We start from the raw sequence: 107,802 nt of genomic DNA, 5'->3' as shown, positions 1-107,802 counted from the left end.
TTGTAACGAATTGTCTGTCCCCTGGCACTTCGTTATAAGCGTGTTTTACTGTACAGTGATTTGGTTGTAAAAGTCAGGATATTATAATAGGGAAACAGAATTTGAAACTATATAATCCATGGAATATCATAAATATTACACTGTCTTTGCTTGATAAACCTTGTCTACATTTCATTCATATTTTGGTTTATTTAGAGGTATAAGAAATTGGCAATCTATAGTCAGGGAATTCATACATCTCTGCAAGATTTAAATAAAGAAAAAGAGGATAGAAGTAAAAATCCATACCCTAGGTTCTTTGGATTTATATTTACAGGAATTCCAGTTGATGAACGGCACAAAGAAAGACATGTACATTTTGTTGGAGCATCAGAGAAAGTAGAAATACTGAAATTGGTGGAAATAGCTGTTGCCGATATAAAACAATGTCAAAGGTTATAATTATTTCTAATCTTTATTATGTTTAATGAAAACGCTAAGAAAAATTTACTGTGTTTGTCAATACTTCTCTTTCATTTCAGACATGGTGTAATTTCTTTTGATGCCCTCAACCAAGAAGAATGTATGATAAAGTGTCCTCTGGATGTTATTGTTGCAGATTATAACATGCTTTCACACTGCTGCAACCATCTTTGTGCATTTGCAGACAAATATTGTCCAAGATGCCTTGTGAGTAAAGATTTTTCTAAGTCACATATTGACTTAAATATGTGAATCATTTCATTTCATGTGGGTTATGTTACAATATGAATTGTATTTATATTTGTTCAAATCATGACCCCAGGGGTAGGGTAGTGGCACAATAGGTGATCAAAGTTTTACATAGGAACACAAAGGAAAAAATCTTTAAAAATCATCTTCTCAAGAACAGCAAAGCCATGATTGGACATATCCTCAAGTAGTATAGATTCAAGTTTGTTCAAACCATGACCCCTGGGGGTAGGGCGTGGCCACAATGGAGGATCAAAGTTTTACATATAAATATATAGGAAAATTTCTTCTTCTGAAGAACTGCAAACCATGATTAGTCATTTTGATATGGAAGCATCCTCAGGTAGTGTAGATTCAAGTTCAAATGATGACCCCTGGGATAGGGAGGAGCCACAATGGAGGATCAAATTTTTACAAAGGAATATATGGGAAAATTTTTTTTGAAAATCTTTTCAAGTACAATAAAGCCATTTGTTATATTGACATGGAAGCATCATCAGGTAGTTTAAAATTCAAGCCCCCCCCTCCCCCCCCCAGGTAATCTTTTCAATACTGAACTGATTTGTGCTTTTGCCTAGCCAATGTGCTCAGGTGAGCGATGTGGCCCATGGGCCTCTTGTTTTTTTTTTTATTGTTTGGAGAATTGATTCAAAATTTGCTGTGTATCTTTATAATGGAAAACCAAAGATCAAGTTTGAGTTTTGTAATGATTGATCAACAGATAGTAAGGAGAACTCCAATTGTTCAAATAACTTTTTTATTATTTTCTTGAACCTTTTTCAACATAAAAGAATGTTCCTTTAAGAAACTGGTGGTGCCAGTTGCAGACATAAGCAATGCTCTGTGGATGCTTATTTCATTCACATGTTCTACTTTATCATGCAGAGACATACCAGTGGGATTATTACATCTTGTTCCCCTTGGTTTGACCAAACATCTTGTGACATACATTGTGGAACAAGTGGATCAAGAGAAACTTAAGAAAATGGGTTGCCATTTAGAAACACTTCAACCTTCCAAAGGACCTGAGTTTTTTCAACATATTGGAAGTCAACAAGGAAGAGACTTCAAAAGTTATGTAAGTCCATGCAAGAAAATGTCAGTTGCTGAAGTATATGTTCAAAATTTTTGGTGAGTCTAAATGACTTGTAAATGCTAATAGTGGTTTTTGTTATGTCACTAAAAATTTTGCATATAAATTCTTTATGCATCTTAATTTTTTAGCTGCAAGTGGCTCCCTTTAATTTACTCTTTGCCAAGGTGGATCAAATTTTTATCAAGCTTACCTGCTGTTTGGCCTTTGTAAGTAAAAGTGAATCTTACATCTATAGATTATCAAATGTTAACATTTTTAAAATGACCATTATTTGTACTTTGTTACAAACATCTTTGTTTATTAAAACTTCTGATTAAAAATCAACGATACAAAAGCAACTTTACATGAAGAAAACAGATGAGCAAAGTATCAAGAACATGAAGGAAAATATTGCAGCGTACCATCGAATGACCACATAATTTTTACCATTCTTTGCTAGGAAAGCCAAGACTCATCTCCTACTTCATGCTGTAATTATTCTTCAATGATATATGTTTTACTTTAAATGGTATTTTTCTAAACCATCTGATAATATTTTTATACATGACAAAGTTTAGATTGAGGATGATATGGCATCAACACTCTATTAAACATCTTATTATTGTAATCAAAATTAGAACTGAAGACTCACTAGCTTGCAAACAGGATGTATCTAGTTATGTATTTTTTTTTTAAACAGATTGATGATATCCATAGGCATGGGCCATTACCTTCTTATGATGAAGAGGCATTTGAAAAAAATCATGGCAGAATTAGGGATCAGATTTTTCTACAAAATCAAAAAGTCCGTAGTCGGGATACTGCTGCGAAATATGCACAGCACATTCTTTGTTCTCATGTCATCACTGGTAGTTACTTTAAAGAAAATTACACTTGGTAGAAACTTATTCTGATTTGAAGAGTGTTTGTAATTTCTCACTTACATTGTACATATACAGAAACATCAAACATATAAAGTTTATATTTATCAGTGTCTAAACTCTTTACAGGACACAAGCTGCAGAATGTATTTTAAAAGCTGCTTCGGAGCCATCTGTAAAGTCTTTCCTGGGATTAAAAGAAGACAGCAAAAAAACAGTAGGAGAGCTTTCAAAATTTGAGAGACACTCCAATGGTCATATTAGGAAATACTCCGTTATGAATGATGACCCAATGATTTCTTGTCAAATAGGATTAGACAACACTGCAACATATCATAAAAGCCAGAGTGTAACAACACAGTCATTGGATCTCATCAACAGTGGTGACTGGGTGAGATACAAGAACAGCAATGGCGTAAGTTGTATTTCCAACCTTAAGTTTAAATATTTCAGTTGCAAATATCTTTCCACATACCTGTATGAACCTGCTTCAGAGCTACATTGTTCATTTCTGTGTTAACATTTTAAATGGTCAAGAGGTCTGATACATTATGCCTGAAAGAACTTTTTGATTCATGTTTTGAAAAAAAAATTCAGTGTTAAATTTATTACATGAATGGTATGTACTGCATATGGAGAAGGCAAAATGATAAAGTATAGTGTTCAACCACTGCTGGCAATGCAAAGTTGTGAAGGATATTTTGTATCTTCATTCATTGAACATATGTATGTTTAAAGGACTCTAAAATATACTACTGATTATTTGCTAACGGAGTCATACATAATGAAAATATGATTTAGTGTTTGATTAAAAGTTGTTTTTTTTAATTTTTTTGACCAGTTGAGATTAGCACATTTCTGATTCTGTCTTTCCAGGACACCTGTCATGGTATCTTCACTGTGGGATTTGAATTTAGTACCAAGCAGACGTTGGTCCGTGTACAGAAAGCCCAGGAATTAGATCACACTGATCCTTTCCTGGATTGTCCATTGCATGAACTTACTTTGAACTATGACTATGTTCCATCTGTACTATTGGAATGTCCATGCTCATTTTTTCATGACTGTTACAGAGGAAATTGTAGAATGACCTATATAATCACTTCAGCTCGAGTTGAGCAACAAAATTTGTCAAAGCGTAAATTATCTATTAAACATAATGAAGAACACAGGATATTCTTATTTAACAAATTTCACTTGTAAATGTTCTACATAGGTAGATCAACTGTAGACTTTTCATTTAGGTTTGAAGATAATGATAAAGAAAAATTGTTGACAATTATACATGTCTTGGAGTCATTTTTTGTAAAAATGGATCATTTAACCTTTAGGAAAAGGCCACAAAGTCATGTATAGTGTTATTATCAAATATACAAACATTATGTGTCGATTGTAAATTAGATGCATTTAACAAAATTGTCAAATCCATTTTACTTTATGATTATGAAGTATGGGGTTTTAGTAAGGCCATGAACACCAAATTTTATGGTACATGGAGAACTTGGATGACATTCTTTAATTATTAAAGCAAAAACTGGATTATGGTAATTTCCATTTAATACACTGATTATAGGAAAGAAAGAAATTTCAAGCTAATGGCCAAGTAGTGCATAAAGCCAACATTTATTATTTAATGTATGTTCAACATACGTTAGGATTTTCGTATGTTGAACATATGTTGAACATAGGAAAACACCAACATATGTTAAACGTATGTTTCGGATCAACATTATGTTTAACATATGTTTAAAACATATGTTTAACATATGTGTTAAACATATGTTAAACATACGTTTGGATTACCATATGTTCGACATGTGTTTAACATATGTTCAACATATGAAAATCCTAACGTATGTTGAACATACGTTGCAATTTTACCTGTGTACTGCGACACGGGACCTCAGTTTATACGGTCTCATCCGAAAGACCGTCTCCACGTCCCACAGTGGAATTCGAACCCGCGACGTAAGAAGCAACTCCTAAATCCGCACCTCTAGAGCGAACGCTCTAACCACTGCGCCACGCGGGCGACTATATTTGATTGAAAGTTAGGAACAAAGATTTTCTATAATTCCTCCTGAAAATGTAATTAGCCTATTGGTAAAATGGATTAATTTGACGATTATGTCTTGAACAAATGTAATAACAGTGTACGTAAAACTTTATTTTTAATTTAAGGTAAAAAGCCCGCTTTCTATTTGGATTTGCCATGGAACTGCTCTGTGCGTCAATGTCCCGATGAATTGTTAGGAAAGGTGTACACAGACATCGGTGACAATTTTGTTTATAATCATACTTCAAGGAATTTTTCCTCAACAAGCCCAGGCCTTATCAATGCTAATAGTGAATGGGATCGATTTGTACCCGTTTCATTCACGCAACCCTATTCAATGCGTCTACATTCCCAGTCTTACAATGGATATCTTGGATTAAGCGAAATTGCCAAAACACGAATGTTTTTTAAAAATTATTTTATCTCTATTATTGTTAAAATATATTTCTTATACCTTTTAGTCCCTTTCAATACATTCAATTGTTTAAAATGTTGTCTAATCTGGAATGTTGTCAATTTCATTCGAACTAGAGTTTTCCAAAGATTTTTAAAGATTTTTTCCTATGTGCTTACATGAAACAATTTGAATCTGTATTAAGGTCTCGGCATTCCCTCATGGGCAGTGATTTAAACAATTAAGAATATTAAGAATAAATATTAATGCCAAGACCTTTTCACGAAAGATTTCTTTTTTTCTACCCAAGAGGTTCTTAAGTAAACGTGTTTTAGTGTCCCTACCCTATTTTTATTTTTTTTTCTTACCTATTTCCCGTTTGAATGTGACATGCTCCCTTATTTGAAAAAAATTAGAATTCCCTTTACCCAGGGATGCTTGTATTTACTTTGGTTAGAATTCGTCCAGTGGTTCCTGAGAAGATGTCAGAAATGATGACTAAGTGTATAGACTGATAAACAGACAGACATATAAATGTTGAATAATACGAGCATCTGATAGGAAAACAAAATCAATCCTACATTGTAATTACTCATTTTTTTTTATTTTGATAATAGTCTTCTTTTATTTATGAATACTTGTCATTACTGCACCCTAATTTCAGGGTACTTTTGTGTAGTTAAACTGACCCATCATTTGACATACTGTAGATTCCTGAATATACGCGAGGAATAAATTATCGCGTAATTACGCGAGAAGCACCGCTCGCAAAATAAAATTACTCGCTTTTATTGTTATGGTGCTTTAATGTATGTAAAATCTCTAGATAAATCAACCATTTGCGAATTATTATTCTCGCGATTTGACGCCCTTGGGTCATTTCGCGATAATAAGTACTCGCGTAAAATAGGGAATCTACAGTATTAAATAGAAGAAACCGTAATCTGAACTGTATATCATAATTTAAAATAAATCCAAGTACTCTAAACATTGTATTAGACCAAGATTAAGTAGTTAAAAACTTTATTTGCATGTATTTTCTCTATAAGAGTAAGCAAATGTTATTTTTCTTTATCATTACTTCATTGTTTTTTTTTTAAGATTTTTCCTGGATAAAAAAGGCATGCTCCCTTAATTAATAATGAATTAGTTAATTTCAAAATATCCCTCTTTATGCTATATAATTTTCTCAAAGTCCAAAAAACATTTTTCATCAGTGTATAGAGGGTCTTTAAAAAAAACAATAAATTAAATTCTAGGTGCATATCCTTTCTTTGGCTGCGCCATCCGTCCTGTGGATTTGAATGGAACAGCGGTAAACTGTAAATTTTTCACTGGCATGAGTCTTCTACCAGGCCTCTATTCTCCTAATACGGGGACGTTTATTGCGCCTCACTCTGGACTGTATGCATTTGTGTTAATCATCCATTTCCCGTGGAACACGGGAACGATTTCCATTCTTGTGAACTCATCCGCAAAAGTCCACATAGCATTAAGGAGTATTTACACGAGAAGTTATTGGTATGCATATAAGATTTACCCTGTTCTACATCTCAACGCTAGGGACCAAGTGTCTGTACAACTATCAGCTGCAGGCATTTGTAGAGCAACTATAGAATTTGGAGGTTGGCTTGTTATTTAAATTGCCAAAACTTAAGAAAGTGTGTTTTATCATTGTTTCTTGTTTTTGATATTTTTAGTTATTTTTTTTACATTGTAACATTAAAGTAAATCTATATTTACTTTTAGGGATTTAAATGTTTTCATGATTTCCAATGGATATTGATATTAACACAAAATGACAGTTCTAAGAGCATAATTGTAGGGAATGGATAAAAACAATGGCTTGATAGGAAACTTTCTAACAGTTATGTGTTACAATGTATGGCGAAACCTGTCTAAACTGCTTTTAAAAGTTACCCTTTTAAAAGGTATTTTAGAGTATACTTTTAAAAGGTATTTTATTATTGAAAATTATATCAAATAGAAACAAAATACTATGAACACGTTCAATTGAAAATTTTGATACACTCTACAAAAGTATTTTAAATAATTTCGCAGACATTATCGAAATTCTGAATGAAATAATTCTGCAATATTCTTGCGATGAAAGTTTCTTTAGAAAGAATTAAGGCCTATCTTTTACACTTGTTATTGTGACCTCAAAGTTCAGTACTCCTGCTTTACATTGACTGCACTCAATATTGGTTGTCCTTGATGTCAAATTAGTAACCTTTTTTGTCGTTCTTTTCTATTTTTAAGGCGTTTCAAGATACCGAGGACGTTTCTAAGAAAAAAAAGTTTCTCGTTGGTGAATTTATAGTTAAATAGTCAAACTGACATACGGGTGAAAACAAATCACAAATCAGATCTGACTGTTGAGGGGAGGTAACGAATGTAAATATTCTTGTTAATTTTAGTGACCAAGAAAGCATTTACCGGTATATGTGGTTTTAGCGATCACATATTCATAAGTTTGAACAACTGTAAATCTGAAAAAAGCAATATTTTCCCGAATTTTGGTTGAAATGGAACATTTAAGTCCGAGAAATGGAACAACCATATATTCAATTTGCGTTTTAATAATGAGGTAAATATAAGGTACGTACAGCAATGCAACAATGTTAACAAACTTTCAGATAAAAGGTAACTCCGATTCATTTGAATTTGAAAAAAGAAGTTTCTATTAGATTACACTTTCTTAAAATTGTAAAAAAAAAAATTATAAGTTCTCGTACATATGGACTATTTATAAAATTGTCAGACTGATGGAATTCATCTCCGCTAGAATAATGGAGTTTGGTCAAGGTGCAATCCTTGACAGCTGACATTGTTCATGCACCAATTGCAAGAACTGGGAAGTAAATTTATTCTTAGAATTCAAAAAAAAATCTTGTTAAGAATATATTGGAATTCTTTCTAAAAAGATATTCAAATACAACTTTGCCGGAATTAATTATATTTAAATGCAAGTATCCTCAAGAAGTGCCGATTCATATTCTTTCAAATTATGGCCACAGACAAGGGGGTCACAATTGAATAGTTTTTTTATGGATAGAGGCGAAAATCATTCTCCCAAGAACAACAGAGGCATCATTTGACAGTGACATTTGAAAAGTCCAAGCACAGTATGCATATGTTTTAAATAGATGAACAACATAAAACTCATATTTTCAACTTATAGTAATAAAACATGCAGCTTATTTCAAAGAAATTACTACAAAGCATTTAGGTCAATTTAATTTTTTTTCCTTATTGCAACAAACACATTTCATGATACATGTGATACATGACAAACGATATTTTTGATATGAACATTTTTGACAGCTGTATACACGTAACTACCCTAACAAAAAATATAATAGTAAGCTATAGTTAACTATAGTTTACAATACTTAACTATAGTGATAACTTTGACACTTTGATTTCCAAAGTGATCAATTGAAAACTTTGATTTACTATAGTGATCACTATGACACTATAGTGATCACTATGAAAACTTTGAAATACTATAGTGATCACCATGAAAACTTTGATTTACTAATGTGAAAACTTTGATTACCTATAGTGATAACTTTGATTTACTATAGTGATAACTTTGATTTACTATAGTGATAACTTTGATTTACTATAGTGATAACTTTGATTTACTATAGTGATAACTTTCAAAACTTTGAATTACTATAGTGTTCACTATGACACTATTATGATCACTTTGAAAACTTTGATTTACTATAGTGATAAATTTGAAATTTTGATTTACTATAGTTAACTATAGTAAACTATAGTTAACTAAAGTTCACTATAGTTCACAATAGTATTTCTTGTAAGGGGAAATATCTTGTGGCTTTAAGTTGTGGTAAGAGAGACAAACTTTCTCTTCTGAATAGGATGGATTGAAGCTGTTGAAATATTAATTATACTTAATGAAAAAAATGTATATCAATTAGCAATCAAATAAATCTATATCCTTAAAAGGCTTGACTAAATAACAATACATCAAATGTCCGAAAGTGAATTGAAAATATAGATAAGGGACTCCTCTTTATTATGCGAAATGTTACTGCATTCCTTTTTATTACGGTTATAACTATTTTCAACGTATAACAGACCAATAAATCTATCGTGGTATTTAAAAAAATGTTTCAATATTTCCCTTTTTTTAGCTAAACAACTAAATAATAATGAAAAATGAAAGAATGTCAGTACTTAGTGATTTGGATTTATCCAGGTTTAAAATTCACCTTTTCCTTCAAATGAGTTATTATTTGTGTCCCATGACCGAGGACATGCATTAATACATTTACATGTCCAAGAGAACGTTTTTGTTTGGGGTACCTTAATCAAAAAGCACGTGTTTTCTTACAAAAAATTATCCAGATGAGTAAATTTGGAATTTTTTACATGCATTTTCAGAAATTTACGAATGCAATTACAACAATCAATTTTTTTTCTTTAATTTAAAATACGACACCATTTATATTACAAAGTATACGAATTAAACCTGACAAAAGCATAAAAAGAATATGTCATCACACAAACTGTAAACGGAAATTGCAGGTCATTGCCTCAAGGACAGGATTTCCTGAGGCATTCTTTAATCTTTCAAAACACTTTGTTTTCATTCAATATCACTGTTTAGTTCTGTTTTACAACGTTTCACTGCATTTTTTAGATTTATGTCTCTTTCTCAGGAACAGAGTCAGCCTTCTCCGTCACTCAATCATGGTTCCCTGTAAATAGAGAAAAGCATAAAAGCCAAGTTAACGAGTATTCACATGTCAGATACTCCAGACTACATGTACGTACCTCTCATCAAACAAACCACAATACAATAGAAAAAAGAGGTCAATGGGCCACAATACTCATGTTAGAAGCTTTTGCTATGCTAAAATTTAAAAGATTTTTTAAAAACATTACCCCAGGGGCAAAATGGGGGTCAAACAAAAACTTAATCATGAAATGTGGAGATAACAAACAATATTCAAGCTCATAATTTCATTCAAACAATACAAACAAGGAGCTGAGCAAACACGGGCCTCTAAAACATCAGGTCACTGTGATCTACATGATGTTATTGACTTACCAAAAATTTGGAGTTTTTCTAAAAGTCCTTTGGAGTTTTTGATAATCCACATCTGATTTTCACTACTAGTAGAGTATATTGAATACAATAAACAGAAATTTCAAAATTAAGTGAAAATATATATTATTATGCAATCTTCAACTGTATGCTATGTATTTCAAATATGCAAACGTTTAATCGAAATAAACATACCTACATAAAAGACGTAACAAGTTTTTTTCTCATCACAGAGTAAAGTGCAGGGAACTAATTTTGATACATAAATCAGCATTAGCATAATCAAAATAATCATCAGCATCCAGCTAGCATTAGCATCAGCATTTAAAACTAAGGATAATGTCAGTGTCAGCATTGTCAGCAAAGAAAAAATAACAGTTCTAGCGTTGCTATTAATTCAGAATCAGGAATTTGCTGATTTTTTCTAGCAATAAAATAGAATTAGACGAAGAAGGTTGATTTATTAATTCCAAATATATAGATTATAATTATACGAGTATATCTTAATAGAAATTGTGTATATAAAACCTGTGAATTTCAACTATTTTCTTTCGCTAGCATGATGCTACGTCAGCTTGCATTGACCTAGTTTTGAAACATCAGGATAGATAAAAATAACTGGCATTACTAGCATTAAGTCAGCAAGCAAAATAAACATTAAAATCAAGCAATCCAAGGACTTTAACAAATAAGCATTGATATTGTAGCAGATTAGTTCCCAGCAGTGTACCTGTACAAATTAGACATTGTGATACGAGAGACATGTAAATAAGCATTGATATTGTAGCAGATTAGTTCCCAGCAGTGTACCTGTACAAATCAGACATTGTGATACGAGAGACATGTAAATAAGCATTGATATTGTAGCAGATTAGTTCCCAGCAGTGTACCTGTACAAATCAGACATTGTGATACGAGAGACATGTAAATAAGCATTGATATTGTAGCAGATTAGTTCCCAGCAGTGCACATGTACAAATCAGGCATTGTGATACGAGAGACATGTAAAATGTATTCTTATTGACGACAATTTCTGTTCAGTATTCCCTTCACTACTTATCTGTACTCATATACATTAGCACTTCCCAAAGACTATAGTGAAATCAATATACCAATATTTGAAGACATTTAAGAAATGAATTTAATTTTTGAAGATTCATGAGGACATGAACTATGACGCTTCATGATAAATATGCCGGCGTGAAGCGTTGTAGTTCATGTACCTCATGAATTTTCAAAAATTAAATTCATTTCTAATATTTACATTATTTTTCTGATGATTTGCCGCGAATAACGCCATTCAACTGTCATTTTTAAAGCAAAAAGTTTGCACTATAGTTTTGACATCAAGTAAGGTATTATGACGTAACAATGGAGATATTCATGCCCATTCATAGTAGTTCATGAGAAAATGAACTGTATTCTATTCTATAAAGAATCATAGGGGGAATTTATTGGAAATGTAAATATTTGGGGATATTGCATTTCATTTGAAGACATTTTGAGATATTGCATTTCATTTGGAGGTATTGGAGTTATGGAATTTCATGCAATGCAGCTCCATGTAAAAAGATAACGTTGCGATCTTGTTTAAAACACAATGTATGACACGATGATGAAAACTAACCCACACACTGGGATTCTGACGTTGAACCATCTGACAGAGTGTAAATATTTACAGGACCGGGACATGCTTTGCAGCTGGTCTGTCCTGTACTATTCTGATAGAAGTTTCTTGGACATTTCTTACACACATCCATTGTAGTGTCATGATATGTTCCTTCTTTACATGCCTCTGAAAAAGTTAAAATAAGTATGCATAAAACGTGTGATTGCATATAAAATCCTCTGTATTCAGGTTTTTTTCTACACAGTAAGTTGATTTGCAAGATATTTCATGTATGTAAGGATGCAGTTTATTCGTGTAGGGATAATGCATAGAGTCATAAAATAGATGCATCTAACATGATTTACATTTACCACAATATTCTTTTCTAAAAATGATAATCAAGCTTACGATGCATGTCAATATTCATATTTTTCAAAGTCGATGGACATAAATATGATGTTTCATTTAATTATCCTGTATGTTACAAAGTCCGTAGAAAAATATTATGCTTGTAAAGAACACAGATATTTAAAACAAGATTAGCTTCAACTTTGATATCGGAAATTCTGTTGCAATATTGTAGTTAATTATTTCATTGACATAAAAAAGAAACTTCATCAACTTTTATTTTTGAATTTATGTTTGCGATGGAAGAATAATTCTAAGCTTTGATCGAAGCAAAATTACATTATTGTCATCCTGTACAATATTGATTTGTAATATAATACTATACATTCCATTGTACAGAAATTTTTCTTCTGAAACAATTTAATACTTTATTTTAGACTAATTGATAATAAAGATTTAAGGTATGTCACTCGTGAAATAAGCTATATCAAGGATTTTTTGAGAAGTATATTTTAGATAAGTACTCATATAGCATGACTCAAAATTGCAAAGAAAATGGTTGGCAGTGTGCATCTTACTGAGCTACGGTACAAATAATTTGACCTTTTTGCACTTAAATTGTAACTCTTAGGTTAATCACTTTATTATCTATCATATTTTATCAGATGTAATTAGGCAATAAATATAATCTTATTTTGCGTAAATAGTCTGAATAATATTTATCATTGAACAAATCATGCAAATTAATGCGCATAAATTATTGTGTGACCTTTTTGCACTAAAAAGTATCATATTTGGGGTATAAAAAAATCTAAATAGGCAATAAAATATTTTCTTGTATCAAACTTTTTATGACTTAAGTGCTGATCGGTTGGAAGTATCATGTTGTTTAAAATAATGAAAGAAAAAGTTGGGGTCAGTGATGAAAATTTTGAGATATTGGTCAAAATGTGCGATTTTCAGGCAAAAAACGGTGTAAATTTTATCTTGACTTCTTTGATATATCTTCATTTCTTGGCAGAGTCTGTTGAATGAATGTGTAAAATTTGTTCTAAAAATATAGATTGAGACCTATATTTAATATTCCTAGCATATCATAACATAAAATATTCTCTTTAAGTAAAAATATGTGGGGCTAAAGTTCCAAGATATTAAATTTAACAAATATGTAGATTTGAAGAATTTTCTTCTAAATATTCTTCCACCACAAGAAATACTTTCTCATAAATCTTGCTTCTTTATGTATTTGTGAGCAGTTTTTTAATTGAATGTTGAATAATATGCATTGTTTAATTTAAACATGTTATAAAAATTGAATTGTAATAAATAGTTTTGAAGTTAAAGGTTCTGACTGAACTTTTCTAAAAAGCTGAAGAGTGACATACCTTAAGTTACATACAGATTTATGATAAAAGGAAATTTTAACAGCAAAATACAATTCTAAAAAATGCAGCTCATATTATTTTGAACAAAACACTGAAAATAATTCTTTTATTTTCAATCAAGACCAAAAATTATTCCCACAAATCATTATAAATGATGAGCCGAGCCAAATATGACATGAAATAATCTGTACGTACCACACATCTCATTGTTGTCATTAGGAATAGTCCCATTTGCACATGTTAATTTTTTCCCCACATATGTAGAATAAAGTAAATGTAATGGCATCACCTGTCAGTAAAAGAGAAACAAAATAGGTTTTTTTTTTCATTGAAGCAATTACACAATTCGAAATGAGCAACAAACACCATACTTAATAAGAATTTTCAAAATTTTAGTTAGCTTCTAACTTCTAACTTTGGTGTCTACACTATAAAGAAAAATTCGACCATAGCGAAGTTCTAAGGACCTGATAGCAGAATTTACTTCACTAAATCCATAATTCATTATATCTGTATAAGGAATAAATTACTACCAACCATGGGTAACTATACATTTCTGTTTAATGAAATTTTAATTCAAAATATTCTTAAGAAAAATGTATATTTACAGTTTTAAATTTTTTTGAATATTAGAAAATTCTTCATAGAAGTAAATTTTGCTATTTTTAACCTTTACGGGATAAAAGAAAACAATTCGCCACATTCATAAATATTTTATATCAGAGTTCGTTAACTTCGTAACATTTTAAAAGTTACATGTAAGAATGTTACCGAGGGCAGACCTGGAGTTATGGTTATGCGTAATTGTAATGTATTGTAATCATAACATTTTTCAAAGAAATTGAATCTTGTGTAGTGAATCCATCTTTTTTTTTACGTCAAGTAATTTGTAATATAATGCTTTACTCTCTTAAAAATGTCATAAATGGCAATAACTTTTCATAAACTTTTGAATTATATTTAATACTTTAATCTACTATAATTCTACTGAAATTGACAGAAATTTAAGTCACTGTCAGATGATTTTTATCAGTATTACATTCTCGAAATTAAAATCTCATCATACCTATATTTCTTTTTAAATTCTTTATTCAGTGTGATTTATAGACATCATAAATGCCTGTTTGAATTAAAAACTTTTTAAATTAATTGAAAATAGAAGGGAGCCAGGAAAAAATGTTCAAAACCATCAATGAGTTTCGAAGACAGACCCCCCAAAAAATTATATCAGTTCAGTTTATTGAGCTTTAACAAATTACCAATTTGCCATAAGTATTCATTTTACAATTCACAAAATTAATCCAGCTGAAATAAACTTGGTGGTTAAAATCGGTGTGATTTAGTAGAAGGTACAGAGAAAACTCGAAGCCTATGCCAACGTTAACATGATGTGTTCCCGTTTGCACACACTTGCTAATTAGATACAGTATATTAGGTGTGAACCATATTTTGATAACAATTAAAGTCTGCATTCTATCCTTGAAAAAATACAGGTACTTCCATGTAACCCAGGACAAAATGGCAGGGATTTACTTAGAATAACTTGTACTTTGCTGTTTATTGTAAAAAAAAAAAAGAAAAAAAAAGAAAGAAAGAAAAAATAGTGATTATTTATGTTTAAACCTAAAGTGATTATTTATGTTTTAACTTACCTATTTTTCATTTCATTTTATATTAAATAATGAATAATAATTTAAAGTTTTAATATTTTTCGTGTGGAGGATTGATTGATTAATTGTATGTTGTTTTACGTCCCGTTCAAGAATTTTTCACTCATACAGAGACGTCACCATATACTGGTGAAGGGCTTCAAGTTTAGACCTTTACTCGACACTGAGGGCTATTGAGCAGTAAGGGTTCTTTATCGTGCCAACGACTATCGGTTTTAAAGGTCCCATCCGAATGACCCGCAACTTTCACTTCAAAGTAAATTTTTAAATTTTTAGATGCTTCCTTTTGTGATTCTGACAAATAAATATCAATATAGTATTACTCATCTTATATTTTGAGCAAAAACTCTTTTTCGGAAATTGGAATATTTTCTTTGAAGTGCAAAAAACTGACGCTTTCCCATATAATCCTACAGTTAATTTACCTGTACATTGTATTTTGAGACGGTCCTTAAAAACACCCAGACAATAGATTTTCAATTAACTTGACATATATCCTAAAGTCAATGTAAATTACATATGATATAAAATTAAAAAGTTTTTCTATCGTAGTTTTCACACTATAAAACTCCAGTTGGCTCCCTTCAGAAAAAAAAATTGTAAATTTGCAATTTAAGGAGGCTCATTACACCATTCTTTGATGACGTACTACACAGAAAAATAAACCTCCATTGTTTCGCCCGTGTTCTCCTGGGGACGAATTGTACAGGTTCGCTTTGCTGATGATCTAAATCTTTAAAACCTCTTAAAAATAGACTACATGTGATGTTGTTAACAATGAGAACAAGGTAATGGATTCATTATAAATCACAAACGAAGAAGGGTTATTTTTAAGTAGAGACAAAAGAGAATGACAGTAAAATCTTTGCTACCCAAGTAGTGTATTATATCATAGCCAAAGAAGCAAGTTCTACCATTGACAATATGATCTACAAACCTCGTTGTAATAAATCATAATTGACTTGCGCTTTTAGAGTACTGTACTCTTGTTGGTTTGTTTGCTTGTCTTTATTTCCTCGAAATATGTATATTTAGAAATTTTAGCTTATTCTGAATCTGATATGTTCAACCGTTTCTGAGTGTTTTGAGTCAGGGGAATTTAGGAAAGATAACTCTTGCAAGTGGACTTTTTATTCCAATTATTTTTTTAAATTAGAATTTTCATTTCCTTAAAACATTTTTCATTCAATTTGTCACTTGTTATTCAATAATATATATTCCTTGTCTATGTACAACTCATTTTCCACATTATTCATGCAAAGATTAAGAAGATAATCACATTAATTCTATTTAAGGAGAAAATTATTTTTTCTAATAAAAATAATATTGAATATTATGAAGTGTTATAATATCACTTACATATCTTAAGATGATATCCATCACTTTACACTGAAATTTCTGCAATACTATCAATCAGAAACTTGAAATAAAACACTTAACCAAAATAAAAAAAAAAACATTAAAAATATTTTTAAAATATTTATCGTATCATAACCTCCATTTGGATATTTGAAATCTTCATATTAAGTGGTGCTGTAATGAAACCTAAAATAAACTGTGGGTGTAATGAGCCTCCTTAATTAATTATTTTTCTAAATGAAAGTATGGTAATGGTATTGTAATGGGAAAATTCTAAAGAAATTGTAATCTAATACAGCTACAATTGAAAGTTATTAATGTTTTGTACTGTGTACATGATGCTTTGAATAGCAGATTGTTTACGAACAAATGACATTATATGGACTTAATGTACCTGTGATGAATATTCTGTTTTCTGTGTGTGTATATCCTCTTGTAGAACGGTTTCAGTTCGTACTTTTTTTGCAGGCTCACTACTGTCTGTAACTATTGGACTAAAAGAACAGCATTATTTAACTATTTCAGTCAGTTTTACTGTTAATGTCAGTTATAATCAAAATCAAAACCTTACAGAATAAAACCCTCATTAAAGCATTCCTTACAAGTTCTAATATTAAAGTATTCTTTTTGTTTATAATACCCATATTTTCATAAAATGAACGCTGCCAGATTACAGTAGTTTATAAAATTTGTTCATACCTTACAACTGGGATCTCTACTTTAATATCGACATCAAAGCCATCCGCAGATCTTTTTTTACGGCTTGTTGTCTTGCATGCTTTTAAATCTACCTTTACAGACTGAAAACACTCACGGACGTTTACTTTGTTGCACATACTGGGATATTGCTTTGCTAATTCAATAAGCCGACTTATTACTTTTATCCTAACTTGTGCCAGGAACGCATTTTTGGCCTCTTCATCCGAACAATTCACACTCATTCTGTACTTAAGATTAAATGAATATCTCTGCTCCTTTGGTGGTACATATGTATCCGCTACATTTTCTGGAAAAAAAATCTGTATACATGTACTTGTGCTACAGAAAAGCAGTTTTAGAGTTTATTAAATAAAACCAGGGCTTAATATCTGTTGCAAACAGATACGTTAAAAGACCCTGTCGCAATTGAAAATTGACTATTCTCCATCTCCAATAAAGTAAAAATTCCCAAATTACAAGTAGATTGAAAATATCAGTGCATTTAACAAAGAAATCATTAATTCTGAGTTTATAATAGTTGGTGAACATGTAAATAAAGGAAAAGTCTATAATACTATTAACCGTCTTCATTCTACAGAAAAACATTGAAAAAAATATTAATTTTTCCAGATTTTACAGCTTTATTCAATTCAAAATTCATTGCATTGATATGAAATTATTATAGATCCCAGACTTGGGGTATTTTGCAGTTTTGTAGTGCAGATTCTTATCTTGAAGATGTTGCTAATACTTTTAACATTGTACAAAATACAAAGCAGAATGAACACATACTTTGATGTATAACGGGAAATGCATTATCCTCCGTTAGTATCTGTTGCTACGTGCGCATTAAAACAGACTTCGAAATTATTTCTTGATTTCTGATACGTTTGTACGAAAGCCTAGAAGGCTCATTCGAGATTCGAGTTTCGAAATACGAGATTCGAAATTCGAGTTTCGAGATTCAAGATCCAAACTAACCAATCAAAAGGCGGTTTAAAATTCAATTACTCCCCTTTGCTAAGTTTTGACCTTCAGGAAATCATTGAATATATTCAAACTGAAGAGGTTATTTAATTATATTACAATGCAAGAAAGAGTGTTATATATATCCGAACGAAATTAGAAAAAAGATTGGGTTTTTGGTCTGCAAAGTATGCTTTAATTTATATAATAATTTCTTAGATATTATAATAGATTTATATCAAGAATATCTATAGCGTATTATCTAGTTTGTTTACAGGTTTGAGATCATAATAATAAATATTGTTACTTAATCGGATTCAAAGAGCAAGGGGGGGGGGGGGGGGGGCTTATTGTAGTCGATGAGAATTAATAATGTGCAATTAAACAAGTGACTAGCGATTAATGATAAAAGTAATGCAGGTTTCAAAGTGGATATAGTTTGTGACAAGGCATTAGAAAGTGACCAGTGACCAATACGGGTTTCAAAGTGGATTCATTTTGTAGCAATGTATTAGAAAGGGACCAGTGTCTTAGTTTTTGAGACCAAGAGACCGCCCCTTAAGTACGCATGGCTGAAATATACATGCTTAATAAAGATAATAATTTCTCTTTGTTCAGGCCCGTAGGAAATAATAAAAATGTAATGTAAAGATCCCCCCCCCCCGAAAAAACAGGGCTTATCACGGTTGTGACGTTATTTTTGGAAGGACACAAGCATAAAGATGTTATGTTTTCTATAGTATTTTATATCGGTAAAAAATATATGGGGAATGGGGGGGGGGGGGGACACGTGCCCAGGGTCCTATGGCTATGTTGTTTATTTTATTACAACGGTAGACAAATGTTCGGTTAATCTTGCGATGGGCAAAATAATTATATATTCGATAATTATTTATAAGGAAACCGCTCGGGTCTCGCAAGATACATAACCAATCAATACACAAGTTCCAATACATGATATAATGGCCATAAAGAAAAAAAGATATAAAAGTCTTTAATAATGATAAAAAAAATTATTTTTTTAACAAAACAATGGACCATCTATACACCTTTAGGACTCCCAAAGGAGTTCGTATTAAAATTATTTAGTTCATTTGTGCCTTTTTAGTGTACACAGGAAATCTTGAAAGACATCGTAGTAGAGATAAAGAAAAATCGGGTTCGCTTTCTTAATGGTGTATATTCTGTATAGGCAATAAGGCTGTAGCCTACACATCATTTTCTTCCTGTAAAAAAAAATATTTATGCATACATGTATTTGGTTGAAAAATGGGTGAAAGTTGAACATAAATCTTATTTATTTACCAGTTACTGGAATATTTTTTCATCAAATGCAATAAAAGTATTTTTAGCAATCCACACTTTTATGCCTATCCAATTTTTACAGTATACAAAACTTTTAATTTTTATAGCTGGTTAAATCTAGAATTGAAATGTTATATTGAAGTCGATATCAGACTATTAAAAATGACAGCAACAGGAGTCTACGATTAGGACAGGGAATAGAAATTAGGAAATATGTTTTGAATAGTAGGAAGTCAAACATAAAACATTTTAAAAATTATATTTAGTTTATTCAGTAAAGAAGTTTCCATAATTTCCGAGCACTGTGTATGGATTTTAAAATTTCTCAATTTTATTAAGAGTGATCATGAAGATTTTAATTTCTGTATCATTAAAATATGTTTTTATTATTTATAATTATATTCACTGGAGAAAATGACAATGAGGAATGTATCCAAGATCGCAGAAAGTGGTCCTCCGACCGAACCCCCCCCCCCCCTATTGAGAGGGGCGACTCCCTCCTTGCCTATCCACAATTCGGCAATGATGCGCTTTTAGTAAAATCTCTAGCGGAAGGGAATATACACCACTGTTTCCCTATAGGAGAAATGCATAAAAATTAAGTTTTAAATTACTTATCTTGGTCTAAGGCTTTGAAAACTTGAATTTATTAAGAATTATATATGCAACACAAACTGGATTTTATTAAAATTTCCTATCAAATAGTAGATTAGTCTAACTGCACAAATGCAACTTTAAATGTAATTAAATGTATCCTTAATTAAATTATTGTGCAGTGTAAAGACCATCGTAAGTATTTCTCCCTCATCAATGTCCTTAGTAAATAATTTATCGACCTACTAATTTCGCAATTCAACGATACATATAATATTTTACATACATATCTATTGTTTTGTTTAATGAGGAAAATAAGATTTTATATATATTTTTCAAAATGTTACCCCAAAATTCATTTTTATTTCGTTCTGATACATATAACATTTTTTCTTACATTATTATTAAAGCAAATGACCCATTTGTTATAAATATATTCAGTGATTTCTTAATAGTAAAAACTTAATAAAGGGGAGTAATCAAATATTGAATCCGCCTTTTGATTGTTTAGTTTGGATCTTGAATCTCGAAACTCGAATTTCGAATCTCGTATTTCGAAACTCGAATCTCGAATGAGCCTTCTGGGCTTTCGTACGTTTGCAATGTATTCATTTCTAGATCCCCCTCCTCCTCTCCCTCTCTCTCTCTCTCTCAAAAATCAAGTTTTGCAAATTGTATGTTTTAAGAATTATAAAACCATAATTTTTAAAAAGTTATATATATGACTACCTTGCCGCTTGAAACACGATGATGACTTGGTTCCATTTGTGATATACCCTGTAGGACACATGATGCAGTGTTCCGAGATACTCCTATTGGTATAAAAGTCTTTTGGACACTCCTTACATGTACGAGAATTCCGATTAAACTCGGTGCCATCCTCACAAGATGCTGTTTTAAGATAAGAACAAATATCTGATGCTTGTTTTTTTTTATAAACGAAGTTATAGTTCAATATATGTAACATGAAGAACTGTCAATAGTATAACCTTTACCGTTTAGATTTAAATAGTCTTAGTAAAATGTGCGTTCATGCTGGTGAGATTTATTTCGAACCACCAGTACTTACATGAATTATTATATATAAAGCTTCATTCAAATCACACAGAAATGGTACGTAATTGTACAAAAGAAATAAATGAATAAATATACAGCTTTCACAGGGAACTTCCTTCATCCAGCCAAGCTGGCGTTTATTTTAATATCGGGTTATTATTTTTGTTCTGAAGATTATCATACTTTGAATTCTTTAGTGGATCAACATTTTGGAAAGTACACATGAATCCATTCTTTCGTCTCTCAGCATATGATATACATGTATACAGGTGACAAACACTACATAGATATGAATGGGTATGGCTGATACCCTTATCAGAATAAAACACTACATTACGGACTGTGATATAAACATGTATACTTCACTTATTTACCAGTACAGTAACTCTTAGATGCTGCGCCTTTAATTTCTGTAGTTGTACATGTATTCCTCTCCAAATCAATATATCCTGCCCCAATCGTGAAATAAATTCCATATCCAACAACAAAACATTGAATATCATTGAACATCTTGTACATATTTCATTTATTTACCTATACAGTAACTCTCAGAACGTGCTCCTGTGGTTTCTGTTGTGTTCTTTTCCGGAGGACATTTCTTACAGGAATTTTGCTCAATCTCGTCCTGGAACTCTCCAACAGGACAGCTTCCACATACAGTATCTGATATCACATATGTCCCTGGCAAACACACGGCTGCAAAACATTTTAATTACACTGAAACCGATTAACTCCATATTTTACCAGAGGGTGCTATAGACATTATAAAACAAAAGACAAGTGAGTCACCTAATTATAAATCAAATCTAATCCATGACTTTTTTTTTCGGTTGCTAATTATCCCGGTTAAATGAGAAAAATTATTTTTGTAACTTTTAAGCTGAATCCTTCCCGGACCAGAAAAAAATCTCATTTGTTTGTTGAAAAAAACCCATTTTTCTTGCACAAATAATATTTTTTCTCTCTCTCATTCTCTCTCTCTCTCTCTCTCTCTCTCTCTTATTTTTGCCAGCCTGAAGAATTAAAGAATCATGTATATTTCTATGTGTATCACTAATAACTTTGATATATCTGCTTCAAAATCTGACACCTTTGATCTTAAGAAAATTATAACTTTATATATTTGATATTTTCATTCCTTACGATTCTAAATATCACTGGACATGATTTTCAAACAGTAATAAAAACAAATAAGAAGCCAAAGGGCATTATTTTCATTTTTTTTTATAGACACATCATCGATATCTGATCTTTCCCCCCAAAAAAGGGATATTTTCTCTCCATATTTATTTGTTGATATCTTCCCCTTCCAATAAAGTTATCAATTCAGTATAATTATGTTCTTGCACTTGTATAACTTGACTCCTGATTATATAATTTTATCTATTTTCTAAATTCGATGGCAAAAAGAAAATTAAAATCAAAATTAAATTTAGAAGGGGATCCCTTTTCTTGCTTACAAATGTTACACATCAGTCCTTTCCACAGATAAGAACAGTTCTTGCAGCTTCCTTTAAAACGATCACAGGTTTCACCATCAAAACAGTTTCCACTACATATTTCCAGACAGTCTTTTCCGTATTCCCCGCTGTCACATGCTGTAAGAATGCATAATATTTATTCATTTATTCATTCCTTTGCTTAGTAACTTCCTTTTTATGAGAAACTAAACAAACAGCGATGTTTATCCTCAAGCAAATATAAACAGGTTTTTTTCCTACAAAGGTAATAACAAGATTGTTCCAACACAAACAGACGAAAAATAAGTTGATGTGAGTGACCTAGAAAAAATATAATAGCGGCGATGTGTACTTTGTGGATTATTAGGTAAGGGATTATATTTTTTAATAAGAAAAATATGTAACGTTAAGTGCCTGTGTGTTCCAAGGAACGCATGTTTCACCAGTTATGACATTATTAGAACTTAGTGTACTCAACTATTTGCATATTTTACATGCACTTGTCCACCGATAGTAAAATTGCAATAAAATAGTATCATCATAAGAGTGACAACCAAATGGAGATTTCATTTAGCAATCCTCAAAGCTGGAAAAAATTAAAACTGTTAGAAATAATTATTTTTGATTTATTCATTCGTGTTTATTTCAACAATTCCTCAGATTGGCAACTTGAGATTTCATACTAACTTCGGTTTTAATGCAATATATTACGAGGTAAATTTTTGACAAACAAAATGCTGAAACAAGAATATCAGCAGTCTCGCTTAAAGTCATTATTTCGTAAGTTCTATGGTTGATATAATGACCTTGTCAGCAAATACAATCTTTCATTAAGTCAAATGCTGACTGACTTTTTTCATACTAACGGACGGATTTTCCGTAATTTCCCGATCATGACAAGGAGCACACGGTGGGTGTGATCGGTCGGCAGGGGATGCTCACTCCTCCATGGCACCTGATCCCACCTCTGATGTCTTAGAGGACCGTGTTTGCTCTGCTCCTATTTTGTAATGTTTAATGGACTTTTGAGCTCGAATACTGTTCGTTATCTCCACATATTTCATTTACATCCACTGAATTTTATCTCCTTTATTTCTCAAGAAAACCGTTAGCGTTTATCAGTCAGTAAATACCACTAAGCAAATCACTTCTACAGATTTCATGAGCAGTGGCTGTTCCATCAATGAAACGTACAATGACGTACATATCAATATTACACTATTTTATCAACTAAATCCTACTTTAATTGATTATTTGTACATATATAAATATAATCAATAAAATGTTTTTTGTTTGTTTGTTTGTTTGTTAGTACGGGAATTAGCATTGCAGCTAATGCAGAAAAAATACATAACCCCCTTACGCGTGTTATGCATTTATACTGCAACAGCTGCAACATAAATTCCCATATTTCCAGCCCAAGAATGCATTCCATTGTTTAATTGTCAGCAAATAACAATACTTAAAGTACTCTCTCGACTCAATTTTATAGTACTCATGAGCAAAGACAATCGGGTATGGTTCCCCCTTTCCATTTTCCAACTTCTAAATCAGGGATTTATATATTTTTTTCCATTCGTGCATTCTGAGTAATATGCGTTACATATTACCGATAATGTAACCCTTTCAAGATGTTTTTAAATATCCCATTTTCGACTCATAGTATACATTAAAAGAAAAAAAAAGACTTGCAGATCGTTCCTCGTCGTCTGCCTCATCTCGTGCTAGACTTCACGTGACTGTACATGAAAGTCTAAAACATGGAATATGCATACATCGTAAAAAAATTGTTACACATCTTCCTTTTCTTTCATTCTTCCATGTTATTTCTAATTACCACCCGTTTCTAAACATTTCAGTTCAAACACTAACATCTAGGGTAAATTTTGTTGGTCTGCTGCACAGGAAAGTTTTTTTCCAAACAAAAATTTTCTTATGAAATGTTTCTAACAGAAAAAAATTAACGTGGTCCATGAAGTATTTCTGACTATTCATTCTATTCAATTTTTGAATGTTTTAGGATTTACTTATACTTACAAATATTACACAAAGGTCCTTTCCATCCGGCAGAACAATTACTACAGTTTCCATAGAAACGATCACAGGTTTCATCATTCCAACAGTTTCCACTACACCTCTCTAAGCAGTCTTTACCATATTCTCCGCTTTCACAAGCTGAAGTATATGAGAGGTATTATTTGTTATTTCAAACAGATATTCTTTTAATCTTTCTTTCCAAAGCTTTCCTCTTTCATTATTCTGAAAAAGAAAAATCATCCACAAGTTAAACTGTAAACCTTTCAAACCATCTTTAACATGGTTTATTTTTTTAAATTAAGAAATAAAGCAAGAAAACGACATTTGTCAACTTTTGAAAACTTTATTATTCAAATTTTCTTAGGGCAGGTCTACTCTTGTAAATGTTTGGTACGGTAACTTCACCATGCATCGGACACCCTCGTACTTCAAGAAGTCCTAGCGACATCGCTACCGACCGAATATAATCAAAATGGAACTTAACATGTAGTATGTGATTAAAATATATTAAACTTGTGACACAAAAACATGGTATTTATTGAGGAAATGTCATTAAAAACGATTTTTTTTTAAGTGAATTCACCATGGATCGGACAATATTCACTATGCATCGAAGAAAGGGTATTTTGAACCGAAATAAAATGTCATACCTTTATCTCGGTGGTTTTAAATTAGTGATATGAAAATATTTTAATATTTTATCTAAAAATCAACTTTTTAGTTTAATTTGATTGACTATATCAATCTACAAATGTGGAGAGATTTTAGTTGCATCCCTTTGCTTTAGAAAGGTTTTATAATGCTAGTAATATGGTAATATGGTCCAGAGTTATCATCTTCTAGTTTTTAGAAGTAAATTGAGTCCACTTTTAGTCGTCATATACCGATAAATTGTATTTTCACTTACTATTTAGAGTTTTTATTTTCTATTTCCGCAAAAAAAAAAAAAAAAAAAAAAAAAAAAAAAAGACAGCCGACAGGTTCTATACGAGATCGAAGATTTAGTGGTTACAGATGCATCGAAAAGTGTCCGATGCATGGTTAATTTTTGTCCAATACACGGTGAATGAACATACAAGTAAAAAACAACTCTAAGAAAATTTATACAGACTTTCTGAAAAAATTCTGTAAAATTATCTATCATTGACACATTTCACCTTATACCAACTTGTTCCCTCGAGTCTAATAAAAGGAACACAACTCTAGAAAAAATTCTGGTTACTCCTCTTTAATGATGTCAAATATAACGTAACTTCAAGGCCATTCTCGTGGTATTTTTATCACAGCATGATAATAACTTTCAGCATCATTAAAATGTTTAAATCTTCAGCTTAAAGATGGAAACAAGTTAAAACACAGAGACATTTAGGAATGATGCAAGTTTATTTTTTATAGTTGTCCGAAGCAAGGAATGAGTCCAATGCATGGTTAACTAACCCTATATTTGGAAACGTTTTATCGCAATTATGTTGGCAAAGATTTTAACAGAAAGAGTGGTAACAATTCTCTTTTGCCTTACGAATTAATTAGTTCTTCAAAAGAGAAAGGCTTTCTTCTTACTTACAGACATTACACATAGGACCTTTCCATCCAGCAGAACAGTAACTACAGTTTCCATAGAAACGATCACATGTTTCACCATTCAAACAGTTTGCACTACACTTCTCTAAGCAGTCCTCTCCATGTTCTCCGTCATCACAGGCTGAAAGAATAAAATCATATATTACTGTAAGATGGCCACCCTGGAATAGGGGCTTTACAATATACAATTATGTACTTATGCAGCATTTCGAAAGGTCACTCTGTAATTCTTCATTTATGTCTCTCAGTAAGGACAAGTTTTGTTTTGGTCGGTGGAATCAACCGTGCATTCAAGGGTAAAAAAATGATTTGGAAATAACATAAAATATTGATTCTGATTGCATTAGAAACGAACTCCAGTGGTGCTTAGTGTATTTAAAGTCAAGAATTTTACTTGTGGATCAATTCCTTTAAAACCTTTCTCCAAGGTTCGTGCAAGCACGTTTTGATTTTAGAGGAAGGTCTGTCTTCGTTTCAGTGTCTTTCATCGTTTCTTTTGTTCGTTCATTGCTGCGTGCATTATTTCATTCTACTCGTCCAAAAAATGTTCGCAACTGTTCTTGAAGAGAAAGTAACTGGTCTTGCGGATGACACCTTAAAAACGCACGGCCTGTTTCGCGGCAGGCGTTTGCACGATAAAAGTGCTCCATGGCCCCAAGTGTTGAGTAAAATGGTTAATTTGAAATCTTTCACTGGTATATGGTGCCGTCTCATATAAATGATATAATCTTGCAACGGACGATAAACATCAATCAATAAATATAATGAAAAATATCATTTACTATTCCAATGAAATGCGTTCTAGTATTTATTTTAAACTGGTCCCATGCCAGAGACAATAACATACATACAGTATATCTATATCTAGTCATCTACAGCTTTTCTGATTACAGTTACTATAGTACATTGTAAATTGCAATTCAACTTGAAGTTCCAAGCACATCAGTAGCATCAGCTTTCTTATATTCAGTTTACTTTGCAAAGTATTCTTAACTTAAAAAAAAATATTGCACTGTTACTACATTGACAGGTAAATCAAATTTACATACATGTAATTTAAGTGCAATTTAGTTTTGTTTGTTTGTTTGTATGTTGTTTAACGTCCCTCTCGAGAATTTTTCACTCATATGGAGACGCCACCACTTGCCGGTGGAGAGCTGCAAATTTTGTCCTATACTCGGCACTTACGGCCATTGAGTAGTGAGGGATCTTTTTCGTGCCATCACCTACTGCGACACGGGATCTCGGTTTATACGGTCTCATCCGAAGGACCGGTCTCCACGTCCCACAGTGCCATCGTAAAAATAGCATTTATGAACCTAAATGTGTTTTTGACAATCATTGTAAAGGGAGAGTTATCTCCTACTTAAGAAATAATTAGGAAGAGTTATCCAATCTTGCTCACTGCTAGGGGGCATCTCAAACAGAAACTAGAAATATGTCCATAGGACATGAATGCCCCGCGGGAGGTATATTAGCAATGCAACATTTTAACACAAATTGAGAAAAGTGAGGTCAAGGTCAAAGGAAAGGTCAAGGTGAAAAAATATTGATGCAGTTGAATAACTTACATTAGTATGTATCAGCATATGAAGTTTGACACAAATTTAAGAAAAGTGAGGTCAAGGTCATGAAAGGTCAAGGTCAAAATTGTTTATGCAGTTGAAAAGGTGACATCAGTAAGTATTAGCATATGAAGTTTGATAAAAATATTATGAATGGTTTTTAAAACTGAGCTAAACACTTATTTAAGAAAAGTGAGTTCAAGGTCAAAGGAAAGGTCAAAGTCAAAAAATATTGATGCAGTTGAATAGCTCTCATCAGTATGTATCAGCATATAAAGTTTGACATTAATTTAAGAAAAGTGAGGTCAAGGTCAAAGGAAAGATCAAGGTCAAAAAATGTTAATGCAGTTGAATAGCTCTCATCAGAATGTATCAGCATATGAAGTTTGATTACACTTACTTGAATGGTATCTTTAAAACTGAGCTAAACACTAATTTAAAAAAAGTGAGGTCAATGTCAAAAGAAAGGTCAAGGTAAAAAATGCTGATGCAGTTGAATAGCATACATCAGTATGTATCAACATATGAAGTTTGATTACACTATCTTGAATGGTATCCTTAAAACTGAGCTAAACACTAATTTAAGAAAAGTGAGGTCAAGGTCAAAGGAAAGGTCAAGGTCAAAAAATGTTGATGCAGTTGCATAGCTCTTATCAATATCTATAAGCATATGAAGTTTGATATACATTTTGGATAGTTTCTTTGGAACTGAACTTTAAACAAAGCTAAACGCAAAGTGTGACGGAAGGACAGAAGGATGGAAGACGGATTTGACAAACACAAACACTATATGCCCCGGCCATATTCATGGCGGGGCATAACAAACGAGAGAGAGTCACGCTGATATTGTAGCTGGAAGTTTTTTCACAGTTGTTCAGCTGATGTGTGTTTTTTCAGCTACCAGCGTGTTGAATCGTAAGTTTTGAGGAGTTTGCAATCAAAGTTGGTGCATGGACAATTAGGAGATCTGTAGAGACAAGAACATTTGTATTTTCTTAACTGTGATAGAAAGCGCGCATTCAGCGTGGGGTGTTACGCAATATGTAAGAATACGTTCCTTGCTTTTTGACTATGTTACCGAGGTAAAAGTGTACTCAGTAGAAATACCTATTTTTCAGTTGTTTGAACTCAATTTTTTTTCTCAATTTGAGAATTTATAAATAATATTCCACTTGGCTTGGAACTGTGGTAAATTTAGCCGTGCATGCTGATTGGCCGATTTTTACAATGGAATGCAGATGTAAACAAAACTGTCGAGAATGGTACGTGTGCTGATTATTGGGAGTTCACATGTTTTACATTTACAGTCATCGAAAGCAGAATTTAAGAACTTTGGCTTGTTGATTTTTACGGTATATCGGGGGCTCGGATTACAAATTTTCAACATGTTAAAAAAACTCGAAGATGCGATTCATGCATCCAAGCCTGATGTTGTGATTATGCAAAATATGTGGAAATGATTTAGACTCGTGTGAAATGTGTGGAAGTGAAACTGGGCGGAGGATCTGGCTAGAGAAATAAATTGTGCCTCTTGCTGTGACGATGCAGAAATTATCTTAACAGGTGATTTTAATATAGACTTATTCAAAGACCCCCCACAAAGTTGGACATATGCTTTAGAAGAGTTTGGTTTTTGACAATTAATTACAGCACAAACCAGAGTAACTGATACCTCAAGTACCCTAATAGATCACTTTTACACCAATAAACCAGATAACATGTGTGAAGTGAATGTACCTTATATAGCCATCTCTGATCACTGCCCAATATGTGCCTGTAGAAAAACTAAATGCATGCAGCAAAAAGGAAAACACATAGAAATTCAGTATAGAGAATTCAAAAAGTTTGATGAAAATAAATTCCTCCAAGACTTAAAAGATGTAGACTTTAACAATCTCCTCCAGATGCATGACCCTAATGAAATACTAACTGAATTCTACGAATTATTTAATAGCGTACTTAACCAGCATGCACAAGTTAAAACCAAACGAGTAAAGAGTGAAATCCGTCCTAAATGGATGACACAAGAAATAAACGATGCTAGACACTTACGTGACTCTTACCACAAAGAAGGAGATATGGAAAACTATAGACTTTATCGGAACAAAGTTAGTCTTCTTATAGATAAATCAAAATCTTCATACTATAAAACAGCGATTGAACAGAGTTCAAATCCCAAAGAAATGTGGAATTATCTTAATCAATTAAAATGTAATTCAAAGAAAGAACTCCATCTCATGTGTTTTCTAACGGGGGAATTATTGATAATTTACAGGATATTGCAAATACTTTTAATAACCACTTTTCAGATGTCTCAAACAAGCTTCTTTTGAAAATGCCAAAACATGAGTATGATCCAAATATACTACGTAATTTTGTAAGGTCTAAGCTTGATGATGAAACCTTTTTTAGTATTCATCTAATTGAGGAAAGTGAAGTTTTTCACATGATAAATTCTCTTAATATCAATAAATCAGCTGGCGTTGACTTTATTGGACCGCGTCTTTTGAAAGTCGCATCTAAATATATATGTAAACCTATAACTCATCTTATTAACGCTTGCATAGTAAGTGGTTTTTTCCCGACAAATTGAAAACAAGCCAAAGTAACACCTATTTTTAAGAAAGGTGACAAAGCTGACCCGAGTAATTATCCTCCAATTTCTATTCTACCGACTATATCTAAATTGATAGAAAAAACATGTACCTAAGCTAATACAAAATTTCACTAATGAATTTAATCTACTAACACAATCCCAGTCGGGGTTTAGAGAACTCCATTCGTGTCAAACTTCACTTACAAAACTAACAGAAAGTTGGCTTAATGCAATGGATCGTGGTGATCTAATCGGTATTACATTTATAGATTTTAGTAAAGCATTTGATTTGGTGAATCATAATATTCTTCTAGAGAAATTAATCCATTACAAATTTGACCATACAGCTATAAAGTGGTTAAGTCATATCTTTACGACAGGACCCAGTGTGTTAAATTTGGGACATGTGTCTCCAATATTTTATCCGTCACAGCAGGAGTACCACAGGGCTCAATTTTGGGTCCACTTTTATTTTTATTGCACATAAATGACCTTCCGTTACATGTAAACAATTCAAATATTTATATGTTTGCTGATGATGTAACTCTGTATTCTAATAATCATAATGCAAGATGTTTAGAAAATACACTAAATTCAGATCTTTGCGAGATTGAGAAATGGTGTGCTCAAAACCAAATGGTATTTAATGTAGACAAAACAAAATGTATGCTAATGGGGACACAGCAAAGAAAATCAAAACTAGATAATCCAAATTTTCAACTTTATGCCTCAGACAAAACAATTGAAATGGTTGAAACTGAGAAACTTCTTGGTGTACATATTGAGGATAATTTACAGTATGCAAATCATATTGATTCAGTTTGTAAAACCATAAACTATAAGTTATTTACTCTACGTAAGATAAAAAAATATCTTCCCCTACATACCAGAAAACTATATTACAATGCTTATATTCTACCATCTATTAACTATTGTTTGACTATTTGGGGTAATACCCCCAAGCAGGACATAGGTAGACTATTTAAATTACAAAAAAGGGCAGCCAGGATTATTCTTGACGCAAGTCCTGATTCTTCTTCTAAACCACTGTTTGAGAAACTTGGATGGTTAACAGTTTATGAGCTAGTTGATCTATACAAATACATATTATTATACAAAATTTTCAGCGGAATGACTCCCGAATATCTTTGTAATTTATTTGAATTTCACTCCTCAGCTTCTTATAACCTGCGATCGGAAAGTAATTATGACCTTAAATTACCTAAGTTCCGTACAAACGTATTCAAGACCTCTTTTCAGTACTCAGGTGTGCACTTACGGAATAATCTTCCCCAGCACATAAGACTCTCTCAATCTCTACGAGCATTTAAGTGTAATGTAGAAAATTACATTATCAGCAGTCGTACAATTATTTGAGCACAGTAAGATTTTGATATCCTATCTACAATGTGATTGTTAGTTGTATGTACATATTACCAGACATGGACACTCTATTCATAATTTTGTGATTGTAATTCCTTAAGACTATATCTGTTTTATGTTGAATTGTATATTTACATGTGTACTTGTTTATCTTTGTAATTGACATACAGAAGGCCCTGAGGAAGAATAGTGCATGCACTAACCAGGTTACCTTCTTTATATAAAGTTTTATTATTATTATTACATGCATGTAAATTTGTCAATGGATACAGACTAGTCAATAAGATAATTACTTTAGACCAAGAGGTTTTGTTTGTATGTTGTTTAACGTCTCTCTCCAGAAGTTTTCACTCATATGGAGACGCCACCACTTGCCGGTGGAGAGCTGCAAATTTTGTTCAATACTCGGCACTTACGGCCATTGAGCAGTGAGGGATCTTTTTCGTGCCAGCACCTAATGCGACACGGGACCTCGGTTTATACGTTCTCATCCGAAGGACCGGTCTCCACGTCCCACAGTGGGATTCGAACCCACGACGTAAGGATCAACTCCTTACTCCGCGACTCTAGAGCAGACGCTCTAACCATTGCGCCACGCGGGCGACTCGTTTTAAAGTTAAGAATAAAAGTTTGTAGATCTCTTTAACGGTTGGGGGCTCTGAGATATTATGTATTAACGCCCCACCAGAAAACGTTTTGTACATATAAAGAGGTTTTTGTGGAAATCCGATAGGGCCATGTAGTTCACTATCGCACCATCGGGCATCGACTAAAGGGCCGATGGCGCGATAACGCGATGGCGCGATGAAGATGAAGCGCTGGAGTGATGACGACGACGCGATGGTCCGATAGCACTGACGATGATGCGATAGCCCAACAATGCGACGGCAATGGTGCGATAGTACGATGGAGTGATAGTGAACATCGACATCGCTTCATCATTTTCGTATCATCGCTTTTTTGTCATCACACCGTCATGTCATCGCTATCGTACCATCGACTCATCGCTTCATCGTGCTATCGAATCATCGACATCGATTGTCGCGCCATCGTATCATCATTATCGCGCTTTCGCTCCAACACTTCTTCGTCATCGTACAATCACTTCCTCGTAGTCGCATTATTGCATCATTTCACTATTGGCCCAAACCTCGATGGTGCTATAGAGAACTACAAGGCCCTATCCGGATTCCATAGGATTTTATCACAAACATTATATTGGCACACTTTCAAACAATTAAAATAATTCTGGTCCATATAGACTTCTTTCTATTCCTATGTCTTAAAGGTTATTGTTAGAATAGATGTTTTATCTATACATGTACTTACACACATTACACATGGGACCTTTCCATCCCGCAGAACAGTGACTACAATTTCCATAGAAACGATCACAGGTTTCATTATTCAAACAGTTTCCACTACACCTCTCTGAGCAGTCTTTTCCATATTCATTGTTTTCGCAAGCTGAAAAAGACACTGCAATTATCTGTACATGTTTCATTCATACTGACATACATGTACATGTACATGATTAAGCTTATAAAGGATATTCATTTGCGTATTCGAGTGGTTCTTTTCCAATGAATAATAAGATCCGCCTACCTGCAAAAGAGGTAAAAGTATTCCTTTAAAAGGAATGATCGGTATTGGATATCAATAGTCAGCATCATGAAATGTCTTGAAATAAGTTTGTTTTTCTTTTGTAGTTGGTTAGACTATTGTAAAAATCATCGTTTATCAAATTTATTTTAAATGACTTAAAATTAATATTTGCTTTCTCAGAATGTAATTTCTTTTTTTTTCTTTTTTTTTTTTATTTAAAATTATTCCCCATTATAAAATGTGAAAATAAAGTAGAGATTTGATTCCTCCACCCTCAAAGCTAAAATTAATTAATATTGTTCGAAACAATAATTTTTGATTTATTCATTCATGTTTATTTCAACTATTCCTCAGATTCGAGAGATTTCATACTGGGTTTATTTCTACTGCAATATTGTCAGCCCACAGCTATACTTAAATTACTCTCCCGACTCCCTATCCCGATTTATTATAGGATTAATCGTTCTTTTTGAAAAATTTATCCATGTGAAAACTCTTGACATTTTACTCACAAACTAGATAAAAGTGCGAAGTACTTTTATGTTAAGTTTGTAAGTAAAATGTCAAGAGTTTACACATCGATAAATTTTTCAAAAAGAACGTTTAATTCTTATAATTCCAATTACGAAGTTTAAAATTATTTCTCTTTGGAGCCTGCATACAATCCTTTGTTTTAGGAATGACTCTAATTCTTGGCCAAATTATTCGAGTATAACCTGGTTTGGGTCAGTTTACGCTTTATAATCCGCGAAGCGGATTATAAAACACCGTAAACTGACCCAAACCAGGTTATACTCGAATAATCTGGACAAGAATTAGGGTCATTCCTTATAATTTAGTTTTAAAATCATTAAAAAACTATGGGTGTAAAATTTCGTTGCTTTTTATTAGTTCAAATTTGCCGCTCAATAATACAACCGTAGTAACGGAAGTGATGGGAAGCGAGGGGAGGTAAAAACTGATACACAGGCCTAGCAGCATTGTTGTTTGTTTAAATGTGGTAAGATCAAATTATTGTTTGAAGTTAAAGGTACATTTATTAAATCTGGAATTTTCCATCAATTCCGAGGACAGGAAATGAGAGGTATGTATGGATACAGATGATTCAGCTGGTTCTCAGGGAGGTGTGTCCCCATACCAAACCAGGTTATACAGAAATAATTTGTGTTTCTTTTTGAATATTAACCAACCAGAGGCTAGAATACAAACAAAATTAAATTATTTCTGAATACAGCGTGGGAATATTTTATGTCGCTATGTGGAAATGAATCGATAAAGTTTAACTTAAATTGTAAAAAAAAATCAATAAAACAAACTTATAAAAACTCTTCGACGAATATCGTAAATACAAGTAGACTTTAGAAGAATTCGTCCTTGACCATGTTGACATTAACGACAGACGCTCTAAAATAAAAGTGGCATACCGACGACACCCTTGATTTGCTCTGGTTTGTTTAAAGACGGGACAGAATATAGGATGTAGAAATATGAATTTGATGCTGATAAGGCAAGATTCTGAGGTACGTTTCTCTTTCCTATCAGCTACCGCGAACTGAGCTGATTTGCTTAGCATTTAGGAACGACGATAATATCCTAAAACGTTAGAGATTTTTACTCGTGATCTGACAGTGACATAAACATAACATTCCCGTCTGTCAGTCCTGTATGTCGTCAGTATTGCTTTTATTCAATTTAAAGTTTTTGTAATCGTTTAGCTAAAACGAACTAAAAGTAACGATTTGTTTCAGTTTTTTTTTTTTACCAAAAAAGCTACATGTAGGACAAGAAAGTACTTCTGGTCTGGTTGAGAGATTTATCGATGTGTAAACTTTTTCTTGAATTTGCTCTCGTCCAATCAAAACACAGGAAATCAATCAATAAAATTAAATTGAAATTATTTAAGAAATAAATTTAATTTTTAAAGATTCATGAGGACATAAACTACGACGCTTCATGCCGGCATATTTCATGAAGCGCGTTAGCGCTTCATGATAAATATGCCGGCATGAAGCGTTGTAGTTCATCTACCTCATGAACTTTCAAAAATCAAATTCATTTCTTACGAGGGGTTATCAAAAAGTTCGTGGACTGACGCGATAAAATTAATAATATGTAGTCTTTGCTTACAGAATTTATGCGGAACGTAAAACAACAAAAGTTTAAGAAATGTTGAAAATTTCAGCTTGATACGTTGATAATTTGCCAAATTATTCTGAAATTAAAAAGACTTTATGTGATCACCCGGCGCTGTCGCCGTTTAGTGTCATGACGTCCGCTTAACGTCATTGTTTCTTAATGTCCGCTCTCTCTACCTCATACACACTTATCTTGATGAGATTACCTGGAGTTAAGTAAGGACTTAAACCCGTCTTATTTATATGAATTTAAAATGTCATGAGCAGCTGTTTTCAATGCATATAATATTGTAAATTGATCTTTATATGGGGAAAGATCCTCACTTGATTATGCCAGAATACTTAGATTGTTGGAGTTCAATTTCTAACACACATGATCAACGTCACTTTTCGACGTGACTGACTTTTGACACCCTGACTCCAGTTTAACATTCCTTAGGTCAATACCAGTTTTTCCAGGAGCGAAACTCTATAGAGTGTTTGAAAAAGAATCCCCTCCCCCCTTTTGACGTTATTTTCAAGCCCATAATTGTTTGGACACTCCATATAAAATTTACGATAAAATTTCATAGAAATTACAAAATGGGGTAAAAACTGTAAATTATACTGAACAAATGTGTTGTATCACATGCCTGAATTAACGAGATTTTTTGATGACAAATACTCATATCTAAAGAGTTTTTCTCAGTTACACTCAGGTAGAAAAAAACGTCATATTTGAGGTTGCGCCGCCTGGACATACCTTTGCTTACAAAAACACTAACAATTTATTAAAAAATAAAAATTATGATTTATGGTTTATTCTATAGATAGAAAAGATGATGCGAACTTAATGTGTAAAAATTCATTGATGTACTAAAAGCGGTTTTAATTTTATGACGCTAGTCCACGAACTTTTTGATAACCCCTCGTATATTTACATTATTTTCTGATGAGTTGCCACAAATTACGCCATAATCAAGTACGGCATTATGACGTAACAATGGAGATATTCATGCTCATCGTTGGTAGTTCATGAGAAAATGAATAATCTTCTAATTTGCAATGAATCTTAAGGAAAAATATTTGGAAAGGTAAATATTGTCATATGAATCACCGATATTCTTTTAAATTTCCATTTTTTGGTTAATGTGTATCAAACAATTTTATAGTAGTCATGAGCAAATTCTCTTTGGGTTGGGAAATCCACCCTTTTTTCCATTCCGCAGGTATGATAAGGCAGTACCCAGATCATATTTCGGTGAATTTAGACTTTTTCTCGTAAAATGTAACATTGAAAAAACGGTAAAGCCATAGATAAAACATTTAAGGAATGTTTTTAAGTTTTGTGTGAGTTATTGGTGTGTAGATCACACAGACTTGTCACATAGACATATTTCATGAAGCACCAATAATTCACACTAAAATTAAAAACATTCCTTATATTTACATTTTATATGTTTAAATGCACCAAAAATATACTCAATGTTTGAATTTCTCGCTGCCCTATATCGTCAAACACAGCAAATGTAAATATTTAAGGAATGTTTTTAAGTTTTGTGTGAGTTATTGGTGTGTAAATCACACAGACCTGTCACGTAGGCATAGCGCACTTCATGAAAAATATGCCTACGTGCAAGTCTGTGTGATTTACACCAATAATTCACACTAAACTTAAAAACATTCCTTATATTTACATTTTACAAGTTTAAAAGCACCAATGATATAGTAAATATTTGACTTTCTTGCTGCCCTTTATCGTTACATTTTTATTGACGTCTCTGTAGCCTCATTGTGACGTCACTTTAGCGCGGGTTTCTCCGTGTATATTTCTACGCGTGAGTATACACAAAAATGGTTTTCAAATCAATTTCACAGTTGGCTTAGTAGAAAAACACAGCAAATTGGAAAAGCTATAGATAAAGCATTTACTATTATTATCCTTTGTATAGACACCATTGAGTCTTAGGCTAAAAGAAGCACTCCACTATCACGTCCATTAATAGAAAAATTACCTTAATGAAAAAGTGAAAGGTTCAACACCATCCCGGAAATAGTTCATTCTTTTTGTGAAAATAATTATGTAAAAACATCATTCGGTCATGAAAAGCGCTGCTAGAATCCTACTCTCCCGACACAGAAAAATTTTTTCCAAAGTTTCGCAAGAAACCTTAATTTTTTTTTTTTTTACAATTTGTACATACGATCAAGGAATTGTCATCTGTTAATGTTAACCACATGATTCTAGCAACACTTTCCAAGATCTTTAGAATACAAGCTTTCGAAAAAAAAAAAAATTATGTTTCAAAGTATGCGGCTGTAGTGTTGCACTTTTGGCATCTTTGTTGTTATAACGACAGAGGAAAGGCTGATCTGCGTCTGTTCATTATACGAAAATATGATAAGAGAAAATCAGCGTACCTGATTCTCAATCTTTAATTCCTTGTGAATCACATATAACATTCACGGTAAATGCTTTAAAATTCCCATTTCATATATTTGTTTACATGAATTCTCGTCACGCTTAATTTTCACTCGGCAAATATTTGATCACTACTTATGACGTCATGGGTTTGGTATTTAACCCCCGTGATGAATACTTAGCTATTTATACCATCCAAAAACGACAAAATTTAGTTCATACAGGGTGTCCCAAAATATATACCATTTGAAACACCTGCCACAAACACATCCCTTGGCCAATTTCTTTGATATATGTCTCGAAAAATATTTGATTAAGTACAATTTTATAGCAACAAAATATTCCAAAAATATCTCACACTTATGAAATTGCAACGTAACAAATTTACATCAAACTTTTGCAAAAAACTGCAATTTCAATCAAAATGGATTTTGAAAAGAGCTAGCTACCCTCATTTTGAAACTGTAATTATCAATCCTAATCTAAGGTTACTGCTGCTAAACCCAAACCAGAGTCCTAAACATATATAAAAGGTTTACCTCTGATGAAAATCCAGAAGTTACTAACGAGTCAGGCACTGTTGTCTCAAGTTAAGGAATTTTGTGCAATGACTTGACATTATCATTACACACATAGGACATCATTTAGAGGGCATCATTTAAAAACCATAGCATTTTTAAAGATGAACTCATTTTGTTGCTTTCTTTTTAATGACTGTCATATTAGGTGAATAAAATTGGACAGTATATGCAGTGTTTCTGATGCATATGTTGTAATTCAATATTGATTACATTAGGTTTTACAGAATCTTGAAATGGTATATATTCTGGGACACCCTGTATAATGTGTTTGAATGATTCCATTCTTTTCTTGGACCTGAAATTGAACTTTATTATAGATAATAAGAAAGTTCACGTCATACAGCTTAATATGACGTCATATTGTATAGGCAAGTAGGATATCCCTGGGTGTAGCCTTTACATACCCGCGTCCCCTCCCCCTTGTAAATCAGGGATCGACACACTTCCTTCTTATTCATATACTCTGAGTATTACGCGTTACATATTACCGATAATATATTATCCCCTTTGTCTCTATAAGCTGTTTTAAATATCCTGTTTTCGACTGATAGCAAATATTAAAGGGTGAAGGTGATGAACAGTGATCAATCTAATAAAAAACTTAAACCAATTCAAACATGTAAACAGGGCATAAACACGGATCCAATGGAAACTCCGGAGGTGGGATCAGGTGCCTAATAGGAGTAAGCATCCCATGTTAACCGGTCACACCCGCCGTGAGCCCTATGTATTGATCAAGTACACGGAACATTCCGTCGTCAAATTTACTACAAAACTGTAAGAATTAATATATGAAAGAATTCTTTGATTAAAGTGAAAAAAAAAACATCCACAGGTTAAACTGTTAACGATTAATTTTTGCAATGCTGTTGTCATTCACAGTTTTGGAAAAAAGAGAGAAAGTTTGCAATTTTCCTTCGTCGGCTTCACCACCTCCCCTATACTTCACATAATTGTAAGTTAAAAGTGGACAAAACATGGAATATGCATACACCCCAAAATGTTGTTATACATTATCCTTTCCTTCATTCTTCCATTTCATTTCTGAATACCACCGACTTGTAAGTATTTCAATTAAATCACAAACATCTACAGAAAATTTTGTTGCTCTGCTGCAAAGAAAAGGTTTTTCAAACAAATTTTTGTCAGGAAAGTTTCTAACAGAAAAAAATGAACGTAGTCCATGTAAACGTAGGATTTTTGACTATTCATTCTCTTTAATTTTTAAATGGTTTAGGATTTACTTGTACTTACAAATATTACACAAAGGTCCTTTCGATCCGGCAGAACATTTACTACAGTTACCATAGAAGCGGTTACAGGTTTCACCATTTAAACAGTTTCCACTGCACCTCTCTAAGCAGTCTTTACCATATTCTCCGATATCACAAGCTGAAGTATATGAGAGATATTTAATATTTCAGACACATACCTCTTTTATTGTTTATCCTATTTCCTCTTTGACTGTAGTGGAAAAAGAAAAAAAAAATCCACAGGTTATACTGCTACCGTTAAATTTTTGCAATGTTATCCTCATTCACAATTTTGGAAAATTATTTACCACATTTTACAAGCATATTTACCAAGGTTTATTTATTTATATACATTGAAAAAACCTTATTATTCATATATTCTTAGGGCAGGTATGTTCTTATAAATGTTTCGAATTTTTGGAAAAGTTTTATCGCAAGATTATGTTGGCAAGGTTTAAAAAAAGGAGAGACACCACAGTACTCTTTTTATCTTACCACAGTTATGAGTTAATCTAAAAAATACATTGTTTTTACTTACAGACATTACACATAGGACCTTTCCATCCAGTAGAACAGTAGCTACAGTTTCCATAGAAACGATCACAGGTTTCACCATTCAAACAGTTTCCACTACACCTCTCTAAGCAGTCTTTTCCAAACTCTCCGATATCACAGGCTGAAAGAATACAATCATATAAGTATTGTAAGCTCCCCATGGATGTCCATCCTGGAATGGGGGCTTTGCAATATACTTATACAGTATTTCTTAGGTCAATCCTTCATTCTTAATTCATGTTTCTCAGTTAAGGCAAGACTTTTATCAATTAAAATATCGGTTTATAAATTGGTCTTCCAACAGAAGTTGACAGTGTTGTAAAACTAACATCTATGTTGGATATATAGATATTTAGTATATTTGTTTTGGTCGTTTACGTCAACCGTTACATTTTAAGGATAAAAAGATTGATTTGGAAATAACATAAAAATATGGTTTCAGGTTGCATTAGAGACAAACTTTATTAGTTCGCGATGTATTTGAGGTCAAGAATTTTACTTGTGAATCACTTGTTTTTGAAACCTTTCTCTCCAAGGCTCTTGCAAGCTCACGTTTTCATATTAATTGGTAGATCTGTCTCCGTCTTAGTCTCGAGAAGGATCTACTTCACTCGTTTATTGCTGCGTGCATTGTTTTATTCCCTCCTCCAAAAATAGTAGCAACTGTTCCCTTGCTAAGCGCTAGGCACTTTCAGGTGAAAATTAAGGGTTTTCTGACTTTTTTCATACTAATTGTTAGGCCATTATTTACATTGTGATTTGTCGACGGATTTTTCCGTTATTTTCCGATGATGACAAGGAGCATACAGCGGTTGTGACCGGTCGACAGGGGATGCTCACTTCTTCGTGGCACCTGATCCCACCTCTGATGTCTTAGAGGTCGGAGTTTGCTCTGCTCCTATCTTGTAATATTTAATGGACTTTTGAGCTCGAATACTGTTCGTTATCTCCACATATTTCATTTAAATCAACTGAATTTTATCTCCTTATTTTTCAAGAAAACCGTTGCCGTTTATCCGTCAGTAAACACTCTAAGCATATCACTTCTACAGATTTCCTGAGCTGTGGCTGTTCCATCAATGAAACGTACAATGCGTACATATCAATATTACACTATTTTATCAACTAAATCCTACTTTAATTGATTATTTGTACTTATATAAATATAACCAATACAATGTTTCTTTTTGTTTGTTAGTTAGTACGGGAATTAACATTGCAGCTAATGCAGAAGAAATACATAACCCCCTTACGCGTGTTATGCATTTATACTGCAACAGCTGCAACAAATATTCCCGTACTTCCAACCCAAGAATGCATTCTATTATTTAATTGTCAGCCCACATCAATACTTAAAGTACTCTCTCGACTCAATTTTATAGTACTCATGAGCAAAGACAACCGGATATGATCCCCCTTTCCATTCCCCCCCCCCTTTAAATCACGGATTTATATACTTTTTTTCCATTCGTGCATTTTGAGTAACATGCGTTACATATTACCGATAATGTAAATATCCCATTTTCGAGTGATAGTATACATTAAAAGAAAGAAACTTGCAGATCTTTCCTCGTCGTCTGCCTCACCTCATGCTAGACTTCACGTGACTGTACATGAAAGTCTAAAACATGACAAAACATGGAATATGCATACATCGTGAAAAAAATGTTACACATTTTTCTTTTCCTTCATTCCTCCATGTTATTTCTAATTACCACCCATTTGTAAATACTACAGTTCAATCACTCATATCTAGGTTAAATTTTGTTGGTCTGTTGCACAAGAAAATTTTTTCAAAACAAAAATTTTGTTATGAAATGTTTCTAACAGAAAAAAAATTAACGTGGTCCATGTAGTATTTCTAACTATTCATCCAATTCATATTTTGAATGTTTTAGGATTTACTTATACTTACAAATATTACACAAAGGCCCTTTCCATCCGGGAGAACATTTACTACAGTTTCCATAGAAACGATTACAGGCTTCACCATTCAAACAGTTTCCAGTACACCTCTCTAAGCAGTCTTCACCATATTCTCCGCTCTCACAAGCTGAAGTATATGAGAGATATTTTTGTTATTTCAAACAGATATTCTTTTAATCTTTCTTCTCCAACACTTTCCTCTTTCATTATTGTGAGAAGAGTAAAACATCCTCAAGTTAAACTGTAAACCTTTCAAACCATCTTTAACATGGTTTATTTTTTTAAATTAAGAAATAAAGGAAGAAAACGACTTTTGTCAACTTTTGAAATCTTTATTATTCAAATTTTCTTAGTGCAGGCCTACTCTTGTAAATGTTTGGTAGGGTGAATTCACCATGCATCGGACACCCTCGTACTTCAAGAAGTCCTAGCGACATCGCTACCGACCGAATACTATCAAAATGGACCTTAACATGTAGTATGTGATTAAAATATATTAAACTTGTGACACAGTAACAAGCTATTTATTGAGGAAATGTCATTAAAAACGATTTTTTTAAACGAATTCATCATGGATCGGACAATACTCACTATGCATCGGAGAAAGGGTATTTTGAACCGAAAAAAATGTCATACTTTTATCTCAGTGGTTTTAAATAAGTGACATGAAAATATTTTTTATCTTTTTTTTTAAAAATCAACTTTTTAGTTTAAATTGATCGATGAAATCAATCCACAAATGTGGAAAGATTTTAGTTGCATCCCTTTGCCTTAGAAAGGTTTTATAATGCTAATAATATGGCAACTCGCGCCTTTTATCTCCCGAGTTATCATCTTCTAGTTCGTAGAAATAAATTGAGTCCACTTTAGTCGTCATGTACCAATAAATTGTATTTTCACTTACTATTTAGAGTTTTTATTTTCTATTTCCGCAAAAAAACAGCCGTCAGTTGGGTTCTATACGTGACCAAAGATTTAGTGAATACAGATGCATCGAAAAGTGTCTGATGCATGGTTGATTTTTGTCCAATGAATGAACATACTATTAAAAAACAACTCTAAGACAATTTATACAGACTTTCTGAAAAAATTCTGTAAAATTATCTATCATTGAACATTTCCCGTAATACCGACTTTTTCCCTCGAATCTAATAAAAAGAAGACAACTCTAGCTAATTTCTGTTTACTACTCTTTTATGATGTCAAATATGACGTAACTTCAAGGCCATTCTCGTGGTATTTTTATCACAGCATGATAATAACATTCAGCATCATTAAAAAGTTTAAATCTTCAACTTAAAGGTGGAAACAAGTTAAAACACAGAAACATTTAGGAATGATGCAAGTTTATTGTTTAAAGTTGTCCGAAGCAAGGTATGCGTCCAATGCATGGTTAACTAATCCTATATTTGGAAACGTTTTATCGCAAAGATTATGTTGGCAAAATATTTAACAGAAAGAGTCGTTAACAATTCTCTTTTTGCCTTACGAATCAATTAGTTCTTCAAAAGAGAAAGGCTTTCTTCTTACTTACAGACATTACACATAGGACCTTTCCATCCAGCAGAACAGTAACTACAGTTTCCATAGAAACGATCACATGTTTCACCATTCAAACAGTTTGCACTACACTTCTCTAAGCAGTCCTCTCCATGTTCTCCGTCATCACAGGCTGAAAGAATAAAATCATATATTACTGTAAGATGGCCACCCTGGAATAGGGGCTATGCAATATACAATTATGTACTTATGCAGCATTTCTCTAGGTCACTCTGTAATTCTTCATTTATGTCTCTTAGTAAGGACAAGTTTTGTTTTGGTCGGTGGAATCAACCGTGCATTCAAGGGTAAAAAAATGATTTGGAAATAACATAAAATATTGATTCTGATTGCATTAGAAACGAACTCCAGTGGTGCTTAGTGTATTTAAAGTCAAGAATTTTACTTGTGGATCAATTCCTTTAAAACCTTTCTCCAAGGTTCGTGCAAGCACGTTTTGATTTTAGAGGAAGGTCTGTCTTCGTTTCAGTGTCTTTCATCGTTTCTTTTGTTCGTTCATAGCTGCGTGCATTATTTCATTCATTCGTCCAAGAAAATGTTCGCAACTGTACGTTCATTTGCCAAGCGTTGGGTACTTTGAAGTGAAAGGAACTGGTCTTGCGAAAGAGATATTAAGAGTCATTCTCTGTAAGCATCAAAACGGGCTGGAAATAGACTCTCACCAATTTTGTTTAAACTTGGTGACATAATTACACTATAAGCCCATTTAAAAAAATAATATTGCAAATGATCAATTTGCACTGTTTCCATGGCAACGGGTCACCTATTTTTGCACATATGTGGGAAATAACAACAAATGTTATTTCACCCCATTAATATTTATTTGATGAATTTCAATGACCATTATTAATTTTTATCTTTAAAACTATCTGTGAATCGTATTTTCTTAACAAGAAAACTGCAAAAGAAAATTTTGGAACTGCCAAGAAATGCAAAGTAATGTCAAATAATGCTATTCAAAAGGTGGGGAAAACATAACAGTGTACCCAAAAAACGCAGGCACTGGTGGAATATTTTGATGATCCCAATTTTACCCTAAACAATTATTAAGAACATATCAAAAAATTGGAGTGGTAATATTTGATTTAAGAAAATAAATCAATTGTAAAATTTGTAAAAATCTCTGAAATTACATACTTTTTCACCAAGAGTTGTGTCCCTTTTCGGAAATCTTCAGCCAAATTTCAAGAAAATGAAAGTGAAAGTAGAGAGCAGAACATGATTCAGAGGCGTTAATTCTGTCTGTTTTGGATATTTTCAGTCATTTTAAACCAACTTTGTATAGTATTTCTTATATTACTGGAAGTTAAATGTTTGGTCAGGCCTTACTGTGTCTGAGAAATATATGTGTTTGGTCGTGAAAAGCCTGAAAATGGATTTCACCCAGTGAAATTCCAAGTGTGACACCTACCGATGCACTGCAAGAACAATAGAAGCATTGGAAACAAAATGTTTACAAGAAAGCAACATCAGTTACATGGATTCCAGAGCTACAATTAAGTTGCGTTTGGTGATAAGGCCATGATGTTGATTTGAAAGCTACCTGGCAGTAATAAGATCACTAGGCAAGTATCAAAGTACAAAAACCTGTAAAAATTATTTACCTTTGTCAATATTAACTCTTAACTCATGCATGTTTGTTAATTATAAGTAAATTAATTAATAAAAGTGTATGAATATCTATAAGAAGAAACATCAAAGTATCCAAGAAACATCAATGACATTTGAATTCAATTATTAAAAAAAAAATTAATAATCGTCAAGTTTCAAACTGCATATAATAATAAATATCTGTTGTTGAAAAGTATGTTAACCATACAGCATATATGATAAAATCTACATTGGTTTCAAAGTTATATCAAATGTCAGTGTATGTTTGCATAAGGGGGGGGGGGGGGGGGGAGGGTGTTAACAAGTTACTGTCTTTGCATTCATTCAATCATTGATTGTTTTTACATTTTGATCCAGGTAGAATGTAAAGTTAAACACATGTAAAACCATCACATTGCTAAACAAAACACAACATTGCAGGTTTTGTACATTTCAGTGTGTTCAGGGCTTATTTTTGTTTGGTTAATTGTTGTTGTTGTTGTTGTTTTGTTTTTTTTTGTTTTTTTTTTTTTTTGGGGGGGGGGGGGTTAGTGTCATGTGCTATTTCATTTAAGAACTAATAATGTAAAATTGGAAAAACTTTGAAATTTGAAATTTGTTTTATAATCTCTAATTACATTATATAATTGCAAATGGAGTTTAATTAATGAGATATCCTTATAAAATTTGATATAAAGAATCAAAATATATTTTTTTGTATCTCGGTAATGCAAAGGCTGAAATGTTTATTTTAACATCAAATAATCTGGTGCATAGAGTGTAGTGAAGATTTGCTTTTGTTTAAAATATAGAGAAGAAAGGGGGATGATTGAAGCTATATTTTTATACAATTAAATTGATGCATGCAGATTTTTGTCAATGTATGCTGCGACTGTTGCCCATGACTTTGTTTTGGGAGAACAGAAGGGATCTCACTGCATATTATTTTTATATGATGTTGAGGCCGTGGGGCTGGGGGACTTAATCATATCTCATTTAATCATATTTGCATTTAATAGCCCTTGTTTTTTTTTTCTTCTTCTTCTTCTTTTTTTTTTAAAAGTGTTTATGTATGTAAATGCTAATTGATCTATATGGTTTTTTTTTTTAATTTTAGGAAACAGTGCACAAAATTGCTGGAATACTATTTGGAACTGAGAAATTTATGCTTAATATGGTGATTTTATAGAGAAATAATCAAAACCGAGAAAAAATTTGCAATGACATTATGTGATATTGCACAAGTGAAATCATCTTAAAATGCTGAATCAGCACAGATGAATAGAGAGATGTTTTTTATATTGAAGATTCACAAAATAAGTTTTTTCATGAAATTATGCAACCATTTTTGACAATAAGCATAATAGGGATGCTACTAATGCCTTAAATTAGAAGTGAAGGATGTTTTAGTAGTATTATTTAGTAAATACATGTTGGTATTAAGTGTTCAACTAAACAAAATCTTTACTCAGTGAAATTTCATGATTTGTCAACTACAGCAAAATATGAATTTATAAGTTTGTTAGATTTATCAAGTATGTTAATACAGGTTTTTTGTTGTTGATCTTATTGAGTATGACAATTAAGTTAAAAAATGTTTGGGTAGACAGAGTACCCTCTAGTTCATGAGAGTAATTTGTCATTAAAGTCAGCATTTCATATTGTTCAGTTTCTTGTTTCTTGGCATGCTAGCAAGAATATGTAGTTTTCTTTAACATAAATTTAATAATTTTAACTAAGGCCAAAAAAATAATAATTACTCTTGTTTTCTGCTACCTGTCTGACCCTTTTTTTGCGCCCGACCCTAAAGTTTTAGTTTTGGAAGAAAAAAATGGGGAATTTCCGGAATTTCATCGTTCTATCAAAGTAATCGGTTTCCATGTTAACACAAAACAAGCATTTCATAAAATTATATCTTTCAAAATGGACTTTCATAAAATACCACTTGAGTTGTGCATCAAAAGACATGAAATTTAATTTTGAAATACAATATTGACCTGTGTTTAATTTGATCTTATATTAGTTCATATCCCCCCTCCCCCCTAAAAAAAACCATTGGAAAAAATAAAATAATTTTCCTATCTACCTACCCTATTTTTTTCAAGCTGGTAGCAGGAAACAAGACTATCATTTTTTTGTTGTTGCCTAAAATCAAAATACATGTTCAATATGTCTCTAACAAGACTACTAGTTTATTATTATAATAAAAAAAGAAGAAAATTAGCTCTTTGGCTCAACATTTTGCTTCTTATAAATAAAATGATTTTTGATTTTTTAGTTTTATTGAAGTCTGACTAAACCTACAGGGAGGGTAGTCTCTGGCCAGTAGAAAAATAGATCAGGTTAGGTCAAATCATGAGTAATGATTTCAGAGTCGAACATTAGCATGGTTGAAGATCAGTCTTCAAGTTGCATAGTGCAAAACCACTCCTGTTGCAGTAGTTTTGATATACATGTATTTGTATTTTATTAATTTAAGTGTTTGTCTGTGTATGTGAGGGTAAGTGCATGATTAGAAGTTGATCAAGCACTGAGTCTCTAGTTTTGTATTTTGATAATATCAATATAATAGGGACTGTTCCTGAACTATGATAAATTAAATGTGGTTGCCAAAGCAACTGTTTTTTTTAAATGAATTTCTATTTAAATGCAAGTGAAATGAAAAGGTTCATTAGCATGGTTTGTTTTATTGAAGAGGAAACGTAACATTCAATGATGTGTACATTGATAATATCAATAATAATAGGGATTGTTCCTGAACTATTTGGTTGCCATAGCAACTGGTTTTTTTTTTTTAAATTATGAATTTCTTAAAGTGAAATGATAAAGTTGATTAATTTGATTCATTTATTGATTCAGAAGAAGAAATATAATGCAATGTGGCAATGGTTATTTTATATTGTTAATATTAATGATTATTTGAATAGTTCCTGAACTATTTGGTTGCCATAGCAACGTGGTTTTTTTTTATTTTATATTTCTATTTTGTTTAAATGTTAAATGAATTGAAAAGGTAAATTAGTGAGATATTTCTTTCATTAATGATTTAATTAAAGTAGATATGTTCAAAAAATCAGTCAAATGTGGAATCTACAAATTAATCCAAATTCTCCATAGCAACCATTGTTTTCATTTTATTTTATTTTAAGAAATATTACCACTCTAGAAATTTTATATTTTGTTGAGTATGGAGTGAACTTTTACATGATGGTGGTCATTTGCTATGGAGTGCCTGCATTTTTTTGCTATTATTTGTAGAAATTGCCCAAAATTTGCATTTTTTAAAATTTGTTAAATTTGTAAAAATTGACACTTTTCATTGAAAGATCATTCATTCATGACCAACTACTGAATTGATACACTAATTGAGGTAGTTACTTCTATAAATAATACATAAGAATAGGTATCTGTTAATCCTGTATGAAATGTGTAGAAAGTAAAAAAATTAAGATGAAGTTGGTATAATTTTAGTAGAATATTGCTCATTTATGAGCTAAAAATGGCGGTTTCGGTAACCATGGCAACCGGTAATCAAATTTGTCTGTTGACCCCAAATATGATCTATACATGGTGTTTCTACATTACATGCAAAATATCAGCCAAATATGTAATGTACCATTTCCAACTTGTTTCTAAATTCTTTGATGCTTACAGAGAATGACTCTTAAAAACGCAGGGCCTGTTTCGCGGCAGGCCTACCGCGTTTGCACGATAAAAGTGCTCAGTGGCCCCAAGTGTTGATTAAAAGGGTTAATTTGAAATATTTCACTTGTATATGGTGCCGTCTCATATGAATGATATAATCTTGCAACGGACGATAAACATCAATCAATCAATATAATGAAAAATATCATTTACTATTCCAATGAAATGCGTTCTAGTATTTATTTTAATCTGGTCCCATGCCAGAGACAATAACATACATACAGTATTTCTATATCTAGTCATCTACAGCTTATCTCATACAGTTACTATAGTACATGTACATTGTAAATTGCGAATCACCTTAAAGGTCCCAGCACATCAGTAGCATCAGCTTTCTCATATTCAGTTTACTTTGCATACGCTAGTATACGCTAAACCTAATCTTAACTTGTAAAAATATATTGCACTGTTACTACAAAGACAGGTAAATCAAATTTACATACATGTAATTTGAGTGCAATTTAGTAATATTTTCAGTTTAATTCGTAAACTTGATTACGTTTCAGAGTTGCAGATATATCTCCCATACAACTTTACAAGTTTGTATAGCCTACATGGATCATTTCTGGCTCGTAATTTTCTGTCCCCTTATCTAAAAAACTCTATCTTTTCGTATCATTAATTTACTTTGCAGTCGAGTCTTTCATTTTCCTATTGACTTAGACATGTTAGACACCATTGGTTTTCCTTCACATTGTCATAATGTTAACTCGATTTGGGGTCTAGAAAACGTTTTATAGACCTGTGAAACAGTGAAAATGGAAGACTTAAAAGTAAAAGCAAACAAGTCAGATACCAGAAATATTTCAATTAAATTCTTACTCGCTATGTGGGCGATGACATTTTGAAGAGTTGGTTGGCTACTTACAAGATTGCTCGCTTCTGAGATTGAGCAACCGGTACTGCATTCCGACTGTGTTTAGGAGCTAAATTTCAGTGATATATTTCAGTGGTACAGACCCTGAAACGTGCTACTACCCCACACGCACGCTGCACGAACGGTACACGCTCGCTACACGGTTTGCACGAAACGCTGCACGGTTTACACGAAACGCTACACGGTTTGCACGAAACGCTTCGCACGAAAGGCTGCACGGTTTACACGAAAGCCTGCACGAAACGCTTTGTACACGTTTCTCACACGCTTTGTACACGATTCTCGCACGCTTTGGCCTCGATCTGGATTTTCTATTCGGAATCTCTCGGACTTTATCTAAATTATCACGGATTAATCAAAAATTAGCTAAGAATTGCAATCATTCAGATTGAGTTATGAGTAAAACTCACTACAACAGTACTATATTCACAGATAAAATACTCAGTGTTCAGATGTAATTAATTAATAGTTGTCATTGAGTATGTGACCTGCCCGATGAAATGCCTATCATCGTCTATGTACAAATCTTTTTCACTAGACTCTAAATTACGCACTGAAAAAAAAAGAATTATATTTGTAATTCATAATCTTTTACAGCATTAATTGTATAAATGATTTTACAATTATATTTTGATATTAAAAAGTCATTTAATACTGACAAATAAACTCAGTTATTGGTGTGAAAAAAATGATTAAATTGCGTATGATTTCTGTAAACGGATTGATTTTCTTTTCCTTTCTTTTTTTTTAATTATTAATTGATTTATTCATTTTTTTTTTTTTTTTTTTTTTTTTTTTGATTTAGTAAATAAATAATTTCATTTGGTTAAATTAGGATGTGTCTATAATTTGCAAACTTTAAGGTAATATGTACACTGCATCACACAGGAACATTATGCAGGAAAGGGGGGGGGGGGGTAGATTACCGAGATCTTACTTCCGTACATGGCTTAATATAACGGGCACTTGTTTCAGTAAGTATACCATTTGGAAAAAATATAATAGAAACAAATGCCCGTTCTTTGGGGGAAAAAAAGGATATTCATATCTCCAGAGTGACCAGATACATGTAATTCAATAAATGCACTTTATTCAGAATATGGTAGATATATCGTTTCATTACAGAATTAAACTTTGATTTATCGTTTAAATTTAATATGGTATACAAGTCGGGGGGGGGGGGATAAGGTATTGTAATTCTTTAGTTCTCTTTTGAGGCATTTTGTTTATCAAATAAAAACAATATACCCACCACCTTGTAAAATCCTTGATCTCAAACCCCGTCTAGACAAAAAAAAAATGTAATCAATAGTCGCGGCTCTTAATTCCATATATTCATTCAATACATTCAATATACATGTATACATGACCAATGAAAGCTAAAAATCATGTTCAACAACTGCGTGATTAATAAAACAACTACTATATAATTATTTAGGATTTATTTCTATATATTTTTTTTATTCACGAATAGACTGACAAATTATTTCACTGTTTACAGATAATCGGATAAATTTAAGAAATAAAATCCACGGGTATTTATTTGTACCCATTAAATACATGTACTAATAAAACAATTTAATTTCACGAATTGAAAATTAATCGTTATTGTTGGTTGTCATCTTAGCCATGATTGACAAGAGCTAATACATTTAGCAGAACACGTTTTCAGTTCCCGGCACGCGGAGCCCGTGATCGCTGTTGTAAATGACCTTGATCACAGTCGTAAGAAGAGTGTTGGAAGTGTAAAGAAGATTCCAAAATATTTTTAAGGGTAAGGGGTGCATCGGGGCGCATCCCGAAAAAAGCAATAATTTTCATTAAAAAAGAAAATTATCTATAAAAACTTGTTAACAACGAAAACTTAAAAGTTTGTGTGTTTTCACTTGAGACCCCCCCCCCCCGGGAAATATTTAAACCTGTATTTGCCGATGTGTGTGAATTAAAATTCATTTACATGACAATTATAAATCAACCAATTTCATGCATAAAAAGACTATAAATGACTCATCGTTTCAAAATTATTTGTAAGAAAATTATATTCGTTTTTAAAGAAAAAAAAATAATTGTGCTCCCCGGCCTAGAATTCCCATACTTCACATTTATAGCAACGCACTAAATTTTGCATTTTATTTTTCACGCCTGTCTTATCTATCTATTATTTTGTATTAATCACCCATATGTTCTTGTACTCTCTATATACAATAATTGTAAAATGGTGAAGAGATTCAAATTAATGATTGAAAAGAATTCCTGATGAATTTTCTTTAAAAAAGTGTTCAGTATTGCTCCCTATAAAAATTATTGAATCAAATACCTTACAATTGATTTGCATATAATTAATTACTTTGAACACATTTTCTTTCCATCTTTATTTAAATAAAAAAGAAAGAAAATCAAACACATATGTAATACATTACCGAGTAATATTATTTTGTTGTTTCCGTATTTTTTTTTCTCTTTTAAAATACAACCGGTTTGATAAATCCGAATAATATTGGTAACAAACAACACAGAATGACATGTTGTTCCATCAATTGCCATATTTAAAATAAAGTGACTTCCGAATGAATCCTACACGTTTCTCACACGATTCTTACACGAAAGTCGCATGTTTCTCACATGCTTCTCGCAGGCTCGCTACACGGTTTGCACGAAACGCTTTGGAGCTTGCACGAAACGCTGCACGGTTTACACGAAACGCTACACGGTTTACACGAAACGCTACACGGTTTGCACGAAACGAAAAGCGCACGAAAGTCACGCGCTTTTTTGGGGTAGTAGCACGTTTCAGGGTCTGTACATGTAAAACGGTTTTGATCACATTAATGCAGCTGTATTAAATCCAATGATAAAATATTTAACATTGTAATTTTTATCAGTGTGGACAAGATACGAAATAAAACAAATAGATGATTAAACCTTTTATCCTAAATTAAACGGATAAAAAAAAAATTATCCGTTACTGAATATACAATTTATTAATATCGGATAGTACAAGTGAAGTGCAGAATGTATTGTAAAATATATACCTAGCAAATTGATATTTTACCCTTCTACTTCAGCCATTTAAATAATTTCCGATGAAATCTGAATTGAAAAAAAGTGTGTGACAGTTGCGTACACGCGTGCGAGAACTGTAAATAAACCCGTATGAGTAGGTTTTAGAGCCATCGTAAAAATAGCATTTATGAGCCTAAATCTGTTTTTGACAATCAATGTAAAGGGAGAGTTATCTCCTACTTAAGAAATAATTAGAAAGAGTTATCCAATCTTGCTCACCGCTAGGGGGCATCGCAAACTTAAACAAACGAGAGAGTCACGCTGTTATTGTAGCTGGAAGTTTTTTCACAGTTGTTCAGTTGATGTGTGTTTTTTAGCTACCAGCGTGTTGAATCGAAAGTTTTGAAGAGTTTGCAATCAAAGTTGGTGCATGGACAATTAGGAGATCTGTAGAGACAAGAACATTTGTATTTTCTTAACTGTGATAGAAAGCGCGCATTCAGCGTGGGGTGTTACGCAATATGTAAGAATACGTTCCTTGCTTTTTGACTATGTTACCGAGGTAAAAGTGTACTCAGTAGGAATACCTATTTTTCAGTTGTTTGAACTCAATTTTCTTTTCTCAATTTGAGAAGCTATAAATAATATTCCACTTGGCTTGGAACTGTGGTAAATTTAGCCGTGCATGCTGATTGGCCGGTTTTTACAATGGAATGCAGATGTTAACAAAACTGTCGAGAATGGTATGTGTGCTGATTATTGGGAGTTCACATGTTTTACATTTACAGAAATTTGTGTCATCGAAAGCAGAATTTAAGAACTTTGGCTTATATAGTTCGCTTGTTGATTTTATATATCGGGGGCTCGGATTACAAATTCTCAACATATGAAAAAACTCGAAGATGCGATTCATGCATCCAACCCTGATGTTGCATGTGTTGTGATTATGCAAATATGTGGAAATGATTTAGACTCGTGTGATTAATATGCATGTAAATTTGTCAATGGATACAGACTAGTCAATAAGATAATTACTTTAGACCTCGAGGTTTTGTTTGTATGTTGTTTAACATCCCTCTCGAGAATTTTTCACTCATATGGAGACGCCATCAATTGCCGGTGGAGAGCTGCAAATTGTGTCCTATACTCGGCACTTACGGTCATTGAGCAGTGATGGATCTTTTTCGTGCCAGAACCTACTGCGACACGGAACCTCGGTTTATATGGTCTCTTCCGAAGGACCGGTTTCCACGTCCCACGGTGGGATTCGAACCTGCGACGCAAAGATCAACTCCTTACTCCACGACTCTAGAACAGACGCTCTAACCACTGAGTCACGCGGGCGACAAAACCAAGAGGTAATAATATTCTAAAGTCTGGGCAATTGTTCTTGATGCTACTGTCATTATAGGATTACACGTGCAGGACTTATGTATGTAAATATTTCGCAGGTTAAGCACTTTGTATGATTAGATGGTTCACTTATTTACAAAGTTGAAAATATATTGTGATGGAAAAGATTGTAAATATGTATAAACATATATTTATTCTTTTTCAGTTTGAGAAATTAAAGGATAACCAAGGCGGTAGCCCAGGTTATTACAGCAAAACTATGTAAGTGGTTGATCTTCATCAAAATGGGTCAAAATGTTAGCTGTAAAGTACAAATACATGTAATGTTTGCAGTGCCTGAACTGTTGTAGCATTAGCTATGAAACTGAGGCGTTAGCCTGAAGAGTTGTACCTTTGATTTTCAAGATGTAACGTGGAATATGTTATACTCTGTGTTCATGTTGGCATAATGATTTTTACAATCAGATTTGTTTTCGACTCGGATGTGACAATATATGTTTTTAACTAGTTTTTTTGTTTTCGTATTACGTCATTTAATTAATAAATGCTCAATTTCAATTCTAATATGTTTGCGTGATTATGAAAATCAAACAGAGCCAAAATAAATGAGAGGATAGGGATTTGACAAAAAACAGTTTCCTGTAAACCGTGAAGCGTTTAAAGCAAACCTTGTAGCGTGAGTTCATCGTGTGTCTATGATATCAGCACGTTTTAGGGTCTGCTTTACTGTTTGCATTTCTCCTTCATTGCTCAAAGGACTAACAATAAATCTGACCAGACACTAGCTAGTTTCTGTTACATTTCATCTCAATTTGAAAGGTATCTTCTACAAGATGTCTTTTTGGGCTGGCCTGCAGTCTCAAGGCCTGCTCTAAATTGCAAAGAATTGCAAAAAGAGGTAATGTCAGCGAAGGTACCTTACAAAAATGATTATATTATGAAAAAAATCTCCTTATTTTTCCTTTTAATGCGTTAATCCAAAAGAAAATTACTTTGTTTATAAAGTACTTACAAATATTACACATAGGACCCTTCCAACCGGCAGAACAGAAGCTACAGTTTCAATAAAATCGGTCACAGGTTTCACCATTCAAACAGTTTCCACTACATATTCCCTTACAGTCTATTCCATATTCCCCGCTGTCACAAGCTAAATTTTAAAATAGATATTATTTATAGTTACTTAAACCGATATTTTTTTCAATTATATCGTCAATTTCCTAGTTGATTAAAACAAGAACAAGAAAAGGTCAATTAGAATCAGACACATGTATCACCTATCATCAAAAATATATTTGACTTAATGAATATAAAACACAAACTGTGTAACAAATGTGTTTATGCGATAAGTAAAATTCAATGTTCTAAAAAAGGGAGCTGTCGTTTTGTCGATAGTAAAATGATAAGCAACTTTGTATATTACATACGAAAAACATATATATTTTGAAAGATGTACTTCATGGAAGTAAATATATTGTGTATCTCTTAATTTATAAAAGGGAAGAACATTCTGATGTATAATCTTTTTAATGCACATTTAACTTTTAATTCTGAATAACTTCTCCCACCTCAATCCCAAACATCAAAACTTAAACTTATATGTATAGAGCAACCCGGTCCTCCGTGCTGCAATAAAAAAAAACGATTTTTTTATCGGAGAGTTCAGGAGAGGTGTATAACACGTATAACAAATTACAGGTCTATTCTGTTATTCTACTTCAATTGTTAAAATACGAATGGAACTTGAATGGAAAATCGAGATCTATACCAAAGTGCATGATAATTGTGAACAACGCGACTGAAAACTGAATACAAACCAGTATGTACGTGTAGCTATTTTGTGCCATCACGATACACAACTTCGTCTAAACCGTGAAGCGGTTTTTAGCAAATCTTGTAGTGAGCATGAAGCGCACTTGCAGGTATGACTGTGATATTAGCACTTAAAGGGTCTGCATCATTGTCTGTGTATCTCCCTCATGGGTCAAAGGTTAAACATTATAATAAATATAACTGAACACTAGCTAGTTTTTGTCACATTTCGTCTCAAGATGTCTTTTTGGGAAGGCGCTTCTCAAGGGCTGCGCTAGAAAAAGTTAAAAATTATTGGAAAGGATCGCAAAAAGGATTATATCACAAAGTTCTTTTAAAAAAATGACTGTACTCTATATAAACCTCTGCTTATTAATCCGTAAATGCGTCAAACTAAAAACTAAATAAAAAATATCTCGTTTATAAAGTACTTACAAGCATTACACATAGGACCCTTCCAACGAGCAGAACAGAAGCTACAGTTTCCATAAAATCGGTCACAGGTTTCACCATTTAAACAGTTTCCACTACATATTTCCAGACAGTCTTTTCCATATTCCCCGCTGTCACAAGCTAATGATGAGATTAATATTATTTATATTTACGTAAACTTTCTTTTATCGTTTCGCTGATTTCCTGTTTGATTAAAACAAGAACAAAAAAAAATGTCAACAAGTCAATATGAACTTTATGGTACTAGTATTTTAAGTATTTAAGAATTTTAAATGGTAACAATTTGTTCATTCAATATTAACTTGACTATTGTTGTTGCCGATACTATATACAGTACCGACCAGACAACCTAACAGAAAGCGAACCCAGAGCGCACCCTGGGTTCGCTCTCTGGGTTCGCTTCGGGTTCGCTTGGGGTCCGCTAGTGCTGACCCCGAGCGAACCCGGAGCGCACCCCTAGCGAACCCGCAGCGAACCCAGAGCGGACCCAGAGCGAACGCTGAAAGCGAACCCCAAATTCAGTAGCGGTCCCAGAAAGCGAACGCGCGTTCGGTATTGCGTAACAGAGCTGTCAATCAGGATTATCGATTAACTCATCAGCGCTTCGACCAATCAACATGCTGAACAGGTCTGTCAATCAGGATAAGTGATAAAATGTGTTGACCATCAGCGCATCGACCAGTCAACATGCCAGTTTATAATCTAAACATTGTACAAGCAAAGCGTGTGAATATACAGTGTAAAAATATTATTAATATGATTTTTAAACATGATTTTACATTTATATACTCTAATTCTCCAGGCAACATGCAATACTTACACACCTATTTTCATTATTTTTTATTTTTAAAATCTATTGATACATTATATATTTTTATTATCCAGGTAGCATATTACATGTATAGTTAAATATTTATTTTCTTTATATTTTTATAATCCATTAATATATAAATATACATTGCGTAAACTTATCAGACAATAAGTACTTTAATTTATAATAGAAAAAAAAAGATAATAATGGTTATAACATATGTTACTTTAAAAAAAAAATGGTCTTCGATAAATTATAGAATTTTGTTATCTCAAGATACAGTATAAGAACATGTACGTGCTTTAATTTAATTATTTTTTTATTAATTATTTCTATTTACATGTACGTTTTAATTTATCCAGATCAACTTCGAAATTATCGATCTTAATAATTGATCACAAAAAAAAATTTAAATGTACACTGTACAGGATAAGTGTGCATTATGTCAATACGTAAATTGGAGAAAGAAAATCTCATTTAGCTACTATGATATTTTTTTTAATTAATCTTTTACCAAAATTTGATAAATAGCTTGATTTAAATGCATGTATATAGGGAAAGATTATATTGTCAATTTTAATTATGCTACATGTAGACCTTACATTGTATGTTTTTGAATTTTTGTAACTACTTGCAAGTCAGTCAAAAAAAAAAAAAAACAAAAACAAAAACAAAAACAAAAAAAAACAAAAACAAAAAAACAAAAAAAAAACAAACGCAAAAATGCTTATCACTTTCCTTCGCGTCGATATATATAATTATACAGGTTTATATGTTCATGAACCTCTTACATGTACTACATGTAATTTTCGAAATACTTTATATGAACATAAAAATATACTAGACGGGTACGTTTTGTACTTGTGCATGAAAAGTACACGTAATTCCAACATTAGTAAATTGAACTTGCAAAGATACCTTAATACAGATATTTTTTCATTACATAGGTACCTGTATTTGAACTTTGTAATTGTCATAATTATTTAATTTCAACACTTTAATAATTGTAGTTTCAAAGTGAAGCCAAGGTCATCACGTATCGGTAATCATCCACCTGTTTCGAAAATATTGCGGGTATTAAGAGCAATTGCGGTGGGTTTTTTTAAATTGACACTTGCTAGCTGGATGTATACTGTCTCCATGGTCACGGTATACCTGAGTATATACTCCCCCCTACATTCGATGCCCCTTAAGTTACATGTACTTCGTCTGGGCACGTTATAAATGCGAAATTCAAGGGGCGGGGGGCTCATCGAAATAAAACAATAAAAAAAAAAACCCTAATAAAACCAAACCTCGGGCGTTATTATCTTAATTTCATCTACTTAATCATGCGAATTTACAGTTATTGAATTCTTGTTTTGTTTGTTTTCTTTCTTGTATTTATTTATTTTTAAGCATTTAGAATTTTGTTTGTTAACATGCCGCTCCAGTATGTACATGTATGTAGTTGGGCGGGGGGGGGGGGGGGGGGGGTCATGAACCAGTAAGGAACACAAACTATTCAAGTGATCATTTACATGTATTTGAAAACAACTTAAAAAAAAATAATATATTCTTATCAGTGGACCAGTTATTAGTTTTTGTTTGTTTGGTTTGGTTTTTTTTTTTTGATTGTTGTTGTTGTTGTTTTTTTTTTAAGTCTTCAGTTAAACTCGCCTTATAAAACATTGATTTATAGCATGGAAGTAAATTATAAATGATCTGTAAAACGAAACTCAAGTTACACTGTATGGGAATTTTTAGTGACTATCACGACCTACATATACATGTAATGGACGACAACCTAGCTTAAATATAAACTGCTAAATATAAAAACTTAGCATTTTACGTGTACAGTATGTCACAGCTATTTTATAGATAAGATCGTAATTCAGTTGTTTGTCTTTCAAACATTTAAATTACGATTTAGCAATTGCAATTACAATTGGAAGTTCCAACTTATTTAAAAACGCATGAATAATAAAAACAAATGAATTTGAAAGTTTTTTTTTTATTAAGATACTCTTATCAATTTCACTCCATCCGATACATCGAAAATAAATTTAACACCTTTTCTTTTTTTCTTTCGAGATATACTTAGCTTGTAAGTTAAGAAAAATAAAAATGATAATTCTACGTCGAATGTACGGTGGAATTCTTGAAAAATTATCAACGTTCTCCATATTGTCACTTACATGTACAGGTTTCGATCGCCATAAAAACAGTGATGATCGATTCCACTACTATATTTGGAATATACAAGGGGCGGGGCTTACTGGCGGCAAGATTAAAGCGGGGTCCGCTTCACGCATGAGTGCGTAAAGCGAACCCAGAAAGCCAACGCCGGGTTCGCTCTAGCGGACCCAGAGCTGACCCCGAGCGAACGCAGAGCGAACCCGAAGCGCACCCAGAGTGGTCCCAAATTTTCTGAAAGCGAACCCGCAGCGGACCCCGAGCGAACCCAGGAAGCGAACCCGGGGTGCGCTTTGGGTTCGCTCTGGTGTTAGGTTGTGTCCGGTCGGTACTGTACAGAGTAACAGAACATACCCTTACAAAGGATGACACACGATGATATCTGAACAGTTAAATTCCACTTGAACTATTTCATCAGAGACTACTTAATAATTTCAGATTTATAATTCGTTTTGAAGTTAAGAATAAAAGTTTGTAGATCTCCTTAACGGTTGAGGGCTCTCAGGCATTATGTTTTAACGCACCACCAGAAAAAAAATTTTGTACATATCAAGAGATTTTTTGTGGAAATCCGATAGGGCCATGTAGTTCACTATCGCACCATCGAGCATCGACTAAAGGGCCAATGGCGCGAAAATGCGATAGCTCGATGAAGATGAAGCGATGGCGTGATGACGATGACGCAATGGTCCGATAGCACTGACGATGATGCGATAGCCCAACAATGCGATGACGATGATGCGATAGTACGATGGAGCGATATTGAACATCGACATCGCTTCACCATTTTCGTATCATCGCTTTATTGTAATCACACCATCATGTCATCCCTATCGTACCATCGACTCATCGTTTCATCGTGCTATCGCATCATCGACATCGCATTGTCGCGCCATCGCATCATCATTATCACGCTTTTGCTTTAACACTTCATCGTCATCGTACAATCGCTTCCTCGTCATCGCATTATTGCATCAATTCACTATTGGCCCAAACCTCGATGGTGCTATAGAGAACTACAAGGCCCTATCCGGATTCTATAGGATTTTATCACAAACATTATGTTGGCAAACTTTCTAACAATTAAATTAGTTCTAGTCCATATAGACCTCTTTCTATTCCTATGTATTAAAGTTTACTGTTAGAATAGATGTTTTATCTATACATGTACTTACACATATTACACAAGGGACCTTTCCATCCGGCAGAACAGTGACTACAATTTCCATAGAAACGATCACAGGTTTCATCATTCAAACAGTTTTCACTACACCTCTCTGAGCAGTCTTTTCCATATTCCTTGTTTTCACAAGCTGAAAAAGACACTGACATTATTTGGACATGTTTCATTCATACTGACATACATGTACATGTACCTTCCATGATAAAGCTTATAAAGGATATTCATTTGCGTATTCGAGTGGTTCTTTTCCAATGAATAATAAGATCCGCCTACCTGCGAAGAAGGTAAAAGTATTCCTTTTAAAGGAATGATCGGCATTGGATATCAATAGCCAGCATCATGAAATGTCTTGAAATAAGTTTTTTTTTCTTTTTTAGTCGGTTAAACTACTGTAAAAATCACTGTTTTTTTCCAAATTTATTTTAAATGACTTAAAATTAATATTTGTTATTTCAGTATGTAATTTTCTTCTTTTTTTTTAAATTTAAAATTATTCCCCATTATAAAATGTGACAACAAAGTAGAGATTTGATTCCTCCACCCTCAAAGCTATGAATCACCGATATTCTTTTAAATTTCCTTTTTTTTTGGTTAATATGTATCCAACAATTTTATAGTACTCATGAGCAAACTCTCTTTGGGTTGGGAAATCCACCCTTTTTTCCATTCCGCAGGCATGATAAGGCAGTACCCAGATCATATTTCGGTGAATTTAGACTTTTTCTCGTAAAATGTAACATTGATAAAACGGCAAAGCCATTGATAAAACATTTACTATTGTTATCCTTTGTATAGACGTCATCGAGTCTTTGGCTAAAAGAAGCACACCACTATGACGTCATCACGTGACGCCCATTAATAGAAAAATTGCCTTAATGAAAAAGTGAAAGGTTCAACTGTCCCGGAAATAATTCATTTCTTTTTGTAAAAATAATTATGTATATACATCACTTGGACATGAAAAGCGCTGCTAGAATCCTACTCTCCCGACACAGAAAAAAATATTCCAAAGTTTCACAAGAAACCTTACAAAATTTTTACATTTTGTACATAGGATCAAGGAATTGTCATCTATTAATGATAACCACATGATTCTAGCAACACTTTCCAAGTACTATAGAATACAAGCTTTCGATACGTTCTTAATCTTTAATTCCATGTGAATCACATATAACATTCACGGTATATGCTTTTAAATTCCCATTTCATATATTTGTTTACATGAATTCTCGTCACGTTTAATTTTCACTCGGCAAATATTTGATCACTAGTTATGACGTCATGGGTTTGGTATTTAACCCCCATGATAAAAGCTTTGCTATTTATACAATCCAAAAACGACAAAATTTAGTTTACATAATGTTTTTGAATGATTCCATTCATTTCTTGGACCTGAAATTGAACTTTTAATATAGATAATAAGAAATCATGATGTCAAGTTCACGTCATACAGCTTATGCCCTGTTCACACGGAGAGTTTAATTCGAATTAAACGTAAGTTACTGCGAATTAAATTTGATCCGCGTTCACACGGAGAATTTAATGCGAATTAGTTTAATTCGAATTAGTTTACTGAGCATTAAATTACTTCGCATTAGCTCCGTGTGAACGCTAAGCGAAGCTAATTCGAATTACATTTTTATGCATGCATAAGGGCAGAATTAAGTCATAGGCCACATGTCGGTGGTCAAATATGGGTACTTGTGCTATTTTGTAGTGGAAAACAAAGGAAAATGATGTTAATCACTAAAATGTGTACAGAAACTATGACATGTTAAGAGCAATTCTCTGTAATGACTTTAACTTTTATATAGGAGCTGTGGCACGCCTAGTCTCAGAATTTCTCCAAACTCTCTATGATAAAAGTCTTTGATACCGTAAACTCAAATCAAGCAAAAATTGGTTGCTACGTGTCATGGTTACCATAGCAACATTTCCTAAAGTTTGAAAAATTGCATTTTTCAACATCTTCAGAGTCCCACAGTTAATGTTTGCAGCAAAGCAAACAAGTGGCAATGACTGTTTCTGAAAGTTGAAGGCCTGGTGTCTTAAATGCATGATAAACATGTTTGGTAAATCATCTATAACATACGTTACTATGGAAACAAAGTATTCAAAAATAATAATTTTGTTCTTTTAATTTTACAAAGTCATAAACTTAAGAATAAAAACAATTATAGGTTGAAATGCAAGCAAATAATAGAGAAGAGATCCATGTAACATATACCAAGGACAAAATATGATATTTCTTATAGGTTGGCAATGGTTGCCATGGTTTTAATACCACGAAGGGATTTTAAATTTACTCTCTTAGTGTTTTAATCTTATTCTATCTTTTTAAAAAGCATATTTCTACATAACTGATGATCAATTTTTAAAGGCCTTGGTGTGACCCTAATTTTCACATTTCAAAAAATTCAATTTCAATTCTTTAAATTGTGCGTTGCTATGGAAATAAGGTGAAAAAACATGCATAAAAATCTGAAAAATACTCTGTTTCCTTGGATACGTACCGTTGCATGTAGATTCCCAAAACTTTAATGATTGATATATGTGAACAACTAACCTGACTTTCAATTTTGACTATCACCCAATCTCTAACTGGATGCAAAAAGCTGGCACATAGGGTCTAATATTGACAAAAAATTAACAAAATCGAACATTTTCTCTTCTTGGTAACCATAGCAACAGTGTTGTATTTTTCAACAACCTTTATCAATATATGATATTCAACTTTAGTTCTACGAGATAATTACTATTCAAGGTGATTCAAATAATATTTTTCTTGATTAAAAGGTTAGTAAATTCCTAAAGCAGCAAAAAAATATCACTTTAAACAACTAGTACGTTGTTTCCATGGTTACACTGCAAAGTAACAATTAATCTCAATTTTTCTTATGTTGTCGGTGTTGCAAGGCCCTAAGGATGCATATGTGCCAGTCATGAATTTTATTGTTTTTCCTCACGATAGTAGCATTAACCCAATCATAGCAACAGATTTTGCATGGTGACACTGTGTTACCATGGCAACCATGAAAGTTAATTTTAGAATAATATTGCCAATACTTAATTACACGAGGTCAAATATTTTTCATTGTTTTTCTTACATTGTTGATTGAGTTTGATCATGTAACATCTATCATTTGTGACTATAGAGCGTTTTTCAGCTTTTTTCAGCATCTAAAATGTATTCCAAATGTACCCATGGTTACCACTTACTTAGAGATAAATTCTAAATAGTTTCTTAATAGCATAAGTGGCAACAAGGTGTCAAGTTTTTGGAAGAATGGTTTGTTTATTTTTCTTAGTCTTTATTAAGGCTTAATAAAGATTTAAAGTAGCTGAAAATCTCAATTTTTTCAAATTTTCTGGCTGTTACCATGGCAACCAAGACACATAGCAACGAAATTTTATTTGATATATGTTTCTGGTGTCAAGTTGTAATAATGGGTAAAGTTTCATGAAAATCGGTGACCATGCGTGGCAAAGAAGTTTAAGTGGTTACAGAGAATCGCTATTAAATGTATATCTGCTCTGCACAATATGACGTGATTTGTAAATGGCGTCATAATAGGCTCACTGAATAGCCTTGTTGTAGAAATAAAATTATAATTCGCATTAGTTCACTTCGCATTAGCTGTCGTGTGAACGCAATTTAATTCGCATTAGTTTAATTCGCATCATTTTACTTCGCATTAATTTACTGCGAATTAAACCCTCCGTGTGAGTAGGGCATTAATATGACGTCATATTGTATAGGTAAGTAGGATATTCCTGGGTGTAGCCTTTACATACCCGCGTCCCCTCCCCCTTGTAAATCAGGGATCGACACACTCCCTTCTTATTTATAAACACTGAGTAATATGCGTTACATATTACCGATAATACAACCCTTTTGTCTCTATAAGCTCTTTTAAATATCCTGTTTTCGACTGAAAGCACACATGAAAGGGTGTAGGTAATGAACAGTGATCAATCTCATAAAAAACTTAAACCAATTCAAACATGTGAACAGGACATAAACACGGATCCAATGGAAACTCCGGAGGTGGGATCAGGTGCCTAATAGGAGTAAGCATCCCATGTTAACCGGTCACACCTGCCGTGAGCCCTATGTATTGATCAAGTAGACGGAACATTCTGTAGTCAAATTTACTATAAAACAAAGTTTGCAATTTTTTATCGTCGACTTCACCACCTCCCCTAGACTTCACGTGATTGTAAGTTAAAAGTGGACAAAACATGGAATATGCATTGTTGCAACCACTATTGAAATAACGTTCATTATTGAAATAATTATTTCAATAGTGGTTGAGAGTGCATTTTAAATCCCAACACAGGTTGCAACTACTATTGAAATAACGTTCACTATTAAAATTGTTATTTCAATAGTGGTTGAAAGTGCATTTCAAAACCAATCACAGGTTGCAAACACTAACGCAATAACATTCGCTATTGAAACAATGATTTCAATAGAGGTTTTAAATGCATCTCAAAACCTAAACCAGGTTACAACCATATTAAATAATGTTCACTATTGAAATAAAGATTTCAATATTGATTGAAATGATTTCAATATTGATTGAAATAATGATCTCAATAGTGATTGAAATAATGATTTCAATAGTGATTGAAATAATGATTTCAATAGTGATTGAAATAATGATTTCAATAGTGATTGAAATAATTATTTCAAGAGTTGCTGACAATGATTTCAATATCAAAACCACATTGCAAGCCTCATTGAAATAACCCCACTATTGGAAAAAAATATAAGGATAAATTCTTCATTACGTTTTCCATTATAAATTAATATATTGAGTTTAAAATATGATATGTGATTTTATGTTTTAATTTCTGTTTAGAAATATTATTAATGCACGGACATCTGTGAGTTAACTGATCTAGTAATTTTAAGTAATTTTGTTATATAAGGTTCATCTTTGTTATTATCTGGGGAAAGTAAAAAAATATAAATACAGATAGTTGCAAAAATTAGAATATCTACATTAAAAAGAAGAAAGAAGACATCTATGTGATATCTAATATGTGTACAAACTTTCTGATGAAAATATGGTTACTTTTAATCAAAAGGATATAGAATAAAAGTAAATTCTCCCCTATATTCATGGTCTTGTCTTCACTACTAATATGGATTGTAAATCCAACGTTTCTACTCGTCATTACATTAATATCATATATTTGGGAAAACTAAGTATAAGTGTTATAACACTAGAGATTATTATTTCAATAGTGGTTATACGTATAAAACCGCTATTGAAAGAATATCCACTATAAAAATAATTATTTCAGTAGTGGTCGTCATTTCAATAGTGGGTGCATTGTTGCAACTAGTTATTGTAATAACGATCACTGTTGAACAAATTATTTCAATAGTGGATATTATTTCAATAGCGGTAGTATTAATGCAACCACTATTGAAATAATGATCACCAATGAAATAATTATTTCAATAACTGACATTATTTCAATAGCGGTTTAATACGTCTGACCACTATTGAAATAACACCCACTATTGTTATAATGTTTATACTAACTTCCCTTTACGTTTTGTTTTTTTAATGTCTTAACGAGTAGACGTTGGATTATTCATATTTGTAGTGTAGGCAAGCCCATGAATATAAGGTAGAATTTAGTTCTATTCTTTATTCTTTTTATTAAAAATACATGTAACCATATTTTCATCAGAAAGTTTGTACACATAGGTATCAGTCTTCTTTGTTCTTTTTAATGTAGATATTCTAATTTCTACAACTATCGGTATTTATGATCTTTTCCAAATTATTGGCGAAGATGAACCTTATATAACAAAATAACTTAAAACTTGCATATATTGATTGATTGCCTTTTGATTTTCACCGAGTCGGCCAGATTTAGCGGAAGCTTCCATATAACATTTGTATACTTTGTTTTAATTTAAGTACGTCAGTTAAATCAAAGATGTCCATGTTTTAATGGTAATTTCTAGTAAAGAAAGGAAAACATAAATTTGCACATCATATTTAAAACTCAGTAAATTAATTTACTATGTTGGAAAACGTAATGAGCAATTCATTCATATATATATATATATTTTTTTTTTTTTTTTTTTTTTTTTTTTTTTTTTGCAAAAGAGGGATTAATAAGGCTTGCAATGTGGTGTTGGTATTGAAATCATTATTTCAATCACTTTTGAAATCTTTATTTCAATAGTGAACATTATTTCAACAGTGGTTGCAACTTGGTTTAGGTTTTGAAATTCAATAGTGAATGTTATTTCATTAGTGCTCGCAACCTGTGTTTGGTTTTGAAATGCACTTTCAACCACTATTGAAACTAGAGGTACTGTGAGCACTGAGCTCACTAAATGATACCCCTGCCTCCCATATGTAAATAATGGCAAATTCCATGTTTTGCCCTGGGAGACCCGAAATAAGTGTCAGATCAAAAAATAAAATAGGAGGTGCACAATGGCACTATGTAACAAAGATTCTGTGAAAGTCTCATTAAATTTCATTCAGTGGTATAAGAGGAGTTCGGATAAGAGATTGGTACCACAAAACGTAACAGACGGATGGACGTACAGACAGACAGACGGACACCCCGATCACTATATACCCTCCCACTTTTCAAGCGGGGGGTATAATAATTATTTCAATAGTAAACGTTATATCAATAGTGGTTACAACCTGTGTTTGGTTTTGAAATGCACTCTCAACCACTATTGAAATAATTATTTCAATAGTGGTCGTTATTTCAATAGTGGTTACAACAATGCATACATCTTAAAAGGTTGTTATACATTATCCTTTCCTTCATTCTTCCATTTCATTTCTGAATACCTCCAACTTGTAAGTATTTCAATTAAATCACTCACATTTAGAGAAAATTTTGTTGGTCTGCTGCAAAGAAAAGGTTTTTCAAACAAATTTTTGTCAGGAAAGTTTCTAACAGAAAAAAAATGAACGTGGTCCATGTATACATAGGATTTTTGACTATTCATTCTATTCGATTTTTGAATGTTTTAGGATTTACTTATACTTACAAATATTACACATAGGGCCTTTCCATCCGGCAGAACATTTGCTACAGTTTCCATAGAAACGATTACAGGTTTCACCATTTAAACAGTTTCCACTGCACCTCTCTAAGCAGCCTTTTCCATACTCTCCACTCTCACAGGCTGAAGTATATGAGAGATATTTATTTGTTATTTGAGACACATACCTCTTTTATTGTTTATCCTGTTTCCACTTTGATTGTAGTGAAAAAAGAAAAAAAATCCACAGGTTAAACTGTTACTGTTGAATTATTGCAATGTTATCGTTATTCATAATTTTGGAAAATTATTTACCAAACTTTACAAGCATATTTACCAAGGTTTATTTATTCATATACATTTAATTAACAAATAAAAAAGAGGAAGGAAGAAAACGACTTTTGTCAATTTTTTTGGAAAACTTTATTATTCATATATTCTTAGGGCAGGTATGTTTTTGTAAATGTTTGGAATTTTTGGAAAAGTTTCATCTCAAGATTATGTTGGCAAAGTTTATAAAAGAAAGAGACACCACAGTACTCTTCTTACCTTACCGCATTGAAGAGTTAATCTAAAACATACTTTGTTTTTACTTACAGACATTACACATGGGACCTTTCCATCCAGTAGAACAGTAGCTACAGTTTCCATAGAAACGATCACAGGTTTCACCATTTAAACAGTTTCCACTACACCTCTCTAAGCAGTCTTTTCCATATTCTCCGATATCACAGGCTGAAAGAATACAATCATATAAGTATTGTAAGCTCCCCATGGATGGCCATACTGGAATGGGGGCTTTGTAATATACTTATGCAGTATTTCTTAGGTCAATCCTTAATTTTTAATTCATGTTTCTCAGTTAAGGAAAGACTTTTATCAATTAAAATATCGGTTTATAAATTGGTCTTGCAACAAGAGATGACAGTGTGGTAAAACAAACATCTATGTTGGATATATAGATATTTAGTATATTTGTTTTGGTCGTTTACGTCAACCGTTACTTTTAATGGTAAAAGAGGTTGATTTGGAAATAACATAAAAATATGGCTTCCGGTTGCATTAGAGACAAACTTTATTAGTTCTCAATGCATTTGAGGTCAAGAATTTTACTTGTGGATCACTAGTTTTTGAAACCTTTCTCTCTAAGGTTCTTGCAAGCTCATGTTTTGATATTAGATGATGGTAGATCTGTCTCCGTCTTAGACTCGAGAAGGATCTATTTCATTCGTTTATTGCTGCGTGCATTGTTTTATTCCCTCGTCCAAAAATGGCAGCAACTGTTCCCTTGCTAAGCGTTAGGCACTTTGAAGTGAAAGTTACGGTTTTTCTGAATTTTTTATACTAATTGTTAGGCCACTATTTACACAGTCATTTGTCGACGGATTTTTCCGTTATTTTCCGATCATGACAAGGAGCATACGGCGGGTGTGACCGGTCGGCAGGGAATGCTCACTCCTTCATGGCAACTGATCTCACCTCTGATGTCTTAGAGGTAAGAGTTTGCTCTGCTCCTATTTTGTATTGTTTAATGGACTTTTGAGCTCGAATACTGTTCGTTATCTCCACATATTTCATTTACGTCCACTGAATTTTATCTCCTTTATTTCTCAAGAAAATTGCCGTTTATCAGTTAGTAATCACCGCAAAGCATATCACTTCTACAGATTTCCTGAGCAGTGGCTGTTCCATCAATGAAACGTACAATGGCGTACATATCAATATTACACTATTTCATCCACTAAATCCTACTTTAATTGATTATTTGTACATATATAAATATAACCAATACAATGGGGTTTTTTTGTCTGTTTGTTAGTACGGGAATTAACATTGCAGCTAATGCAGAAAAAATACATAACCCGCTTACGCGTGTTATGCATTTATACTGCAACAACTGCAACATAAATTCCCGTACTTCCAACCCAAGAATGCATTCTAATATTTAATTGTCAGCCCACAACAATACTTAAAGTACTCTTTCGACTCAATTTTATAGTACTCATGAGCAAAGACAATCGGGTATGGTTCCCACTTTCCATTTTCCCCCTTTTAAATCAGGGATTTATATACTTTTTCCATTCGTGCATTCTGAGTAATATGCGTTACATGTTACCAATAATGTAACCCTTTTAACTCTGTAAGATGTTTTTAAATATCCCATTTTCGACTGATAGTATACATTAAAAGAAAAAGACTTGCAGATCTTTCCTCGTCGTCTGCCTCACCTCGTGCTAGACTTCACGTGACTACACATGAAAGTCTAAAACATTACAAAACATGGAATATGCATACATCGTAAAACAAGATGTGTTTGTGAAACACTGATGCCCCCGTATGGCAGCTTATGGCGAAGGTTAAATTTTCTCAAATGCAAGTCAAAATCCAGGCCAAAAGATAAAAAATGTTGGTACCAAAAGAAAGGTCTTGTCTCGAGGAATATACCTGTGAAATTTGAGAGACCTATCTGCAACTGTTCAAAAGTTATGGCGAAGGTTAAAGTTTTTTAAAAGTACGTAAAACGTCAAGGTCAAAGTTGTTGGTATCCAAAGGAAGGTCTTGTCACAAGGATTAAATATGTGAAGTATGAAAGCCCTAGCACCAACCATTCAAATGTTATGACCAAGGTTAAAGTTTCGAAAGTAGGTCAAACTCCTATGTCAAGGTCAAAGGGTCAAAGTGGTTGGTATGCATAGGAAGATCTTGTCACAAGGATTACATATATGAAGTATCAAAGCTCTAGCATTAACCATTCAAAAGTTATGGCCAAGGTTAAAGTTTTTCAAAAGTAATTCAAACTCCTGTGTCAAGGACAAAAGGTCAAAGTGGTTAGTATCCAAAAAAGGTCTTCTCACAAGAATTAGATATGTGAAGTATGAAAGCCGTAGCTCCAACCATTCAAAAGTTATGGCGAAGGTTAAAGTTTTTCAAAAGTAGGTCAAACTCATAGGTCAAGGTCAAAGGGTCAAAGTGGTTGGTATCCAAAGGAAGGTGATGTCACAAGGATTACATATGTGAAGTATGAAACCCTTAGCATTAACCATTCAAAAGTTATGACGAAGGTTAAAGTTTTTCGAAAGTAGGTCAAACTCCTATGTCAAGGTCAAAGGGTCAAAGTGGTTGGTATGCATAGGAAGATCTTGTCACAAGGATTACATATGTGAAGTACGAAACCCTTAGCATCAACCATTCAAAAGTTATGGCCAAGGTTAAAGTTTTTCAAAAGTAGTTCAAACTCCTGTGTCAAGGACAAAAGGTCAAAGTGGCAAGTATCCAAAAAAGGTCTTCTCACAAGAATTAGATATGTGAAGTATGAAAGCCGTAGCTCCAACCATTCAAATGTTATGGCGAAGGTTAAAGTTTTTCAAAAGTAGATCAAACTCATAGGTCAAGGTCAAAGGGTCAAAGAGGTTGATATCCAGAGGAAGGTCTTGTCACAATGAATACACATGTGAAGTTTGAAACCCCAAGCACCGACTGTTCAAAAGGTATGGCCAACGTTAAAGTTTTTCAAAAGTAGGTCAAACTCCTAGGTCAAGGTCAAAAGGTCAAAGTGGTTGTTTTTCAAAAAAAGGTCTTATCACACGGATTACATATGTGAAGTATGAAAGCCCTAGCTCCAACCATTCAAAAGTTATGGCCAAGGTTAAAGTTTAACAAAAGTAGGTCAACCTCCAAGGTCAAGGTCAAAAGGTCAAAATTGTTGGTATCCAAAGGAAGGCCTTGTCACAAAAAATACACATGTGAAGTTCGAAACCCCAAGCACCAACTGTTCAGAAGTTATGGCCAAGGTTAAAGTATCATAAAATTTTGCAAAAGTGGGTCAAACTCCAAGGTCAAGGTCAAAAGGACAAATATGATGGTACTCAAAGAAAGGTTTTGTCAAAAGGATTACACATGTGAAATCTGAAAGTCATAGCTCCAACCAAACAAAAGTTATGGGCAAGGTTAAATTTGACGACAGGCAAACAGACAAACAAACAAACAGAGAGACAGACAGGACAAAAACAATATACCCCGGGATTTTCCGATCCAGGGGCATAAACATTTTTCTTTTCCTTCATTCTTCCATGTTATTTCTAACAACCACCCATTTATAAATATTTCAGTTCAATCACTCACATCTAGGGTAAATTTTGTTGGTCTGCTGCACAGGAAAGTTTTTTCAAAACAAAAATTTTGTTATGAAATGTTTCTAACAGAAAAAAAAATTAACGTGGTCCATGTAGTATTTCTGACTATTCATCCAATTCATTTTTTGAATGTTTTAGGATTTACTTATACTTACAAATATTACACAAAGGCCCTTTCCATCCAGCAGAACATTTACTACAGTTTCCATAGAAACGATTACAGCTTTCACCATTCAAACAGTTTCCACTACACCTCTCTAAGCAGTCTTTACCATATTCTCCGCTCGCACAAGCTGAAGTATATGAGATATATTATTCGTTATTTCAAACAGATATTCTTTTAATCTTTTTTCTCCAACACTTTCCTCTTTCATTATTGTGAAAAAAGTAAAACATCCACAAGTTAAACTGTAAACCTTTCAAACCCTCTTTCACATGGTTTATTATTTTTTTTTATTAAGAAATAAGGGAAGAAAACGACTTCTGTCAACTTTTGAAAACTTTATTATTCAAATTTTCTTAGGGCAGGCCTACTCTTGTAAATGTTTGGTAGGGTGAATTCACCATGCATCGGACACCCTCGTACTTCAAGAAGTCCTAGCGACATCGCTACCGACCGAATACTATCAAAATGGACCTTAACATGTAGTATGTGATTAAAATATATTAAACTTGTGACACAATAGCATGCTATTTATTGAGGAAATGTCATTAAAAACGATTTTTTTAAACGAATTCACCATGGATCGGACAATATTCACTATGCATCGGAGAAAGGGTATTTTGAACCGAAAAAAATGTTTATACTTTTATCTCGGTGGTTTTAGATTAGTGACATGAAAATATTTTTATCTTTTATTTAAAAATCAACTTTTAAGTTTAATTTGATTGACTATATCAATCCACAAATGTGGAGAGATTTTAGTTGCATCCCTTTGCCTTAGAAAGGTTTTAAATTGCTAGTAATATGGCAACTCGCGCCTTTTTTCTCCCGAGTTATCATCTTCTAGTTTGTAGAAATAAATTGAGTCCACTTTTAGTCGTCATATACCAATAAATTGTATTTTAACTTACTATTTAGAGTTTTTATTTCCTATTTCCGCAAAAAACAGCCGTCAGTTGGGTTCTATACGAGATCGAAGATTTAGTGAATACAGATGCATCGAAAAGTGTCTGATGTATGGTTGATTTTTGTCCAATACACGGTGAATGAACATACTAGTAAAAAACAACTCTAAGAAAATTTATACAGACTTTCTGAAAAATTTCTGTAAAATTATCTATCATTGACACATTTCACCTAACACCGACTTGTTCCTTCGAGTCTAATAAAAGGAAGACAACTCTAGAAAAATTTCTGGTTACTCCTCTTTCATGATGTCAAATATGACATAACTTCAAGGCCATTCTCGTGGTATTTTTATCACAGCATGATAATAACATTCAGCATCATTAAAAAGTTTAAATCCTCAGCTTAAAGGTGGAAACAAGTTAAAACACAGAGACATTTAGGAATGATGCAAGTTTATTGTTTAAAGTTGTCCGAAGCAAGGTAAGCGTCCGATGCATGGTTAACTCATCCTATATTTGGAAACGTTTTATCGCAAATATTATGTTGGCAAAGTTTTTAAACAGAAAGAGTCGGAACAATTCTCATTTTGCCTTAATTAGTTCTTTAAAAAAGAAAGGCTTTGTTCTTACATGTACTTACAGACATTACACATAGGGCCTTTCCATCCAGCAGAACAGTAACTACAGTTTCCATAGAAACGATCACATGTTTCACCATTCAAACAGTTTGCACTACACTTCTCTAAGCAGTCCTCTCCATGTTCTCCGTCATCACATGCTGAAAGAATAAAATCATATAGTACTGTAGGATGGCCACCCTGGAATAGGGGCTATGCAATATACAATTATGTACTTAAGCAGCATTTCTCTAGGTCACTCCGTAATTCTTCATTCATGTCTCTCAGTAAGGACAAGTTTTGTTTTGGTCGGTGGAATCAACCGTGCATTCAAGGGTAAAAAAATGATTTGGAAATAACATAAAATATTGATTCTGATTGCATTAGAAATGAACTCCATTGGTGCTTAGTGTATTTAAAGTCAAGAATTTTACTTGTGGATCAATTGCTTTAAAACTTCTCTCCAAGGTTCGTGGAAGCACGTTTTGATTTTAGGGGAAGATCTGTCTTCGTCTCAGTGTCCTTCATCGTTTCTTTTGTTCGTTCATTGCTGCGTGCATTATTTCATTCACTCCTCCAAAAAAATGTTCGCAACTGTACGTTCTTTTGCCAAGCGTTTGGGTACTTTGAAGTGAAAGTAACTGGTCTTGTGGAAGAGACCTTAAAAACGCAGGGCCTGTTTCGCGGCAGGCGTTTGCACGATAAAAGTGCTCAATGGCCCCAAGTGTTGAGTAAAAGGGTTAATTTGAAATATTTCACTGGCATATGGTGCCTTCTCAAATGAATGATATAATCTTGCAACGGACGATAAACATCAATCAATCTATATAATGAAAAAATATCATTCACTATTCCAGTGAAATGCGTTCTAGTATTTCTTTTAATCTTGTCCCATGCCAGAGACAATAACATACATACAGTATATCTATATCTAGTCATCTACAGCTTTTCTGATACAGTTACTATAGTACATTGTGAATTGCAAATCAACTTAAAGTTCCCAGCACGTCAGTAGCATCAGCTTTCTTATATTCAGTTTACTTTGCAAAGTATACGCTAAACCTTATCTAAACTTGTAAAAAAAAAATATTGCACTGTTACTACAAAGACAGGTAAATCAAATTTACATACATGTAATTTAAGTGCAATTTAATAATATTTTTAGTTCAATTCGAAAACTTGATTACGTTTCAGAGTTGCAGATATATCCCCCTACATCTTTACAAGTTTGTATAGCCTACATGGATCATTTCTGGCGCATAATTTTCTGTCCCCTAATCTAAAAACTTGATCTTTCCGTATCATTTATTTACTTTGCAGTCGAGTCTTTCATTTTCCTATTGACTTAGTCATGTTAGACACCATTGGATTTCCTTCACATTGTCATAATGTTAACTCCATTCGGGGTCTAGAAAACGTTATGCACACCTGTGAAACAGTGAAAACGGAAGCACTTAAAAGTAGATGCAAACAAGTCAGATACCGGAAATAATCCAATTAAATTCATACTCGCTATGTGGGCGATAACATTTTGAAGAGTTGGTTGGCCACTTACAAAATTGCTCGCTTTTGAGATTGAGCAACCGGTACTGCATTCCGACTGTGTTTAGTAGCTAAAATTCAGGTATATATTTCAGTGATACATGTAAAACGGTTTTGATCACATTAATGCAGCTGTATTAAATGCAATGATAAAATATTTAACACTGTAATTTTTTTCAGTGTGGATAAGATACGATATAAAAGAAATAGATGATTAAACCTTTGACCTAAAATAAACGGATAAAAAATTATCCGTTACTGAATATACAATTTCTTAATATCGGATAGTTCTAGTGAAGTTTAGAATGTATTGTAAAATATAGACCTAGCAAATTGATATTCTACCGTTCTACTTAAGCCATTTAAATAATTTCCGATGGTATCTGAATTGAAAATTGAGATCTATATAAAAGTGTGTGACAGTTGTGTACACGCGTGCGAGAACTATAAATAAACCCGTATGAGTAGGTTTTTGAGCCATCGTAAAAACCGTTTCTTGTACACCGTATAGCGTTTTAAGCAAACCTTGTAGCGTGAGTGCAGCGTGTGTCTATGATATTAGCACGTTTAAGGGTCTGCTTCACTGTTCGTATTTCTCCTTCATTGCTCAAAGGACTAACAATAAATCTGACCGGACACTAGCTAGTTTCTGTTACATTTCAGCTCATTTTGAAAGGTGTCTTCTACAAGATGTCTTTTTGGGCTAGCCTGCAGTCTCAAGGCTGCTCTAAATTGCAAAGAATTGCAAAAAGGGGTAATGTCAGCGAAGGTACCTTACAAAAATAATTATATTATGAAAAAAATCTATGCTTATTTTTCCTTTTAATGCATTAAACTAAAAGAAAATTACTTTGTTTATAAAGTACTTACAAATATTACACATAGGACCCTTCCAACCGGCAGAACAGTAGCTACAGTTTCCATGAAATCGGTCACAGTTTTCACCATTCAAACAGTTTCCACTACATATTCCATGACAGTCTTTTCCATATTTCCCGCTGTCACAAGCTAAATGATCAAATAGATATTATTTATAGTTACTTAAACCGATATTTTTTTTTTCAATTATATCGTCAATTTCCTAGTTGATTAAAACAAGAACAGGAAAAGGTCAATTAGAATCAGACACATGTATCACCTATCATCATAAATATATTTGACTTAATGAATATAAAACACAAACTGTGTAACAAAAGTTTTTATGCGATAAGTAAAATTCAATGTTCTGAAAAAGGGACCTGTCGTTTTGTCCATAGTAAATGATAAGCAACTTTGTATATTACATATGAAAAACATATATATTTTGAAAGATGTACTTCATGGAAGTAAATATATTGTGTATATCGTAATTTATAAAGGGAAATAACATTCTTTTTAATGTATATTTAACCTTTAATTCTGAATAACCTCTCCCACCTCAATCCCAAACACCAAAACTTAAACTTCTATGTATAGAGCAACCCGGTCCTCCGGACTGCAATAAAAAATAAAACAACGATTTTTTTTTATCGGAGAGTTCAGGAGAAGTGTATAACGCGTATTGTAAAATACAGGTCTATTCTGTTATTCTACTTCAATTGTTGAAATACGAATGGAACTTGAATGGAAAATCGAGATCTATACCAAAGTGTATGATAATTGTGAACAACGCGACTGAAAACTGAATACAAACCAGTAAGTTCGTGTAGCTATTTTGTGCCATCATGATACACAACTTCGTCTAAACCGTGAAGCGGTTTTTAGCCAATTTTGTAGGGAGCATGAAGCGCACTTGCAGGTGTGACATTAGTGATATAAGCACTTAAAGGGTCTGCATCATTGTCTGTGTATCTCCCTCATGGGCCAAAGTTTAAACATTATAATAAATATAACTGAACACTAGCTAGTTTTTGTTTACATTTTGTCTCAAGATGTCTTTTTGGGCAGGCCCGTCTCAAGGGCTGCGCTAGAAAAATTAAAAATTATTGGAAAGGATCGCAAAAAGGATTATATCACAAAATTCTTTAAAAAATGACTGTATTCTACGTAAACCTCTGCCTATTAATCCGTTAATGCGTCAAACTAAAAACTAAATAAAAAATATTTCGTTTATAAAGTACTTACAAGCGTTACACATAGGACCCTTCCAACCGGCAGAACAGAAGCTACAGTTTCCATAAAATCGGTCACAGGTTTCACCATTTAAACAGTTTCCACTACATATTTCCAGACAGTCTTTTCCATATTCCCCGCTCACACAAGCTAATGATGAGATTAATATTCTTTATATTTACTTAAACTTTTTTATCGTCTCGCTGATTTCCTATTTGATTAAAACAAGAACAGAAAAATGTCAACAAGTCAATATGAGCTTTTAATTTGTATCTTACTTATTGTTATTCACACAATTTTAAAAAGTTACTTTATGGTACTAGTATTTTAAGTGGTAACAATTTGTTCATTCAATATTAACTTGACTATTGTTGTTGCCGATACTATATACAGAGTATACAGAGTAACAGAACATACCCTTACAAAGGATGACACACTATGATATCTGAACAGTTAAATTCCACATGAACTATTTCATCAGAGACTACTTAATATTTCAGATTTATAATTCGTTTTAAAGTTAAGAATAAAAGTTTGTAGATCTCCTTAACGATTGAGAGCTCTCAGATATTATGTATTAACGCACCACCAGAAAACGTTTTGTACATATAAAGAGGTTTTTTGTGGAAATCCGATAGGCCCATGTAGTTCACTATCGCACCATCGAGCATCGACTAAAGGGCCGATGGCGCGATGAAGATGAAGCGATGGCGTGATGACGATGACGCAATGGTCCGATAGCACTGACGATGATGCGATAGCCCAACAATACGATGACGATGGTGCGATAGTACGATGGAGCGATAGTGAACATACACATCGCTTTATCATTTTTGTATCATTGCTTTTTTGTCATCACACCATCATGTCATCGCTATCGTACCATCGACTCATCGTTTCATCGTGCTATCGCATCATCGACATCGCACTGTCGCGCCATCGCATCATCATTATCTCGCTTTCGCTTCAACACTTCATCGTCATCGTACAATCGCTTCCTCGTCATCGCATTATTGCATCATTTCACTATTGGCCCAAACCTCGATGGTGCTATAGAGAACTACAAGGCCCTATCCGGATTCTATAGGATTTTATCACAAACATTATGTTGGCAAACGTTCTAACAATTAAATTAGTTCTGGCCCATATAGACCTCTTTCTATTCCTATGTATTAAAGTTTATTGTTAGAATAGATGTTTTATCTATACATGTACTTACACACATTACACAAGGGACCTTTCCATCCGGCAGAACAGTGACTACAATTTCCATAGAAACGATCACAGGTTTCATCATTCAAACAGTTTTCACTACACCTCTCTGAACAGTCTTTTCCATATTCATTGTTTTCACAAGCTGAAAAAGACACTGAAATTATTTGTACATGTTTCATTCATACTGACATACATGTACGTGAACCTATCATGATTAAGCTTATAAAGGATATTCATTTAATTGCGCATTCGAGTGGTTCTTTTCTAATGAATAATAAGATCCGCCTACCTGCTAAGAAGGTAAAAGTATTCCTTTTAATGGAATGATCGGCATCGGATATCAATAGTCAGCATCATGAAATTGTCTTGAAATAAGTTATTTTTTTATTTTTTAGTCGGTTAGACTATTGTAAAAATCACTGTTTTTTCAAATTTATTTTAAATGACTCAAAATTAATATTTATTCTTTCTGTATGATTTTTTTTTTTTTTTGATTTAAAATCATTCCCCATTATAAAATGTAACAATAAAGTAGAAATTTGATTCCACCACCCTCAAAGCTAAAATTAATTAATATTGTTCGAAACAATAATATTTGATTTATTCATTCATGTTAATTTCAACTATTCCTCAGATTCGAGAGATTTTATACTGAGTTTATTTCTACTGCAATATTGTCAGCCCACAGCTATACTTAAATTACTCTCCCGACTCCCTATCCCGATTTATTGTCATATGAATCACTGATATTCTTTTGAATTTCAATTTTTTGGTTAAAATGTATCAAACAATTTCATAGTAGTCATGAGCAAACTCCCTTTTTTCCATTCCACATAAAGCAGTACCCAGGTCATATTTCGGTAAATTTAGACTTTTTCTCGTAAAATGTAACATTGATAAAACAACAAAGGCATAGAAAAAACATTTACTTTTGTTATCCTTTGTATAGACGTCATTGAGTCTTAGGCTAAAAGAAGCACTCCACTATGACGTCATCACGTGACGTCCATTAATATAAAAATCGCCTTAATAATAATAATAATAATAATAATAATAATACTTTATTTAAAGAAGGTAACCTGGTTAGTGCATGCACTATTCTTCCCCAGGGCCTTCTGGATATTAAGTACAGATACATATAATTATATAATATATATACAAATATACAAATTAACATATTGCAGTCCATATGATTACAGTCTCAGAAGTATGAATACAGAGTTTGTCTTTGTTCGATAATAATTACATATAAATAAGAAACAATCATAAACACAATTATTTAAATATAAATTGTAAAATAATAATAATAATGATAATAATAATAATAATAAATAATTGAAATATTTGCTCAGATATTTATTCCACGGCTAACAATGTAATTTTCTACCTTACATTTAAAAGCGTGTAGAGACTGAGAAAGCCTGATTTGTTGTGGTAGTTTGTTCCATAGATGTACACCTGAGTACTGAAAAGAGGTCTTAAATATGTTTGTACGGAAATTTGGTAATTTAAGATGGTAGTTTGATTCAGATCGCAGATTATAAGAAGTTGAAGATTGAAATTCAAATAACTCACAAAGATATTCAGGAGTCATACCATTGAATATTTTGAATAATAAAATGTATTTGTATAGATCAACTAGCTCATAAACTGTCAGCCAGCCAAGTTTCTCAAGCAATGGTTTAGAATAAGAATCAGGACTTGCATTGAGAATAATCCTGGCGGTCCTTTTTTGTAATTTAAATATTCTTTCAATACTGTTTTGGGGTGCATTTCCCCAAACAGTTAAACAGTAATTAATTGAATGTAAAATATAAGCATTGTAGTACAGTTTTCTGGTATGTAAGGCGAAGAATTTTTTTTTATCTTGCGTAATGTAAATAACTTGTAGTTTAAGGTTTTGCAAACCGAGTCTACATGAACAGAGGACTGTAATTTATCATCAATGTGTATACCTAGAAGTTTCTCAGTCTCAACCATCTCAATTGTTTTGTCTGAAGCATACAGTTGTAAATTTGGATTGATTAGTTTGGATTTTCTCTGCTGCGTGCCCATTAGCATACATTTTGTTTTATCTACATTCAATACCATTTGATTCTGAGAGCACCATTTTTCAATTTCACAAGTATCTGAGTTCAACACATTTTCTAGATATTTTGGATTATGATTGTTAGTGTATAGAGTTACATCATCAGCAAACATGTCAACATTTGAATTTTTTTACATGTAATGAAAGATCATTTATGTACAATAAAAATAAAAGCGGACCCAAAATAGAACCCTGCGGCACTCCTGCTGTGACGGGTAGGATATCGGAAACACATGTTCCAATTTTTACACATTGCGTCCTGCTATAAAGATACGATTTAAACAATTTATTGTCAAACTGTCAAACCTGTAATGAATTAATTTCTGTAGAAGAATATCATTATTTACTAAATCAAAAGCTTTACTGAAATCAATAAATGTAATACCAATTAGTTCACCACGATCCATTGCATTTAGCCAACTTTCTGTTAGTTTTGTGAGTGCAGTTTGACAAGAATGGAATTCTCTAAATCCTGATTGGGATTGTGTTAATAGATCAAAGACATTAGTAAACTGTTGGATTTGCTTAGCTACATGCTTTTCTATCAATTTTGATAGCTTTGGTAAGATAGAAATCGGACGATAATTATTAGGGTCAGCTTTGTCACCTTTCTTATAAATAGGTGTTACTTTAGCTTGTTTTAGATTTGTTGGAAAAATACCGTTAAGTATGCTAGAATTACTAAGATGAGTTACAGGTTTATATATATATATATATATATATATATATATATATATATATATATATATATATAGATATAGATATATATATAGATGATGTTTTTAAAAGCCGCGGTCCAATGAAGTCAATGCCAGCTGATTTATTGATATTGAGGGAATTCAACATGTTTAGAACTTCATTTTGATCAATTTGTTGAATACCTAAAAGGATTTCATCTCCAAGCTTAGAGTTTACAAAATTTTGCAATATACTAGGATCATACTGATGTTTAGGTAATTCAAAAAGAAGCTTTTTGGATACCTCCGTAAAATGGATATTGAAAGCATTCACTATATCCTGTAAGTCATCAACAATAGCACCGTTAGAATACACATGAGAAGGAGTTAAGCTGTTTAATTTTGAGGATAATTGATTTAGATAATTCCACATTTCTTTTGGATTTGAACTTTTTTCAATTGCCGTAGTAGTATGAAGATTTTGCTTTGTCTATCAGGAGACTAACTTTGTTCCGATACAGTCTATAGTTTTCCATATCCCCTTCTTTGTGATAAGAGTCGCGCAAGTGTCTAGCATCATTGATTTCTTGTGTTAGCCTTTTAGGTCGGATCTCGCTCTTTACTCGTTTCGTTTTAATTTGTGCATGTTTGTCAAGAACACTGTTGAATAATTCATAAAATTCTGTAAGTATTTCATTCGGATCATGCATTTGGAGGTTGTTAAAATTTACATATTTTAAGTCTTGTAGGAAGTTATTTTCATTAAACTTTTTAAAGTCTAGATATTTAATCTCTGTGTGATTTCCTTTTTTAAACATGCAGTTAGTTTTTCTAGTAGCACATATAGGGTAGTGATCAGAGATAGCAATAAAAGGAACATTATTTTCACATATGTTTTCTGGTTTATTAGTATAAAAGTGATTTATAAGGGTACTTGAGGTATTAGTTACTCTGGTTGGTGCTTTGATTAATTGTGAAAACCCATACTCTTCTAAAGCAAATGTCCAACTTTGTGGGGGTTCTTTGAATAAGTCTACATTGAAATCACCTGTTATGATAATTTCTGCATCGTCACAGCAGGAGGCACAGTTAATCTCTCTAGCCAGATCCTCCGCCCAGCAGGAGGGAGCAGATGGTGGACGATATGCTGAACAGTAATAAACTGGTTTAGAATTTTTAGTCTTTAATTCCAGCCAAATTGTTTCAATATTACTGATTTCAAGATCAGGCCTACGTTTATATCTTATATTATTAGAAATGTAGACAATAATTCCACCACCTGCTCTTAAAATGCGATCTTTTCTTTCCATATCAAAACCCTCAATATACAACTCAGAATCATTGACTTGATTATTCAAGAAGGTTTCACAAAGTCCTAAAATATCTAGAGTTTGTTTGTCATGAAGTAGCATTTTAATTTTAGGCATTAGATGGCATATGTTTAGATTTCCAAATCTTAAACCTTTTTTCACCAAACCAAATCCATTATTGCATGGTATGTTCTCATTTTTAGATATGGTAGGATTAGCAGATTGTTTAAACTTCTTGGTATAAAAACTATGAATATTCTTGTCTGGTTTTGAAAATTTAGAAGTATTTGGTGAAGTAATTGAATGTTTAGAATTTGTTACAGGAAGACAAGAATATTCACATTGATTGCATGAACAGTGGATCTTATTACATTCTGAACATAAACTATTAAGAGTGGAATAAACATTGTTGTTACGCAAAATCGTTTGGGAATTGGTGACGGCTACACTTTCATTGCCTGTTTCCTAGTGGCTATGTGGACAGAGCTTGGTTTTGTGACCTAGCTCTCCACAGTTCCAACAGTCCAGCTTTCTTCCATGTCTGCAGTGTCGCGATATGTGGCCACATTCCCCACAGAAATAGCAGAAGGCTGGAAGGCAGACGGAAGTATTGCCAACTAATGTTGCCGTTTCTTCGCCATTCGTACGCACATTTCCGGCTTTGAGGATACTCACGTATCCATGGAATTTTTTCAGTTATGCTGCTGTACCTCTGTCTGACAGATGAATGCCGTCTTTCCAGTAGTATTCTTGTTTGGGCTTTCCATGGCCAAAGAATTTAGAAGTTGGAATCATTGTGCCACCATATATTTCGCATACATTTTTAATAATTCCATTAACTTCACTGGTTTCTGTATCACGTCTAGGTAACACTTCCGAGATAAATACACGGACACTAGAATTCCGATTTCTGAGATCTGTGATTACTTCTGCGAAATCATTTTCTATTGTCTCTGGGTCTCGTCGTCTTGATGCATCATTTCCTCCAGCCAATATGATAACACTACGATATGACGATACATCCATTTTTGAGAGCTTGGCCCGTACATGGGAGATGTTTGCCCCTCGATTTGTGTTGATCTGCACAGTTGGACGCACTCCTCTGGTACGGATCCTTTGTTATATGGAGCTTCCTATGATGAGGACAGATTTATCCTTTGGAATCTTTCCAGGTTGATTTGTTCAACGTTTGGTGTTTTAATCTGGCGAGGTAGGAAAACTCATTGTATGTTTTTCACTGGCATCAGTCATTGTACTGTTGGAGATTGTTGGAGCTTTAAGGGTACATTGGCTATGCCTAGATATACCAGTTGGAATCTGAAATCCGTCTGCTGATGTCTCCTTTTGTTTTGTCCTGTTTGGAGTTGTTTGGGCAGCTCTTGTAACAAGCGATGCAACCTTTTTTTATACATTTAGTTGCTGTTTTAGGTCACTGACTTCTGGTGTCAAAAGCTTGACAGTATCAGACAGCTCCTGGATAAGTTTTGCACTGCTGATACACTGATGGCAATTCTGTGATGCTTTACCTTTAGGAGTCGAGGTGCACTGAGGAGATGTTTCATCTAAAGTCTTACACCTTGTTTCCAAATTAACATTTGTTCTGCTCAAATCCATGAGGAACTCCTGATACCAAGAGAAATATGAGTCCCCTTTGGATATGTAGAGCTTGTTCTCTCATAAATGGTTACTGTGACGGTTTTGTCCTGTGATTTATAAATTGATCCATGTCTTCTTTCATTACTGTCTTTAAAAAGTAGGAGTTTCTTCTCTAACAGATCTAAAATCATGGGGTACTTGTCGCCATCAAAAGTTATTGTAACACTTTTCTGATTTTTCTTAATTTGCAAGAAACTTGGCACATCATTTATACTTAGTCTCACAGATTCCGTTGGCAGATCATTATTTAAATGATCTTGAAAATCCAGTAAATGAGTCCAAAAGTGACTTGAAAAGATTAGAATTATCACTCAAACTCATTATTATTCCATTGTTAAAGTTAAGTATAGATAAGAGCTTCAGGAGCTGTAAAAACACGTCTGGTCACCTTGACTGCTTATCATAATATGCGTATCTTAATGAGAAAGTGAAAAGTTGAACACTATCCCGGAAATATTCATTTCTTTTTGTGAAAATAATTATGTAAAAACATCACTTGGCCATGAAAAGCGCTGCTAGAATCCTACTCTCCCGACACAGAAAAAAATATTCCAAAGCTTCGCAAGAAACCTTACCATTTTTTTTTTTTTTACATTTTGTACATTCGATCAAGGAATTGTCATCTATTAATGTTAACCACATTATTTTACTAACACTTTCCAAGTACTATAGAATACAAGCTTTCGATACAACCAAAAATTATGCTTCAAAGTATGTGGCGTAGTGTTGAACTTTTGGCATCTTTGTTGTTATAACGACAGAGGAAAGGCTGATCTGCGTCTGTTCATTATAAAAAAATATGATAAGAATAATTCAGCGTACCTTTTACTTAATCTTTAATTCCTTGTGAATCACACATAACATTCACGGTATATGCTTTAAAATTCCCATTTCACATCAATTCTCGTCACGTTTAATTTTCACTCGGCAAATATTTGATAACTAGTTATGACGTCATGGGTTTGGTATTTAACCCCCGTGATAAATACTTAGCTATTTATACCATCCAAAAACGACAAAATTAAGTTTATATAATGTTTTTGAATGATTCCATTCATTTCTTGGACCTGAAATTGAACTTTAAATATAGATAATAAGAAATCATTATGTCAAGTTCACGTCATACAGCTTAATATGACGTCATATTGTATAGGCAAGTAGGATATTCCTGGGTGTAGCCTTTACATACCCGCGCCCCCTCCCCCTTGTAAATCAGGGATCGACACACTCCCTTCTTATTTATAAACTCTGAGTAATATGCGTTACATATTACCGATAATATAACCCTTTTGTCTCTATAAACTGTTTTAAATATCCTGTTTTCGACTGATAGCATACATGAAAGGGTGAAGGTAATGAACAGTGATCAATCTCATAAAATACTTAAACCAATTCAAACATGTGAACAGGGCATAAACACGGACCCGACGGAAATTCCAGAGGTGGGATCAGGTGCCTATTTGGAGAAAGCATCCCATGTTAACCGGTCACACCCGCCGTGAGCCCTATGTATTGATCAAGTACACGGAACATTCCGCAGTCAAATTTACTACAAAACAAAGGCCTAACAATTGTAAGAATTAATATATGAAAGAATTCTTTGATTAAATTGAAAAAAAAAACCATCCACAGGTGAAACTGTTAACGATTAATTTTTGCAATGCTGTCGTCATTCACAGTTTTGGAAAAAAAGAGAGGAAGTTTGCAATTTTTTATCGTCGGCTTCACCACCTCCCCTAGACTTCACGTGATTGTAAGTTAAAAGTGGACAAACATGGAATATGCATACATCTTAAAAGGTTGTTATACATTATCCTTTCCTTCATTCTTCCATTTAATTTCTGAAGACCACCGACTTGTAAGTATTTCAATTAAATCACTCAAATCTAGAGAAAATTTTGTTGGTCTGCTGCAAAGAAAAGGTTTTTCAAACAAATTTTTGTCAGGAAAGTTTCTAACAGAAAAGAAATGAACGTGGTCCATGTATACGTAGGCTTTTTGACTATTCATTCTATTCAATTTTTGAATGTTTTAGGATTTACTTGTACTTACAAATATTACACATGGGTCCTTTCCATCCGGCAGAACATTTACTACAGTTTCCATAGAAACGATCACAGGTTTCACCATTTAAACAGTTTCCACTGCACCTCTCTAAGCAGCCTTTTCCATACTCTCCGCTCTCACAGGCTGAATTATATGAGAGATATTTGCTATTTCATAAACATACCTCTTTTATTGTTTATCCTATTTCGTCTTTGATTGTAGTGAAAAAAGAAAAAAAATCACAGGTTAAACTGCTACCGTTTAATTTTTGCAATGTTATAGTCATTCACAGTTTTGGAAAATTATTTACAAAACTTTACAAGCATATTTACCAAGGTTTATTTATGTATATACATTTCATTAACAAATACAAAAAGAGGAAACAAGAAAACGAATTTTGTCAATTTTTTTGGAAAACTTTATTATTCATATATTCTTAGGGCAGGTATGTTCTTGTAAATGTTTGGAATTTTTGAAAAGTTTCATCTCAAGATTATGTTGGCAAAGTTTACAAAAGAAAGAGACACCTCAGTACTCTTCTTACCTTACCGCATTGAAGAGTTAATCTAAAACATACTTTGTTTTTACTTACAGACATTACACATAGGACCTTTCCATCCAGTAGAACAGTAGCTACAGTTTCCATAGAAACGATCACAGGTTTCACCATTTAAACAGTTTCCACTACACCTCTCTAAGCAGTCTTTTCCATATTCTCCGATATCACAGGCTGAAAGAATACAATCATATAAGTATTGTAAGCTCCCCATGGATGGCCATCCTGGAATGGGGGCTTTGTAATATACTTATGCAGTATTTCTTAGGTCAATCCTTAATTTTTAATTCATGTTTCTCAGTTAAGGCAAGACTTTTATCAATTAAAATATCGGTTTATAAATTGGTCTTGCAACAGGAGATGACAGTGTGGTAAAACAAACATCTATGTTGGATATATAGATATTTAGTATATTTGTTTTGGTCGTTTACGTCAACCGTTACTTTTAACGGTAAAAAAAGGTTGATTTGGAAATAACATAAAAAATATGGTTTCGGGCTGCATTTAGAGACAAACTTTATTAGTTCGCGATGTATTTGAGGTCAAGAATTTTACTTGTGGATCACTTGTTTTTGAAACCGTTCTTCAAGGTTCTTGCAAGCTCACGTTTTGATATTAGATGGTAGATCTGTCTCCGTCTTAGTCTCGAGAAGGATCTATTTCCCTCGTATAGTGCTGCGTGTATTGTTCTATTCCTTCGTCCAAAAATGGTAGCAACTGTTCCCTTGCTAAGCGCTGGGCACTTTGAAGTGAAAGTTACGGGTCTTCTGGACGAGACCTTAAAAACCAAGGCCTCTATTGTCGCAGGTATTTGCACGATAAAAGTGTGCCATGACCCTAATTGCTGAGTAAAAGACTTAATTTGAAATCATTCGCTGGTATATGGTGCCGTCTCATTCGAGTGATATAATCTTGCAACAGACGTAAAATATCAATCAATCAATAAAATAAAAAATATCAATAACTATTCTAATGAAATGCGTTCTGGAATTTATTTAAATCTGGTCCCATGCCAGAGTCAATATTATACATACAGTGTATATAGTTATCTACAGCTTTACTGATACAGTAGTAAAATACAAATCAACCCATCATCAGCATCAGAATTCCAGTATTTAATTTACTTTGCAAAATATGCGTTAAACTTTATTTTACTTGTAAAGAGATTTTGCAACACTTCTTCAAAGACAAGCAAATAATTAAGAAATAAGATATCATTTTTAGAGTTTCATTCGGATAGGACATAAAGTTGGTCACGTGATCAAATTCTATAATGCCCGAAGGGCGTTATAGTAGATTTGATCACGTACCAACTTCATGTCGTATTTCAATGAAACTCTAAAAATTGATATTTTATTTCTGATATTTATATTTTATTTTCATTTGTGTTACACAGAAAAATATTCATTATTAAGACTTTGTTATGAAAATGCAACATAACATACATGTACGACGTCCTCTGACGTCACAGTCTAGACCTTCCAAAGTCTCCTGCAATTTGTTTTCCATACGCTCGAAAGTCTGATCACGTAACAAACTGTGTCATTGAAAACTGAATGTCAGTTAAATTTGTACTGACATATAAGGAAATGCATTGGCAAATGTAAATATACAAGTTTACTTGCATGTAATTCAAGCACAATTTTAGTAATATAATTAGTTCGATTCAATAATCTGATTACGTTTCAGAGTTGCAAAAAAATCATAAAACCTTAGGTGACCATATTAGGGGCTATATGGGCCTCCCAAATTTAAGGGTTTGAGTAGTCCATATTGATATTTTCAGGTACAAATTTCCAAATCGATCTTTTCGTATCATAAGTATAATCTGCGGGCCAGTCTATTATATATCTTTGTATTTTAGCACCATTTGTTTCCCCTAGTGATGTACCGATTAATTGATTAAATCGACTATCTAATCGAAACGGTCCCTGATTATAGATAATCGATCATAATTTTTATAATCGATTACTCGAACTATTAGTTTCTGTAAAAGCAAATTATTGCTTTGATTTTTGATTCATTCTTCTTTGAATTTAACTAAATCCTATGTAATAGTCTAATAAATGAACCCAATGATACAAACTATTTTAAAAATGTATTCTAGAAATCACTCCAGAATTTCTAACCCATATATTCTTCAAAAATTTAATATTTGATATTGATCGATTTTTAATCGATTATAGTGCATCCGATTATTCTGATAATCGATTATGGAAAAAAAAATCCCGATTTCCCATCACTAGTTTCCCCTCACATAGACATAAAGTTATTTCTATTCAGAGTATAGAAACCCTTTGTTTGTTGGGAACAGTGAAAACGGAAGTATATTGAATAGTAAGAGAAAGCCACGGTCAGATTCCAGAAAAGTTCTTGCTCATAAAATTCTTCCTCACGAAGTGGGAATTAAATCCAGAAGAGTAGATTGTCCATAAACAAAATAATCATTTGAGAGTGAAGGAGCGGTTATTGCAACCCGGCTGCGTTTAGTAACTATAGATTTCATGTATACATTTTTTAGCGATAAAACGGTTTTGAACACAATAATTAGCTGTATTAACCTGCGATGGTAAAATATTTTGCATTGTATTTTTTAGTGCAGAATAAGATAAGATATGGAAGAAAGAAATGACTAAACCCTAAACCTAAAAATAAACGGATAAATAAAATGACGATTGTCAGTTGCTGAATATATATTGATGTCAGATAGAACAGGTGAGATGGAGAACTATTGAAACATATAGGCCTAGCAAGTGAAAATATTTCTGTCATTCTACTTTTATCAATAAAAACATTTCTGATGGAATATGAATGATGGAAAGCCGAGATCTGTACTAAAGTGCATGATTATTGTATACTATGAGTGTGAGAACCTGTATGCGTAGCTTTATGTGCCATCTGTAAAAACCTTTTTGTGTACATCCTGGAGTGTATTTATTAAATCTTGTGGTAAGCACATAACGTGCGTGCATCGAGTTCACGTTTAATGGTCTGCATTATTGTATATCTCCCTCATCGGTCAAAGGTTTATCAGTAAATATGACTGGACACTAGCGTTTGAAAGCTGTCTTCAAGATGTCTTTTTAGGCAGGCCATAGAAATGTTTGTTTTTTGCTTGTTTTGTTTGTTTGTTTATTGTTTAACGTCCCTCTGGAGAATTTTTATGGAGACGCTACCACTTGCCGGTGGAGAGCTGCAAAATTTTTACCTATACTCGGCACTCAGGGCCATTGAGCAGTGAGGGATCTTTTTCGTGCCAACACCTACTGCGATACGGGACCTCGGTTTATACGGTCTCATCCGAAGAACGGGTCTCCACGTCCCACAGTAGGATTTGAACCCGCGATGTAAGGATCCACTCCTTACTCCGCGACTCTAGAGCGAACGATCTAACCACTGCGCCACGCGGGCGACTAGAAAGATTTGAAATCATTGAAATGAATTGCAAAAAGGGATAATGTCAGCAAGGTTCCTAGCAAAAAATAATTGTATTTTGAGAAAGTCCCCACCTATTCTTCTGATAATTCCTTAATCTAAAAGAATTCAAAAATACTTCGTTAATAAAGTACTTACAAATATTACACATAAGACCTTTCCAACCGACAGAACAGTAGCTACAGTTTCCATAAAATCGGTCACAGGTTTCACCATTTAAACAGTTTCCACTACATATTCCCTGACAGTCTTTTCCATATTCCCCGCTGTCACAGGCTGTATGATGAAATAGATATTTATATTTACTTAAACAGATATTTCTTCCATTGCTTCGCTGATTTCCTGTTTGATTAAAAACAAGAACAATGTCAACTATTTTTATTCAAACTTCAATAGTACTTCTAACATACTAGTAATCTATACCACTTTTTTATTAAATGGAACAATTCTTTCACTCAATACTAACATGACTATTATTGTCGCCGATATAATATACAGATGAGCGCAACAGAAAATGCCCTAACAACAGATGACATATGGACACTAAAATTCAACTTTAACTACTAAATCAAAGGGTTCTTAAAGCTTTAGATGAATCTTATACTTCGCTTTAAACATAATCAAAGTTTGTTAATCTTCTTAAGGGTTTGAGGCTTACAAATATTATTTATTAATGCAAGCACTAGGGAACGATTGGTACATTTGGAGAGGTTTTATCACAAACGTTATGTTGGCCAACTTTCTAACAGAAATATAGACGTGGTCAATATAGGTCCCTTTCTATATTTCCGTGTTAAAGCTTATTGTAAGATGAGATGCCTTGTTTATACTTACACACATTGAAGAGTTAATCTAAAACATACTTTGTTTTTACTTACACACATTACACATGGGACCTTTCCATCCAGTAGAACAGCTATTACAGTTTCCATAGAAACGATCACAGGTTTCACCATTTAAACAGTTTCCACTGCACCTCTCTAAACAGTCTTTTCCATATTCATTGTATTCACAAGCTGAAAGAAGATATTGAAATTATTTGTACGTGTATTCCTTCATATTGACATACAGTTAGTTTACAGAGGATGTTCATTTGATATATTCGACTGGTACTCTTCCAATGAAAAAGTAAAATCAAACCACCTCCGCCAGGAAAATAAGTATTTCTTTTAAAGGAATGATCGGAATAAGATATCAATAGTCAGCATATCATGAAATTCTTGAAATATTAAGTTTTTTTTTTAAAAAAGACATTTAAAGACAATTGTAAGTGATTTTAATTAAAATTTGTTCGATGACTATGCAATTTTTTTTTTATTTTACATTATTTCTCAATTTGCATAAACGAGAGCAATTATGCATAAAATTATCACGCAAGTAAACTGATGACTATCATCACAGAACCAAAAACCAGAGGCTATTTCCTGATGTTTACATTTTCACTTGATTCTTGGTTCAACTTTTTTTTCAATAATACGTAATCTCAGCAGGGGTTAAGTTGCACACAGCGAGAAACCATGGTGTTCTGTTACGAGAAATCGCTTTATGAGGATATAAATGTATTATGTTATTTGTACTTTATCTCGGATAAAGAAATTTTAAAATGAAAATTAATAAATTGCCTTCAAGATACCAATATTACATTAAAAGCAGAAACTATGGTGCTATGATTTCTTTTTTAGTCATATTTCTCAAACCCCAAAGGTGTAGAAGTTCTTATTTAAAACGATTTTGAAATGAATTTCCGTCTCAAAGCAAAGTGATGGTATTTCCATTTTATTAGAATTTACTACCGATAAAAAATACTATTCTGTTATGTTTATGGACCAAATAATGATAACTCAGCTTGCTACACAAAATTGCGAGAATATATTGATGGTTTTCAAAATGAGAATGTTATAATTTGTGGTTTCAAAAAGTTACAAAAAATAACGAAAAAAAATGTAAAAGAAAATGGTGAAAACAAAATGTATTTTTGATATGAGCGTAAATATTACAATTCTTATAAGAAATAATTCAAATATCAAGAGAATTTGAGGTCACACAGAAAGAAAATAAGATAACTATCTTAAACAGGTCTTTTATATTGGACGGCAGTGATAAGTCTCTACAAGAAAGTTTAAAAACTTTGAGATACTTTGCAAAAATATCAACGCTTCACATTAACCATAATAAAAAACAAGTTATATCGATAGGAAGTAAGAAACATACTTAAGGTCGATGCGCAATTCTAATTATTAAGATTATCAGGACTCTTCTTCCCATTTAAAGACTATGAGAAATAAAAACACTGAAAATGGAAAAAAATGTAATTCTTTAAATAAAAATAAAAATGCACAAGAAAATGTATACTCTGCTTAGGCAAAGATTGTAAAAAAAAAAAATCTTCGGAAAACAGAAAAAGGTATATTATATTAATCTTATTGATATATAAAATAAAAATAATATAAAGAAGTGAAACTGAAATAGAAAATAGAAATGCAAAATAAAAAGTTGATTTTTATGAAACATCAAGTCAATTGCAACACATGTAATTTTTATACATTTTAAGTCAACACATGTGATTTTTATACATTTTAAGTCAACACATGTAATTTTTATACATTTTAAGTCAACACATGTACATGTAATTTTTATACATGCATATGCTTTCCCGGCATAGAACAACTGTCAGACCAAAAAGCACAAATGACCACAATGGTCAGCTATCTTTTATGCATTGACTAGGAACAGCAAACATTTCAAAGGTTCAATAAGTACGTGTATAGCTTTACTAAAATCTAGTAAAAAATTCTGCATATTAAACCTAAGAAACATCTGTCCCGTTGGTCACTCAGCTCTATATTCTGCTCTTTTGTATCTAAGAAGACATGATGGCACCATTTCCAAAGTATTAAGATTTAAGATCACCTGACCAAACAATTCATTAGCTATTTCTGCAAAAGCAATGATAGCCCTAACAATTTCTAAACTGCATTCAACATCACAATATCTGACAGCGTGAATTTTTTCTAGAACACATATCAGTTCTCCAACTGTTCTGTTATCACATAACATAAATTTCAGAACCAGTTACTCTACAGGTGATAAAGACCTCAGTGATTGAAAAGAATTGTTATGTTTCTAACCTACATGATAAACATAAAACATCGAGATTATGAATATCCCATATATTTTTCCTTTGCCATGAAAACTATAACTTGATACTGAGGTCAGGGGTAGGTCAGGTGTGTATTACTATTTTTCAAGAATTGAAAAGATGTAAAACGCACGGTCGTTTGGTGTTTATCAAACTACTAGATTATATATATATATATATATATATATATATATATATATATATATATATATATATATATACTTATACTATATTACCAAGAAATATTTATTAACAATCAAAATTAAGAAATGACAAAATCTAATATCTAAACTCATTAAAACGCTGCTACTTTTAAGAAACAAAAAAAAAATATGTACGACATAAAATTTCGTCACTTTTCTCTGAAATGTAATTTAGAGTATGTGAATTACCAGGACTTACACATATTACAAAAGGAGCCTTTCCATCCAGTAGGACAACTGCTACAGTTTCCATAGAAACGATCACAGGTTTCATTATTCCAACAATTTCCACTACAAAGTTCTAAGCAATCTATTCCATACTCTCCTGTGTCACAAGCTGTAAAGAAGACATTGATAAAGCTATACTTATTTCGGGACAAAATTAATGACACATAGTCCTGGCCCCACCGACACAAAACTTTAAGAATTCTCAAAAAAATTCTCAACTCAAGTCTTGAGAATTACTCAGCTAAGAATATTCTTAAGGATATCCGATCTTCAGTCAGGAAGGATAACTTTTTAATCTATAATTTAATTCAAAAAGTCTCAAAATGAAGCTTGAAATAGAAATCTTTTTATGCAGCAATTTTCATTCTATGCCTCTCAATGTGATTCAAGGTCCTTTGGGGTTCTTAGAAATGGTATTATAAAAAGTTGATATTTGTACCTCATAAAAGTATTTTAAACATTACATATTTAAAGAAATCGAAGTTCTTTTAATCTAGCCTTAGATACCAATGTTTATTAGCATGATATAGAATTAAAAGTGATTTATGGTGTTTTGCTATGATAGGAAATACTTTATACACTATGCAATACAAAATAATCAAAGTAAATAGAAGACACTAAAGTACTGTATAAGTATAAAAATCATGAAATTTTCTTCAAAAGCCTGGATACCTATGACTTTTATTCTTAAAATGTATCTGTTGATCAATTTTCAATTTGAAAATGCATAGCAGGTGTTTTTATTCGCATTTCCAGAAAATTTATTTGAGATTTAGTAATTTTCCGATTATAATATGATTAACTTTAAAGATGAAGTCTGAAAATTACCTTGGGTAATTACACATTACTTTGAGAATTCAGAGACATTTTTGTGAGCATTTTCAATTACTCAACTCCTGAATTTCAAAACCTAAGGATGGGATTACCTTAAATTCGCTGCCAAAAAAGGATTTGAGAGTATTCTCAGCTGAGTAATTTTCAATACTTGAGTTTAGAATTTACTCAAGATTATTTTCGCGAGACTGTTTTCGTGGATCTTTCTCAATGTTAAAAGCGGCCCAGTGGAACTCTTTAGTGGCGAAAGGGCAGAAATTGTTGGGAAAACATATAAACAAATTCGGAACTGTCATATATGTCGTCTGCATTCTGAAATATTAGGATGAAAGTCGCGGAGAAAAGAGCTAAAGCTCAATGTTGGAGCACAGAAGTGGAAATAGCATTGAAAAAAAATGTTAAAGAGAAGTCTATGACGCTGTTTGGCTCATTAAACTTGGAAGCGGGGTAAAGGGCAAAATAAAAGACATCAGAGAAAAGGAGAAGAATGCCATTGATGACAAATTAAACTCGATAGTTTGTTTTTTTAATGGAAAAATTCAAAGCATATTACACTTTGAAATACCTAATACAGAATACAGTCTTTAATCAAAGTAGGTTAATTAGTGCAGTTGTTAGGCCAGATTTCAAAATTATTACCGTAAACATGTATGTTATTTAATGCACAATAACTGTATATTAATATGTACGCATGGCTTTTTATGCTTAAATGGTTCTACCTTTGTGGCAGACTTGTGAATACTATATAGATGTTTACACCAGCTATACACGATAAAGATTCATTTGCATTGCTAAAAATAAAGAAGGAAATCCCCTTTTTGTTTACTTCTGGGTTTTTTTTTTTTATTTTCTAGTCACAGACGTCTCACCAGTTGGAAACACTATGATTCTCATGAACCTCTGGATGATTGCAGCAGCTACTGCCTCAACAAAACGCCCAGCTAAAGACTCCTGAAACGGTTAAGAGTTATCCCCCTTTTGTCAAATTGTTTTATTCAAGAAATCATTGTAAATAATGTAATTAACGGGTCATTTGATTATATGATAATACAATAAGGAACGTTATATACTCGTAGTATTTAAAAACAAACTAAAAATAATTGTTTGGTTAAGATGAGCAAAGTATGCTCAGGAACAGTTAGAAACGGATTCTTGCCAGTGAAGACACTTAACGTAGGTCGCGGGTTTGCAGGCCTTTTAAAAGTGTCCGAAAACATACCATGAAAATTAGTTATATGATTCCTCTACCTTTGTTTAACATTCTCTGAAAATTTTATAAAATTCGTCTGCATCGTTTTTATGTAATTAAATCCCAAAGATGCCATTGTTGTAGTAACATTTTCAACGTTATTGTATTGAATTATATAGGAAAAACGTCGATTTCGGCTCGTTTTTAGGCAAGATTTTTTCTCAAAAAATATCATTAACTTTTAAATGGTGCAGACGAAATTGTCCCCCCTTTCGTATCTTAAAATAGAATTGATTTGAAATAAATCTATGTGAAAAAATTAATATGTCTTCGGGTTTGTTTTCTCGTAATTTAAATGTGGATAATTGCTTTTATATCGCAAAATTTAACATTTTTAAGAACTCCGTCATAAAATATCGCGACGTCAAGCTTGACGTCGCGAATATCGATCCGGTATACAGAGCAGAAAAACAAATTAAAATATTTATAATTCACGTCTATCTGCTTTCATATGACCCACGAATCGTTTCATAATAATTCAATATCAATGAAATGATTATTAGACATGTGTCTCTTCTAATATTCTTTGCACGTCTCATATTAGTGAAAATTATCTCAAGGGACGTAAAACGACAATCAGTCCTTTAGTTTCTTTCTTTCAATGTATTTTCTTTATGTGTTGTTTTCTTACCGTTTCTTTTCTTTTTGTTTTGTTTTGTTTTCTTTTTCGTAGATAAGTATCCTACATTTGGCTGTGTATTTTTTCTGCGTGCTGGCGGAAAACGGTTATCCTCTTATTCAAGTATACATATGAAATGTTTTTATTTAGAGTTTTCAGCAATGCGCTCATAGCTACGATAACTTCTTAATGAATGAATTTCAGCCAAATATCGTCCCGGCTAAATAAATTGTATTTTCAGTATATATTAAAAAAAATGTTTTTATTTATTTTTACATACAGACAGGGGATAACTAAAAAAAATCTGAACTTGATTTTATGATTTTATGTGTAAGAATAGAAAAAAAAAACAAACGAACGAGGCATTTTTTAGAGGGGTAAATGGGACGAGAATCTAAAAATTAATTTTATCTGATCATGACGTAATCAACAGGCAAATCTTTTTTTTTTTTTGGGGGGGGGGGGGTTCAAAAGACGTTCAATGTATATAACATTAATTCGACTGGTTGGACATGGAAAGCAAAGTAGCGAATAAAATCTGTAGATAACAGCATTGTAAGCCGTTACTTACACAGGCACTAGGGGAATTGACCGCCCCCCCCCCCTTCCATTTTTTCTTTTTAAATCTGGGGTCGAGTCACCCTTTTCATATTTTTGAATTCTAATATGTACTATATGTTATCAATAATGTAACCCTTTTGTCTCTATAAGCTGTTTTTAAATATATCGTTTTCGACTGATACATAAAAATGCCCCCTTCCATTTTTTCTTTTTAAATCTGGGGTTGAGTCACCCTTTTCTTATGTTTGAATTCTAATAAGTACTATATGTTATCAATAATGTAACCCTTTTGTCTCTTTAAGCTGTTCTTAAATATATCATTTTCGACTGATACATAAAATGCCCTCCTTTTTTTCTTTTTAAATCTTGGGTCGAGTCACCTTTTTCCTATTTTTGTATTCTAACATGTACTATATGATCGATAATGTAACACCTTTTGTCTCTTTAATTAAGCTGTATCTAAATATATCGTTTCGACTGATACATAAAAAGAGAGATTTTCTCGTCGTTTAACTCACTTCTTAAACTTAAACGTCGCATGATTATTTATCTAAAGCATAAGAAAACATGAAATATGCAGACATCAATATTTTTTTTTCACACTCTTCTTCCGTTTCATATTTCCATTTAATTTTCATGTGCCCCCGATCAGTAAATATTTCGATTAAATAACCCGCATCTAAGGGCATCTTTACGGCCTAAGGGTAAATTGTCGGTATAAGAATACAAAAATAGGTAAAAGGTGACTCGACCCCAGATTTAAAGAGAAAAAATGGAAAGGGGGAATCCATATCCCAAGTCCCTGTGTTTACTTACAGGAGGTCAGTGTCGCTCAAAAAATGTATTAGTTTATGTTTCATAGTACCTTAGCAGTTTTTAATTTGTGATAAACCTTAAAATATATTTTTGAAATGTCCTTTTTAAAAATAAAGGTTAAACTTTTAATGTAATAGGTGTATTTGCGATTGTTTATATAATGATTTCTTTATTAATTAAACAAACCGTTAATTTATATACGTTTAAAGGAAAAGAGGTCAGTTGAAACTTGTGCCCATATCGTTTCGCGATACCATGTGATATCTAATCAATCGCAATTTCGCGGACCTTTCCGACAAGCCGAAAATTCCGAGCTCTCCGGGATGCGATTGATAACACATAATGAAACGCTTTCTAATACTTCCAGTGTTGGATTCGAATCGTAATAAGCCTTCATCATATTTGATAACTTCAGTTTGTTCTATAAATAATATTACACTAAACTACCATTTCCAACAAAAGTTATAGCTAGATAATGATGTATTGAAATTTCTTTTTCATTGTGACGTCAGTTTGTTTTATTAATAAAGAAGCCATTATTTTTAAAAAAAATCGCAAACACACCTGTTACATCAAAAGATTAACCTTTATTTTTAAAAAGGATATTTTTAAAATATATAAATCTACAAGTTTATCATAAATTAAATACTGCTAAGGTACGATGAAACATAAAGACAATTTTTTAGCGACACTGACCTCCTGTTAGGGGACAACTATTTGATTTTGAGGGAGATGGGGGTGGAAAATTTTACCAAGTAAGATTGTTTATTTTCATGTCGGTGAAGGACAGATTATTTATTTCTGCTTCACTGAAAAAAGTCTGACAAGCAAAAAAAAAAAAAAAAAAAAAATTAAAAAAAATACCAAGTTGAAAACTCCTATTGGAAGGGGGGGGGGGTGGTACAGAACTAGTCATGGGTCATGAACAGATTATTTATTTTCAACATTTCCGAGGACACATTATTTATTTACAAAATCTGTAAGCCCCCCCCCCCCCCCGAATGAAATGATCGTCCCCTAAGCAACAGCTTGCAATGTTGTTTAATATATAACTACAGATTTTATTCGCTAATTTGCTTTCCATGTCCAACAAGTAGAATTTATGTTCTAAAAAAAAATGGCTGTTGATTACGTCAGATAAAATGAATTTTTAAATTCTCGTCCCATTTACCCCTCTGAAAATATGGTATGTAAAAATAAATATTTTGTTTAAATATATACCGAAAATATATTGTATTTAGCCGGGAAGATATTTGGCAGAAATTCGTAGATTTTAGCGCCTTGCTGAATGGTCTAAATAAAAACATTTTATATACTTGAATTAGAGGATACCGTTTTCCGCCAGCACGCTGGAAAAGAAAAATACACCTCCAAATGTAAGGATACGTCTAATCTACGAAAAAAAAGCAAAACAAAAACAAGCAGAAAAGAAACGGTAAGAAAACATCACATAAAGAAAGTAATTTGGAAGAAAGAAACTAAAGGATTGATTGTTGTTTTACGTCCTTTGCGAGAATTTTCACAAATATAAGACGTACAAAAAACCTAATATGAAGAGAAACATGTCTAATAATCATTTCATTGATATTGAATTTTTATGATACGATTCACGAGTCACTTGAAAGCAGATAGACGTGAAATTTTTTTTTATAAAAATTATTTTGTCTTATTTTTCTGCACTGAATACCGGATAGACATTCACGACGTCAAGCATGACGTCGCGATATTTTTTTTGACGTCGTTCTTAAAAATGTTACATTTTGCGATATAAAAGCAGTTATCCACATTTAAATTACGCGAAAACTAACCCGAAGACATATTAATTTTTTCACATTGATATATTTCAAATCAATTCTTTGTTAAAATACCAAAGGGGAAACAATTTCGTCTGCACCATTTAAAAGTTATTGATATTTTTTGAAACAAAATCTTGCCTAAAAACGAGCCGAAAACGACGTTTTTCTTATATAATTCAATAGAATAACGTCGAAAATGTAACGACAACAATGGCATGTTTGGGATTTAATTACACAAAAACGATGCAGACGAATTTTATAAAATTTTCAGAGAATATAAATCGAAGGTAGAGGATACATATAACTAATTTTCATGGTATGTTTTCGGACACTTTTAAATGGCCTGCAAACCCGCGACCTACGTTAAATATATTGACATAAAGATTATATAAGTAGCCGATGGTATCGGTGTATACACTTCGGTGTTCCAAGTTGTCAGACAACGAAGTGCTGTCGGACAAATCAAAGATTTTATTGCGTAGGTTGTTATCAGGCAATTCACAAAGCATTGCAGTTGTCAAGCATTGTGTGATATAGGTATAGTGTTACCAAGTGGTTGTAATTGTACAGCCAATGGCCAAAGTTGTATTGGTAGCCAAGAGGCAAGTGCTGCTGACAAGTGGCCAAGTTGTATAGGTAGCCAGGTGGCAAGGACTGGTGACAAGTAATACCAAGTGACCAAGTTGTATAGGAAGCCAGGTGGCAAGTGCTTGTGACCAGTATCAAGTGACAAGCTACCAAGTTGTATGTTAGCTAAGAGACAGCACCATTTCGCTTTGTTCACTTAATTAATTATAGCACTAGGCAAGAGACATATTTGTATATATTGAATAAATTACGCACTAGGCAAATGTCCATTATATTTGTATATTTTGCTTTGATCTGTATATTTTGCATTTATTGCGAGGACCCTGATGTCCACGCAGAAAAATATATAAGCGGGGTTAAACCGGATGCCATGGGCTTAGGTGAGGCTAGGCATGCTCAAGAATGCTAGAGAGTTCGCATATAAGACCACTTGGCCTTAGAACAATTCGCCCTTTTCTAATTAGAATATGCCAATCATTGGCAAACCATGCTTTAAAATCTGCGCATCTTATTCATGTATTCTTTGGCGTAACCAAGATCCGAATTTCTGTTTTATACATATATCCTTATATACAAACTAAATTCTATGGTTTTGTTTGTTTGTGTATTGTTTAACGTCCCTCTCGAGAATTTTTCACTCATATGGAGACGCCACCACTTGCCGGTGGAGTGCTGCAAATTTTGTCCTATACTCGGCACTTACGGCCATTGAGTAGTGAGGGGTCTTTTTCGTGCCAGCACCTACTGCGTTTATACGGTCTCATTCGAAGGACCGGTCTCCACCTCCCACAGTGGGATTCGAACCCGCAACGTAAGGATCAACTCCTTACTTCGCGATTCTAGAGCAGACACTCTAACACTGCGCCACGCGGGCGACCAAATTCTATGTTGCAAGCATTTTAAATAATATAGGAAGAACTTAATTATTACATAGATAGCTTGACAGCTTGAACATGTTGAATCAAAAACTTAATTCAACTACTAGGTTTTAAAAGATAGTCTTATCCATGTTCACCGGCATTAGTTTTGGACTTATGTCCAAGACACGGTGTAGTTACGATATCGACATATTATTTTTTTTTTTATAGTTTGCTTTAATACTTCTCTATTCTTGTGTGTTTATTACAACACTTTTTGTTTTAAGAAGTTTTCCTTACTGTCAATATCCACGATATCGTACCGATCTCGAATCATGATTGTTCAAAGGATTATGGTTTCCATCCTTAATAATGTGTTTTTTAACATGTGAGTTACTTGAAAACTATCTTTTATAAGACTTTCCCTGTAGTGTCGATATCGACGATATCGCTTCGATATCGAATCATGTCTGCTCAACCCTTGGTAAGTACCGTCCTTGTTAATTTGTGTGTGTGTTTATGTTTAAATACTTTACCTTTACACAGATTGTACTTGCAATCGATATCGTCGATATCGACGATATCGTATCGATATCGAATCATGAATGTTAAAAACATACTACTTTAGCAACCTTCACCCTAATACAAATCCTTACTTTTAACATATCCAAAGACAATAACTTCTATGTTTCTTAACTCAACACTTGTGCATATTTACTTACTGATTAATAAGTTTACCCTACTGTCGATATCGACGATATCGTATCGATATCGAATCATGATTGTTAAAACATATTCAACTTTCTCCCTAACCCAACATCTTACTCTAAACCTAATCAAAGATAATAACATCCCCTAACCCTTTGTTTATCATCATAATTTATTTTCATTTTAATCAATTTCGACATCACTTGTGGCCTTGTAAAATTATGCTATACCTCATTGTGAAAATGAATTGTATAAATAGGATCGATATCGATACGATATCGTCATGGTATTGTCGATATCGACGACATCGACATAGCACAAAGTCTCATATACATGTATGGTACAAGTATTTCCAATTAATAGTGCTGATCAGGATCGATATCGATACGATATCGACATAATATCGTCGATATCGACATCGATTTCGTTCTTGGACATGTATGGATAAATCTAGTACAGATGTCAAGTCCTAGCCGTTATGGGTTACATGTATGGAAATAGCCCGATTTTTTTAAATGACAAAACTATAGGCCAATCGGGAATAAAATAAATCAATTTTGCTATAAAGTACTCTCACTCAAAGTTTGCAGATCATTGTGGAAAATGCTAACGAAAGGTTAACCTGTGCTACCTTTCAGAGAAACCAATGAACTCGTCCACGGATGCATTGACGGTCGTTGTAACAAGAATAGACATGGGATACCCCATATCCAAGATATTCGACTTTTAATTTACTCGAATTTTCACTGTCCTCAGATGATTTCTAAGAAAAAAAACTGCACTATGAAACTGGTGTATAGTTCTTCATGTCCGTAGCATATACTGTTACCAGTCTAAGCGTCACTAGGAAACAGTGCATACACTTGTGCTTGCAAGACCAAATAGCCCAGGTCTACACACGTGCGATTAGATTATCAATCGCATCTTCTCAGACCTTTCTTGCGAGCTCGGAAAAACACGTTGTTTTGCCGAGAAGTTACGATTGCAGAAGTTGTATATTAACCATTCCGTTATTTAAAAAGAGACAGAGAAAACACACATACACAAAATTAATTTTTTTTTGTGTTTTTAAATTGATAGACTCAGTCGATAATCTAGCATCGCTTTTAGTTTAGATAACTCGAGACCCTCTTGTGCTCGAGTACAGGGTCGGATCCAGCAGTGTTTGAAAAGGGGGGGGGGGGTCTAGGTCACATCGCAGGCACTTCAAGCCCGTAGAAACGGTTTTCAAAGGGGGCAACCTCCAAAAAGAGTTACGAAGCAAAAAATAAATAAATAAATATATAAATAAATAAATTAATAAATAAAATAAAATGATAATAACAACCTTTGCATCACACTGTAAAATCCTATTTCGGGGGAAGGGGGGGGGGGGTCTTCGTCTAACTTTTCGGTATATTTTGATTTCTTTTAAATGTTTGGTTTCCGTATTTTGAACCTTCCCTCAACAAAAAGTGCGGGGGAGCTTCCAATGCAAATCAAAACTTATATATTAAAATTATAACAAAAGATCATTTTTTAAAGTTAAAGTGAGCCCCCCCCCCTCCCCCACATACTACATGGACATATTGAACCTTTCTCTTCATTGATTAAAATATCTCCATAATATAAGGAGAGAAATATTCTCTTATGCATACTCCCTTTCATGACTTTCTTTGCATATATCTTAAAGTTAGTTACTTCAGAAGATGGCCCAAAATTGGCATAGCCTTACGTTCCCCGAAATCTTCCGATCATATCAAAGTGAAATCTTTCATGTTACGTGTGGGTGATCGAGGCCCGGGGCCAAGGTTGTGAAGGTACACGGAGGAAAGCAAAACTCTATCTAGAGAGCAGAAAGGGCACAGATTGAAGTACTTATTCTATTGAAAATACTAGACGTAAAAATATCTATGTATTACAGAAAAAAATCTCTCTCTCTCTCTCTCTCTCTCTCTCTCTCTCTCTCTCTCTCTTACTGCAAAAATAAAGGAGGTTTTAACACCCGAACCCCCCCACCCCCCACCCCGATCCGCCAAAGGAGTGAGTTAAAATTCAACTATTACGATATACCTGCACGCTTAAGCCTCTTTTAATTCTGTTGTTGAATTTAAAGGCTACATTACAATTGTGATAGATACCTAGATCAACATTTCATATTTATATCATTTCAAAGTCATGAATTTTTATCATTACAGCCTAATTAAGCAGACTTAAATAACGATGAAAATTAATTTTCTTTGAATTTCGTTTAGAAACACATGCATATGGTCCACGTATTGCGATCCTTTTTTAAAGGACAACAACTTGTTATCGTCCTTATAAGACTTGGGCATTAACCAAGTACGAGCCCAAGCAGATCGCTCGGGTCCCGCAAGTTACAACTCTGAAATGTATAGACTGTCACCCACCAGTCTCAGATCTGCATCAGATGCAACAAAACGTAAGAAGAGGAGAACTTGAAGCAGAGGGGAGATGGGTTTATTGCTCTTCGTTTCCCTTTCCAAGGGGTCTCTGATAGAATTGACAATATAGATAATATTAAGGCTAGTCGAAATCTGTATCTCTGGAACACCTCCTCATTCAGACTCTCCGAGGGATTATTTCTATCTCGAAAAATCCTAGGACAAGGTAAAACTCTTCTTTGCCTTTGCCGTCTTCATCGAAGTCTAACTGCAGCAGCCATGTTGGGTGGTTGAGAATAGACTTAAGTAACCTTTTTTGTTTACTCAAATATTTGAGAATAAAACTGATTTTGAGAATTTTTTTGTTTCTCAAAATTTTTATGGCAGTGGCTGAGTCTGAGAATTGGGGAGCTTAGAAAATTCTCAGACTTGAGAACATTCTCAGACTTGAGAACATTCTCAGACTTGAGAACATTCTCAGACTTAAGTATGTTTTATGGCGGTGGGGCCTGTTCTCTGTCTTAGCATATTTTTTAACCCTGAGCTCAAAGTTTTCCTTATTGCGAAATGATTTTATGCATTTTCCATCTACTCCAATGAGAATCAATTAAGATCTGCCTTTGCAGTCCAAACCCTTAATATATTGCTACCATGCTATGCTACACCTGTTCATAAATGAAATAGACATACTAAGCAGAATTCTCTAATGAGATTGTAGCTCTACTGGTTTGTACTCATTAAAGAAAGAAAAAAATTCACTTAGACTTGAAACACTACTTTTTAGAACTAACATACTATGGATTCATGTATAAAACTTTGTTAAACATTAATAATCATATATAAAACAAGTGACAAAAGAATCTCCAATTATTTGAAGTTGGATATGATTTCTATCTATCTATCTATCTATCTATCGTTAGCTATCTATCTATCTATCTATCTATCTATCCATCTATCTATCTATCTATCTATCTATCTATCATCTACCTATATCTATCTATCTAGCTAGCTAGCTAGCAGAGAAAGAGAGAGAGAGAATAAGAGAGAGTTAATATTCAGAATTTACTGAAAAGCCAAAAGGCAAAGCACTTTAGATTGCATTGCCATTTAGCTTTTAATTTTGGATTATTTTATCTCTCTTTCTTTCTCTCTCTCTCTCTCTCTCTCTCTCTATAGAGCGAGAGGAGAGAGAGTTTGTAAGCATAAAATAAATTAACAGACTTACGCAAAATACATTGTGACCATAAATCGTAGAGATCAAAAACATATGGATCTTTTATTATTATTAAAATTTTCATTTGATAGAAAACAAATGATTTTTCAATCGTACAGTTTTCTAAAAAAAATTGATTTTCCTTAAAATAAGCGATAAAGAAAGATACTATTTCAATATTTTCAGATCGATTCTGGTTGCTTAACGTTACTTGTTTTAACTGTTATCTACTCGCGTTGTTTCATGCGCTGAGTATTACTTTTATCAGGGCAATTATACATGTACGTGTACTAGACAGTATTAAACAATAGGCAATAGAAGAAGTATTGTTTAAAGCTTTAATCCTCTCTTTAAGATTTTTATATTATTTAACTTGAAAAAATTAATTTAAAATTATATTTAAATCAAAATAAAATCTTGCTTAAACTCACCTAGCACATTTTCCTGCACAAGTCAACAAGAGATTTAAGACTGAATTTTGTTTAAGTTCCTTCCTACATGTATAACATAAGGCATGTTACATTCATTTAAAACTGAAAACTGATATTATTCAACTATGTAAATTACATACATGTGTTACACTGGGAACCTTTCCAACCCGTATCACAACTGCCAGTACAATTTCCTTCTTGACGATCACACTTACAATGTCCGCAGATGAGTGTGCAGTTTTCACCATATCGTGCATTTACACAATCTATACAATCAGAAAGAACCATATGAATTATAATCTAATAACTATAATGTATTTAATGATAAACAATAGATGTATACAAGTACATAAAACACATCTACAATGGTACCGATTCTTTAACGTCCTGCTACATACGAAGCATTAAAAAATGTATTTAATCAATTAATCAAATATCACAGTACAAAAAAAAAAAAAAAAAAACAAAAACAAAAAAAAAAAAACAAACAAACAAACACTTTGTCCACGCGTCCTTCACTGATTACAAAAACATAAACATATGAGTGAGTTTAAAAAAAATGACAGGACACATAATTGTCAACCTGCACTAAATCATCATGCTATGCAAATAATTTTTATAGCTTAGCATGTGTCTTTTGACACTGGCTAAATACTTGCCAAATATTTCATTGATATCTTAAAACATAAAAAGTTATGCCCAAAAAAGGTTGCTAAAAATGTCAGGAGTGCAACAGCTTTTGGTGACATTTTGAAAAGTTCATATGTTTTGAAGATCTGTTAAAAAAATAATAATGATTTAATTTAAAAAAAAAAGAAAAAAAAAGCAAATCTGTAGGAGGAGTAGCGTTTTAAATGAATTTCACAGAAATTTTTATATTTAGTGACCATAGCAACACTGTTCATCAAAATCAAAAACCGATGCACTAAATCATGTACTTTAGTGTAGTCTACTTGTATGCCAAGTTATACATGTATTGAAATAGATCAAAACTGTAGGAGGAGTAGCTATTTAAAAATAGTTAACAGACAGATGGACGGACAGACAGACAGACAGCTAGACAGACGGACGGACGACGGACTCCTTAGCTAAAAACTACAATTTCTTTTGAATATATATCTCAGAAAGTCTTTAAGAATGTAGTAATATTTTCTTTTTTTCCAATGATGTTCTAATAAGAATTCTGAAACTTTTTTATGCATTTGTCAATTTATTGTCACTTCGGAAATTTTAACCTTAATGTATATATAAAATGACATTATAATTGAAAAATAGGTTATTGCAAGTGGAATTTTTTCAAAAAATTTCAAATTTTTAGGTCATTTTTGAATTCACACATTCAGCGCACTATGAGAGGATGCCAAGCCCTATTGCTTTTACAGCACTAAACAAAGTAATATACATGTACTACATGTAAATCATATACGGTACCAATGGTGATGCACCAGATGCACATTTCGACAAATTACATGTATGTTTCTTCAGTGATGCTTATGCCGAAAAGTTGGATATCCAAATTATTTAAAGAAAAAAGACTTTGAAGATCTGAAAAAAGTGCCAAAGACTGGAGCCAAATACGTCGAAGGATCAGAGCTATGCATGAGGGAGATAATCCTTCATTTTGAGATAAATTTCAAAATTTTACCACAGCAATCAGATATATATCCGTATTTTTTAAAGTAGTACCGAAGTACTTAGCTACTGGGCTGTAGAGACCTTCTGGGACTAACAGTCCACCATCAGAGGCCTCGACCCAGGGGTCATAATGTAAATCATATACGGTACCAATTTTGATGCACGAGATGCGCATTTCGACAAATTATGTCTCTTCAGTGATGCTCATGCCAAAAGGTTTGAAATCCAAATTATTTAATTTAAAAAAAAAACTTTGAAGAGCTATATCATAAT

The 107,802-nt window shown here is 32.9% G+C and overlaps 3 protein-coding genes and 1 long non-coding RNA gene across 4 annotated transcripts; all 4 read right to left on the bottom strand.

Moving 5' to 3' along the window:
* Positions 1-9,668: 9,668 nt before the first annotated feature.
* LOC133189503 (signal peptide, CUB and EGF-like domain-containing protein 2) lies at positions 9,669-17,573 on the bottom strand. Its single transcript, XM_061324857.1, has 5 exons — positions 17,271-17,573; positions 16,966-17,065; positions 13,738-13,831; positions 11,828-11,995; positions 9,669-9,850 (listed from the first exon to the last, which is right to left on the bottom strand). The coding sequence occupies exons 1-5, from the start codon at positions 17,510-17,512 to the stop codon at positions 9,837-9,839; spliced, it is 618 nt and encodes a 205-aa protein (XP_061180841.1). The 5' UTR covers positions 17,513-17,573; the 3' UTR covers positions 9,669-9,836.
* A 2,473-nt stretch (positions 17,574-20,046) lies between these two features.
* On the bottom strand, positions 20,047-55,460 carry LOC133189461 (protein draper-like). Its single transcript, XM_061324831.1, has 9 exons — positions 55,370-55,460; positions 43,804-43,941; positions 33,143-33,280; positions 26,253-26,390; positions 24,689-24,826; positions 22,652-22,789; positions 21,726-21,887; positions 20,865-21,026; positions 20,047-20,117 (listed from the first exon to the last, which is right to left on the bottom strand). The coding sequence occupies exons 1-9, from the start codon at positions 55,380-55,382 to the stop codon at positions 20,047-20,049; spliced, it is 1,098 nt and encodes a 365-aa protein (XP_061180815.1). The 5' UTR covers positions 55,383-55,460.
* Positions 55,455-60,915, bottom strand: LOC133189407 (uncharacterized). The gene is made up of 3 exons (XR_009721469.1): positions 60,784-60,915; positions 56,605-56,742; positions 55,455-55,507 (listed from the first exon to the last, which is right to left on the bottom strand). It is a non-coding gene; the product is annotated as an uncharacterized LOC133189407 (long non-coding RNA).
* A 6,907-nt stretch (positions 60,916-67,822) lies between these two features.
* LOC133189460 (multiple epidermal growth factor-like domains protein 10) lies at positions 67,823-93,884 on the bottom strand. Its single transcript, XM_061324830.1, has 8 exons — positions 93,800-93,884; positions 91,147-91,284; positions 90,407-90,544; positions 86,870-87,007; positions 78,504-78,641; positions 72,119-72,256; positions 68,428-68,565; positions 67,823-67,974 (listed from the first exon to the last, which is right to left on the bottom strand). Exons 1-8 carry the CDS (start codon positions 93,882-93,884, stop codon positions 67,823-67,825), a joined length of 1,065 nt encoding a protein of 354 aa, XP_061180814.1.
* Between the last annotated feature and the right edge of the window lie 13,918 nt (positions 93,885-107,802).

The sequence above is a fragment of the Saccostrea echinata genome, unplaced genomic scaffold (genome assembly GCF_033153115.1).
Source record: "Saccostrea echinata isolate AGI-Se365-2 ecotype Australia unplaced genomic scaffold, CSIRO_AGI_Sech_v1 ptg000018l, whole genome shotgun sequence".
Lineage (NCBI taxonomy): Eukaryota > Metazoa > Mollusca > Bivalvia > Ostreida > Ostreidae > Saccostrea > Saccostrea echinata.
Note: the sequence above shows the minus strand (reverse complement) of the source record. Positions and strands in the feature narration are given on the sequence as shown.

Excerpts from the sequence above, each read along its gene's own strand:
- LOC133189503 (XM_061324857.1), bottom strand. The coding sequence starts at position 17,512 with ATGAGTGTGAATTGTTCGGATGAAGAGGCCAAAAATGCGTTCCTGGCA. Across the intron at positions 17,066-17,270 it reads GTAGAGATCCCAGTTGTAAG|TCCAATAGTTACAGACAGTA; the intron begins GTATGAACAAAT and ends CTGTTCTTTTAG. Across the intron at positions 11,996-13,737 it reads TGACAACAATGAGATGTGTG|AGGCATGTAAAGAAGGAACA; the intron begins GTACGTACAGAT and ends TAACTTTTTCAG.
- LOC133189461 (XM_061324831.1), bottom strand. Across the intron at positions 24,827-26,252 it reads AGGTCCTATGTGTAATGTCT|CTTGTGAAAGCGGAGAATAT; the intron begins GTAAGTAAGAAG and ends CATATACTTCAG. Across the intron at positions 22,790-24,688 it reads AGGACCTTTGTGTAATATTT|CATGTGACAGCGGGGAATAC; the intron begins GTAAGTATAAGT and ends GCATTCTTACAG.
- LOC133189460 (XM_061324830.1), bottom strand. The coding sequence starts at position 93,884 with ATGAAACCTGTGATCGTTTCTATGGAAACTGTAGCAGTTGTCCTACTG. Across the intron at positions 90,545-91,146 it reads AGGTCCCATGTGTAATGTGT|CCTGTGACAGCGGGGAATAT; the intron begins GTAAGTAAAAAC and ends TTCATCATACAG. Across the intron at positions 68,566-72,118 it reads AGGGCCTTTGTGTAATATTT|CCTGTGATATCGGAGAATAT; the intron begins GTAAGTATAAGT and ends GTATTCTTTCAG.